Here is a 144,179-nt window from a genome sequence, read left to right on the forward strand (position 1 = left end):
TGGTTATTCCAAGCTTTCTGATTTCCCTATGAAACCTACAGCTCTGGGCTTCAGATCTCAGGGCCCGCTATGTAGGCCCGTCTGTGGAAAGGATATCTTCCTCCTGACACCAAGACAGGCAAGTCTAAAGAGAAGTCTCCTCTGGCCACTCCAAGGTTGTTCAAAGAAGCACACTCAGGAAGAAAGAGTTGAACTTAAAATATCACTGTCAGTGTTTCCCAAATGTCTCATTGGGAAGGTCCAGTGGGACTAAAAGAAGGAAAGACATGGTATCCACTTTGACAGTGCCTGTGGCAGGAGGGGATAGCATCAGGGCTATGGTGGAACCCACCTGCGAAAACCACCCCTCCCTCGCTGGGGGGCATCCATCTCTGCCAGCCTCTGCAGTTCTGAGGAGGTGTCATCTTCAGCCGCAGACTCTGGCCTGCAGAGGAAGAAGCAGGTTACCAAAGGTTCTCTAAGCATACCTATCAGCACTGTCTTCTCTTATGACTTGCATAGACATCCCATGGTTCCTTGAGAGGATGTTCTTGAGTCAAAGATTGCTCAGTGACAATAAGGAAGAGTTTAAGGACATAGCAGCCTCCAGGACATCTCAGAAATAATGCTGACTCACCTATTACTCTTCCTGTGGTCATCTTTGCCATTGGCCTTAATAGCAGTAGGTGCATGATGGTTGTGGTTATTGGCTGGGGAGCTCTTTACACCATTAGATTTTTCTGTCATCCTGCATGTACAACTGGGATCCTCACCTGCCAAGGAGAGGGCAAAGAGTAAAGTCATAGAGGAGCCTGACACCAATATAAGTCAGGAGAGCTAAAGGTGAGCAGTGGGAAGAGAACCAGGGCCCACCTGGCAAACACCAGCACATCTTACTGATTTGCAGTGCAGGGCAGGGGGACCCAGCATTGCCTAAGTGCCAATCTCTAAGCACCAAGATGATACTGCTCTCTCTATTCTGATAGTTCATTAAAAAGGCAACCGAAGTTAAATTGAAAAATGTGTTTCCTTTTCTTTTACTCCAGTGAAGCCTTTGTGAACTATCAGCTATAATGCAAAACAAACAAACAAAAAACTGTTTAAGCCATCTTCTGTTGCCTTGATTTGAAGATGTGTGGCACATGTTTAGGTTACTGAGCATCTCCAAAGCAGCCCTGCCCCCAAACTCCTGCCCCATGAGAGGATATATATCTCCTTGGCTCAAAGAAGCTGCCACCCAACCCCCAGCTCTCTGGTTCTCCTATCCCAAGATCATTCCAGAGTTCATGCTCCTCAGGTAGGAGTCTCATTCTCATTGACCTTTTCAACCAGAGTTTCTTCTTTTCAATTCAAATCACATTTGCTCCAGCACCTTCAAATAATGTTGCTCAATCTGAGGGACATAGAGGAGCCCCATGGGTGGGGAAGGGATTGAGGAGGAGAGAAGGGAGAGCTCCAATAGGCTCCAGAGGCAGTGGTCCAAGTCAGGACTCTCTCTTTAGGGCTATGGGAAGTCTTGGAATGACTGATAAGGAAACATGACAAGGACAGCATTGTATTCTAGTAAGATCATTGTGGCTGCTAGATGGAGACTGGATTTTAGGGGAGCAAGAGCAGAAACGATGTGGTAGGGAAAAGGTTAGAGAAGATGGTACCACTGAAGTCTGAGACAGGGCAGAGTGGAGAAATATTTAGGAAGTAAAAAGAACAGGACTCAGAGAAGGATTGGTTGTGGGAAACAAGGGAGAGCAAGTGGCGGGATCATGCAGGTAGAGAATACAGAATGAAGGTCCAGGACAGAGCTCTGGGCAGCACCAATATTTAAGAGTTGAATGAAGTAGGAGATGTCCACAAAATCGACTAAGGAGCAACTTAAGAGGAGAAAATCCAGAAGAGAAACAGGAGATTGTGTTCCACCGTGTCTGCCATGGAGTCAAGGAGGCTGGGGCAAAATAGACTTCTAGCAACTCTTCTCTGCTGAGCCTGATTGGTATGCCCCACCAGATTTGGCCAGCACACCTGCCAAATTGCCTGTGGTCCCTATGCTGGAGCAATCCCCGCCCCCGCCCCCCACCCCTCTTGTTCCAGCTTCTGGAGCTGTCTCCATGGTGATTGCAGGCATGTCAGCCTCTGTGGTGAGTGGTAATAACAAACAACTTCAAAGATGCTCTGGCAGCTCTCTGTGGGACTATAGCACTGGGATGCTAATAAGGGCACCTGAGGCAGAGGAACCTGTTTGGACTCTAGAGGCAGCAGACCATGGAGACAGAAACTTCCAAGCAACACAAACAAAACCGGGGCCACTCATATTGATCGAGGTTTCAGAGCTGGCCTCTGGAATCTTGAAGGTTAAGAGGGGTTATGTCACAGTGAATGAAGGGCAGTGGTAGAGGAATATCAGTGAAAGGCAAGTCCATTGCAAGGATGTAGGGAGACGGATCTAGGCTGGAGTGTGAGCTGTGCTTGCAAGAATAAGACAAAGGAGACCAAGGACAGCCCGGGGAAGCTGCAAGCACCAGGCAGAGAATGTGGGACAGCCTCTTGCTGATAAAGAGACAGTACGGGCCCTGCCTGCCAGCATTTGGCTTCCTCCCCTCCTTACTGATAATGGACAATAGCAGTGACCCTGAGCCCACAAGAGGGTAGCTAAGGTGCCATGACAGCATTTATGCTTTCTCTAAGGTTCTGGCACCAAGAGAGATTCCTCTCCCATGATCCCTGATCCTTCTCTGCCAGGAGCAAGCCCTTCTCTGAGTCTGACTGCCAGAAGCAGCTATTTTGCCACACACACTTTCCTGCATCAGAACTGCTCCCTCAGATCACTTGCCAGGAAACAGGCCAGTGGTTCTCATACTCTCTCCAAGAAACCTCATTTAGTCCCAAGTCTTCAGTTACCATCACATTCCAAATAAGGCATTTCTCCCAAGCTCCCCACCCATATCTACAGCCACTGCTCTTTTTTGGCACCTCAAACCCTATATAGCTAAAACTGAACTTGACACCCTTAACTACATTTTGGCTTCTCTTCCAATGAACCTACCTCCTAGAAAGGCCTGCCCTCTGCCTAGTCCCCCAAGCCAGAAAACTGGATGTCAACCATACTTCTTGTTTTCCTCAATCATCACATCCAAGTAGCCTTTGTCCTCAGTCGATTGTCCCCCAGAGTGTCAAAGATCTGTCCAACTACTGCCTTCTGTACCCTAGGCCCTGTTCTGGTATCAAGCATTCACTGCCACTCCATGTCTGCTGCAGCAGACTCTGACTGACCCAGCACTCACTGGGGTCTGGACTAGAGGGGAGACATGGACACAATTAGGGTTTGCTGTGAGTTAAAGCTCTCAGAGGGAGATAAGCCAAACCTCCCCCCATAGCATAAGAGGTTGATGGGAGAGTTCTAAGGAGCTGCAAAGGTGGCCGATGGCTTGAAGAACTGACCAAGTGAAGGAGACTGAGGAGGACAGGTCTCAAGGAAGAGAGTCTCAGGAAAATCTGTAGGGCCAACACCCCACCCCCATGTCAGGAAGACTGCCTATAAGAGATGAGAGCTGGAGGAGTTCTGCAAACACCAACAGAGGCCTCACTGGTGCCCTTATCCAGAGCAGGCTTAGGAGTGGTGGGAAGAGAAGACATATTTTTCAGGGTTTCAGAATAAGTAGTAGGAGGTGAGGAAGAAGAGATAGAGAATGTATCTGACTCTTTTTAGAATGCTGAATGAGTGAAAAAAAGGCAAAGATAAGGAGGGAACTGGAGCGCATGAGGTTGCAAAAAGTTCTCTGTGTTTCTATTGTTTTTATCCTTTTACAGAGAGGAGATAACAAAACAAGTGTAAAGGTTTTGAGGAGGGATTCAATAGAAAATGAAAATATTTGTTCTTGTGATCAATCCCAATTAAGGTTGGAGTTCATTAAAGATGGATATAACGGGTGGCTTTGTGCATGAGAGTTGGGGAGAGAAGACTTATCAAGCACACAAGGGAAAGGGCCACTGAAGAACAGGCTAAGAGGGGAAAAGGTGATAGATGAAGATTTTAGATAGGAGTGGGGTGCAGTGAGAGACAGTTGAAGAGGATCACTCATATAAAACCTCAACATTCTCAGTTACATTGGAGAGACATCAGGCAACAATAGATGCAGACTTTGGAGAAAGCCAGAAGGTTTATAATAGCTTCTGTAGGGTTGCATAGGGGAAACCAAACAAATATGAGGGTAGGACTGGAATGGGTGAGGAAGACATCAGATTATGTAGTTGACAAAGAGAAGAGAGGTGGGCAGCGGTCCTAGATGGAAAGTAGAATCTTCAAGAAGGGAGACTTTTAAACCAACAGTAAGGCAGAGTGCTCCTGTAAATAGCCCAACATCAATTATTACACTCCTGGGCCTCTTTAATCCTCATCCACAAATTAAACAGCCAGTCCAAGACTTTTATAGAAAATCCAGCTTGATCCAAGAAGTGTCTTGGACCGTGGTTGAGGGCATTCTGAGGACAATTCCGTTAGAGATGGTAAGGCCAGGAATAAAAGGGACAAGTTAGTCATATACCCAAGAATAGAAGAGCTACTAACTTCCAGTTTGCAATCTTTTAAAAGTTCACTGTTGCCCAATGCTCTTTTGTTCACTCAAGCAGTCCATACATATTCCCAAGGCATCTGTTGTGCACCAAGTCCATGCTAAATGCTGAGGTTAGGGATATGAATCTGCAGTCTCTGACCCCAGTGTTGCTCCAATAATAAAAAAACAGCCAGGAATATAATTCATCCTCAGAGTCACTTGTTTTTTCAGTAGCATTTGACAGTTTATCCACTTTCTCCTTGAAATAATGGGTTCCTTCTCCTGGCTTTCCTCCTGCCTCACTCACCACTTCTCTATAGTGTCCTCTGAAGAAGCCCCTTCCTCTTTCAAAACTGTAAAGTTTGGAGTGTCTTCAACTCAGTCTTTGGATGGAATCCTTATCTTTTATGTCTTCATTTCCTCAGCCAGTCTTGTATGCTTGTGACTTGCAAATTTATAACACCAGCTCAGTCTATCCATTGAACTCCAGTTTGCCTTTCTGACATTACCACTAGGATGTTGAACAGGTATCTCAGGCTGAATATGTCCAAAATTGAGCTCTTAATCTTGCCCTCCAAACCTTATCTTCCCATATGCACCTGCATCTTAACAAAGGCAATGTCATTCTCCCATTTATTTGAGTCAAAAGCCTCAAAGCCATACTTGACTCCTCTCTTTCATATCTTCACTCTCTACCTATGCAAAACATGTGAACTTCACCTTCAATCACTGTATCCAATCACTTTTCACTATCTCTATCATTAACACCTTAGTTCAAAATACCACCTTTTATCCTTGCCTGGCACATGGTATATGCTCAATAAATAAGTTTTTCATGTAGTCTATTACTCAGCATAGGCCTCTACTACATCAATTAGCTGATTTTAAAGGAATATACAACACTTCTACATTTGGATAAGACAGAATAACAGGAACCAGACAAACTCTCCAGAATAAAATAGCCAAACTTAGGCAAAATATATGAAAGAGCTATTTTTAAATATTAGACATTAGGCAACAATGAGCAGTGACCACTAAGAAACTGGAAACAAATGGGGTGAACCCTACAATTGCTCCAGATTATTCTCTCATGAGAGTTTCCGGGTCATGGCACAGAGAGAGGAAACTCAGGTGAAGTCTGACAGATTCACTGGATTGCAAAGACAGAGAACAGAACTCAAGGACACCAAGGCAGCTAGAGTTTGCAAAGCAGAGTACTGGAAAAGAGAGCTGCACAGAGAGAAAATTCTGGAGATCTGCAGAGAATCCTCTCATGTACTCAGCATACTCTATGAGGATGCTAGGCATGCCTGAGGAAAGAACCACCCTTCCCCCAAAACTAGAATCCTATCCCTATCCCTAATCCAAGGCTTGAAATAGTCTCTGATGCTACCAACTAGACTGGAAAACCCAATGATTTACGGGGTATTGGGGAGTGGATCCAGAAATGTCTTGCATTTATAATGGGAACAAATCTCAAAAATGAGATTGAAAACATTAACTGATTGCCTCCCATATGCACCCTGACCTGGATCGAACCCGCAACCTGGGTATGTGTCTTTATAGCAAGTCAAATCTGCCACCTTTTGGTGTACAGGACAACACTCCAACCAGCTGAGCCACACCAGCCAGGGCTGTGTTGGGTTTTTTATTTTTTTAATTAAATTATTATTTGTGTACATATTTTAACATTGCCCCCCTCCCATATATACCCTCCCTCCCCAGAGTTTTGTGTCCATTGATTGTACTTATATACATGTATACAAGTCCTTTGGTTGATTTTTTATTTTTATCATTATTTATTTTTATTTTTTCAAAAATGTTTTTTAAAAAAAAAAACACTATCCAGCACCCAACAAGGGGAAACTCAATGTGTGGCCACCACTCAAAAACTTACATTCCTATTATCTGATCTAGAAATTGCAGGAATATACATAGTTTGTCCATAATAAAGAGGAAACAATCTATCAATCAAAATAAACCCAGAACTGACACAAATATAAAATTGCCAGACAAGGGTATTAAAACACTTAATATAGCTGCATTCTATATACTCAAAAAGTTAAGTAAAATTATAGAATATTAAAAAAAAAAAGGATTATGGGATATATAAAAAAAGACCCAAATCAATTTTCTAAAGATGAAAACTATATATTTTGAGATGAAAAATACATTAGATGGAAGTCATTACAAATTGCATACCTTAGAAGAGGAGATTAATGAAATTTAAAGCAATACAATAAACGCTAGCTGGTTTGGTTCAGTGAATAGACCACTGGACTGCAGACTGGAAGTTCCCGAGTTCGATTCTGGTCAAGAGCACATGCTCAGATTGCAATCTCTATCCCCAGTAGGGAGCATGCAGGAGACAGCCAATCAATGATACGCCTTTTTTAAAAAAAATATATTTTATTGATTTTTCACAGAGAGGAAGAGAGAGGGATAGAGAGTTAGAAACATCAATGAGAGGGAATCATTGATCAGCTGCCTCCTGCACACCCCCCACTGGGGATGTGCCCATAACCAAGGTACATGCCCTTGACCAGAATCGAACCTGGGACCTTTCGGTCCGCAGGCGGACGGACACTCTATCCACTGAGCCAAACCAGTTTCGGCCAATGATACTCTTTTATCACTGATGTTTCTATCTCTCTCTCCCTCTCCCTTTCTCTCTCTGAAATCAATTTATATATATATAACAACACAATAAAACTACCCAAAATGGAGCACAGAGAGAAAATCAAATGAGAAAAAGGAAAAAGAAAGAGCAAACATTGGCAAATTGTGGCACAACTTCAAGTGGTTTAATATAAGTGTAGTTGAAATTCTCAAAGGAGGCAGGGAGAGAAAAGATATTTGAAGAAATAGTGGCCAATGCCCCAGCCCAGTGGCTCAGTTGGTTGAAGCATCTTGCCTTACACCAAAAAGTTTGTGGGTTTAATCCCCAGTCAAGGCATATACCTAGGTTGCACATTTTATCCCAGGTTGGTCAAGGTACATACAGGAGAAACTGATGGATGTTTCTCTCTCACATTGATGCTTTTCTTTCTCTCTCTCTCTCTCTCTCTCTCTCTCTCTCTCTCTCTCTCTCTCTCTCTCTCTCTCTCTCCCTCTCCCCTTCTTCTCTCTCTAACATCAATAAGCATATCCTTGGGTGAGGATTTAAAAAAAGAATAAAAGAAATAATGACTAAAATTTGTCCAAGTTTTATAAAACTACCAGAGGCCCAGTGCATAAAATTATGCACTTGGGTGAGTGTGGGGGGGATGTACTTCAGCCTGGACTGTGCCCTCTTGCAGTCTGGAAGTCAAACATCCTTAGTGTTGCCACAGAGGCAGGAGAGGCTCCCGCCACCAATGTTACACGCTCACCAGCTGTGAGCCAGGCTTCTGGCTGAGCGGTGCTCCCCCTGTGGGAGTGCACTGACCACTGGGAACAGCTCCTTCATTGAGCATCTGCCCCTTGGTGGTCAGTGCCCATCATAGCGACTGGTCAACTGGTCAACTGTCTGCCCCCTGGTGGTCAGTGCATCTTATAGTGAGCGGTTGAGCATCCTTAGCATATCATTAGCATATTATGCTTTGATTGGCTGAATGGCCGACTGGATGACCAGACACTTAGCATATTAGGCTTTTATTATATAGGATAAACCCACAGATATAAGAAGCTTAATGATACCCAAGCACAAGAAACATGAAGAAAACTATACCAAGGTATATTATAATCAAATTGCACAAATTCATTAATAACAGGAAAAATTTGAAAGTAGCCAGAGAAATAAAACACATTATGTACAATCACAAAAGTAAGCACGGCATCCAATGTCCAGTAACAAAGATGAGGGTGACAGCAGCACCTTTCTTCTGAGCTTTAGGCTTTCCTTACAACTGCACTTATACTCCAGCTGCCCTTGGACAGGCACAACTCACCTCGCCCCCAATCACACTGAATTCATCACCATTGACCCTTAAACATACATTTATGGAAGACTGAGGCTTCAGGATAACTTGGCACTCACACTTCTCCCTGAAGAGCATATCTAAATTCATTCTGCCTATGCATAGTTCCCTGCAAAGTTTCTCAAGGTCCTGGGGCAAAAACTCAGTTCAGACTATGCCACCTTTCTTGCCAGGACCCTCCTGTACTAGAGTGTGCATCTCCTGAGGGCAAGCATGAGTGTCTGCATTGATATATACTGTATCCTCACATAGCACTGGGGCTGGTTCCTGGAAAGCATTCCATACATATTGGTGGAAGGAAGAAAGAAAGAAGGGAAGGAGGATGGGGGAAAGGGAGAAAGGGAGGGGGGAAGAATACATAAAGGTTAGACCTTAGTGCAGTTCTGAGGACTCCAGAAGATAGAGCTACTAGTAAGAGAGACTAGCTCCAGTGGGTCTTCCCAGAAGGAACATGATACATTCCAGGTGGCCAGGTGGTCCAGCTTCTTCTATATTCCAGGCCATCCTGGTCTCAGATTCAAGTTAATATCAACGTTTTTTTTGTGTGTGTGTTTTTGTTTGTTTGTTTTTTACTATAATTGGGAAAGGAACTCTTCCATAACTAACAGCCTAATGAGGCAGGCTCCAAGTCTCCCAGAAACTAGTTCTCCAGATATACTATTCTGGTCATTTCAGTAGAAAATGTCCTGGGCAGCAAAAGAGAGTTATGTCAGAACTATACCAGGCTCAGCAGGCTCTTGGGGCTGACTTTTGAATGTGGAGCTGAAGCTGCAATGACACCCTTGTGCCCAAGGTCTGGGAAGATAGTTGGAGGGGGCCCAACCATGGACAAGGAGGTTTCAGGGGCTGGGGAAAGGCAGCCCCAAACTAGAGATGAATAGAGTGTATGGCACTCATTAGATAGGTAGTAGGTCGTTGATGCTGATTCACCTTTGACTATAATCAGCCACTCTGAGATCAGGCTCCAGCCTAGCACCTTCATGAAATTGATGCTTGAGAACTACTTGTTGAGAAAATGAAATTTCCAGTGGGATACAGAGAAGACAAGGTTTGCCCAAGAAGCCTGGCAGGCCATCATGGTTGGTCACTACTTTAACAAAGGGATGGAGCCTCTAGTGTGGATGTCATTACATCAGAAACTTGCCATGACTGGGCCACTTTTTATTTCTTTACAAAGATGGGGCCAAGACAGTATATCTGACATCAGCCATGTTCAGTTCATACCCAAGGGGAGGCTCCTCCTAGAGGGACAGGCCAGATCCCAGACCATGCTGTCTTCACTGAGAAACTCCTGTGTTCCACATTCTCAGGTACCTAGGGGCTATCTCTATTTCCTGGGGGCAGTTACTGGGATTCAAAATATCCCAAACTGGCATAACCTTCTCACCTCAGCCCATGCTCTTCTAATAGTAGGGCCCAGACACTGGTAGTTTTAGAAAACAGGCTACCCCAGCACTGACTGCCTCCAATAGCCTCTGTCTGACAGTACAACGTTTGAACTTTCTTTGGAGAGCAAAATTTTTAAACTTAAACTTCTTCTAACACCACTTCTTCAAAATAGACTCTCCCAGGCCGTGGTATTTTGTGGAAGAGCCACACTCTAGGGGCCAAAGAGCTGCATGTGGCTCGCGAGTCGCAATTTGCCAACCATGGACTAATCACTTCAAGGTTGGCACTGTGTATTTTTTAAATTGGCTTGGAAGGTCTTAGGCAATGAAAATAATTACTAACATAAAGCTCACTGGAGCCAGGTGCTCTGCTAAGCACTGCACTCATGTAATACTAATAGCAATCCCATGAGATAGATGGTGTGGATATCCCCATTTTTCAGATGAGAAAACCAAAGTACGGAGCAGTTAAGTGATTGCCCCAGGATGTAGTAGCACTGGACAGGATTTCCCCAAAGCCTGCACTCTCCCTGTCAGCCGGGTTACCTCTCTTTAAGGGAGCAGGCTCTCTCACCACACTTATTCTCAGCCACTTCTCACATTTCTATGATCTACTGTAACACTCAGTGCCTCCATACTCCTAGAGGTCTCAGGATTTAATTTGGCTGCTTTGACAAGCAACAGAGGTTCTTCACCTACTTTCCCTCAGCAACCTAGGCAGATCAGACATGCATGGAACCATGTCAAACCTGACTCTTAAGATCTGCACATTTTCATGAGCTCTAGTCACCACCCCCATGGAAGCCATTGGCCTGTGGCCACAGAAAGGTGTCAGCCTTGGTCAGTTGCTCTCTCAGCCCAATGCCAGCCCTTTTCCTCACCAATCAGATGGCTTCAGAGGCAGGTGTCGCTGGCCAGAGTCAGCATCCGTTGGTCTGTCCGTGTAGCTTCCAATCAGAGATGAGCCCCTGGGGACTCATTAGCGCCTGAAGCCAGCAGAGACCACCTGGCACTCCTGTCTCTAGGCCAGTAGGGTCTTTGAACTCCCATGAAACTGGCAGTCTTCCAGTCAGAGAGCTAGCCCACCTTGCCCAATGCCAGCACCGGAGGCTGGCTGTAACCCAGAGGTGCTCATGCCCACAGCGAAGGCAAGCTGAAGGCTCTGGCCCAGTGTGGCACCTGACCACTGGAGTAGCTGTCCTGCCTCCTGGCTGGATGATTGACCCCCTCACTGAGGGCCCTGCACACTCCAGGCTGTCAGCAGATGAGGGCTGGATGCTGGGCTTCCCAGCTGTAGAAGCTGCTTGTCTGCTCAGACCCAGAAGCCAGCTCCTCCCATGCTCCCTGAGGAGCCCTCTCTTACATAGAGCATGCATCACTCAGGGCTTTGTGTCTGGGGACTCAAAGCCACCAGCTCACTATTCTCATGCACCTGCCTTCCAGCCTTAGTAACAGTTTTGAACAGCCTACCTAACCAGAGGGCAAGCCAGTGAGAAACTCGAGAGAGAAGAGGTACCCGATGTGGGAGGAAGTACATTTCTTCCCCTCCAGGGCTCCCTGAACTTGGCCTCCAAGAGGGGATGGGGTTGGGAAAAGGAAAGTAGCAAAAGCCCTTGAAAGATGAGTCATTTTCTCCTTTTGAAAAGGCCAAGATCTTAGATTGCTCCAAGGCACAACACAACCCCTGTCTTCTCCCCCACCCACACGCCCACCTTATTTGCCTGCCTCTACCCAGCTGCTAGGAAACCAACCTGAGACAGAAAACCTGGAATATTGAGTTTCAACTTCTGCTTGGGCCTGCCCAGTAGGGTAGCACAAACCACAGCCTTTCAGATTTTCACACCTGCACATATGGCTTGGGGGACTATACCCTCTCTCAGAGGACTATGTGAGGCAGCTTATGTAAGACCCTGTGCGCAAAACCCAGGGCACATACAGGTGCACGTATCTGCATGTGGCAGCAAGAGTTTGCAAGGATGAACAACAAGCCAAACACAGGAGTTAGTTCTGGAGTGGCTTGACATTGGGGGGCAAGGGGCTTTGCTAGGTACACCTGTAATGTTTGCATTTTTCAAGAGGGCATTGGCAAGTAGGATTCGTGTAATCAATATTATTTAAATGCAACATGCTGGCACATAGTTCATTCACCAGAGGAAGTAGTGGTCAAAATTGACTGATTTTTATGCAGAAGGCTTTTCTGCAGCGGTCATGCCCTAAAAGCCAGACTTGTATGACCAAGGCAAAGCCCTTCTGGAGGTAATCAGGCCAGAATTGCTCTCTGGGGACCCTGGTTGGAGGCATTCTTGCCACCATTTGCTTCTCCTGGGTGCCATGGATGTGGAAGGCAATGGAAGCTATCCCCTGCCTTCAAGCAGCTCCTGATCCACTGGGGGGACTGGCTATACGCTGAGTGGCCATATTATTATGACCTCTGAACGCATAATAATCTTGCCACTCAGATTATATATATTAGAGGCCTGGTGCATTAATTTGTGCGTGGGTGGGGTCAGGCCAGCCTGGCTAAGGGGAGGGGTCATGGGCAGTTGGCCGGCCTGCCTGCTGGTCGAACTCCTGGTTGAGGGGACAATTTGCATATTAGCCTTTTATTATATATGCTATACACTGAGTGGCCAGACTATTATGCATTCACAGATCATAGTAATCTGGCTACTCAGTGTTTAACACTCTAACACCAAGCCTAGGCAACCCATGGGAATTTTCACAGAGGAGCAATAAACAACATGCTGCAGAAAATAAAACATGCCTATACCCCCAATTAGAGTCCCAGCTTCCCCTCTCCTTGTCATGGGAAAGTTCCAGGCTTGCTGGGAAGGGTTGGAGAGCTTGGGTAAGGCCAAGGCATCTTAGCAGGGAAGTAGCATCAAGGAAGCAAACAGTCCAGACAGATAATATACAGAGAATCAGGTAGGAGCTATCAGCCCTCACAATAGGGTCCATCACAGAACCCTGCAGAAGGGTCTACTACCTATGTTCCAGGCTTTGGTGGAGGCCAGCATGGAGTAGCTCTGGGAATGGTTTCCCTCTGGAAGACCCTGGAGATGAAGCAGACAGGCAGGGCTAAGAACAGCCAGTCACACTTCATTCTGAGTAGAGGAATAGCCAGGGCTCAGGCAAGGGCTCCACCTTAGCTCCCCCAGCCGAGGAGGCATTTCTCCAAGGGGCCACCACACTGTTTGCATTTCAGCTAAATTGCTCCCAAGGGTGAGTCTTCGTTTCACAACATATTTTCAGCCAGGCTTTTTCTGTAAACGTGTTCATGTCTGCTCACAAAAGACAGACACTTCCCCACGCCACAATAGCCTTCTCTTCCTCTTAGCTTTCCTGTGTGGCCCAGCTGAAACAGAAGAATGGGGCAGCTTGAGGAGGAGCACTTGAGGGAAGGCTTCCTGGCATCCTTAGCTCCAATCAATTCCACTCTGCTTGGCTTACCTTCCTGTCGTTAAAGGCAGTGGGGATTTGGATTGGTGGCAAGAAGCTATGCATGCTGCTACTCTCTGAACCTTAACAGTGGGATGCTCCTTTTAATTAGTCCCCAGACCTTGGGTCTATCCTGAGGCTGTGGGTAGTGGAGGTGTGACCTTCGAGGAGGAACCCCAATCTTCCTCCTCGCTCACTGGTTATTCCAGGTACTCCAGGACCCATTAGTAGGGGGCAGGGAGCCTCCAGGTTCTACCCAGGCCTCCTGGTTCTTAGAAGTATTGCAATCCCCAAAAGATTCAGGGGTGGATAAAGCCTCTTATTTTATGGGGGCCAAGGAGGACCAGAGAAGGGATGTAGCAGGGGCAGAATACACTTGAAGACAAGTATCTCCCTCTCCCTTCACCCCACTTCCCTCACTCTTCCTCCCACTCCTCCATTTCCTCTCTATATTCTCTCTCTCTCTCTCTCTCTCTCTCTCTCTCTCTCTCTCTCTCTCTCACACACACACACACACACACACACACACACACACACACACACGCATGCAGTCATGTTTATTTTACATCTCATGACTAACCATGACTAACACACTCTCTTTTTTATAACGAAGAACTCATGATAAGTTTGGGGGTTGGGAATGGTCTGGTTAGTCACTAAAGCCAATGGGAATGTTCTGTGTCCATGTCCCCCAAGAGACATGTATGTATCCCTTTGTCTCCAGCACAGCCCTACCCAACAACCCAATCCGCCCTGTCTGAGATGAGCTTCACAGGGTTGTGAACATGGATGAATAAAATTCAAAGCCCCTCCCTGTGGCTGCCCTCCAGAGATGAGTTGAGGCCTCATCCCAGCAAGTCTGTAGGAAAGACTCAGGAGAACACATCTCAGAACCAGCCCTGTGTTGCTAGACAATCTCAGGGCCATGTTCTCACTTAGTGGGACTCAGTTCCCTCCTGGGTAAGTGAAAAGTTTTCTGGTCATTTCCGGGACATTTCCTTTGATTGAGTTTTTGTAACACCTGGCCCAGACAAGCTGCTGTAGGAGCACTTCCCCACAGATTCTTGCTGGCCTTTGTCCAAAAGGAAGGATCTGCAAGACGTGCCCCTAAGGAGGCCCCTGCAGGGCTGGGAACAGTGGCAGAGAGGAAGGAGGGAGAATCAGAGCCCCACATGAGTCCTGGATTCAAGAAACTCAGCCAGCAGGGTTTGCCATCATTGAACTTTTATTGAGCATTTTCTCTGTGCAGAACCCTGTGCACAATGTGGAAGGAAACAGGAAAACATAGCCAAGCCCCTGCCACATAGAATGGAACAAAAGGGACAAGATGGTCATTGTGGAGTCCTGATGGACAGGCAGGAAGCACCTGCCACTGGTGTTACTGTGAGGATCATATGCCCCACCCCCTTTTACCCTCCAAAGGGCTGCATCTCAGCCCTTTGGGATCTTTCTGCACCTCCAAGCAGCTAAAGGCCTCCCCCAGTAGGGGACCCAACCAGAGTTAGAAAATGGCCCTGCTGCTGCTGGGGGCTGCTGGGAAATAGAAGGAGGAAGGGCAGGGGTGGCCCAGGGAAAGAAAGGAATAAAGGGAAGGAGGAGAAAGCTCTGTTGGTAGGATGGCTGGAGAAGCATCACTGGCGAACCCACAGCCACAGGTTGACTATGCAGACCGAAAACAGCACACTGAAGAGCATAAGTTCCCGCTGGGTTCTGGCAATTTCCTGGTCCTCCAGGTTGCTCAGACGCTCATTGTTCACACACAGCTGCAGAGAGACCAAGAGCAGGCTGGTAAGCAAAGCTGGTCTAGGGAAGCCCACGGCCCACCAACTGGGGAAAAAGTATGAAGTTCAAATAGGAAGGGACTTTGCTGCCTTTTGGAGGGGGGTGGGGGACTACCTCTGGGTAAGAAACGGCTGATACCAGGGGCCTGAGTGGGATGGGCTGCCTATGTTGGCAGGCCCAACTGCTTTGCACATTCCTTTGAATGCATCAGTTGTCTTGATGAAGCCAGTCCTTCCCAGCTGTGCAGGGTGAGCAGGGAAGGGCATTTTAATCCTGAGGAGAGCTAGTATGGAGGAAGCAGCAGCACTGGAGTGAGCGCTTCAAGATGGGGTAACACTCAGGGGCCAGAGAGGGCCACTAGGCTGATAGCCCTCCACACCCACATCCATGTCCATGGCTTCTGCAGTCTCTGCACACCCGAAACCCCTATCTCAGACCTCTCAGCCATTCTCTCTGAATAGATGCCATTCTCTTTCACTATCTTCTTCCGTTCCCTTTTTGTCGTCTTTTTCTCTTCGTGTTAAAGCTGACTTAAGGCTGTCAGAAAGATGGGAATTGGGTGCCATGGGCATTGAGCGTAGAGGAGGAGAGCCTGATCTCAATTTGGCTGCTAGAGAGTAAGATAACTGGAATGGCTATGCAAGCTCAAGGGAGATGATTTATTGCTATTGAGGCCCACCTGCCACCAAAGCACCGTGATTCTGCCTCCACCCACCAAGTGAGTCCCCAGCACAGCAGACATTCACCTGGTTTCTTATGGCCTCCATCTCCAGTTCATGTTCTTCCAAGCCAATCTCTGCAATCATATCTTCCTCTGAGCTGCTGGGAAATAAGAAAATATAGCAACTCAGAGCTGCTGATTGTCCCAGGCCTGGTAGAAAGCACTGGAAAGCCAGGAGGGCCAGTGAGTAAGATCAGGGGTTTCTCTGGACAGTCCCTCTGTCAGCCTCTAGTCCCTCCCCTTCTTTGGTAAGCAGGTCCTAGGGGCTTGAGGGCTGGAACCCAGACCAGCCCAGCTGAAGAGCACTCAGAGGACTCAAATAGGCAAGGAGCCAGGAAGCAACAGGTCTCCAACAATCATGGCCAGCTGCTCCGAAGCCCTTCCTGGCCAGTCTGACTCTCTGGCTCACTCTGATCCCTGCCCGGGAAGCTCCTCCTTTCCTCTTGTAGGGTCTCTGGGATCCATCTTACCACTCGTAATGGAATCTTGAGCCATGGAAGCTGCCAGGATACTCCCGAGGATTACCATCCTCATGGCGTAGTTCTCTTGCCATTCTGCGTACTGGCAGCTGAGTAACATAAGTAAAGGAATGGTCAATCAAAGTAACCTTCATAGCACCAGCTGAGAAATTTGGTTGCCCCACACTTTGCCCAGGTATATCTACCCCCAGGAGTCACATGGTGTCTGATCCTCCAGAATCAGAGGCTTGAAACTTCAGATCATTAGGAGAGCCTTGGAGGCTCACAAGTTGTCTGCCTGCCTTCCACTATTCTACCCACACCATGATCCCCAGTAGCTCCTGGTCATCTAGGCTGCAGTGAAGGAAAAACAGTGATAAGGGTCCCTCTGCCAGCACCATCACATGCTGACAGCTGAGTCTCATCAATCACGGAAGGAGACAGAAAACCTCAATTTTAGAGCCAAGGAAATTGATTCCTAGAGAGATGACTATACTTCCCCAAGGACACATGGTATCAGAACTCAAGATAAAAGTCTGGCTACTGGGAAACCATAGCCTCTTTTTCTTTCTCTGGGTGAACCCAGCCATCCCCATGTCTTTCATGTCTATCCATTTCCTAATAACTGGAGTGGATGTCTCTGGCCCAGAGCTCGGAGGCCAGAGGAATCTCGTGCTTTAAAGAGCTAGTGTGAGCTAGAGAAGCAGAAGGTGACAGATCCACCTGGGTTCCAACCTCAGCTCTGGGTTTCCCATGCAAGATGAAATATCTCACGATATGTTTGTTTAACACACACTTACCACATGCCAAGGACCATGACATCCTCTAAGCCCTTTCCCATATCAAGCCATTAAATCTTCATCATGACTCTTTGAAACAGGTATTACACAGAGAGGCCAAATAACTTGCCTAGGTCACATAACTGACAGGTAGCAGAGTAGTAATTTGAACCCAGGACATTTCATTCCAGAGGTTGTTCTCTTAACCATTACACTGTGATAACTCTCATATTTGGCATTGCTCCCCTTTAAGACTCCATTAAAGTGACAGTGAAGACAGTGAAATGGCATAAGCCCATAGGAAGAGTTCAACAACATTGTAGAATTCAGAAAGTATCAATAAGGAATGAAGCAAGCCTCAGTGTGGCTAGAAACAAATTAAGAGCAACTGAGGGGGATCCCCATCTGACAGCACTCAGAAAGGCCCCAAACTTGGAGGCTGCAGGGACACTGGGGTGGTCTTGAGGACCAAGGTGGAAAACAGGGGCATTAACTGAAGGTTTATACATGGAACAGTTATCTGCCCCTCCCACCCAATCTGGTTGGCAGTTAGGAACTTACTTCCTTAAAACAGTTAGGTCCTCTTGCTCCCCAACTTTGTTGCCTTTCCCCAGTAACCTTTGCAACAGTATAACAACCATTTTTCTAAAACTTGCCTTCATCCACTGGTGAATGTAGCTAACAGAATTGGCTACAGAAATACTGGGCTCAAATGATTCCCTAGAACAATCAGGTCTTTCTCCTCTCCAAAAGAGCTGCCTTTTCCCAGTATCCTTTGCAACAATATGGCCACCATTTTTTTCTAGAATATTCCTTATTGTAGCTTTAAGGATTGGCTACAAAATGGTCAGATTCCATTGACTGGATTTCCTAACAGCCAAGAAACAAAAGGAACTTCACTTGCCTTACCATTGTCCTAGCCCTAATATATATATAATTTTGTATTTTAGTATATTTGTACTAAAAAATAAAACATTCAAAATAAATAAATAAATTTGTATTTTGAATATTTCTATATTTACATATAGAAATATATTTACATATAAATACAGAAATCTAGACATATTTATAGAGAGAACAATATATACTTATTTAATATATACTTACTTAACACTTTAATAAAGGGAAGTATCATTTCACAGACACTGGAGTTTTGCAGAATAAATATATCTGCTCCAGGCACTCTGGACTCTCAGATTAACTCCCAGCTTACAAAAGATGGCTCTGACTTCTTGCTGAATGCCTCTATCCTCATTTGCCTGCTCCCTCTTCCCCCCACCCCCAAGTCAACATCTTGCCCTGTTCAAACTACCATCATCAGGTTGGAGCCCTTACAGCCAGTACTACCAGCCCAACCCAGCCACCATGTGCCAAGGGCCAAATAAAGTACCATTTTCCTGGGCCGGGAGTCAGTCACATTCCAAGCCGGTTGGCCTCCAGCAGGGTCAGCAGCCTTTGACTCCAACTTCTGTCGCCGCTGAGAGGTACCCCGGGACCGGGATCCATGATCTATTATTTCTGGGAAGAAGAACAAAGGCCCTAAGAATACCCATAGAGGCTTTACCAAGGCTTCATGGGCACAGGACACCCAGAAAAAGGTTGGGTCCCCAAACTTCTTAGGAATCACTCAACACCCACTCACTGCTGTCCACTGGCCAAACCCAGGCCCCAGTTTGTTCATTTGTTCAAAAGATTAGCAAGTATTTACTGAGAGCCAAGCTCTGCGGTAAGTTACTGGGGAGAGCAAAATGACAGACAAGATCACAGCAATCAAGACACTATGTGTATACAAGGGGAGTAAGGGAACAAAACAGAAAACAGGCCATCAACTATAGATTCAAATCAAGAAATACATGTTTCCAAAATGATAAAAACAGGGCAGAAGGCGGCATTGGAGGGTTAAGAGAGAAAATTGATCTGATTGATCTTGTATTAAGCCCTCTGAGTTTTTGCAATAGGCACAGTGGTAGCTTGGACAAAGAAGGGACCATACATGTTGAGTCTGAAAAATGTTCATATCAACCCATATCCCTCCAGCTCTCGGTCACTGAAGCTAAGAATACAGGTATATGGACACCAAGATACAGACAGTTGCACATACCCACCCATGCATTCAAAAACACGTACATGCATATAGATGAGTGTCTGCCAAGCCAAACACGTACTTTCTCCATCACACATACACAGGTGCAGACAGCCAAGGGACGGGACATTTCAGGGGATCCTCACCTGCTACCACCATGTGTTCTTGACTTTTACCATGGTTTATAAGAATCAGGTCTTCATCCATGGACATTTCCATTTCCTCCTTGATGGTAAGGGGGCCTCCAGCCATAACAACCAGTTATTCACTTACAAGCGACGACCAAGGATGCACAGGGAGCAAGGCAGAGAAGCACTCTGAAAATGAGCGCTTTGTGGCGTCAGAATTCTGGGAAATATATCCTGACATGGGGGTGGGGCCAGATTCCCATTTACACTCAATCTTTAGACCAGAACCTTCTGTTCCTGCTGTATCTTGTTGTCTGGGTTTGTGGCCTTCTCCCCTGCTACTCTGTAAGCAACATAGGAGAATAGATAAGACTCAGGACGTTTGCCTGTGAGAACTTCCCTGGCTCTAAGGTCACCTGATTTGGCTCTATTGGAGTACATATGAGGTTCATCTTCTACAATTTTGAGAGAGGCAAGGACTGGCACAGGACCCCAGAGTCAGTCAGTGGCCAGAGCAGGGTTAGATCTCAGGCCTGTCATGGTTTCTGAAAGCCCAACTCTGGTTACAGGCATCCTCCAAAGGCATCCTCTGCAGAGTACATCCTGCCTCCCCCTTTCCAGAGTTCCCAGGTGCGGGGTTGGGGTGGGGGTGGGAAGATGGCCTTTGGATGTCCTGAAGTCAGCATGTGCAGGAACAGTGAGAGCCAAAGGAGGGAAGAGCAGGAGAGAAGAACTTGCCTCTCAACAATATAGCCTGCAGGGTTCTGAAGCCCTTCACCCTCTGATCTAAGTCCAAATTCTCCCTCAGCTTCCTTGCTGATTAGACCACTGTGAAGTTGTGCCCACTTGACTAGCTTATTCCCAATTATTCCATCAAACACTAGTCTAGATATTGCTGTGCATGTATTTTGTAGCTGTGGTTAATATTTACACAATTATTTTGCTTTAAGTAAAGAAGACAACTAACCTTCAATAATATGGGTAGGCCTCATCCAATCAGTTGAAAGGCCTTAAGAGCAAACACTAAGGTTACCTCAAGAAGAAATTGTGTCTCAAGACTGCAGCATCAACTCCCACTTAAGCCTATTGGCCTGCCCTGCAAATCTTGGGCTTGTCAGCTCCACAATGGCACGAGCCAATTTAAGTAAATTTCTATATGCATACATACATGCATACATATACATTCACACATCTTATTGGGTCCTTTTCTCTGAAGACCCCTGGTTGATAAGACCAAAAAAGGTTCTATACGTTAGCTCTTGGGAACACCCCAGGGCCTCCAGGGGAAGAAGAAGCTGTTTGTTTGTTTGTCTGTTTGTTTGTTTGTTTGTTTGTTGATAGTGTTACAGATGACCCCCATTTTTCCTCCTTTCCCCAATCTACCCAGTCCCCACCCAACTCAAGACCTTCATCACACTGCTGTCTGTGTCCATGGGTTATGCATTTCTGTTTATAAGTACTTTGGTTAATCTCTTCCTGTCCCCACACCCCTGTCAGCTCTGATCCAGAGAGATTGGTTCCAGAGCTAGACAGGTGGGGCCAGAGAAGGGGACAGGCAGCCAAGATCACGCCACCCTCTCTAAGCTAGTCCTGGAGCAGAGCTGGCATAGGCCCTGCCTGCATTCCTGAGGGCCCCTGAAGAAGCCCTTCCCAGCTCCAGCAGAGCAACTGCCATGAAATATGAGCTTTCTGGAGGGCACCTTAGGGGCAGAGAAGTGTACTCTGTGGGACTCAGAAGCTTGGGAAGCAGGAGCCGTGGATTTCTGCCAGAGCAGGCTTGCTAGATGAAGGAAATAAAAATACAGGATGTCAACTGAATTTGAATTTTAAATAAACAACAAATACATATATATATATTTTAGTGTAGAATGTTGCATGTAACATGTGGGACATACTTACACTAAACATATTCATAGTTTATCTGTCATTCACATTTAACTGGGTATCCGTATTTTATCTGGCAACCCTATGCTCTGCCCATCCTCACCATGATCTTGGTATTTGAGCTTGAGCAAGGCTTTTCTTTCTTGGGGCCTCAGTCTCCCCATTAAAGGATAAACAATTGTCTCCTGGCTGGTATGGGAGAACACTCAAGTCAGCAGAGTCAAAATAGTGCGGGCAGGCACAGGCAGGACTTTGCATCATTAACCTCAAATCAGATTACCCTCTGATTGCCAACTGGCCTTGACCAGTTGGGACTTCCTGGGAAATGGGGCACTAGGCCTACAGAGGCACTGCCCCCTAGTGGTAGAGGAACCCACCACTTAAAGCCAAGCAAAATGGGTAGGGAGATTTCCCTTCCAATCTCCCAATGAGACCCAGAAACCTTGGCACTTGACCTTGGGCACCAAGGAGGGCGGGACAGTAGGAGACAAAAGTTGCATGCTGTTTCTTTCTCAGCCCTTCTTTGTAGGAGGAGATTTGAGTTGGAGGACAGCATGGACATAAGACGAAAACTGCCACAGGCAAGCTGCCCAGAGAATAAAAGGATTTGTGGCTTCGTTAAGGGCAGACAGAGGAAGGGGCTTGAATTTGTCCCTTAACATGTCTCTCTAGCATGCAAAACGTTTGCCTTCATCATAATTTTCTTCTGAAATGGTCACAAACTCACATTCTGAAGACTCTGAAAAGCCCCCACTGCCTAGTATGTCAGCCTCGGGGGCCTGAAAGAGTAGAGTATCTAGAGTTCAGAGAGATTTGTCAAGCCTTATGGGATCAGGAGAATGGCCCATGGTCAAGTGTCAGTGATGGGCTGCAGAGACCTAGACCCTAGTGGAAGGCTCCCAGAGAATAGGGCTAGGGGACCCAAAGCTTTCCCCACCTCAGAGATTAGACAGATGCTTCTGGAAAAGGATGGTGGGATCTAGAGAACATCTGGCTTAGATGTGTGTGTGTGTGTGTGTGTGTGTGTGTGTGTGTGTGTTTTACATAAATGAGACCATACATTTGAGATATGGGTTGTTCTGCAACATTTTTCAGTGAACTGTGTTCCTTGGGGGATCTTCCATGTCAGAACAAATGCACCTCACATCTTTAAACACAGCAAGCATTTTGCTGCACAACTGCACCCCTGTTTATTGGCCTTCTCATGGGCATTGGGATGTCTAGAGCTTTTCACTTTTATAAACAAACTAGAGGCCCGGTGCATGAAAATTCATGCACTGGAGGTGGGGGAAGGGGGGGGTCCCTCAGCCCAGCCTGCCCCCTGTCACAATCCGGAAACCCTCAGGGGCAGGAGGCTACCTGGCAATCAGGGGAAGGCAACATCCCATCACACCTCTGCTGGTGCCACTGCCGCCAGCTCAAGCCTTGGCTGGCCCTGGTTACCTGAGCCTTGGGCGGCCCTAGGCAGCTGGGCATCCACTATCCAAGGCTTGCCTGCACCTTGGGCCAGCCCTGAGCAGCTGGGGGGCTGAGGGGACTGGATGCTGCCATCCTGTGGCTGTGGGCACCACCATCTTTGAGGATGGGGCCGTCAATTAGCATGTTCCCTCCTTATTGGCTATGAGTGCTGCCATCTTTGAGGCTGGGGCAGTCAATTAGCATATTCCCTCCTTATTAGATAGGATGTTGCAGTGAGCATTATTGGCCATGCCTCTGAACACATTGGGTGCAGTTTTTGTAGAGCAGGCACTAGAAGAGGTATTGTGGAGTCCTAGAATATGTGTTAATAATTTTGACCAATATTGACTGATTATCAATGTCCCCTCCAAAGAGGCTGCACAAGGGGAAGAAAGTGCTGGGTTCTTCACAGCTTTATCAAGATACTGTATTATAAAATTGTCTAAAAGGCATCATTATGATGGATGAAAAATTATAGCTATTGCATTGTTGATTTAATTTATATTGCTTTAATTATGGCTAAACCTGAGCAACTTTTCATGTTTATTGATTTTCTTTGTTCCTCTTCAGTGAACTGTCTGCTGGAGGGTTTGGATCTTTATTAAAATAAGAGCACCTTCATTAACAGGGATGGGGGCAAAAACTTTACCTCCCTTCAAGCTAACCATCCCTAAAGAAAACATATCATCATTTTCCCTAAAGGTGATTGTGAGCACAGAGCATCCACTGGGGACAAAACAAACACAGTTAATTGCATCCAAGTTTGTGCTGAGATCTAGAGGATGTGAGTCCCCGACAGAGCAAGCATGCAACACAGGCAGCTGTTGCCTTCCTATCTGCCTATTGGCCCTTGTCTTGTGTCTGTCTCTCTGCCTACCCCACCTCCACCAATGCCTTTCCCACCACTGGCCTCTCCCAGCTGTTTAACCAACCATGTACTCTACTTAGATTCTCAAGCAGCTTGAGGTCTGATGGCCTGTATGCTATCTGCTCCCACCTCTCTTGCAAGTAGTAATGGTGATTGGCAGAGACCCAGGCCCAGGGTCAGTACACCTGGGATAGACTTCTAGATCTGACACTGGTCATCTTAGGCAAGTTTCTTCCTCTGCTCTGAACCTCAGATCCCCATGCAAGATCGGCTAAAATCCTGTTTCAAATTGTGTTGCTTGGTTTCAGGGAGGTGTGAAATCTTACCATTTGTGACAGCGTGGATGGACCTAGAGGGTATTATGTTAAGTGAAATAAGTCAGTCAGAGAAAGACAAATACCATATGATTTCACTTACATGTGGAACCTAAAGAACAAAATTAATGAACAGCAAAAATAAAACAAGCACACGAACACACACACACACACAACAAAAAAATAATAGATACAGAGAACAGACTGATGGTTAAAAGAAGAGATGGGTGTTGGAGGAGTGGATGAAAAAAAATAAAGGAGTTCACCAGTACAGATTGGTAGTTACAGAAAAGTCACAGGGATGTAAAGTACAGAATAGGGAATATAGTCAATAGTATTGTAGTAACTATGTATAGTACCAGGTGGGTAGTGAAAATATCAGGGAAACACTTTGTAAAGTATAAGATTGTCTGATTAGTATGATATACACCTTAAACTAATAAAAATAATATTTAATGTAAATAAATAAACAAATAATAGGAAACTATTAGACTGTAGCTCTCTAAAACCCTTTGATTTGATTTGATTTGATTTGATCACACTTTCACTGCAGGTTATATTGATAATTAAGAAAATAAAGAAAATAAAAAAAGAAAATAACATATCATTTCAAATGCCAAAGGGCACAATTGTCTGCTGCCTCTTCTGCTGGGAGCCCCATCTCAAGCAGCTACAATTCCAAACCCAAGCAAGCAAGCAAGCCGGATTTTGTCTGCCAAGCCAGATTTCCTAGGCATCTGGGAGCCTCCTCTCCACCTGATAATAAAACGTATGAACCTGTAAACACTTTTTCTTCCTGCTCCTGGAAGCAGCTGGTACTGAGGTCATCCCTAGAGCCCCAGACCCTCCCCCATCCAGAAGGGAAGGGGAAGGGGGAGGGAAAAAGGAAGGGAAGCTAGCAAAGCCTTGCAGCTGTCTTTCCTTAAAGAGACAGGAAGCACAGAGGAACAAACTGCAGGGACTGAGCTGGCCCAGCGAAGGAAGGTCACCTCATAAGAAGAGAGGAGTAAGTGGCAGGACACCTAGGGTAGCCCTTGAGACCCAGCCCTCATAGGGACGAGGCAGCCAGCAGGAGGTTACAGGGAGCTCCTCTCATATGGCTGTTTTGAATCAAGACTGACTAATGTGCCCTAGCCGGTTTGGCTCAGTGGGCAGAGTGTCAGCGTACGGACTGAAGGGTCCTGGGTTCAATTCTTGTCAGGAGCATGTACCTCAGTGGCAGTCATCTCCCTGGCCCGGGTCCTGGTCAGGGCTCGTGCAGGAGGCAACCAATCAATGTGTTTCGTTCACATGGATCTTTCTCTCTGTCTTTCCCTCTCTTCCACTCTATAAAATCAATGGGTAAATAGCCTTAGGTGATGATTTAGAAAAATAATAATAAAATAAAATAAAATACTGACTAGAGTTAAACTCTGGAGGTAAGGTCCCTGTCCTCATGGAGCTCATGCTCTGAGGGCAGATAGAAGCATGAGGTTGTGCAGAAAGTCCAAGGGTCTATGGGGACAGTAGCAGGGGTTGTTTTTGTGGTGGTCTTGCCCTTAATCCTGCCATACTCTGCCTCCTTAGGCATATGATGTTTCCCTAGAGTACTATCAGCTTAAGGGGGAGGGGGACTAACCATTTTTCCTAACACCTGCAGCCTCTGACTGCACAACTCTAGGATAACTTGCAACCTCTCACGGGAGCTCAGATTTAGTAGAAAAGTCTTCTCCAAGTTGAGGGGAAATGTTGGTCACTCCCCCTGAACTCTGGTCTAGTCTGTAGGGAACAACTCCAGCAGAGATTGATTAAAGACACTGATCCACAGCCCTGGCTGACAAACCTACAGGCGGGCCCATGGTTGCTGGGATGCTATGTTCCTCTGGGTTCCTTTAGATCAGCCCCTAAAAGGTTCCCTCTTCATGGATGGGCTGCCAGAACAACACAGGTGGAGCTGCAATGAGTTTAGGATAAATGGTTGCTGGTTGAGAGTCGAACCGACAATTCAGGATGGCCCTGCATGTGGAGCTAAGAGCAGCACCAAAGAGCAAAACGCGGTCAGCTTGCCTCCTGCCTTGTAGTATTGCCAGCTGATATTCCTGCTGTCCCTTCTTCTCTGATAGCACAAGAATCCCTTCCCCCAAAAGCTGTCAGCCAATTTGGAAACCCAGTGGGGTTTAGTCACCTGTCTACTTGGCAAATTTTGTCCCATGTACAAGGAAGCAGGTGGGGAAAGACCTCTTTCCTGATCTTCAGGGAAGGGGTTGAACAAAATGACTTTGAAGAGCCCTTAACTTTGCCTGTGGGGTGACTCCTGAGGTCAAACTGCGTCTGCTTTCTATTGTTTCCATATCCACAGACTGAAAACTGATGTGTCTATAAAATTCAGGAGAATCAGAGGCCAAAGGAAAATGGCCAACAATAATGAGGAGGTTGAAAGAGTAGTACAAAGTTTCAAACGCTGACCAGCTCAAAAGCACAAGCAGCCACCTCCCTTCTGAGCTGCAAAAAGACAGGGAGGAGAGGAGAAACAAGCCTGAGAAGCTGCTTGTTTTTTTCAGACAAGAAACTGGTGAAAAGACACTTTGATGCAGACACTCCTCCCAGTATCCCTTGTTTTACAGATGGACAAACTGAGGCTCAGAGGAGACTGAAACACGACTTGGTTCACTTAGCAATTCATTGGCAAGGGCAACATGTAAACCAGTGTCTTCAGACTGGCAACCCAGGGTCCTTGCTAAAACAGGGGGCAGTCCCAGGGAGGAACTGGCTCAAGAGAGTTTCAGCAAACATTCTATATCCACGTCACTTTGACATGCCTTCACCCTCACAAGACAGAGCCAGCAGGCACAACAGGAAGGGTTGGGTGAATTAAAACCCAGATCTACAGTCCTATTGCCCCCTCTCCCTGCCATAGGATTTGACCCATAGCTCCTCAGTTAGCTGGGTGACCCAAAGCAATGTACCTCAGTGATCCCACTTAGGAAAGGCAGGTTAGAGTTCATGGAATGTGAAGCACTCACCTCCCAGCAGAGCTAGTGCTTAAAGCCTGAACTACTAGGATTTCCCTACAGTCAACAAGGCCTTCTTACTTGCCCTTTACCAAAGATGAGCTGTCTGTGCCACTAACAAGGCTGGTGTCCCCTATGTACAGGCTCCAGCCCCAGCTCTCAGTGATTTCTCTGCATTCTTCTGGCCCTTTAGCTCCTCACCTCTCCATGACGATTATCTCCAGTGTGAAAACACTGATACATCTTTCCCAGCACTTTGTAGGCTTCTCTTGCCTCTGTCTTTCTCCCCTGCATTTAGTGTGCTGCCTGACACATGTAGAAGCTCACTGAATAGTTGCTGAATTAAAATGACCTGAATATCTATATATATTTTTAAAAGCCTAATAACTGGATGACGAGCCAGTAGCTATGACGTGCACTGACCACCAGGGGGCAGACACTCAATACAGGAGCTGCCCCCTGGTGGTTGGTGTGCTCTCACAGCCAACCTTCCATGGCCGGCCAATCTCCGGAGGTAGCGTGCCAACCCCCCCCCCCTCCCTCCCCCCCGGCCCCTCGCCAGCTGCTCCAGTCAGCCCAATAGAGACTAAGTGTGATGGTGTTTGCATCCGTGTATGAATTGGTGCACCAGGCCTCATATCCTCATATATATATATATGATTGAAGATGGTTTTAATATATATATATATGAAAGATTATATATATATATATATATTAAAACCATCTTAACTCATGCTGTAGTCCTCTCTCAACACCCTGATAGTTGCCCTCACTACCCACACTGTCTCCATTCTTTTACCTACCAAACATTCCTCTCCTCATTCAAGTCCGGCTTCTTCATCAGCCTCTCAGCTAAAATCCCCTAGGCCACAGCCACCAATGACCTCCTGGCAGCTTGATCCAATGAATCTGCTTCAGTCTTCATGTTACTCAGCTTCTGGGAAGCATTTCACATATTTGTCCTCCCCTTCTAGAAACACTTTCCTTCATTGGTTTCTGGGATTCTACACTTCCATAGTTTTCTACCACCACCACCACCTGCACAGATACCAAAATCCACAGATGAATAAGTCCCTTATACAAAGTGACATAGAACACCCAGCCAGCATGGCTCATGGTTGAGCATCGACCTATGAACCAAGGGGTCTGTTTGATTCCTGGTCAGGGCACATGCCTGGGATACAGGCTTAGCCACCAGTATGGGGTGTGTAGGAGGCAGCTGATCAATGATTCTCTCTCATCATTGATGTTTCTATCTCTCTCTCCCTTCCTCTCTGAAATCAATACAAATATTTTAAGTGGCATAGAATAATGCATACAGTCAACCCTCCATATACACAGATTCACAGCTTTTTTTTTTTTATCTGAGGTTGGTTAAATATGCAGAACCTAGGGATGTGGAGGACAGACTGCTTATTTATTGAAAACATTCTGTGTATAACTGGACCCACAAAATCCAAATCCAAACCTGTGTTGTTCAAGGGTCAATTACAAATCTCTCTCTCTCTCTCTCATATATATATATATCTCCTACTGAATCTGAGTCTCTGCTGAAACCTAATACAACCTCCAAAATATATAATTTAGTGTTTAGGCAAAGATTTCCTCAGTAGTCTAGTCTACTTCTATCTATCTTTTCTGCCACCAACCTAGCCAATCCTATCACTATCTCTTGCTTAGATGACTGCAATAGCCTCCTACCTTATCTCTCTGATCCCGTCATGGGCCTTTTAGTCCATTGTTAACATAGTAGGTAGAGAGATTGTTTTTAATATAAAAGGCCTGGTCATGCCACCTTGCTCCTTAAAGCACTCCTCAGTGGCCTGCCATTATCACTAGAATAAAGACTACAGCTCCGAGTGTGGCCTCGGGAGCTCTGCATGGGCTCCCTCTACTTTTCCAACCTCATCTTGCACAAGTCTTTCTCCTTATGCTACTCTAGCTTCTTCTGTTTCTTTAAAAACATGGTGGCCTTGCCGAAACCGGTTTGGCTCAATGGATAGAGTGTTGTTCTGTGGACTGAAAGGTCCCAGGTTCCATTCCGGTCAAGGGCATGTACCTTGGTTGCGGGCACATCCCCGGTAGGGAGTGTGCAGGGGGCAGTTGGTCGATGTTTCTCTCTCATCGATGTTTCTAGCTCTCTATCCCTCTCCCTTCCTCTCTGTAAAAAATCAATAAAATATATTTTTTTAAAAACATGGTGGCCTTGCTGGTCTCTTCATAATCTGCTCCTCCTCTGCCTGGTTTAATTGTCTTTCATGCTCTTTGCTAACCGATTTCTACTCAGCTTTCAATCTTTCAGTTGGGCATGGCTTCCTCAGGAAGTCTTTCTTTGGCAGTCCCCATTCCAAACACAATGGATCTTCCCCCACTGTCCTGTCCTTTCATTTCACTCCATGCAGTTTCAGGCCAACTGTTACAAGGGTGTGGCTGTGGGGAAAGTGTGAGAAGAGGGGTCTCACCTTTCCAAGCCACACTCACGAAGCAAAGTCTTTGCCCCTGACCTCATTCCCTGTGTCTATTCCAGCAGGGACTGGGAGACACTGAAGTAGGACTGTCTCTCCTTACCATCACCCCTTTAGGTCCCTCATGCCCCTGACTTGCCCTAAGCCTCTACAAGCAATCCAACTGCCTTGTCCCTATAATCTATGGTCTTATGATACAGCTGGCAGATCAAAAAGGGAGGCTCAGTTCCTTGGATAGTACCTCAAGGGGGACTTTGGAAGCCTGGGGTCCAGACTGGGATCAGAACTGAACTTAAGGTCTCTGGCTCTCTTTCCTGGCTTTTAGCCTCTACATTCAATCCTGAATTTTATTGCCATTGTCTCATCACTACCATGGCTTTTCTTTTTTTCTTTTTTATAATTAATTTCTTTATTGATTAAGGTATCATCACAAATTTGTCCTCAACCCTCCATTCCAATCCCCCACTCCCCCACTCATGTCCCCACCTCCCTATTGTCCTTGACCACTGGTTAGGCTCATATGTATGCACATAAGTCCTTTGGTTGATTTCTCCCTTTTATCCCTACCCTCCCGTTGAGGTCCAACCGTCTGACCTATGGGGTCTCCACCAGCTTCCCTTTTGTATGACACAAAATCAAAACACTGCCCCTTTGTGTGTAAAATTAAAGAGTGGTTTCTGGCTTGTGTGGATACCAAAGAAAGGGTGTCACTACTATCACTACTAGCCCCTTGGAGAGGTCCAGAAAATGTAACTAAGGCCTGGTCCATAGAAAAAGAAATGGACAACCAATATGAAATGGAATTGCTATGGCCTAGAACAAAGAATATCCTTACATGGCTTTTCCTATTAAAGAGTGAATTACTTTCATTACTGGAGATTGTCACAACTTGTGCCAATGATGGCCCGTGGCCATAACTCACCCTGCACCAACACCTGAGTGTGTTTGGGGCTAAGATCACACTTCTGCCAAGGGGGAAGTTAGGGCATCATTATCCTCTGAATAGTCTCTGACTCTTGCCATCCTCAAAATTCAGGAAGCTGGGCCAGGACAAAGTCTGAGTATCATGTCCCACCTACAAAGGACATAGGAATAACCTTCCTTCCAGCTCCTCCCCCAGCAGGGCATCCTAGCCAGGGACACCTCTGTTAGTAACCAGGGATCGGGTGTCAGGGAAGTTGCTGATGTGATTTGTGACAGTTCTTACAAACTTCATCCCAGGGGTGTGGGGCAGGAGATCATCTTACACACATGCAGACAAACATTAGGACCCAGGACATCTTCGCTTCCTGCTTCCAAACTGGTTTGGGCTGTTTCCTTATCTACAGTCTGACTTTTAGAAAAACCAGTTTGGCTCACAACCATCCATCCCCCATGGAAGTCTGGGGATCCAAAATAGACGGGGACAGATCACAAGTGAATTACATTTGCTCTTTATTATTATTCATTATCTTGTACAGAAAGGGACAAAATTTAACAGCTAAACTCAATCATTACAATGAGAGAGACAAAGACAGAGAAAGCGATCACAAGCAAGTTTGTTGCCCCAGGCCCCAGTGAAATCCTGACCTATTACTGAATGCACAGAATTCCCAGCTGACATGGGTCAACGCATGAATAAGAGCACAGTTGAAAGTGGTACCAAAATGAATCCATTTCACAGTAATCATGTGTATAAGCTCAGTTGCACATATGAGTTTCCACTATCACAAATTCACAATCACAGAGTGAAATAGCAGGTGTGCTCAGGCCTGGGAAAGTGGCATCCACAAGGGGAGATGGATTTGAAGGCAAAAGCAGCTGTGGGCTTTATCCCAATCTTGAATATCTGCGTTAATGCGAGGCCTGGGGGCGGGAGCAGAGCAGGCACTGTTCAACTGGCAGATATCTCAGTACAGTGGAACAACTGTTGAGGCATTGAGCCTGAGGGGGTGTGCTGTTTGGATATCTTTGTCAGAGGAATTCTTGCTAGAGAGAGAGACTCACGCCCACAGCCTGGGAAAGGAAACGCTCCCTTTGAATATTTGGGGGCGGCAAATGATAGCAACGGCCAGTCTGATAGCAAAGCGTCTGCTTTACAGAATATTTCGCAAGATACACGATTATATTACTTTAAATTGCAGGGTAGTGCACAAACTATATGATTCCAAGGTGATTAGAGGAATAGAATGAAAAGCTGCAATACCCAACATCCCCACGATGGAGAGAGAACAAGCGATCATCCAGCACAGAAAGACCCTTACCTATGAGAATTGCTGAACCCCCCAAAGCTGAAGGCACGGTGCAGGGATCGTTAATATTCTGAGCCTTTTATTTGAAAAAAGGTACTCATTATATACTAGATCCCTCTTACACATATGACCCTGGAAATTGACTAAGGGGAAGAGTACTTCAAACATTTCTACAGAGCAAGCATTGCAGATACCATTAATTATCTTCAGCCGTGATTTTCTCTAAATTCGGAATTAGTGGGCTTCAAGTTAATGGGCTTTTTACCATAGTTGCAGGCAGTCTTATTACAGTACTTTTAAATTAGCTAATTATACTAAATAGTATGAGGAGAGATCGGTGGGGAGGATGTGCTTGTTTCCGAATCAGCGCAATCCTGAAATTGAACTTCATTACTTGTCAAGCTGAAAAGCACCCTATACCAGCAGCTTTGCATCTTGACTTTGACCATGAGGGCACACACATGAGACATAGCACAAGTACATACTCCTAGAAAGACAGCGCACAGGTGTGTAAGAGTCTCTCTTGATAATCTCTCTCAGATAAAAGAACAATCTAGAGGCAGTGTTGTTTTTCTTTCTTCTTCTCATGGGATGCCATTTGGTTGTCAAAAGATCAAATCTCAGCCAGCCAGAGAGGAACCATCTGGCTCCAACTCCTAACAGACACTTTCCTGTCCTGAATGCCTCATATTGAGGCTACAAAAAAAGACAACATCCAACAAATCAGGCAGATTCCTGTCTTCCAAAGCACCCTAAGGAATTCACACAAATGGCAGTGGGATTGGCAAGTAGAAGAGGAGGTCTCTGGCTTCCAGTAGTTCTGTGTCGCATTTCCATCAGCCAGGATACAACGATAATGCTGTGCCCGTCAGCTGGGCACCTGTGAGCTCCAACTCTTTCTCTTGTGCTTTTGGTTTGAAAACCCTGGGCGATGGGGAGCAGCAGGGAAGGGACAAGATTGTGACTCTTGTTTTACAAATTCTTAGAAAGTTTTGGTTGAAAACAAGTTATGTTTCAAGGAAGTTTTAAAGCCTTTTCTTTGTTAATGAAAAATATCTGAATAACTAGCCCCACCCTTCCCAAAGTCAAAAGTCACACATCTTTCCACCAAGAAGTTAAAAGTCTCAGGAGCATTCAAATTTCCATCAGCTGCTGATGCCCACGAAACAGGAGCCAAGGCCAGGGGCACCAAATAAAAAAAGGCAGGTGAGTTGGGATCCCAGAGGGCACAGGCCCCCAGGATGGAGCTGCTTTGTCTTCTTCCGAAGCTTTTTGTGAGTGGGGGCAACTTTGGGGGGGCTCCGACAGCAAATCTCAGCTTTCCTCATTCAGGGCCCTGTCATCAGGCTACCCAGTCCCCGAGAGGAGACATTCCTCCCTTCAGACGGGAACCCTCCTTCCTGGTTACAAATATAGCCACACACCGGCTATTGTTTCAGATAAGCATGTAAGAAAAGGCAACGTGCACAAGAGCGCGCACTCACACACACACACACACACACACACACACACACACACACGCACACACACACACACACACACACGCGCGCACAAATCCAAAAACAACAAAGATGTGGCTACTGCAGCGTTAGCATTGTATCAAATCTATGTCCATACAAAGACAGATTTTGAAAGATATGTACAGAGCATTCATAAAAGCCAAATGTGCACCGCGAGGAATGATGACCACTGTGGACTGTACAGTCTTTTTTCTACAATATACTGCAAAAAACGTCCCAGAGACCTTGGTGGCAACCCCACTCAAAAGAACGCTATGAAGCACCTGAACCAGAGAGCGCAGGGCCTTAAAGAAATGCCTCTGAGTGAGCTCTCCCTGCAAATCTGTGCTCAGCGCCTGAAGGACATGTGCCACCCTCCATTGGGCCAAGTTCCTGCTTCCAGATCTATTCGGTCTCCACCCAGCTGCAAATATCTGGCAGCTCATTAGGGAAGGGCTCAATAGATGCCAAAGGCAGCAGGCATTCCTTGGCTCTGGTTAATGGGCCCTATGCCTGGCCCTCTGCTTAGTGGAGAGGAGACACATGGGGGTAAGTGTCTTCTCCCAGGTCACACACAGGTACCAGCCTGAGAAAATGCTGGAAGGGCAGGGGCTGGCCCCAGAGTTTCAGGCTGCCTTGTTGAGTTCTCTAACATGGCCAAATGGGATTGACCTCAGCCTCCATCATGGAAAAAGCATGGGCTTTCTGGACCAAAAATGCCTTTGTGAAGAAGGGTAGGAGTGTAGTGCTAGAGATCCAGAGGGAGGAAATAAGGAAGGCAGGAAAGTTGGAATGCCACCTGGTCAGCACCTCTGTCACCAGGGAGCACTCGGAGCAGGTGGGGTGGGCGGAGGGGGGGGGGAGGAACAGAAAGCTTTGACTGGAAGGAGACTGATTCCCCAGATTGAGACTCAATATCAGAGTCATATGAAGGCCTCCTCTAGGACTGGTCCCCTATAACCTACACATTTCTAGAAAAATCTTCCTAAGGGCAAACCATACTACCCAGACCTCCACATAGTCCTGTGAGGTAGGGGGAAGGATGAAAAACCCCAACCACAAGGTCAAGTTGTCCAAATTGGGGGCCTCACTGGGATAAGATCACAAGCCTCCTGACTTGAATCAAGTCTCAGGGCAAGTGTCCAGGACTGAAGGGGCCTCCAGATGTTATCTGTGGCCACAAGGCAGGGCCGCATTCAAACAAAAAGGCCCAGTGCCTGCCTTGGAGAGCTGTTTAAACAGAAAGGAGCTTGTCTTCTCAGTGGATTTTTAAACTGCTGTGGTTGCCAAGAGACCCTGGCTATGCACTCTTTTGGGCTCCACAAAAATTTGCTACATTTAAAAAAGCACCACAGAGGAAAAATGGTTTGGCGCCAAGGCCAAGAGGATAGAGATGAAGGGTTGGGGGACAGGGAGTCGATAGTCTTTTGGGTGGTCATTGACAGTTAAAGATAGGTCACCTCTGCCCCATTGCTGTCCAAAACCTCACTGAAATGGAAAAGTGGACAGCTCTTGGGCCACAGAAAGGGGTTAATAAAAACAGGCCAGCACCTGGCAATGACAGAGCAAATCCTGGATGGGCCTTCTACCCCAGGTCATGGGCTTCCCCATCTCCCTCAAAAAGAAATGTCTAAAATGGGACACGTTAGGATCTTCTTCCCGGGTGGGCACCATCATTAAGAAAAAAATAAGCCATCTAAAGTTCAAATTCAACTCAATTCACCTACTCACGAAAAGGGAAGTATCCCAAAAGTTCAAAACCGGAGAGCACAGTGCTGAGGAGGCCAAGGTCAGATGGGTATAGATGTGCTATGGGACAATCAATCTTATGAGGAGAAAACTTCAGCTGTCTACCCCAGCCTGTACCCCAACCATTCAGAGGCCAGGGACTCCGCAGGCAGAGGCAGTCAGATAGGTTTTCCCAGGGCTATGATTGGACTCGTGCCAGCGGGTAGCAGTTTGAGCACAGCCAGTGCATACATCTGGAGAGCCAACACCTGGGAGAGGCCAAGCATACCAGAACCAGAGCTACCACTCCAAGATAGCAAAGTTCACGCAGGCCCCTTTGATTAATCTGGAGGAGGCAGTTCTGACAGCCAGGTCCCTACCCCTCACCCTTCACACACCCTGTCCTCCTTCCAGGTTATTTGAGACGTTCATTTTAACCTGGTCAGGAGGATGGGGGGTGGGCATTGAGGGAGAGAAGCATCACAGATCTGTGAGATTGATTTCCCTTGGCCTCCTAGGAATGGCCTACGTTATAGTGTTTTGTTTTTTTGTGTTCGTTATTTATGTGTGATAACTCTTTTTTGTTTTTGTTTTTTGTTTTTGTTCAGTCCTTTCCTTGTCCTCAAAATGTAAGCCAGGACACAGCACAGGACTGTTGAGGGGAAATGGAGCTGAGGGCTGGCTCCTCTCTGTCATTTCTGTGGCCTAGGCTTCCAGACACAGATAGGAATTCAGCCAGCTGTGTGGCCCCAGGGCCCAAGCCTATGGACATTCTAGCCACAGTCAATTCTATGGGGTGATTCCTTTGGCATAAGAGAAGCCAGTCCCTGACAGAAGGACAGGATAGAGGGACATAGGGAGCTTCTGGAAGAGCTGGGCTCTCTGGCCTGTAGCACTTTCCAGGGGCATATGTGCTCCCTATACCCCTCACCTGTCTCTGACAACTGACTACAAACCCACAGTTAGGAAATTATTTGGCAACAAGGAGGCTAAGGCTGTTTTGTGGTGGCACAGTCTTTAAAAAGTTAAAAAGAAAATAAGAGACCCTCCGAAAGAGGCTTTCATACCAGACAGGACACAAGTCCCATTACTTGTCTGAGCCGGGGTTCGCAGCCACTATCTCCTCATACTTTGGGGGTGGGTCACTGTAAGTGACACTTGCCTCCTCACTGCTGCTCTCCTGGGGTGCGGTCACCTCCTCATAGGATGGGGGAGGAGTGGCACTGGATAATCTAGAGAGAGAGAGCTCAGGAAGGTAGAGGGTGCTCTCAAGGCGGACTGTGGTTCTGCTCCCCCCGCGACTGGGCCCCAGCACCACCTGTGGGCTGCTCCCTGCCTCCCGGTGCCCAGAGGACTCCCCCTGGCTATGCACAGTGCCCCGGTACACCATGACCCGGGGCAGGCTGTGCCCGCCTCGATTTGCTAGGTACCGGTTCTGAGCATAAGAAGGGTGATGACGGGTGGCTTTCTGCAGCTGGCACCTCCAGATGATGAACAAGGCGATGACAATCAGCAACGCCACCCCCAGAAGAGGCACCACCACATACATGGCATCTGAGCTCTGTGCAGGGTCTCGGACTGAGTAGACTGCATTAGGATATCCCTTCCAGAACTCCATCTGCAAAAGAAGAAGGGCCACTTACACTCATGCACAAGTGCTCGTGCCCCAGATGAACCTCAGAGATCTTCTGCAAGATGGCTCCCCACCCCACCCCATCTGACTGGCCTCTAGGAGCTAACAGAGAGGCACTAGAATGCACCAAGGATAAAGAGCAACACTCCCATGGAGGAGGCCCCCAGAGTCAGGCCGATGGGACTCTAAGGACATGTTTTCTGTTCTATGGCCCCAAAGGCCCCGCCTTGGACTAGGCTGGCTTTCCTTCATTGCTTCTGGTCCATCTGAGGCACCTGGGCCTGCTCTTCTTATTCCTGATGTTACCTCTCCCCCCAGAACCCAGCCATAGGGTGGTACGTGCCGTTTTCTCTTTGTCCTCAAACACCTCCTTGACCTCCTCGTAGCTGCAGATCTCCTCCATGCACTCCCGCTCGATGGTACCCTGGCGCAGCTCCTCCAGGAACTCATTGGCACGAGGGAACCGCTTCAGGACCGAATGGGCATTCTTGGCCTCCAGAAACACTGAGGAGAAAGCTGCACTGAGGCCTGGAATGGGGAGGTACCTAGGGGCCCTTCAAACCAGACTCAGCCCATGTGCAGAAGCACAATGATGGATGGAAGCAAGACAAAGCCAGCTGGCTGGCCACCATCACAGACATGGCTGGCCCTTTGTAACAGGGGTGGAATGGCTGACTTTCTGTGATGCCATAATGTATCTGCCTAGAATACCATGGACCCAATAAGACTCATGTCTCTGGTGCTATGGAGGAAAATGGAGAGTGCATGTTGTGTAGCGTGTGGATGGAGATGAAGGATTTTGAATAATGTAGTCAGTGGAAAAAAAAACAACACCCAGTATCTCCTGCCTTACCTCAAAACAAGAAAATCAGAGCCCTTATCTTGAGGTCACCAGCATCTTCTTTGATGCTGATGATGGTGACCAACACTAAACAATCTTATAAGACTCTATCAGGGTGGCTTCCCTGCACCTATGCTATCAGATCACCCAGCATTAATTGCCTTGCCCAAGTCAATCTTGTACAAACCCAAACAGGAGTAGGTCAGAGAACTGAATGTACATGAGCCTGGGAAGAGGGTAGCAGGGTCCAAAGGGGAAAATCTACATCTTTGTCTACATGGCATAGTTGCCTCCTGGAAAAAAATGTCATTGAGTGACAGCCATGTCTACTTATTCCAATTGAGTGGACTGGTATAATATGAGCTATGTACTTCCATAAGCCTGACTTAGGACTTTAGAAAATGAAAGAAGAGGTGACATCTGCCCCTGATATGAACATAGAGGTGAGACTTCTTAGTCCCCATGTCAAACAGTCCCACTCATGCCCAGATAGGTAGGGCTATGCCAGCAGGCAGACACCCTTCCCCAGGCCCCATGACCTGTCATATTAGTTTCTGCCATAGTGGCCTGGGTAGATGCACAGCCCCAAATGAGCATGTACTCCAGAAAAAGCTAATCAGACAGGGGCCACAGGGACAATCTGGAGAAAGCAAAGCTGGGAAGGACTTGAAAGGTGGATATGCACTTTTCCCATGAGCCCTTAGGCATGGCCCTTCCCCACTTGGTCTAAGCTCAGAAAAACTCACGTGCCATAGTGCTCCCTCAGAACCAGCGTGTCACTTGCCTGGAAAAGGAGAAAAGCAGAGTCACAGTTGAAATGGCATCCCAAAACCTACAGGGCACCCTTCTGGCGCTAGAATGTGAACCATAGCCCCAGTGGCTTGGCCAAAGGCACAGCACCCTCTACACAGTTGCTCACAGCTCTGTTGCTTTCTATTCTGCCCTGAGCTCTCCTCCAGAGCTTCCCTAGACCCTGCACTTCCTAAAGAAATCTTTCTAGTTCTTTCCCCAAGAATATTCTGAGATTCTAGAAGACCCAGACCTTAACTTTTTCTTTAAACATGAAAAACTCCTACAGGCTGAGGGTCCTCCTTTCTCACTTTGCTCAAGGAATCTGTGCACTTTTGAGTTTTCAAGAACCTCAGAGATACCAGGACTTAGGCAAGGTAAAGCAAATCAACAATAACAGAAAGAGGATGCATTTTGGAAACTAATTTTGCTCACAATGGCAGGTCCCAGATACCTCTAATGACAAGCATGTTTCTTGAAAACAGGCAGCACATTTTGAGGAGCAGGTACTGCCAAAGCTTAAGATGGCAGTAAAAACCATCTCAAAAGTCACGGCCCAAACAAAGGTGACCTGCTACGTTCATTTTCACCAGACACGATGGCAAAGATCCCCTGAAACCAGTCATCTCTCCTCTTGGCATGGAAGAACACTACAGCAGTATACCAAGACATTGACTCATGAGATCAAAACTGAGACGCTATCAGGGGTCTTCAAACTACGGCCCGCGGGCCACATGCAGCCCCCAGGGGAGTCTGATCCTGCCCGCCAGGTTTTTTGGGCAGTGAGCGCAGCCAAGGTGTTACAGTAGGGATTAGTAGTTCATATAGTCCGGCCCTCCAGCTCTCTGAGGGACCGTGATCTGGCCCCTACTTTAAAAAGTTTGAAGACCCCTGCGCTAACTCAATACAAGTGTTGCCTCTGAAAGCTGTGCTCCTGCTCAGGAATTACCCAGCCAGTATGTACATCCCAGCCACAGCACACTGCTCTCCCCAACATACACTCCCACTCGTGCTCATATTCCAGAGCACTGGCCCAACTGTCCACATCTGGGAGCAATCACCCCACTGCTCCCCTCCCCAAGCAGAAGCTCTAGTTTCAGGACTCTTTGGACGCAGGACATGTGAACGGTGTAACTCATTGTGCTACCCTTTTTTTCCTAGGCTGCCAGGAAGTTCACCGTTAACACTGACCGTCACGTACAAGCGCCCTGGTTGCCCAGCTGTTCACATATGCTTCTCCCCCTGTGACATGGTATGCACTTTTTTAATGCAGTTACAGAATCTTAAGTATATTTAAAATAGATCTTCCAATCCTTCTGGCAAACAGGTAGGACATAAACAATACATACAATTAAAACCAAAGACAAAGCAGCACATCTTTCAGCCATCTATGGAAGCAATATGTCAAGGGGGGCTTTCTCTTTTGAACCCCACAACAATCCCATCCAAAACTCATTATGGGAATCTGTCAACGACAGGCCTACTGTTGTGAGAAAAGTTGACCCTCGATGTTTATGAGAGCGAAGATGGACTATTAGATCTCAATTCTGCTTCCATTGCAGATCCCTGAGGTTCCCCTACAGCCAATGCTGGTCATGTGGCCAGGGTGTGGGTGTGGCATGCCTAACAGCAAGGTTTTTGATTGTAGAAAAATGGAGCCTTTGTGCCAGGGTTTGAAGAGAATGAGTAAAGGCTTTACTCATAAATGAAGGTAGAAAACTGTGTTTAACTGCTCATCAAAGAGAACTGCAGCATTGTTGTTGTTTTTTAAATTATTTACATGGGAAAATTACATAACACCTTACGATAGCCACTTCTTGTCCCCAAACACCTGACTTTGATACATGTACACCCACACATCTCAAAGCCCCGGATGTGAGCTATCCAGACACCTGAAAAAAGTCATTAGTTCATGTTCAAGCTTTAAACAAGCCCGGAAACTCCCCCACATAGCTCCCAGGGTAGAGCCACACTCTATTAACAATTCTGTAGCCAACGTCACTGCTGCTGCTATGAGGCCTCCCCCCCCCCTTCCCCCCAAATATAGCGCCTGCTTCTTTCCCTATAAATACACCATCGATAGGCTGTTACTATAGCAACAGTGAGGAAGCGTGAGGGCTCCATGACAGAGAAACGCTGCAGCAGTCACGCATGTATATGTTCCTCCTGCCCCTGGTGGATACTGTAAGGCTGATTGTAGGCCGGAGGAATTTTTAACCCACTCCCCACAGGAACACAGCTGAATCCTGAAGGCCCAGAAAGGAAGGAAGGCCACCACAAAGACCTCCAGACTCCAGGCTGGAGCTTCCCGAATCACAGCCCTCAGGGACTTGGCTCCCAAAGTTCCTTGTATGGGGACTGGAGGCCAGGAGTCCTGGAATCCCAAGACATGGTCTCCGAACCACTTCTCCAAATCCAAAAACCCTTTTTCTTTCCCTTAATCAGAGCTGATCCCCACGAAAGCTTCTTAGGTTTCCAAATCTTATGACTCATCCGCCCACCCAGTGACAAGGGACCTCCAGATTACGCTCGAATTCAAACTCGGGACCCTCCTGGCCCCCTTCCACTCATGCCAGTCCTCAAAGTACCTGTCCTTGCCCTCCATAGCCCGCAACAGCGTCCTGCCCACTAACTCCTGGCCCAGCAACGGGTCTGCTCAAGACCCCAACGCCCTGGCCCGGCCGGACCTCCAGACCCTCCCCCGATAGTGCCCCGCGCCCAATTCAGTGGTCTTGGACACTGAACCTTGCCCTCGGGGCTGGGGCACCCAACCCAAATGGCCTCACCGTTCTCCGGGCCCAGGAGGCGGACGCCTTGTTTGCGCACGCAGCCCGCCACCTCGCTGCTGCGCCTCTTTCAGCAGGGCCCCTGTCCCCGCCCACCTGCTCCCCGTCGGCCAAGCCCCCCGGCCCAGCCCAGCCTTCTCCTCCTTCCTCCCTCCCCGCCCCGCTGCCCTCCCGCCGCCCGCCCCGGGGCGCCCGGGTCCCTGCCTGCCAGGGGCTGAAGTGCCTCTGGAGCTTCCTTTGCAAACTGGCGCGCAGGCCTGCCTATTACCTCGGCACCCCCTGCCCTGCTTTCCTTTGGGGGCTCCGCCGCTGCCCACCTCCCGACACCCCGCCGCGCCAAAGCTGGCCTCGCGCCCCACTCCCTGGCGCGCCACCCTGGAGCGCCCAGACCACCGTGCCCCCCGATTGCCAGGCCGCGATCGTCGCGCCGCACCGCGCACCGGGCTGCCGGGCAGAAGAGAGGAGAGAGGGTTGGGGGGCGATGAGAGCGGTCCTGGGGGGGTCGAGAGAACCGGCGGGCGAGCTGGGCCGGAGGGGCGGCGGCGCGCACCCAGCACTGCGCGCCCGCGCCCCACTCCGCCAGCGCCGCCCCTGACCCCGCCCGTGCCTGGCGGGGCGGGGCCTGGCCCGCGGGCCCCTGGAGCACCGGGGACCCTCGGCCCAACGTGCGGGTCCAGTCCCGCTCCAGGGCGAAGGCCCTCAGAAACCCTGACACCGCAACGGGCTCAGGCAGCCGCGCCCAAGGCCCGCGCACCAGGTGTCCCCGAGAAGCCCAACTCCCCCAACTGTTTCCTACCCTGGCTCACCTGTCATCTGGCCAGCCCGCCCCCAAATGCCAGCCAAGGAAAGAGGGGGCCCGGGACAGCAGCCTGGGTCCACCCTGCCAGGACTCAAACGGGCCCGCGGAAGAAAGGCTGGGTCTAGGCTGCGTTCCACCAATGATTGGGTGACCTTGGCTTCTTCACTTCTACCCTCCCCACCCTGCCCCAGCACCGCAGGCTTCTCTCCTGTCAATTTTAGAAAATGGGGAGAATCCTGTCTGGGGAGTGTGGCGAAAGAAAGGAGGAAATGGGCTTGGAAAACTCTTCAGGTGCAGGAGGGGGAGAGGAGGGGATCTCCAGGGCCTGCAAGGAGAGTGCTGGGTGGGTGGAGGAGTGGGTGTACTCAGGAGGCAGCACTATGGGATGAGGTTCAGGGCGAGACGCTGGCAGCAGCGGGATGACACAGTCTAGGGAGAACAGGCGAAGAGGTGGACTGCTAAAAGAGGGCAGGACAGTTCTAAGGGAGCTCGGGATCTCCTTTGCCAAAGCTTCCGAGGAGGGGCAGGTGCGCCCTGCTGAGTTTCAGGGCTCTTTTTGTTCTCTGAGCCACTGGCATCCAGCCAAGAACTGGAGTTGGCGCGCCCTCCCAATTTCGTGCTTTGGGGCAGTTTCCAGGCAGAGAAACTGCAACCTGTCCTGCTGCAGTGACAAGAGCGAGTGGGGAGGGGGGTAAGGGGGGACCTCCATTGCCCCAGGGTCTGTTCCAGAGCAGCTCCCAGAACTAGCCTCTCCCTGCCCTCCCCCCATTTTCAAAGGTGCTTTCCTCTCCATCTCTGCCACCAGTTTGGAGTCCTCCCCTGCCTTGCTTGCTCCTCCATGGCTGCAGGAGCTCCCTCCTTGCCCAGGACAGACCCTTGGCACCCTTCCCCCATTGAAAGCCAAAGTACCACAGCCCCTAGCCTGTGGAGTAAGCTACCACAGGGGAAAAAATCATTACCTGAGAATGAGAATAAGACTTCTTTGGGGCCCAAAGACTGTATGTGTTTTAGAGGTACCCTCAGTTCAGGGGGAGGGAGCCTGGGACATGATTGATAGGGGAAACTAGTTGGGGATCTTTAGGAATTTACTTTCTGGGTCTTCTAACCCACCACCATGTCCCCATCCTGATCTTAACCACTATATTCACAGGAGACTTTGCACAGCTTTCAGTGGATGAAGAAGGGGTCTATGGCTTCTGCTCTCCTCCCAGCCCCCCTACATAAGTTTCTGGCTCCAGTATCACCAGTCTAATAAGTTCCCTCTCAGCCCAGAATGCCTTTCCTCCCACTGCCAGCCTCTGTGCCCTGTATTCATTCTTCCCACATAGCTCAGATGACATCTCTACTCTGAGGTCTTCTGGGAGTATCCACACCCACCTGTGTTGACTGTTACATTCTCAGCACTCAGTCTGCAGAGACTATAAATGGGGGCGCATCTGTGGGTGTCAAGGGTGAGGAGGATTCAGAGCAGCATCTCTGCAGCATGCTGCCTGTGGTACCACTTGGGGATACCACTGATCAGCACTGCGATCCTCTCAGCAAATGATTTAACCTGTCTGCACCTCAGTTTCCTCATCTGTCAAATGAGAATAATGGTAATAGTACTTGTCTTAAAAGGGGGTAAGTAGGGCAAATGGGATAATCGCATCAAGTGAGTCTGGTGCTTAGTATGAGTCTAATACAGGTCAACTTTGGCCACATCCAGATGTATTACATTTGGTTGCTCATGGGGTGCACACTTGCCTCCTCTAGCTTAGGGTCAGAGACTTTGTCTCTTCATGTGTCCCTAGCATCCAACACAAAGCCTCATCTGCAGCAAGGTTACTAGATACTTGCAAAGCTGAGGTGGGAGAAGATGGGCTGAGGTGTGGAGTTGGAGTGAAGCTCAGCCTTCACCTTAACACCAAGATATCCCCAGCACCACCAGCAATTCTGCTCCCCTTCACCCACCCTCCCAACCCTCCCCCCACTTCACCCCTCCCCCCAGCTTCTTCCCTATGGGGAGCCTGAATCTTGGCTTCCTTCAGATCCTGGCTTTCTCAGAAGTCTTTCTAACTCCCCTTGGGATGGTTTCAGGCACGCCTGGGGATTGTCTGGGAAGGGCTGAAGCCCTTCCTCCCCACCTCTCCCCTGCTTTTAGACCTTGATGTGAATAGTCCCTCTCTGAACTAGGATGGGAAGGGCTTGGCCACTGACTTATCTGCCTTAACCAGGAACTGGGCTATTTGGTGCACTTTTTTTTTTTTTTGTTTTGTTTTGTTCCCAACCCAATCAAGGTTCCTTTAACTTCCCCGAGTCTACTGGCACAGTTTAGATCCTTATTATCTAAATTCTGGAGAGATGTTCTGGTCTTCCTTTGAGCCTTCACTCATTCTCCCCTATCTCCATCACTTTCATCATGCACCCTTCTCTTAGTCACTGCATTGGCAATCTCAACAAACCCACCTTGGCACACATCAATATCACATATGTAGTGCACTAAGGACCATAGGAGGACCCAGCTACAAAAAAAAAAAAAAAAAAAAAAAAAAAAAAAAAAAAAAAAGAAGTGTACAATATGGTTGCTAAGAATTTCAAAAGAGACAAAAGGCAGATCATATTTCAATAAAAATTCCTAGTATGGTGTGAGAGGACAGACCTTCTACTCCAACATTGTTCAAACTTCTAACCTGTAATCATTTCTGATCCGGATCCCATTTGGCAGGACCAGCTTCATGGGTGTTGGAACTATGAAGTTGGACAGGATCCAATACTTAGAAATGTTCCTCATGCTTGGTTTAAGGCTTGGCTTTTCGCCATCTTGCAGTTCTCAATACTTTTTGAAAAAGAGACCAGCACTGGACCCTGCAAAGTATGTAGATGATCTTGCCCATCAGTGATATTCCCAACATCCTTGACCCTATCTCGGGGTCTTAACCACCTTGCCACTCTTCTGACCTTCCCCATCCCTTTCTCTTAAAACCTTGACCAATCTCTCCTTTTCTCATCCCTCAATGCACCAATTTCTTCATCTTCCTCTACACAGCCTCTCCTAATCCCATCCCTGTGTCTCATCCTTTGGCTGAGGCAAGTACCCTCTTACAGCCTCATTCACTCCTGGTTCCTTACTCTACCCAACCCTCATTCACTCCAGAATTGAACCCTTTATGAGCTCTGTTGCTCTCCATACCCTTATATCCTCACTAAGCCTCACTCCATCTCTGATCTCTGATCCTAAACCCTGATCCTTATACCATAAGAGCCTCAATTCACCTCTGCCAACTGATTAACCATGTGTTATGGGCGGAATTGTGCTGCCCCTTCCCCATCCATGTGTTGAAGTTCTAATCTACCCTTTGACCATATTTGGAGATAGACTCTTTAGAGTGGCAATTGAGATAAAATTGGGCCATTTAGCTGGGACTTAGTCCAATATAATTCATGTCCTTATAACAAGAGGAGATTAAGACACATACATTCAAAGAGAAAACCATGTGAGGACACAGGGAGAAGACAGCCATCTACAAGCCAAGAAGAAAGGCCTCTGAATAAACTGACCTTTCTGATACTTTGATTTCAGACTTAGAGCAGAGTATTTAATCAGAGCTATTGTGTGCTAAATACTTTTCTAGGACCCAGGATTGCAGAAACTAACAAAACAAATAAACAAAAGCTCCTATTATCGTGGAAATTAGACAAATAAACAATGATGTCATAAATGAGGGTTGTTAAGTGATGATCAGTGCTATGAAGAAAAATTAAGCAGAGAAGGGTCTTTGGTCATTAAGTGTTTAAATATAGTGGCCATGAAAGACACTACTGAGAAGATAGCACTTGAACCAAGACCTAAAGGGGATCAGGGGCCAAATATTTCAGGTTGAGGGATCCACATGTGCAAAAGCCCCAGAATCCTCGACTCAGAGCAGGTGGCTGATGTGTTGACATGGAGAGAGTGAGAGAGGGAGTTGGTGAAAAATGTGACCAGAGAAGCCATGATGGGGGTGGCTAGAGATCATGCAGTTTCACAGGTCATTGTGAAGACTTTAGCTCTTAGCATGAGGTGGAGAGACATTGATGGGTCTGAAGTAAGTGGTAATATGATCTAATTTCTATTTTCACATATATGACCAATCTGACTGATTTATGAGAACTGATTGAAGAAAGATGAGGGTGGAAGCAGGGAGATTATTTAGGAACTATTGAAATAATCCACGTGGGAAACAGTGGTGGCTTATATGAGGTGATGCAGTGGATGCAGTGAGATGTAGGCAGATTCTAGGTTGATTTTGCTGGTAGAATCATTAGTGTTTGATGATAGATTGATAATGGGCTATGAAAGATAGGAGTCAAGGACAGCTCTGAGAAAGACAGTGATGAATGATGAGGTAGGTTGGATGAGGAATATGGAGTTTGAAGCAACATCAGAGATGGAAATATAATTGGAAAATAAGTAATATCTAATCAGTGTTAAAAGTCATGAGTCTGGCCCTGGCATGTTTTGCTGTGTCATGGTTAAAGTGTCAACCCATGAATCAAAGGGTCACAGGTTCAATTTTCAGCCAAGGGCATGTATCTGGGTTATAGGTTTGATCCCCTACCCTCGTTGGGGCTCTTTGGGGCTCATGTGGGAGGCAACCAATCCATGTGTCTCTCACATCAATGTTTCTCTGTCTGTGTCCCTCCCCATCCCTTCCACTCTCTCTAAAAATCAATAGAAAAAGGTTAGAGAGCAATCAAAGGTCTTGTATGCATGCATATTAGCATAACCAATGAACACAGACACTGGGGCAGTGGGGGTTTGCCTGGGGTGGGAATGGCTGGGGGGGGGGGGGTCAATCAGGGGAAAAAGGAGACACATGTAAAACTTTAGACAATAAATAAAAAATAAAATAAAAATATCCTTGGGTGAGGATTAAGATTAAAAAAAAACAACAACAACAAAAACAAACAAAAAAACCCCAACAACAACAACAACAACAAAAACCTCATGAGACTGGATGGGATCAGCGAGGAAGTGAATACAGAAAAAGAAAACCCAAAATCAAGCCTGAGAAATCCACCATTTAGAGATGGGGTAGATGAGAAGGAGCCAGCAAATGAGACCATGAAAGACATCAATTTCTCAAATCCTAGTGACTGGGCAAGGAAAAGGAGGATAAAGAATTGACCATTGTGTTTCCTAATATGAAGGTCATTGGTAACCTTCAAGAGCAATGTCCAGGAAGACATGAGGGTATAAAGGTGGATCAGAGTGCTTTCAATCAAGAGTGGTAAAAGAGAAATTGAAAGTAGTGAGTAGTGACTGAAAACCATTTCGAGGAGTTTTGCTGTAAAGGACAACAGAGAAAGAAGAGAATGGTGGTTTTAGAGCTATAAGGGGGACAAGTAAAAAGTATTTTTTTAACATGGAAAAAAAATAAATCATGGTAACATGTGTGTGCCAATGAGCCAGTAAAGAGGGGAAAACCATTGATGCAAAAGAGAGAGGTGCACAATAAGAGGTAATGGTAGAGCTTGGAGCAGTTCTCTTCTGATAACTTCTATTTTGTCAGCAAAACAGGACACCAGTGGGGGTGAGAGAGGGATGTTAGTGGTTTGAGGAAAGAAGGCTTGAAATAGTCTCCTGGGAGATGAGGAGGCTGGAAATATAATATGATTATTGCTCTGCATTAAGGGTCCACTTGAGGTTTAATGGCTATTAATTTAAAGAGAAATTACTCAGCATGTCTGCATGGCTTTCTCCAGTCACATTCAATCCAGAGTAGGTGGAAAGTTGGATTTTATCAGGTTGAATTTTGTTAAATGAGTCCAAAGATATGACAGAGGAGCACAGAAGTTTCTTGTGGATTTAGGGCAATAATTGATTGTGAATTTCAGGCTGGGTAAGGATGGAAATAAGAATAGAGTCGGGGTTTGGTAAAGGATAGTGAAAAAAAATAAAACAAAAACAAACAAACAAACAAAAAAAAACAGTGGGATTGTTGTTTAAAGGGTCCCAAATGTGGTAAAAAAATTTTTGGAGTTCATGTAAATACTAAAAGGAATGAGCTGGTTTTCAGAAAGCATCATATAATGGAGATCCTGGAGAGGTGGTGATGATAGAACATGACAAGATCTTAGGATGTGACCATGAGAGTAAGTGGCTGAAGCTGGGAACAGGGAAGATAATTGGTGGAGAGTAGGTCAAGGGACTGAAACAAAAACAGAAAGTTGAATTATTTATGTAGATATTGAAATCACAAAGAATGTGCATATACCAGGTCTCCTGAAGTCTTATCTCCTCCCTAACCCCTCACTCCATTCTTCTGACTCATCATGAACCTGAAGGGTACCTCACCCCTGAGCTTCACATCTTTCCAGACCTTCACCTCTCCCTCAACATCACATCCTGGAAGTCATCTAACACGGAGTATACATCCTAGCAAAAGTTACACCCTATGTCCTAATCTGCCATCCCTTCCCTGAGTTTTGCCCCTGAGCATTTAATTGAGCACCTCCTGTGTTCCAGGTATTATGTTTGGTTATGGTGAAATAAGGGTGAATCAAACAGACCAAGTTTATGTCCTGCTTCCATTCTAGTTGGAAAAAGACACAATAAACAAGCAAACAGAGAGAATACCTAAAAAGGCAGTTGGTTGAGGTGTGATAGTGGAAACCAAATCAGTGACTCTTACCTCATGCTAATTCTAATCCCAGCCTGAAGCCTGTCAGGCTATGAGATTCTCACCCCAGGCCAGCCCGTGGTGATAATATGGAGCTTCAATCACTCTCCTGGAGTCTTCCCACTCCATCTCCAGCACATACCTTCACATCCTTCCTGGGCTTGACCCCAGACCAGCACCCAATGACATCCCTACTTTTCATTTATTCCTTAACCCTCAACTGAACTTCATCATTGAGCTTCATCTGCTCCCTAAGTTTCACATTGTTCAGAGACTTACTTCCTCTAAGAAGCTTCCCCAATCCTGATCCTCACTTCTAGATAGATCCCCTCCAAGCATCGTCCCTGAGCTCTATCCCCTCCTTGACCTGGTCCTTGCTCACATCTTACTGTATCTAATGCCTTCTTCCTCACTCTCATCCCAACTCCCACACTAGCTCCAGTTTTCTAGCATTGAAGTCACTATCAACACCCCTGCCTGCCCCTCACTTAATTTTGCATCTTCTCACAGCCCCATCCCTGACCACACACCATCTCCCTACACTTCTTCCATCCCCATTTCTGTTTTTCAAATGTATTTTTATTGATTTTATAGAGGAAGGGAGAGGGAGATAGAAACGTCATTGATGAGAGAGAATCATTGATCAGCTGCCTCCTGCATGTCCCACACTGGAGATCAAGCCTGAAACCCAGGCATGTTCCCTGACCAGGAAATTGAACTGTTGACCTCTTGGTTCATGAGTGTCTCAACCACTGAGACACTCTACTCTGGCCCAGCCCTCCATCCTTATTTCTTAAATCATTCTTGGTTAGGGAGAACAAACTCTGGAGTCAGACTGCCCAGGTTCAAAGTGAGTCTTTGTACTTGCTAACTGTTTGCCTTGAGCAAAAGACTCTTCCTGTCTAGAGAATGAAAAATGGAAGTAAGAGATCTCACTTTCAAATGTCCTTATAAGGACTGAATGAGATAAAGCAAGTTAAGAGTTTAGCACAGCACCTGGTTCAGTGGGGGTGTCAATAAATGCTACAAAAATTCACTGGGTTAGATAAATGATCTGGCACAGTGAGTGCTTCTAGTTTAATTTCTTTCATTCCAAAGGTGAGACTCAGACTGGAAATCTGCATACCATTACAAGGGAGTTTCTACCCTCACTCTCCACCCACACCTGGGGCTTTGAAATGCTCCCAGCAAGTTCTGATGTTCTTTTGACAAACTGGCAGGGGGAGTGGGATAAGAAGTGAAGTTGTAGGACTAGGGGTGACAGCAGCTTCTTCCTGCCCAGCTGGTGTTAGACTGCCTCTCATCAGGGGGAACCTGGGATTCCCTCTGAATGTGGCCTAGGATGTTTCTTGGGTATCCAAGGTCTGAGGGTCCAGAGTCTTAGGAGCATGAGAACAGCTGAAGAAATGACTGAGTTTGGAGTCTAGCCCTACCTTAAGGAGGAAGGCAAAGTTCCCTCATTGGCCAAAAGGTCCCTGGCACCTCTGCCCTGGAAATGGATTTTTTCCCCTCTCACTGGGAAATCATTGTCTCATTGGCCATCTGCCCTGATTAGGGTTAAAGGAACCTCTAGGCCAGTATTTCTCAAAATTGTGATGCACAGGGATCATCTAAGTTGCTATTTAATCATGGCAATTCTCATGTTTTGGTCAACATTCCAAATAGAAATATAATTCCCACATGCCAGTGACTTGATGATATGGATGCAAGGCCAAACTTTCAGAAACATTGATATATATATTTGATTTTAGATCTCTCTCACACACACACCCTTCAGCACGCCTGCACTGAGGATGGAACTTGCAACCCAGGCATATGTCCTGATCAGGAATCAAATTGTGGCCTCCCAGGCTCATAGGTAGATGCTTAACCACCAAGCCACTAATCTTGCCTTTTTATCTCATACTAGTGGCCCAGTGCATGAAATTCATGCATGGGGGGGGGGGGGAGTTCCCTCAACCCAGCCTGCACCTTCTCCAATCAGGGATCTCTTGGGGAATGTCTGACAGCCGGTTTAGGCCCAATCCCACAATCTGAGACTGCTGGCTCATAACCGCTCACTTGCCTGCCTGCCTGATCACGCCTAACTGCCCTCCCCTGACAGCCTGATCTCACCCCAACTGCCCTCCTCTGCTGGCCAATTTGGTCCTGATTGATTGGTTTCTATGCCAGTCAGCATCTCTGGGCCTATCAATGGGGCCTGATCAGAAAGGCAGGACTGATCAGCAGCCTGGTGGAGTCTTGGAGAGAAATGGAGGTGCGGCTGCTGGCCAGACTGGTAGAGAAAGAGAGAGGCAAGTGCTGGTCAAAAGCTGCCACAGAGGCAATGGATCAATCCCTGCTTCTCTCTTCAGGACTCTCTCTGGCCCTGATTCGCAGCCCCCTCAGCAGGCAGTACAAGGGCATTGTACAGAAGCAGTCAGACAGGTTTCCAGTCTGGTCAAGCTCTGGTGGTAATTATATTACACCCTGGCTCTTTATTATAGAAATGAAAATGCCATGAGGCAGCTTCTCATCCAGTTCCCTGGTTCCACTGAGGGACTCTCCACCATGCCTTCTCCTCACCTTATCCACAACTGCTATACAACTGCTTTGCTGCACTATGAAATTGGCTTCTCAGAAACAAACTACCCCACCATTTATTTTGCCTGTCACCTAACCCTTATGGGAACTAGGGCACAAGGAGGTGACAGGAGCTCCGTTGGAAGACTGGTAAAAGAGGAAGTCAGATGAGGCCACTTCTCTGTATTACTTCCCAGCCTGTTTTCTTTCCTTCACAGCGCTATCACTGCCATTTTTCTGGTTCTTCCAGGTTTCCTTGCCATATTGTCAGTTCCTCTCTGTACCCTCAACTCCTTCATGCCTTTTCTCATCTCTTTCCACCACATAGCCTAGAATTGTACATATTTTTTCAGTTTTGATTATAAAAATTACCCGCTCCCAATTCTAGAAATAACCACTCACAATCCCACCAGACAAAGCCATTACTAAAATTTGTATATATTACCTTTTAATTTTTTCACTATATAAATCCAATTTTACATCATTTAGTTCATACAATGTAAAGATTTTTTTATTCCCTTTGTTTTTATCTGATTGTAAAAATCATAACATTCACATTATAAAAATATTAAGGCAAAAGAGATATATATAAAATAGAAAGTTAAAAATCACCATAATCCCACCACTTAGTGAAAATCAGTTTGGTATTTGGAATATACACATTTTCTTCACAAACACAAAGGAATTGTGAACTGCTTTTTTTCCTTTATCAAGAACTGGTGATCGTCAGCAGATGATTGGATCCAAAAACTACACAATGGAATACTATGCTGCCATAAAAAAGAAGGAATTCTCAGCATTTGCAGCAACCTGGATGGAATTGGAGAACATCATGCTGAGTGAAATAAGCCAATCAATGAAAGAGAAACACCACATGACCTCACTCATTTGTGGATAATAAAGAACATTATAAACTGATGAACCAAAAGATAGATATAGAGACAGTATATCAACAAGTAGACTGTCAAATTACAGTGGGGAGGGGAGGAAGATCTGGGGGAGATAATAGATCAACCGAAGGACTTTTATACATGCATATAAGTACAACCAATGGACACAAAACTCTGGGGAGGGAGGGGATGTGTGGGGGGCAAAAAAATTAATAAAATATATTAAAAAATAATAATAATAAAAAAAAATTTTTTTTAAAAGTTACACACACACACACACACACAAAAAAAAAAAAAAAAAAAGAACTGGTGATCTTATGCGTGTCTCTCCTTATCAATGCAATATAGAGTGTGGTTGAACCAACATCCCTCCCATATTTCCTATGTCTTTCCTATTCCTGTTCACATTTCTTTCTTTTCCCTTATAAACAATGCTGCTATGACCTTGCTTGTACACATATCTTTGGTACTTGACCATTTTCTACTTTTGCTTTCATGCTTGCCAAGGCCTTCTCCATCCCCAACATTAAAAAATATATATTGTTTGCACCACACAGTTTTATGTTTTCATTAGTTAACACGTAGATTTTCAATCTGTCTGGAACTGAATCTTACTTAAGACTTAAGCTAGGAATTAGCTATATTTTCTGATTGTTTAATCTAGTTGTGAATCCCCCATCTGTTTCTTCTTCTAATGCTACTATAATGCTCCTTGGCTTTTGTGGCAATGTCTCTAATGATTCATGGTGCACAGCAATATTTCATTTACCATTGATTGAGATATATTTAACATAGAATGTTGAGGAAGGACCCTTTTATTCCAACTTCACTACTCTTTGACATTTTAATCAGGAATACAAGTTGAATTTTATTGAGTAACTATTACTTGTTTGCAATATTTTTAATAGATATAAACAATTCCATTTTATGAAGATTTTAAAAATGCGCATAATGGTTCCTCAGGTAATTGAAGGCTTAGGTTGTTTCTGTTTTTCATTATTGTAAATTATGCTGCAAATGAATATCCTTTAAAAATAAATATTCCTATTTTTCTCCTCCTCCTCCTCCTCCTCCTCCTCCTCCTCCTCCTCCTCCTCTTCCTCTTCCTCTTCTTCCTCCTCCTCCATTTTTCTCTTTCTTCTTATTCTTCTTAAGATGGGAAGGAAGACAAATGAGTAAAGAAAATTGTCAAGCATCTCTTATGTCTCTGGTATTGTGGTTGGTGTTTCAAATGTGTTCACCCTTTTGGTTCAGTCATCCTTAAAATAGTTGAGGGACACCTCCAGCAGCTAAGTTTTGGTGAACTTTAGAGTGAGTAGGACATAGCTAACAAGACAAAGTAGTCTAATTATGCTTTTTTATATTCTATTCATTTTTTTCATATTAATTCAGTTCAATAAATAACCACTAAATGCTTCTTAAAAATCAGGAATGATGTGGATTAGAGACAGATTATACCCAGCCTCTGTCTTTAGGGTCTTTTAGTCACCACATTTTCATGTGAGTGAGAATATGCATCTACTTCTTAAAAGTAGAATGAAGGGTCCCTAGCACTAAAATTCCTATTTAAAGAATATGCACCTTTAAAGAGTCTGTCCCTAAAGAGCTGAGGAAACCCCAGTAATAGTTATTTTTACCTCACCCTCACCAACAAGAAATAGTGTATTTCCATTTTGTTTGCAAAATTTATTAAACAATAAATTTTTTATTGTTTTAATTTGTTTTTATCGTATTTAATTTTTCACATGTTCATTCACCATTTTCTTTTCTGTGAATTATCTCTGTGTTTTCATTTTGTTTTGTTTTTTTTTGCTGCAATCTTGTGTTTTTCTTATTGATTCACATATACGGTTTGCTATTTGAGAACCACTAACAGGGTCACCTAAGACCATCGCAAAACACAGATATTTACATTATGATTCATAACAGTAGCAAAATTACAGTTATGAAGAAGCAACAAAAATAACTTTATGGTTGGGGTCACCACAACATGAGAAACTGTATTAAAGGGTCACGGCATTAGAAAGGTTGAGAATCACTGACCTAGAGTATGGAAGGAAGGAGATAGAGAAAAATCCAAAATCCAAGGTCTAGACCCTCCAATATTTATAAATCAGGAGGAAGAACCAGCAAAAGGAGAGTGAGAAGGAGCCTCTGGTGAGTTAGGAGATGGGAGAAAAAGAAGTGAGGTATCATACAATCTTAAAGAAGGTAGTATTTACAAAAAGAAGGGGTTGTGCACCAAATCAACACTGCTGAAAGCCATAGTAACACTAGAGTACAGTAGTGGAGAGTGAACTTTACAACATTGGCTACCAAGGAAAGAGCTATTTTAGTGGACTGAAAGAAGCTGAGACTGGTTTTGAGTGTGTTAATGACTACCCTCAGAAGAGAAGGAAGTGGAGATGGTACCTGTAGTCAAGTGTTTTGAAAGGAAGCAAGAATTGTGACAATTGCTAGGAAGGGATGGAGGAACCTAGGGATGAAATTTTTTAAAGATGGGAAATATTACAGCATGCTTACATAATATTATAGTGATGGAACTGGTCAAGTACAGAAGGGAAATTCAATGATGCTGGAGAGAGGGGCATGTGGGAAGGTATGGGATCCAGAATCCACAAAGTATCAGTGTTAGAAAGGAGAAGGGATACTTTTACCATTTTAGCTTGAGGAAGAAGGGAAGGCTAAGCACAGAGGAAAGTAGGTTAATAGGCTTGGTGATGGGGATCATGAGGAAATTGCCATTAAATATCTTCTAATTTCTAAATTGAATATGAACAAGGAAAGTAAGTAAGAGCAAAGTGTAAAGACATGAGGACTTTGAAGAGATTATCATTCTGTGAATGGGACTGAAAAAACACAAAACATGGAAGTCTTTCTGAGTAGTGAGGTGTGTCTGGGTGAGGTTGGAGAGATACACAATCTATCTGTGTGATTCTCTCTAGTAGCACAGAGACACTTAAGTGCAGGCACACAGAGGACAAATAGTTGGGTTCATCCAAAATTGGGGATTTGTCAGTCAATTGTGACAAAGGGAAATAAGAAGTGATTACATGATGGATCATGAGTCATTGGACAATTGAAGAGTAGAGAAGGGAGATATACCCAGGGATCTGACCAAGAGCTGGACTGAAATCTTCAGAATAGAATTCTGTCTGGCATATAGGGTCTGGCCCAGAGTAGGTGCTCAGGAATGTTAACTAAATTGGTCACAAGGGAAGGCCACAGGAGAGCTGTAATACTGGAACCATACACTAGGGGGCAAGAGATGATTTTAAAAAAATGTTTGATCAAGCCCCTCCTAAAGTTTGGGGGTCTGTGGCCAGAGCGCCAGTGGTCCTTCTGCCTGACTTAACTTCTCTGTGGCATGGAGATGAATGGTACTGCCTACCCAAGCTCTAGGTACCACCAGATGGCCAATGGTGGGGTGTGTGGGGCAGGAGCAAAATAAACCATAAGCCCTAAGACACTGATAAGGGAACATATTTTGTTCTTACTGATCTTGTGCTCCTGGCCCATGTTTGGACTCTGGACAATTCTTTAGCCCTGATAAACCACAGGAACAGGCTCTGAATGTTCTTTGGCACCCTAAGGTGCAAAAAGTTGGTACCAAGAAGCCCAACCTATGTGTTGGCAAATCGACTTGGCTGGTACCATGGTATATAGCTTTACAAGTTAGTCCCAACCTAGAGGCCTCTAGGGCTAAGTGACCAGGGCCTGGAAAGGCACTTGTGTTTAACCAGGGACCTGGGGAGGCTCTGGTGAAAAGGAGAGGATCCATTGTTCAACAGATATTTCCTGGTTCTTTTGTATGACCAACCCTGCTGGGAACATAAGGTAATGAAGACTATCAAGTCATCTGTTAATAATTAATTTGTTCCCTCATTTAGTCACACTTTCCTTGCTCCCTACTAAGTGTTAGTGGAAGAAACAGACAATTATGCCCAAGAAGACAGACTGGGAAAAGGGAGGAGTCGAGGCGGAAATCTAATAGCTTGGGTCACTGAGAGGATGAAAGTGCCTGTCCCTGAGCGGAGAGTCCGTTTCAAGAGATGCTAAAGACCCTGTGTTTGGCTGTGTTGATGCTGACTTGTCTGTGGAACACCCATGGAGAGATGTCCAGCATGCAGTGGGATCTAAAGGTCTGGAAGCTAGCAGGGAGAACAGAGGTGGGGTACTGAGGTTTGGGAATCATGGGTCACTTCTCAAGTGGAGATTGGGGACTGAGGAAGCAGAAAGTGCAGTAGTCAAAGGAGGAGGTGGGTCTTGAAGATGGTTTCCAGGGGACTTCTATCCTGAGCATGCATGTAAGTTGAGAATAAAGGACTGAGATAGGAGATGAGGGGAAGTGAATACAACAAGGGGTGGACAGTCTCTATAGTATTACAAGGCACCCCCTTTGTTAGAGCTGCGGGGTGGGGCACAGGGGCCAGACTCAGGGGATAAACGGGTGACATTTGTTTACTCTTTCATTCATTGGTTCCTTGATATAAAGCAAACCTCTTATCTTTGTCCTTATATACCAGAGACAAAGTGATTTGCCCAATGTTTCAGAGCAAGTGGGTAGCAGGTAGAAATCTAAAATAAAAGCTCAGTGTCTTGCCTTCCTTGGCATCACATCCCAGATGGAAATTGATGGGCATTGCTACAGGCAGGTGATGGGAAGAGAATAAAGGAGCAGCACTAAACTGGGTGGCCCCATGTCCTGCCCCAGTCCACTGCTGTCCATAAACACCCCTAGGCTTTCCTAGCAAACCATGTGCTTCAAGGTTCTAGGTGTAAATCTCCCTGTAAGTGGAGCTCTAGCCAAGAGACCAGAGGCCGGTTCTTGGCTGAAGTCAGGCTCATCCAAGTTGAGTTTCCAGCCCCTCTCCCCGCTACCTTCCCCACTGGCTGGGGGTAGAACCCTATACAGTTTACACAAACACTTTCACATTTCTAAATACTGCAATTTGTCTGTCCTGTCTGTTGACCTTTGTCTCCAAGGCTTTGACATGTTTTGATTCTGTAGGGTTGTGGGTTTTAATTCATCAACAAAGTGATCATGTGGTTAATTGCCCTTTGACCTTCAGCAGGAAACATCCATTGCTCCCACAGTTTTGGCTTCTTGGCATTTGGTTATCACTGCCAATTCCTCTCATTCCCCTTCTCCCTGAAGTGTTCCTGCCTTTCACGTGCCACAGAGGGATTTGTAGAGATTAAATGAAGCCACCAGCACAGACACTTGCCCACCTGAGTATGGTGCTCCTTTGCTCCCCAAGTTATACTCTGTTCTCTTATCCACCAAGCACCCTCCTCCCCTCTAGTCCCATATGAAAGTGGCAATGTAGGGGCCAGGACTGTCCTCCTATTGCAAGGTACTTCAACATGTTGTGCACACCCTCGTTTCCTAGGCCCTCCCTGAGGAAGAAGCCTGAAGGGCTGCCAGACTACTGGCTAATGTCAAGAAGCTAAGAACACTTATACCTGAGCTAAAAAGAATAATGTCTTTCCTGAGACCCAGGGAGCTACCTTTTGGCCTCAGGGATGAGCTGGCCCATCTTAGGTGCTGGGAAGTTGCCCAAGAAGACAAGGGCCTTACTAGTTTGACTTTATGTAGGATGATCCTATCCTAAAAAGCTGTTTTTCTTTGTGAAACATTTTTCTGGTGACTGCTACGGGCTTCAGTTACAAAGATGTTGTTGGAACATTTGTAGAGGGAAGGTTTAGTCTGCAAGGCATTGTGTGGCATGGGGGCCCCAAGAATGGCCCCAGTCTTTGCTGCCCACTATAGCTCAGTCTATAAGCAGCAATGCTACATGTATAGTGGGAGCTGAAGAGACGTGGGTGGTCTCAGTGAGACATGAGGAGGTAGGGGAACAGAGGGAGCCTCCTAGCTGGGCTTTATATCATGGGCAAGGATTGGAACTGCAGAGATAGGAGGGAAGGACATTTCAGGTGTATGGAATAGTGATAAATGCACAAGGGCAGAAAATCCAGAGCTTGGTTCAAACCCAATGGTTCAGCGAAGCTGGGAGCAGAGTATATGAAAGGAAGAGAGACATGCAACTGTGGAGGAAGGGAAAGGCTGAGAATTTGGATTTTATTTATAACCAGTGGAAAACCATTCAACATCATCTTGCTTACCCATGAAAACAAAAACACATTCCAACTATTTAATATCCCCTATGGAACATTTAATTGGGTCTTTGCTATAAACCAGAGCTTTCATTAAGGTTGTTGTAGTCCATTTTGAGAAATGCGGATGGACTTTGTTGTGGCTTCTTCTCAAGCTGGAGATATGTTCCATACTGGAAGACCAACATCCTCCTCTCACCTCAGTAACAGAAGCACCATTTGTGAGCTGTGTCCACATTACTCCCTCTGCCTCTGCCTAACTTTTCTCTCTCAACATTTCCTTCTCAGTGATTTTGACAGAGAGCATTCACTCCCCAAAATATTCCAAGTCCTTCACTTTCATTGTCTTCAAAATACTTGAGACATTCAAGATACCACAGAGAGCATTAGCTTTACTGTGTCCTGCAAATGGAGTCAAGGAAGAACATAGACTGGGGGTGACAGTTTTAATAACACTTCCTTCTTTATTTAAAAAGGCATTTGGGAATAGTAACACAAAATTTTTTATGACATAGAAAACACATGACTATTCAGCTGTTAAGTCTGTGCAAGAAAGATTCTATTGCATGCAGACTGTCTTGCTCAGTGACAAGGCTGAGAATGAGTTGATTATGTGTGTGTCATCAACCTGGGAATGAGTTGATAATGGGTGTGTCTAGAAGCTCTGCCATGTGTGACAGCCAAGACACCTCTATTGTCTTTTTCCAACTTCCTCCACACCATCAACAGAGAAATGCAACTCCTATGCTTTCCCAGTCAGGGAAAGTGAATTGGGCTTCATGCTAGAAGGGTAGACAAAATCCTCACTGAACCACCATCATATCTTGTAGCATTATCAATCCATTTAGCTGCATCTTCTCTAAGAGCTAGGTAGAAAAGACATTGTCTCCTCCCTTCTTTTTCATTATGGAGAAACTAAGGCCCAAATGACTTAAGGGACAGTCGGACCTCAGTTGCCTTTCTTCTAGGAGTAAACCACTCTAGGGTCTCCCTGACCATCTCTCCCTTGCCATGTAAAAGGAGAATCAGGACAGGGACCAATATTTTTCCTGTTTAAAATACCAGGTGTGGCTTTGGGAACTACTGATGCTGCACAGTAAACTCTGCCCCCATGGTCAGAATGCTACCAGTCAACTGAGTAGCTATAAGGAGCCTGTTTTCCCTAATGCCCCATTTATGAGGCAGCTCTTGACCTAAGCCTGGGCCACTCTGCACAAAAGTGTAGCAGTATCTTTTGCTCCCCTACAATTTCTTATCACTCTCATCCATATGCAGTCCTTCTTGTACTCTCTGGTAGGAATGGATACAGTGGTCCCATGTACTCCCCAGAGAAGGTGGCAGGCCACTCATCAGCCTGTCTCCAAACTTGACCTCTCAAGAGAGGCAGCTGCCAATGCAGGAGGCAACAGAATCCCTGCCAATGGCCTAGAATGCCAGTCACTTCCAACCCTGCTTATCCAAAGACTAAGAGGGTATCAAGAATGCCCCTGACCTCTACTCCTACCTCTGCTGGGCCCTGCAAGAAACCCAAATCTTGAAAATGTTCTGTATCTGCTGAACACAATTGGAGACATGCCTATAAGTGCCAAATTGTGATTTTGACAAGTGATGGGCCTCCAGCTGCTCTTTTCCAATGGCTACAAAGAGACAAGTCTGAAAGTAAATAGCAGTCAGCTCCAGTTGCCCTAACAAAATACCAGACTTTATCACAATTCTGGAAACTGGGAGTCCAAGATCAAAGTGCCAGCAAGGTAGTTGTTTTTTTTTAAAATATATTTTTTATTGATTTTTTACAGAGAGGAAGGGAGAAAGAGAGTTAGAAACATCAATGAGAGAGAAACACCGATCAGCTGCCTGCTGCACACCCCCCACTGGGGATGTGCCCGCAACCAAGGTACATGCCCTTGACTGGAATCGAACCTGGAACCCTTCAGTCTGCAAGCCGATGCTCTATCCACTGAGCCAAACCAGTTTTGGCCAGCAAGGTAGGTTTTATTGAAACCTCTTCTTTTTGCTTGTAGGTGGCCACCATCTTGTGCTGGCATGGACCTCCTCTTTGTGCACACAATGTGAAAGAGAACAAGTTCCTTGTGTCTCTTCTAATCCTTTCCTGAGGACCTAACCCTCATCTAAGCTTAAGTACCTCCCAAAGGTCCCACCTCCAAATACCATCATATTGTGGGTAGGGCTTTAACATGAATTGGGGGGGGGAGGGGGGATTCAGTCCATAGCACCCTGATAGAAATCAGGCTGGATGAGGAATGTCAAGCTCCTCCTATGGGTGTGAGAACTCATGTGTCACCTTTAACTTGTCACTAGAGACTGGAAGTTTTCTTTGCCTTCAACCAGCAATGGGTCATTACATTAATACTGATATTAAAGGCACAAAATGACTTCTGGTAAAGTTACCCAAGCCCTCCTCCCTGCTCCTCCTACTGTGTGGATAGCTAGAAAAATGCTCTCTTTGGTGCTTGACATTAAGCACATCTCTTAATCACTTTTTTTTTTCCAGGAAGTGTACTCTTCCCCCAAAAAGAGCTATCCTAGGTGAAAAGGAACCTGCATGCCAAGTGAATGGGAACCTTGCCCTTTATATAGTCTCTGAGGTGGTTAGTAAGGTATAAATACAATCTACACACTGGCTAGCTCCTAGGCCAAACTATTGTGGCCTAGTGAGTCTGTGGCTGCCCTAGTGTCAATCTAACAGGCTTCTGCCAGCCACATAGGGGGCCTGAGCACACAGCCACTTGGGAAGGTAGGAACCAATGGCCTCTGCAAGTGTAGTAGGGAACTCAGATGTGAATGGGGAGCTTGGTCACATACAAGGAACACAACTCCAGGAAAAGAGCCCTTTACTCAGGACCTTAGCATCAGTCAGCTAAGGCAATATTATTTCTAAGTCCCATGAACCAGGCATAGAAAAATAAGAAAACAAAATCAGTCATAAATGCAAAAACAATTTTTATTAAACTGTGAAACATTAGGTTGGAGCCCCTCACAATTGGAATGCTATTCCCTGTGGGTTTCCTGGTCCCAGTAACACTGTAGGGAGCATCCGGGGCTTGACAGGGTCTCAGACTTATTTCAGCTTAAGACAAAACAAGCTTCTTACTAGATTGCAATACATTCGAGAAATATTTCTTGACAGAAAAAGAAGGCATTTTAACTTGGGCACACTACAGCCTGTTTGGAAGAGCTGTGTGAAAAGTTGGGCAGGGTATATTGGCACAGTGGTCTCCTTCCGTGGCCTGGCTGCTGTCACACACTAGTACACTAGAGATAATACTGCAGTATAGCTTAAAAGACATAGGTTGTGTTCAACTAAAAATTACAAAAACAGTTTTATGGGGGGAAAATAGTAAGTATAACTCCAAGGGACTTTAGGAGCCCCTCCCAAGGTTTTGTATGAGAATACTGCTGGTTCAGCTAATCATCTGAGTCAGACTGGTCTGAAGATAAGTAAGCGTTGGCTTTTTCTATTGGATCATCAGTAGTGTCCTGGGAATCCCGTGGACTTGAAGTTTCCTCGGTTTCGTACCCAGGACTTAGTTCCTCCTGATGGGGGAAAAATGAGAACAATGTGAAGTTCTTTGCTAAAAGTTCCTGTGCCCAATTTATAACAGTGGACGGACCCCTTGGTTTAAGTCATGAAGGTATAGAAAAGTACCACTTTGGAACACAAGCCTGAAAGGTGCTGGCAGAGGGTAGAATTGGAGAAATGGAGTTCCTTCCCACTTCCCTTTCCCAACAGCATTTTGACTTAAAGACCAGCAGAAGCAGGCTTGGGCTCTCCCAAACTTGTCTTCATGCCTAAAGCTACTGGGTCCCTTATTGGCCCTCCGGACCCAATTCCTCTGCCAGCCATGGCTAGTGAAAACCTTAAATGGTCTCTCCCTGCCCCTACCCTTGGACTTTCCCACTACTTGGCTTGGACTTGGTTAGACTTATTGGCAGTTACCTGGCCCACTTCCACAGGGTGACACGAGTAGTAACAACACACTCTGGGCTGTAGAGAAAGGGAAAAGGAGAAACAAACATAAAAATAGTATTACTACGAGCGGGCTGTGGGAGTCTTTTCTGTTGAAAAAGAGACTTGGGCTGGGCTCTGAAGGTAATGCAAGATTTCAACAAGTGGAATGCAACAAAGTAGAGAAGAAGAGAGAGGAAACAGAAGGAGAATCGCTGAAAATGGATAGAGAGCTGGAGGTATCTGGGAACCTGGTGAGAGGGAGGGCCCAGAGGGCAGTAGAGATGAGCCAGGGTAGGGTGTGGGGAATCCTGAAGTCTTACAGACAGGGGGGGATCCTACTCGGTTCTGCCCTTGGCAGCTCCAATGCACTCTCCTATCTGCTCACCCTTCCAGGGTTCTCCCTTCTCCATTTCCCTGGATTATGTGCTCACTTTGTCTTAGCTCTGCCTCTCAGGGTCAATCCAGAAGGGAAGTACCTTGAGAGTGGGCACGAGGAAGGGTCTAACGGGCAGAATCTGGCTTGGTAACTGAATCACAGAGTCCGATGACTATCTGATCTCTTTGTGTGAGCAGTACCTCTAACTGATCAACTTTCTTGACAGCTCCTTTGCTTAGGATGTGCACGTGAAATTAACACACCGTTAGCCATTTAAAGTATCCAAATTCTTTCATTTTGCTTTAGCTTAGTGTTTTTGTTGTTGTTAGATTTTTTTTTAAAAAGGATAAGCTCTATTAAGATTTCTAAACCCAGAATCAAAACACCTTTGTAAGTGCTGTTCATCATATCAAGAATCTGTAGTCCACAAGGGGCTTCTGGGACTGACCTGGGAGCAAAGCCTGCTATGTGACTGCCATCTGAACCAGCTTCCATCACTGCCCTGGAAACATGGCATGCAGATGCTTTCTGAGGTGGGGTTTACCCTGCAGGTTTACCCCCATTGACATATACAAGCACACTCACAAGAAGGACCCTTGGTTTATTTTCCCTATGAGGAAACACCCATACTATGTTCTGGGTTCTGTAGCAGAACTAAAAATCTACAAGTTTTAAAGGGGTCTGGGCTGGGATAATGGGCATATGCTTGACCTACTCTGCCCATGTAACATATTTTTGAGAATTTTTCTAATCCTCATCTGAGGGCATTTTGTTTGTTTGTTTTGTTTTGTTAATTGGAAAGAGAAGGAGGAAGGGAATGAGAAGGAGAGAGAGAGAGAGAGAGAGAGAGAGAGAGAGAGAGAGAGAGAGAGAGAGAGAGAGAGAGAGAGAGAGAAACAAGAAACATTGATATGAGCAAGAAACATAGATCAGTCGCCTCCCATACATGACCTGACCAGGAATCGAACCCACAACCTGGATAGATGAGATGCCTTGACTGAGCATCAAACCCACCACCTTTTGGTTTATGGGGAAATTTTCCAACAAACCACATGCTTTTAAAGAAGTTTTTCAGTCAAATTGCATTTAATATCCATGAGAATTGCTGACTTTTTCATGGAAGCCTAAAGAGAATCTTTTTATTCAGCAGTGAGTACTACCAGAATATGAATAACTTCCCTCACACTTACTGAGATTTGAAGTTTGGATTTCATACACAGAGCATAAGCCCATGATGTGTGCCTTATAGGAAAGGGGCCAAGCCTCTGTGCAGAACCCCTGGCCTGGGTCAGAGAGCAGAGGAGAAGGGGGCTGGTATACCTCAGATGAATTGCCGTCATTCTGGTCAGTGCAAGGCCAACTTTTCACTACATATTTGATATTGCTATTTGGGTCATATATCTTAGGCCAAAGTTGGAGGTAATCCAGTGTAGTCTCCAGAGTGCTTATATCTGAGTCAGAATATACAGGCGTTGAAGAACTGCTGGCAGGAAAAACATCACTATCTGTGCTATATATTACTGGTGACATGTCTTGTTTCTGCTGGTCCTCAGGAACAAAACTGTAAGAGAGGATAGGATACATGTTACAGTGACATGGATCTAGAGAAGATGGACCAGGAAACATTGTTTTACTCATCAGTAGGTGATAAGGCACATTTGTTTTTGGTGGCTAAATAAGGACTCCCTTTTGCATACTTTCACTTTGGCCTGAATAAGACTCATTTGCCAAAGTAAAGCAAATATAAATATCACGATAAATTATAGTCATTTGTCTCAATTGGTTTCATTTATATTACTTGGACAATCCTGGTTCTGACAAAATGATGATCTCTGTGGCTTTCTGCAAATCACTTCACCTATTCCAGTCTGTGACCTGCCCTTCATTACTAAAGAAGGTAGCAGCTGAGACAGGCTGCAAGACTAATGTCCTCACTCCAAAGTCCAGTGCTCTCTCCGTAGCCCTAAGCCTGAGTGTCTTACAATAAATATATTTATGAGCCCTATGTCAGACTCTGAATCTTCACTTTCAAAAACCTCCTCAGATTGATTCTGATGATCAGGCCACAGGGAAACACAGCACTAATCCACCTCAATGATCCTAAAGGAAGGCTAGAAGGAAATCCATAGAGTTTTGGGGAGGCCTGCTCAGAAAGCTGGCATTTATTTTAAAAATGTTTATTGGGCATCAACTATATGCTATGAAAACCCCTTCATTGTTGAGCAGAACTTTCTCTTTTTTGGCATTTGAGTCCAATGACTTTATCACTGAGCTGAAGATGTGTTCATGTTCTCATACTGTTTCCCAGCACTTAATTCTGTATTCTTGGCTCTTTAGGTATCCAATGGAAATCTAGCAACTATCACACCCACACCAGGCAGACCTCCTTCATCTACTCTACTGTGATCACCAGATTCTATTGAAATTGGAGAAGGAAACTGGGAGCCCAGGAGTTATTTAGCTGTGAGCACTTGTGACTTCTCTTATAATAGATACCCTGTGACATGAGACTGGGACTGGGTGGATGAAGTCAAGCAAATTCAATATTTGGATCCTAATTCCCTAGATGGGAGGCTTCCTTATCTAATCCTCCTGTCTCACACAGATTCCTGTCTCATCAATATATGTTTGGCTATGCACCATGCATATAGAGGCGGGGGGGGGGGCGGGGGGGGGGTTGTGGCCACAGAGTAAGATGTGTAGGAGATACTTTTGATGGGGAAAACTTCTCAGTGACCTTATCCCTTATCACCATCCCATGCAATTCTTACATTTGACTTTCTTCTTGGCTCTCAATGTTTTTATCTTGTTCCCCAGCTGTTGATTGGGAAAAAGCATCAGTGAACTGGACCTGCATGAAAAAACGGAATCATCATAGAGGGGCGCAGAAAGGTTTGGCAAGGATATTTGCAGTATCTGGTTTTCTATCAATACAATGATGTTACACTGCTGGGGCTGGGGTTCCTGGAGCAGCTGCAGGTATGGTTCCTGCTTCTGCAGGTACTGCTACATTAAAAGGAAAAAGATGAAAACATCTCAGTGTTTGGAAAAGCCTCCGAGAAATCGATTGACCACTCTCCATTTCCCCAAAGCAGAATGCAGCAGTAGTCCTCCCTCTCTGGCAATAGGGGTCTGGGTGTCTGTCACCTTGTTTAGCAGGGCACTACCTACCGTCATGTTCATGGCTGCAACAAGCTGGAATCTAGCAATTGCAGCCAACTGAGTAGTCATTATCCATCAGCAGAAGCAGGTAAACATACATTTTCATGAAAATGAAATCCCCTTTAAGCTACCCAGTGAAAACAGACTTTCCGTACCTGGCTGGAGGAACCAAAAGGTGCAGGATCTTTATACAACTCATAGAATCTTATTGAACGAGGTGGACATAAAGTATAAACGCTTTGGGTCTCACTGGTATCTGAACAGGACGTCGTTTGCCCAGTGCATTGTTTCTTGGGAGCTGGCTCCAAAGCCTCGGGCTCATAACTGCCAGTGTGTTGTGGCATGGTTGGCTGCATCTGTAAGAGCACAGTATCAGTGTATTCAGGGTCCACACCTTCCCTTGGACACAAGGCAAGGAGCAAGACTACCCACAGGCAAACCCACAAAGAATCCTTGGCTATACATGAGCCACATCTGCCACTCCTAGAATCTGGCTAGACCCATTTAGGGTGCTACAGTCAAGAGAAAAAGGGCAAAGCCTTAATTCCCTGCTGAAGATTATTCCAGATGACATGTGCTGCCCTGGGGCAGCAGCTGTCACTTCTAGCAGACCCTATATACTAACTCCTTGAAGACTGTCCCCTTTTCCTTTCCCCTCTGCCACTTACATAGAACTGGTCTCTGACCTGAAATTTGGAAGCCTGCATTGTGTTAAGCTGCTCCTTCAGCAGCTTCAGTTCCTTTCTCTGCTTTTTGATGTCAGCCTGCAGCATTTGAGTGTTCTCTTCCAGGTTCTTCTTAAAATGCATTATTAGTTCCTCCTCACGTTTTTTGATGTACACTGCAATTGGTGATGTTATTTTGAATGTCTGTGAGGAGGAATAACTTATGGTTCACAAATAGGGATACTACGTTTCACTAAATCCTACCATATTGTTTTATTCTTAAGTTTTGAAAGATTGAGCACAATGGCACTCCAATTCTGATGTCATTTATCACTAGAAAGTTTTTTAAAAATGGTTCAAGAACACACACACACACACACACACACACACACACACACACACACACACGATACCTGTATATATATATATATATCTGTTGCAGGAATATTCCTATAAGACTTCAGGCAGGCTTCTCTTCCCCTCAACCCCACCTCTCCCACCCACCCCACCCCCCACCTCTCCCGCTGCGCCCTGCCCACCCCACAGCGCCAAAGCCACTGTCTTTGACGCTGCACCCACTGCCACCACCGTTACACGCCTCGCCCCGCACCAAGTGTAGCAGGTCAGATCACAAAGGAAACATGTGGGGAACATCCACAGGATGCCTGTTATCAATGCCTATCAATCTATGGCACTCAGAAATAAGCCTAATGCACTATCACATTCAGAGCCAGACTACACACACTCACTGCTGGTTATTTTGATTAATGTAAATAAAAGTTATATTTAAAGTTTAATTGTAAATTAATTCAAAGGAGAAGAGAAGCCCGTCAACAGTGAAAGAAGATCAAGTTTTTAGCATGACATAAAGAGAAAATGGAATTCTACAGAAATTTCCTTTTAAACAATTCAAAGAATTTCCATGGCAGTTCACAAATCCCTGCAAGGCAAGCAGACCATTTCAAGATAAAGAAACTGAAATTCAGGAATGTGCCAAGATCACACTGCTGGGGCCAAACTCAAATAACTGTCCTCTAGACCTCAGTTATTCTCATTAGAAGAGGATGGCTTGGCATCAGGAATGGGGTGACTCACCTTTGGCTTGGTAATCAATACATACAATACCACATAACAGACTGTAAGTTCATTATATTGGCTGCCATAAACCTTACTGAAATAAACCTTACCGGTCTTCACATCCACCACCCTTCTCCAGATAGGAATCCTGATTTTAATAATCCTAATATAAAATATTATATTCATCCAAATATGTGATTATACAATATATACAAATTATATATACTCCCAGTTTATGCAAATGATTATAGTAGTTCTGTTTATAGCCACTAAAAACTTGGAAACAACAGCTCAGTCTGGCTTGTATGTGATAGTGTATTAGTTAATTCAACTATCCTGATTTGGCCTCAGACCATATACATTAGTGCTTATTATTGAAGGTTGTATACTAATATATCTAACATTCTGAAAGTCATGCTTCTAATCAATAAAAATTCCATTGAGGAAATCTAGTTCTTTTGGATAGGTATTGGTATGGGTATGCAGTAATGTCATCTTCCTTTGAGGTCAGCATTCTCTCACAGGTGATGAAGAGCATGGGTCTTAAGAATACTTTACTGCCTTTTCTTGGGGTTAATCTTCCTATTCAGCTCAAATTTTCTCTCAAGCACAAAGTGTCTTTGCATATTTAATATTAAGAGAATAAGGATTTGGTCTTAGAGAACATTCAACCTCCCTGTTTGCTGGGACCCACTAAGTCAGTGGTTCTCAACCTTTCTAATGCTGCCACCCTTTAATACAGTTCCTCATGTTGTGGGATGATCTTAGGCCACCCTGATAGTGGTTCTCATATTATGGAATGGTCTTAGGCCACCCTGCTACATGGTCTTAGGTAGTGGCCCACAGGTTGAGAACCGCTGTCTTAGAGCCTAAGACCATCAGAAAACACAGATATTTACATTAAGATTCATTTACAGTAGCAAAATTACAGCTATGAAGTAGCAACGAAAATAATTTTATGGTTAGGGGTCACCACAACATGAGGAACTGTATTAAAGGGTCATGGCATTAGAAAGGTTGAGAACCACTGCAATAAATTTTCAGCTACATCTGAAAATCCAGTACAACAGAAATAGGGATAGTTAAAACAAACAAGCAAAAAGCATGCTTTCTTCAAACAAACTGGGCACAACAGAAATTTGGAGCTTTCCAGAGTTACTGGTTCAGATAAATATGTGGAGCAAGATTTTCCTGCTCCACCTTGTCCAATTGCTTCACCTCTTCCTCCATTGCTTCGGTGCACTGCACATGTTCCACCTCAGCTATAGCACTCCCCTCTTCCATAGAAGATTCATGTTCTAAGTTCTGTGAAGGTGTTGTAGCTGAGGAAGCAAGCACAATGAAATTCATGACCCCCAAAGCAAAAATAGCAATTCTATAAAAGAGATTATATAGATTTATCTTTGTTTGTTTCCTTTTATGTTGTATAAACAAGAGAGTCCATTTTTATTTCATGTTAAAGATTAGACATGCCAGGTACCAGGAGTAATTCAGAAATTACTTTAAAATCTGTCCATATCTGCAAATGAAGAAAAGGGAAGAAGTGTCTGACTTTACCTTCACCCAACCAAGCATAAGGGGGTGCCCAAACTCATTAGTGTTAAGTATCTTTTCATTATACAGTTCTTTTGGTACCTTCCAACAGATTAAAAAAACAAACAAACAAACAAAAAAAACACACACACACAAATTAAACCTGGTCATAAATCACTTCTGAAAAACTAGATTCCCCAGGCTATGGGATTTCAGGAGTTCTTGGATGATCTTTGCCGTGTTGCAACATGATGCTCCTTCAACAGCCCCAAAAAGCAAAGTGAAGAACATTATTTGAATAATACAAAATGGTAGAGTCATTTTGGAAAATAGTTTGGCAGGTGTGTTTTTTTGTTTGTTTGTTTTTTTCATACCCACTTCCATAGATCCAGTAGTCCCACTCCCAGGAATATATCCAAATGAATTAATAACATATATATACATTAAAAGTTTATGCAAATGATTATAGTAGTTCTATTTATAGCCACTAAAAACTTGGAAACAACTCAGATGTCCTTCTATGGATGAATGGATTCTAAAAAACAACATCATAAGATACATCACTACTCAGCAAACATAAAGAAATGGACCATTGATTCATACAATATGGATAAATCTTCAATGCATTTTGCTAACAAAGCCAAACCAAAAATGCTAGATACTGTATTATTCCATTTATATGACATTCTAAAAAAAGAAAAACGGAGATGCAATACAGATCAATGTTTGTCAGAGAATGGAGAACAGAGTTTGAGTTCAGATAGCACAAAGGAATTTTGGGGTGACAGAACTATTGTGCCTGGTATTGTAGTGGTAGACACCTGCCTCTTTGTCTTTGTGAAACCCACAGAACTATACACCCCAAAGAGTGAATTCTGTGTGCAAATTTAAAACTAAATTACTCTTATATATTTTAGAAATCATAATCATGAGTCCAGGGACTTTGCCCTCTCTCCTCCTAAATCAATTGTTTTGAAGGATTTTTAAAAACAAAGTTTTGAGATTGACAATAATAATGGAAGGGTTGTTAACTAGAGTATTTAAAAAAAAAAGAGGTAACAGTTCTATATATGAATACTATTGTACATAATATAAATTATCTTTTTTTTCTAATATGAATATTTGTGGAAAAATAGTGGGGATATGTTAAAGCTGAATCATCTAATTATGCAGATGAGCAAAAAAGTGTGACTAATATATATCATACAGACAACACATATACTATAAAGAAAATGGGGCCTTATGTTTTGAAAGAATTTATCTAACAAATAAATTATAATTACAAATTATCTATGGTAAGATTAGCTAATTAAAGGATATGGTCTGCATTATGCATCCACCACTGCTTTAAATGTGGTATTTTATACAATTATGTTTATGAAATATATTTAATGTTGAAACTTATATAATAATATTGTTTTTGAGAGACGTTCCCTTTTTCCCTTTACTAGAAATTCTTATTATATACTGCATAGTACAGTTTTTTAAAACAAGAGATTTCTTTGGAATGTAACTATTATGCCATAAGCAGAAAAGACTGCATGGAAATTAGAAGATAAGGTGCTATTCTTCCAAAGACTGAGATATAGCAGCGATCTTTACAAGTTTAAATTTAAATGGGAGGGAGTAATACCAACTTCCAAGCACTTCCATTGATGAAATATTCATTTTCACTGCTATCAAAGCATCATTTTAAAAAATTACAGAAGATTAAGAAAGTTAGAATTTACTCTTTTGATTTCACACCATTATAAATAAACCATTATCTTCATTTGAAAAACTGTAACTACTCTGTAGGCCACTATTTTTCTTCTGGTAGTCCCTATGCAAATGCCCAAATGCACATACCTGAAGATCCTGTGGTTTCTGGATAAGCGGGGCTGGTGTCACCAGATGTGAGAGCAGATTCTTGTGAGTCATACTGCTCAGTATCCTAGGAATTTCCAAAAGAGAAAATGACATTTCAATTTAGAGACAAAGAGATATGTAAATAAGAAGAAACACAGGCAGAGCACAAACTTTGATGCATTTCCCATTTCTTACAATGCTTCAATCAACTGAAACATGTCCGTGAAAAAAAAACTGCTAGAAGATAACAACAAGCAGAGATTATGGCTGCCATGTGCTATATATTACCAAAACCTAGAAGAGAAGCATATTATAGATGTGCTAAAAGAGCAATCATAATAATGTGTGCCAATCACAAAGAAAATATGCCTGTCAGAAATGTTAGCATGCTGATGAGCTGGTACAAAGAGGTGGGAACAGTGAAATTGTGCCTAAGTGTTAGAGTGTGGAAGAACAAAAATTAAATCCAGTAAATTTGAAGACCCAATTGGTTTGATTGAACAATTCTTGAATCAAGCAGTATCCCATCTGGCAAATAGAGAGTTGCTCTGAGGAATAGTACAAAACAGAAGAGTTTTATAGGCATATGGAGGGTGGAGCAAGGAAGAACATAATACAGTTATAATTGTTTTTAATACCCTTCACTAATTCTAAAGTCTGTTTGTTTGAAGTGGGTTTCCACTGATAGGTTTTTCTCTTCAATAAGGGCCACATATCTTTGCTTCTTTGAATGCCTGATAATTTGCCTGGAGGCCAAATATTGTTCACTTCACCTTGTAGGAGACTGGATATTTTTGCATTCCTATAAACATGCCTCATCTTTGTTCTGGAATGTAAATTACTTGAACTCAGTTTGACCCTTTGTCTTACACCTTAATGATTTCATTGTCAGAACCAGAGGACTAGTTAGCCTAGGGCTAATTTTTCCCCACAACTAAGGTAAAACCATTATGTACATTCTTACACTTCAATTCCTATGTATTTTGAGGCATTCCAGTGTAGCTGATAGAAACAAGAACTATTACCATGAATGTTGGCTCTGTTGTCTGGAATCCTCTTGGATGGTTCTTTCCTTTCACATATCCCTGGCATCCTCTTTCCATGAAACTCTCTCCTCTCTGGTACCCTGCTAACAACCTTAGACTCCCTATATTCTCACCTCAATCTCATCTCTGGCAGTCCACTCAGATCCCTGTGTGTTCTCCCTCTTAGTCACATGGCGTAGAAACTTGCTAGGGAGTAAGCCGTGGCAATTGGCTCACTTCATTCTTTCCCATTCTTAAGAGTCCCTATCCTTTGTTGCCTGATGTCGCTTATTTTGAAAATTGTTATTTCATTTATTTTGTCTGTTTTATTTTGGCTATTTGGGGCTGAATGTTAATATTAATTTATGCACATAAATTTATGAGTGCCTACTGTGTGTGGTAAGCCTTGTTCAAGATACTAGTACTTGGAGATATGCTGATAAACAAACAACCCCTGCTCTCACAGAAGCTTCATTTTATTTCATGTATACAGGCAATATACTAATAAATGAGGTTCCTTTGAGCATGATTCATCTATATGAGGTAGAGATTATTACTACTTCCATTTTACAGATCACAAAACTTAGGCTCTCCATGATAAAATAACTTTTCCCAGGTCACATAATTGGTAGGAAGCAGTATCAGGAATCAAACTCTTACCTTCTGATGTCCAGGCCATCTTTTCCCTCTAGATTACCATCAACATTTCAGGGATCCAGCCTAGCAGCTATGTTATATGCACTTCACAGAGTGGCAAGTAAGGTGAATGATGATCCATTAGGAAGGCTTTGTAGGATGCTTTTTCTGTTCTTCTATACCTTTTTCTCCCCTTGCAGTTTGATTTTATCTAGATTCAGATTATTGAGGGGACACCTATGTGTATCCCTATAGGATTCTCTAGTAACGTCTGGTGAATGGATAAATGAATGATACATTCAATGGCGTAAGAGGATGGGGCACAATCTAGGATAATTAAGACTGGGTTCTGTCCCTTATGGGATTACATCGTATCCTGAGTCTATTAACATGTCTAATGCAGCAGACAGGTCAGAAAATTTTGCACTCACAAGTCAAAAGGACCTTGAACTATAATGTCTGGCATAGAGCTTAGTTTAATCCTTTTTAAGGCTACTATGGGGACCATTCCAAGCATGCCATTCTTGGCTTCCAATAAGAAATGGCTACAAAATGACAGCTGTGTAATACCTCTCTCATGCTATGCCCATATAGTATATTTCTTGAAATTACAACCTTTATATATTGTTGAAGGGAAGCAGAATTTGTCACCTCAAAATATGCCCTTTTGGCAGATTATTTTAAGGTGGTTATTTTTAAGAAATAGCAGACACAGATGAAGCTCTGAAAACTGAGTCTAAGTTACCCTTTTGTAAGAAACATTTACAATGGAAATTTCCATTTGTAAAGGTGTCTCCTGCTCTGTGATAGGAAGAGGATAACCAAATATCTAGAAACTCTTATCTATGCAGAAGTCAAGGAATTAAATATGGATACCAACCTTACCCTTGTTCACTGTGCTTTCTATGGTAACCTCCCATAATTGGCCTCCTCCCAAACCACCCCAACATCATTTGTGTTTAGCTGAAGATGATATTTAAGGTGGTGGCTTGGGTCATTTCAGGAAGTTACTAGATTTTCCTGGGTATCTCCCATTTATACAGGAGTCATTCATGTTATGAAACTTTTGCTTGTTTTTCTCCTGTTAATCTGTCTTTTTAAAAAATATATATTTTTATTGATTTCAGAGAGAAGGGGGGAAAAGATAGAAACATTAATGATGAGGGAATCATTGATCGGCTGCCTCCTATATACCCCCAAATTGGGATCAAGCCCGCAACCCTAGTATGTGTCCTTGACCAGAATTGAACCTGGTACCCTTCAGTCCACAGGCCTATGCTCTATCCACCAAGCCATACCCATTAGGGCTTAATCTGTCTTTTAATATAAGAGCACTTCACCTAAGAACCTAGATGGGTTGAGGAAAAATTATTTTTCTTCCCCATATTGGCACACACATTAACTAAAGAATCAATATTATAGGAATAAAAGTCCAAACTTTTAGTCTCTGGCTGTCAATATACGTACGCATGAGGCAGAACCAGAAGATGCAGAACGCAGGGGTTCCATTTGGCCTTTTCTATAAATAGGTAAAAAGAGAGATGGTAAGCACGTCTTACTTGCCATTTATTTATTTTTATTTTTATAATTATTTATTGTTGAAAGTATTACATATGTCTCCTTTTCCCCCCATTAATCCCCTCCATCCTGCCCTACCCCTCATTTGCCACTTAAATCAAAATTTTCTGTAATTACAATAAAATAAGGTTCAAATATTTTTTTAATTATTATTTTTCTTAATACATAACATCATCAATCTTTGAGGTGTTGCTTTTCCCACAGAAAAGGTTGTTCTTTAAGATATTAATAAACCATCTGGACCTTCTTTAGAATGAAGTTTACTGTAGACCTCAATGCCTATTTTTGACAGTGGTGAGCAAAGCGAGCTTAAAAAAGAAAAGCCAAAGTGTGTATCAGTGAATTTTCTTAATTTTTAAACCAACTGAAATTACAAAAAAATGCTTCAGGCCAAATTTAATTTTGTTTCCTGTAATTAGAGAAACTCTCAGTTCTCTGGCTCATTAACAATTTATTTCCATTCTTATTAGAATTTTCATCTCAAGGTGAGCATGCAGCTTTATAGAACCTTCCTTTATAAATATCAATATTAGCTTACTTTTCACCAAATAAGTAAAGGACGAGAGAGAAAGAGAGAAAGCAAGAGATATTTCTAATTATTTGATAGATGCAAATCAAAATGACAATGCGGTACCATCTCACACCTGTCAGAATTGGCAATCATTAACAAATCAACAAATGACCTAGTGCTGGCAAGGATGCGGAGAAAAAAGGAACCCTAGTGCACTGCTGGTGGGAATGCAGACTGCTGCAGCCACTGTGGAAAACAGTATGGAGTTTCCTCAAAAAACTAAAAATGGAACCATTTGACCCAGTAATCCCACTTCTAGGAATATATCCCAAGCAACTAGAAACACCAATCAGAAAGGATATATGCACCCCTATGTTCATAGCAGCACAATTCACTTTAGCTAAGATTTGGAAACAGCCTAAATGCCCATTAGCAGATGAGTGGATTAGAAAACAGTGGTACATCTACACAATGGAATACTATGCTGCTATAAAAAAGAAGGAATTCCTACCATTTGCAGCAGCATGGGTGGAACTGGAGAGCATTATGCTAAGTGAAATAAGCCAGGCAATGAAAGAAAAATACTACATGATCTCACTCATTTATGGAAAATAAAGAGCATTATAACCTGATGAACAGAGATATATACAGAGGCAGATAAGCATCAAACAGACCGTCAAATTACAGCGGGAAGGCTGGGGAGTGCTGGGGAGGGGGAGAAGAGATCAACCGAAGGACTTGTATGCATTCATATAAGTACAACCATGAACACAAGACACTGGGGGGTGTGGGATGAGGGCATGCTACAGGGTGTATGGGAGGTTGGAGGAAGGTCAATGGGGAAAAAAAGGAGATATATGTACTACTATATGTAATACTTTAAACAATAAAATAAAATTTTAAAAAGAAAGCAAGAGAGAGAATATGAATGAATGATAATCTTGTGTTTAATACTAAAATTATTTTATAAGCCTTAGAAATTTTATAACTGACAATTATGAAAATGTATGTTTTATGTTCAAGAGTTTTTCTTTGGCAGGTCAAAGAGTGAACAGCCCCTGAAGGGAAGCAGGGTTTGCCACCCAAAAATATCCCTCTTTGGGATATTATTTATATCAATACTTGCTTAATGCATATTTTGATATTTAAAATATATTTTTGAAACTCCTCTTAATTTTCTCCCATTATGAATAAATGATGTAAATAAAATTAATTTTTTACTGGGTCCTATGAAAAATAGAATGAAACATTTCTGTCCATTGCATCAATATTCACTTTTTCAAACCATACAGGATAATCCTGTTAATCTTGTATAAAAACTAAGAGAATTAAATTTTTTTTAAAGAAACAAAAGACTTGGGAAAAACTTTGACCTTCCCCCTAACTCCCTCAAAAAATTCAGACTTAGAACCTGCTCCAGGAAGGGGGCTATCAGCATAGGTAACCATAGTTTAATATGAACTAAGTAGACAGACAGGGAAGAGCCCAGCAAGGCCTCTTTGATCAAAGCCCTCTCTGTGTCCCATTGTTAATGATGGCCCAACAAACATTTGTTTACCAAACATTTGCTTTTTCATCGCCCTGTGAATTGCCTTCCTCCCCTTTAAAGTCCCAAACCACTCCCACCTTTTTCCTTAGCTTAAGATGGCATAGAAGCCTCAGCTACATGACTTGTATTCAGGCCCCATATTCTTGTAGACTCCCCCTTGCCCCATACTTACATATGTATTTAATTTGGTCATTTTCTCCTTTTAATCTATCTTATGTAATTTCATTATTTAACCAGCCAGAAGAATTAAGATGGGAAAGAGGAAATTTTCTCCTCCCCCATACTCCCATCACTGCACAAAATAAGAAACTGGAGTCTGATAACAGATATAATAAAAAGCAAGACAGAGTAGTAACACAGTGACAAATTTGTTGTGAAACCTTCCAAATTCATTCAGAACATATGAAAGTAACAGAATAACTGGGTCATTCTGCATGATTTCAAAAGTGGATATTGATCAAATGGAAAGAAAAGTTTTACTTATATAATTTATTTATAATGGTAGGAAATTTAAGTTTCAAAAATATATATTGGATATAATAAAATATACAACATTTAGGAAGTACTGATTTAGATATCATAAAATAATAGTTACAAATTAATTCGTTCATTTGTGTGTATGTTGGTACTATAAAATGTCTAATATGTACGGTATTTATTTTTGGTTTGACATTCAACACCAAGTAACTTAGACATAAAGAGTTACTTAAAAATTTGTCTCTACATCATTTAAAAATAAAATTCCTGCCCAGCCAGTGTGGCTCAGTGGTTGAAGGTCAACCTATGGAGTTCACTATTCAATTCCATGTCTGGGCACACGCCAGGGTTGTGGGCTTGGTCCTCAGTAGGGGGCCTGCAGGAGGCAGCCTATCAATGATTCTCTCTCTTCATTAATGTTTCTATCCCTCTCTCTCTCTCCCTTCCTCTCTGCAATCAGTAAAAAATATTTTTAAAAAATAAAATAAAAATGAACTTCCTAAAAGATTATCATTTATATTTAAAAATTTTTCAGTCTTTGACTTAGTTTATAAATCTGTTTAGTCTAACAGAACATTTAGTGTTACTTAGTAAGTGTTGATACTTCTTCAAGGTTGTTCCTCACTTTTTGTTCTTTCTTTATAGTATCTCCTTTGCAGAACATTGTGGACAAAAAAGGGTGGTATAATAAATCTAACCCACAGTAACCTCACATGGTTTTCTAATCATACATTACTAATTGGGCAGGTCGTGGTGGGTAGTCATGCTCCAGGCATATAACTTCTTTAGTAAAAAGATTACCTTTGCCTTAAGCAGGCCCTGTTCATTGTTTCCCTGCACGTGGGTTAACACACTTTTCAAGTGCTTCTTTTTTAGACCCCTTGAACTATAACCACCCTGAGGAGAGCACATAATCTTGCTAACTATTCTATAATACAATCCCCACTTTTCTTTCTCCCATCATCACGCAATCTTCCTTATGTTCCTTCCTGATTTTCAAATTAAAAGAAACTGCAAACTGTCATTCTCAGAAGTATTTTTCTCAGGCTGTTGAGATCTTTTGTCCAGATGTATTCTCTGCTTGGCTCAAATAAACTCATAAAAATTATCTACAAGTTTGGACGTTCTTGGTTAACACCATATTTTATCCCTTTGCTTCAACTAGGGATGACTTATATCTCTAGCTCAAGACCTCTCCCTGAGCTAGGCCCATATATCCAACTGCCTTTAGGACATGCAGTTTGGATGTCTAAAAGATAATCTCAATTCAACATAGTCCAATTAACTCTTCCTCCAATGTCTCTTATCTTGGTAAACAGTGCAGTGTCACCTTCTACCCAGTTACTCAAGACTGAAACCTGCTCTTTGACTTTTCCCTTTTTTTCTACTCTTCTTTTTTGTGTATGAAATTTTGTTATTACTTTTTGTCCACGTTTTCTTTTCTTTTTTTTTTAATTAATTTTTTACAGAGAGGAAGGGAGAGGGATAGAGAGCCAGAAACATCAATGAGAACGAAACATCGATCAGCTGCCTCTTGCACACCCCTCCTGGGGATGTGCCCGCAACCAATGTACATGCCCTTCATGGGAATCGAACCTGGGACCTTCCAGTCCTCAGACCGAGGCTCTACCACTGAGCCAAACCGGTTTCGGCTTGTCCACGTTTTCTACCTAGTGAATTTCCTAAAGGCAGTGCACATGCTTTGATCCCTTTGTATCCCCAGCACCTCTCACAATGAAAAGCACTTACCAGGTGCTTCATGAATATTTGCTGAGTGAATAAAGGAATAAACAAACTGGCAGTCCATTCAGTCAAAATATTTGCACATCCTTCATCCCAGCTCTTTTTGGCTTAACACAATTATTTTCAAGGAAAGATGAGGCTTCTACCTCTTCCTTAAAAGCAATTAAATGACTCTAGCTGGGCTTCTAAATAGTAACTATCTATACCTGAGATAAGTAGGATGTGACTGAATGACAACATGGTAGCCACCAACCACATGTAGCTAAATTGAAATCAAAATTAAATAAAATTTAGTTCTTCAGCCACTTTCCAAGTTTTAAGCAGTTACTTGTGGCTAGTGATTACTGTATTAGAGTAGATTAAAAGAATTTATATAATCTCAGAAGGATTTATTTGACAATGCTATATAAAAGGATGCAGTGAGTTATACTGGACAAGACACTTGCTTTGACAACAAATACTGTGTGACAACTAAGTTATGCTTAAGTCCACTGGCTTGGATGTCAAGAATGTAAAATAAAGGAAAGCAAATTTTTTGAAATTCCTCTGTAAATTTAAATGTCATGCTTCTCTATAAGTCAATATAGATGAAAAAAAAATTTGACTTATAATCAGAATATACAAGTAACAGATAAGCACATACATTGTTAATGAAAATCTTAATGAGTATTTTGCATCTTACTGGTCTGTGCCTATATACAATAAATTCAGGCTGAAGATATGAAATGTAACAGGATTTGCAGTCACATTTATTGCTGGCCTTTGGTTAGGAACAGAGACAAACAGAACTTTCTTTGTCCAAATTGTATCAGTTAATTTTCAAAAAGAAAGAAAATGATCAAAGAACTTTCTGCTAGTTGTATTTACATGAAAAGAACACCTTCTAATTTTACAAAGAAAAGTACCTCTGTCTCATTATGTAAAAGCTCAAAATGTTCTTTTTCAATTAGCTTAGTGTTTTTTGTTCTCTCCATTTAAAATCTTTCCCTAAGATTTGATATGCATTGGTAAAGTATTCAATGCTGCTGAATTACTTTAGTAGAAGGTTGTTCTTGGCTGAAAACAGTGTCTACTTCTACTTACTACATAACTGAAACTATAAATATGAAAAAGACTTTAAAAAAGTAAACATTTGTGACCGAAAGTCAGAAAACTGATGACAGTAAAAAATAATCCTAAATAACTCCCCTCATTTATTATAGCTTAGAGTTGAGATGATTTAATCTGAAGTAATGGAAAAAAGGAAAACCAGATATCCCTTCTTAGTTGCAAAAGTTAAGGAGCTAAATTTTTTTTATAAATTCAGATAATTTTTAAAAATGCTTTTATTGATCTTTAGAGAGAGGAAGGGGGAGGGATAGAGAGGTAGAAACATCAATGAGAAAGGGGAACATCATTGAGCGGCTACCTCCTGCACTGTCCCCCTACTGGGGATCAAACCATCAACCCAGGCATGTGTCCTGACCAGGAATTGTATCAGTTAACTCTTGGTTCATGGGTTGATGCTCAACCACTGAGCCATACCTGCTGGGCAAGGACCTAATTTTTAAGATTTTTTTAATCAAAGCCAGTCTGCAAACTCACAGAGGGAACCCACTAACACCCCATCCAAAACATAATCTTGGGTCAGGTATCAGGCATCCTCTTTTTCTCCAGGACCAACTGCCATATCTGACAAGATTGGTACTGTCATCTCCAGAGTGTACATTCCCCCAAGAATCACTATGCTCTTAAGTGGTTCCCTAGGGATCGTGCCTAAAACAGTCTCTATTTTTCCCAGCCTTCACCATAGCATTCAGCATCACAGATCCACCATGAAAAGTGGACAGAATTTGAGGTCACACAGGCTTGGGTTCAATCCTCAGTTCTGACACTTCCTAGCTGTGAGATATAAACAAGTTTGTTAGCTTCTCTGAGCCCAAGTTTCCTAGTGTTTAAAGTGATTCATAATACCAGAACCTTGCAAGGTTATTGTAAAGATAAAATAGTATTTGGGAAAAGTGCTTTGTAATCTGTACAGTCCAACGTGATCATCTCAAGTACCCTCATTAATCACTCTCCCTTTGATAGCTCCATTCCTCTAAGTATCTTCTCCACTTAAATATATTATTAGGGATATATAATACTGTAATTTTCTTTTAAATGATTCCTTTGTGATTTTAATTATCTCTCTTATAAAATGTGTTCCTCAAAGATGAATTCTGCATGCACTATCATTTCCCTGTTTCTTCAAAGTCAAGCAGAAGACTCTCTGGTATAGAGATAAGCAGACTGGGGATCAAGAATTGCTATTGTTAGAGATCACCTAGACCAATATTTTCCTTTGGGCAGGTTTAGGGGTGGGAAAATGAGTGTTGTATGGCTAATTCTAGTAAATACCCCCTTAGTAAATCTAAAAACTGATCCCTCCTGTTAAAAGAAAACTACAGGCCCCAAATGGTGTCACCACACTAAAAGCCCATAACACAGCACCTAAATTTAATACCTGGTCTAATTGCAATTTCAACCTCTCCCAGAAACATAATCTTAGTCAACCAGTATGAAAATTTCTGCTCAAGCACTAGTATGGTAATCTGTAACACAAGCCCTCTCTCCAACCCCCATAGAAAGAAGAGGCAATCTGCATGATAAAAACACTTCCCATTCTCTTCCTCCAAAGAAGAAGTGTTCTGGCCCCAAAATATTCCTTTCTTTTCTTTTGTTCATATCTCCTTACTCTGTACCCTTCTATCTATAAAGACCTTCTACTTTTTACAACCCTTCCTAGTGCCTTTGTAGTTGCTAAATGAGAGGCTGCCAGATTCCTGAATCATTTAATTAAAGCCATTTAGATTTTCAATGTTACTGGGTTGGCCTGGCCAGTGTTGCTCAGTTGGTTGAGCATCGTCCTATGCACCAAAAGGTCACCAGTTCCATTCCAGGTCAGGGAACATACACCGGATGCAGGTTCAATCCCCAGTATGGGGCGTGCAGGAGGCAGCCAATCACTATTACTCTATCATTGATGTTTCTATCTCTCCCTCTCCCTTCCTCTCTGAAATCAATAAAAGATATTTTAAAATTTTACTGGGCTGAATTTTGTTTTTTACCATGTTAAAATCACATCCATTCCTTTAAAGTCATACTACAAGCTAACCTATGAGCATCTTACACAGAATGAATTGCAAATGAACATGAGCTATTACTGTTACACATATACTACATTCTCCATTCTTCACAGAAAGAATGTAAACTTGCCCCACTACTAGATCCTTCTTAGTTTCATTTTTGGAAAACCTTAGTCTTTTAGAATGGAAGCAGACCAATTCACCAAGTCAACTTATTAACATCAAATTTGCCAAAAGCAAACTTGCCAATATAGACCATTGACAGAATGGCCAATGAAACAAAGAATTGTGGATGAAAAGTGGTTCTATGGAAAGTAACCTGACGGATGATCTGATCATAAATTCCTAACTGGGAAGATCATGGTGAGTAGACACATCCAAGGCATATAACTTCTATAGGAAAAGGACAAGAACCATATAATTACACTAATATATGGACGATAAAACAAAAAAACAACAAATGGAACAAACACACACAATAGACACAGACAACAGAAGGATGGTTACCAGAATGGAAGAGGCTAAAAAGGGATAGAAGGATAAAGAGGGTCAAATTTATGGTGAAGAGGTAGACTAAGACTTTGGGTGGCGAACAAACAATGCAATATACTGATGATGTATATTGCATATATATTGCCATTTGTAGGTCTTCTTCGGAAAAGTGTCTTTTCAGGTCCTCTGTCCATTTTTAATAGGATTCTTTGTGTTTTGTTGTTGAGTTGTATGAGATCTTTATATATTTTGGCTGTTAGAATTGTACACTTGAAACTTGTTATTTATCAATGTCACCCTAATAAACTTAATTTAAAAAGAATAGTATTAAAAACCTGCTTAATCTATTCAAAATTTTTAAGTACACTGGCTTGGCAGAGTTTAAGACTGTAATAGAAAGAAAAGATTTCAGGGTTCTGGACCAACTTGACACCTTCTCACCATTCTGTGATGTTTAACTTTTAACAAATTAAACATTCCTTAAAATGTTGATAGCAAGGATATATTCATTGACTATATTCAACAATTAGTCCTTATATACAATTAAGAACAATATATTCATATGAAAAGATAAAAATTATTTGCAAAATACAGCCTGTGAGCCAAAATTAGCAGCAGCTTGTTTTTGATATTAGGTTAAGAATGGTTTTTAATTTTTCAAAAGGTTGTCAAACAACAAAGAATATATTATAGAGACCTTATAGCCTATAATGTCTAAAATATTTACTATCTGGTCCTTTGCATAATAATGATTATATATATTCAAGAAGAGTATTTCTTAAGACATGATTTTTATTTTTCCATTGTTTTTTACAGAGTGGAAGAGAGAGGTAAAGACAGAGAGAAATATTGATGTGAGAGAAACTCATTGATTGGTTGACTCCTGCATGCACCCTGATAAGGGCCTGACTGGGGGAGGAGATTGCAACTGAGGTACGGGCCCTTGACTGGAACCATATTCTGGACCCTTCAGTCTTTAGGCCAACACTCTGTTCACTGAGCCAAACCAGCTAGGGCGAGACATTTTTGATGAATTATAAATTTGGAAACAGACCCAGAGACAGGGAAGCATCGATCAGACTGTCAAACCTCAGAGGGAAGGTAGGGGAGGGTGGGGGTAAAGGGGAGAGATCAACCAAAGGACTTGTATGCATATATATAAGCCTAACCAGAAGTCATAGACAACAGGGGGTGAGGGCATACATGGGGAGGGGTTTGGGATGGGAATGGGGGGATGAGGACAAATATGTGATACCTTAATCAATAAAGAAATTTAAAAAATAAATCTGGGTAAATTTTATAAATTCATCATTTCAATGGATTGGTCTTGGAAAATTGATTTTTGGCAATTCGGCCACTGGAGAAATTAATCATTTTGCAGAAAGCTTCCCAATTTTTATCTTTAGTGAATTTATCTGAATTCAGCATCACTTCTCTCAAATGAAAGATAATGTATAAAGAGACATATCAAATCTTAAAAAAAAAAAACAAGCAGATAAAAGATCTGTTTGCTTCCAGTGACTACAGAAGCCAGTGGAAAACTCAGAATCCCACTAAAGAAGCCCCGTCTATTTTCATCTGGGAAAGATATTAATGAACCTGAAATTGTTCAAGATCATATTTCCTGTTAATAAGAGACCACAACGCTCATCTTAAAAATATTTAGCACATGAATATGGAAACTTTCTGAGTGACTGTTTCCAGAAATATTTTTATCTTAAAGGATCATTTTTAGTCTCAAAAGGTTTTCTTTCTGTTTTTGATGGGAGGGGCACAGTATATTTCATTCAGATATTCTGAATGAGAGAAGTATGCTATTTGAATCTACCAGTCTTCTACAATAGAGGAATTTATACCACTGACGATCCTATAGTGAAGGTCCTGGCTAATTTTAGGTGCAAATTCTAGCAGAAAGAGTATACATTTTCTGACCCATTAATCCAGGGCCAAAAGGATACAGTGACATGTTTGAGGCATGCTTGTGTGTGCACATGTGCACATAATGGTTGTGAGGTGGGCAGAAAATGAAATGAAATGACTTAGGAAAGAAATACTTGGCTCTTGCTCACAGATTCCCTACTCTGAGCACTACACTCCTCACTGCTCCCTGGCCAAAAGGACTGATGTCCGTAAGAGGATAACTTAGGGTTTGTAAGCCAAATGTACCAATGATATCTCCCCTTCTTCTGTTTAAGCCATAGACATAGATTTTTTTTATTTTTCCATTATCATTGGCATTCAATATTATGTTACTTTTAGCTGTACAGCATAGTGGTTGGACAATTATATATCATACGAAGTGATACTCCTGATAAGTCTACTACCAACCTGGCATTGTACATAAGTATTACAATATTATTGACTATATTTCCTATGGTGTACTTTACATCCCCATGACTATTTTTTAAAGGTGGAAGGAAATAGATTCTTCTGGCACTTAAAATCATATTCTTTGTGTGGGCTGATATATAGTTGATATACAATTGATATGTCTGAAGCTTATACATTTAAGCTTATTTATAACTAAACCTGCATCATACACAATAGTTCAGATAATTTTAGAATTTTAATATGAAAATTTAAAAGAAAACATTGAGCTTCAACTATTTAAAATAGGGTATTCCTTTCAAAATTACCCGATTGGTAATTACTTTAATCCCATAGCTAAAAAAAAATCAATCCCTGTCTTAGTTATGTGTTAACAGACTTGCATCCAACCATTACTAATAAGCAATTAAAAAAGGAATAAAACTCAAATGCTCCAATACTCATATATTTCAATGTTTTACAAAAGATAGAATCCAAATGGGAAAATATCCACCAGAGGCTTATTTGATCCATTTCATAGAAAACATCCCTGTTTCTAAAGGGCCTGTTTGAACTACTCTAATGTGCCTTTTTTGTCACACCAATTTTCCATAAACACATCAAAAAATGAATACATCTAACGTTACTCGGAGGTATTTCCTCACTAGGATGGAAAAATATGAAATTCTTAATATTCATAAAACTTAGAAAGTATATACAAATCATCAACATGGTAAAAATCCTAGTCTGATGTCCTGTGTCTTGAATGGAAAGTAACTATGATAAGCAGTGCCCTGATATCAAAGAATAAAAACAAAACAGATAAGCAACAAGTAAGCAAAATCCCTTTGCTATAAAAATAAGGTAGGCCATTAATAACCAAAAATTTTTCAAGGTTTTATCAAGTTGAAAAATATATTGCTGTTATTGGCCTCTCCTTAACAGTACAGAAATATCAAACCAAAAAAAAATCACCTTTTGAATCTGATTAGTGTTCTGTGGTCTCCCCTTTTTTCAAAAGTAAAGAAGGCAACATATAGTGTTGATTGGTGAGTCACTGGAACATACCTGGATCCCAGCCTGGATGCCAGCCGCTAACACTAATGGCATTCATAGGCAGCATGAATGTCAAGCTACACAGTTCCCCACCATATATTTGTGGAAAATTCATTCCAGGAGAAATTCATAAATCAGGCAAGAAACTATACTAAGACCAGCACTGTGTGGTAAGGTATAAAAAGAGTTCGCTCTGTTCCCACTAACTAGAAAGCCTTGCAAGCCAAGCTTTCCAGCAGAGGATAAGATGTTCTATGGGGATGCATTTCCTGCTCCAAGAGAACAGTCTTTGTAGGCCTAGAACTGCCAATTCAGTGTTTTTATAATTTATCTGGTACCATGTTTATTTGCATATATTATTGTTTTCATATCTACCTCTATTATCTAATATTTCTTCCACTGTGAAAAGGTCTGAAAATTTTTTTTATGAATTAAAGTTCATCATTGTTCAAGGACATGACTCTTCAAAGGAAGGAAACACACATAACATTTTTATATCATAAAAGAGAGAAGGATCAATTTCTTAAAAATACAGCCAGTGGTTCACAGGGCCTGGCCTGGGAATATATATTCAAGGTAAGATTTTGCCAAACACCCCTTACTTTATTTGGCATCTCAATCTTCCTAATTTATAATCCACTCTCTCTACCATTTATTGAAGGTGACATTCTATGTGCTTCTTCTGTCACTTGTACTATGTCTGAGCCAGTTGGGGAAATGAAACATCAGAAGTCAGTCAAGTCCTAGCATATGTTAAAAGAAAAACAATCTTTTATATGTTTCTTTGCTGAACATTAAAACACTGGTAGTCTAGATGTTGGCTGTGTATTATAAATATGATATATGACTTTAAATTTAGTTTATTTTTATTTTTCATTCTGAAAATCACCCCCCTTAGTTTAGAGTGGCAAGGTGGACACATGACTAAAACAAGTTAATTGAATAATATGAGCTACTCTCTGTACTGAGGGAGACGCAAGCTGAATGCAATTTGAATATTTCCCTCTTGGAGCTTTGGATTATCTAGAAGTGCTAAGTCTGTCTCTGTGATCTCAAGGAAAAGTGAAGAGTGTCAATAGGAAAGGAGAAAGTAAAGAGAGCTCTTTCAAGCCATGTGGCAGGAAGAACTTCTGTGAGGAGAAAGAATGAACTGGTTTCTGGATGGCAAGGAGGATTTGAGTATACACAATATAGGTGGAAAAGATATCTTAGTGTAGAAAACAGGAACAAGGATACAGTGAAAGAGCTTAGATGGAATTTACAGAATAGTGACTTCATTATGGTTTCTTGTGCATATCACCACACTAGGCAGTAAGTTTTATGAGGGTAGGCACAGTGCAGTGCTGGACACTGAGAACACAGACTCATAAAGTTTACAGTTCTGTGGGGAATCCAAAAAATGAACGAAGAGTCCAAAGATAACTTACATCCAGAGACAGAGAAGTATAGATCAGACCATCAAACCTAAGAGGGTGGAGGTAAGGGGGAGAGATCAACCAAAAGACTTGTATGCATGTATATAAACCTAACCAATGGACAGACACCAGGAGATGAGGGCATGAGTGGGGGTTGAGGGGCAATGGGGTGATAAGGACACATATGTAATAGCTTAATAAAGAAAAAAAGATAAAAAGACAACTTACATTTACAAATTGTAAAAAGTATGATGAAGGAGAAAAGGGCAGGGTGTCATGGGAAGAAAACCAAAAGTGGACCTAGGGGAGTGTTGTAAGCCAACCATGTGACAACACCAGTGGAAGAGTATTTTAAGTTCAGGACATAAGCACTTGCAATGCTTCCATGTTGGAAAATTCACAGATGAGAAGAGGCCAGTGCAGCTGGAATATAATAGATAAAAGGGAGGGTAGCACAAAAGGGAGGTTTGAGGAATAGGTAGGTATGAGAGCAGTGTGCTTTACAGTTCATACAAAAGGATTTTGGATTTTATTCTAAAAGTAAGTGGAAACCACTGAAAACTTTTGAGCAGGAGAAGGGCATGGTTATATTTCAACAAATGGTTTCATGTCAAAAAATATGAACTTCAACATCATATTTTATATAAGTATGAGCCCAAATGGGCCACAGATACAAATGTAAACCCAGAACTATAAAAAAATTTAGAAAAAAATAGGAGAAAAATCTATGTGACTTTCAGTTTGGCAATGAGTTCTTAGACATGGCACCAAAAGCATAATCCATCAAAGAAAAAAAAAAAAAGGTAAAATTATCCTTTTTCAAAATTAAAAACTTTTGTTCTACAAAAGACACTAAGAGAATCCTACCTAATAAAAGAGTAATATGAAAATTAATCATCACTCCACTACACCCACAAGCCACACCCACAAGCTAATCAGAGCAAGTATGCAAATAAACCCAACCAAGATGGCTACAGCCACAGAGAGCAAGGGGGAGGCTTGGGTTTCCCAGGCAATGGAAGAAGCCAAGCTTTCCACCCTTGCTGGCCTATGTCTCCACTTAAGGCTATAAAGTTTCAATTATAGAAGGTAAACAAATCCAAACAGAAATGGCTAGTGGCCCTGGAGCAAGCAGGAGGCTTGGCTCCACTCCAGGCTACAAAGTTTCAATTGTAGAAGGTAAATAAATTCCAGATACCAGAGCCTCCACTTGGGTTGCCAGGGGCATGACCGGCCTGCAAACCACCACAGGCCCCTCGCTCAGGCTGCCCCATGCCCCAAAGGAACGCCCACCCTGATCCAGGACACCCTTCAGGGCAAACCAGCTGACCCCCACCAGTGCACCAGGCCTCTATCCTATCTAATAAAAGAGTAATATGCAGATTGACCATCACTCCAAACACAAGATAGCTGCCCCATGTGCTCAAAGATCCTGCCCCCATGTGGACACAAGATAGCCACCACAAGATGGCCAGCAGGGGAGGCAGTTGGGAGGGACAGGCCTGCAAGGGAGGGCAGTTGGAGGTAATCAACCCTGTAGGGGAGGGCAGTTAGGGGTGACCAGGCCAGCAGAAAAGGGAAATTGTGGGCAAACAGGCTGGCAGGGGAGCAGTTAGACATCAATCAGGCTGGCATGGGAGTGGTTAGGAGGTGATCAGGCTGGCAGGTAGAAGTGGTTAGATGCAATCAGGAAGGCAGGCAGGCGAGCAGTTGGGAGCCAATAGTTCTGGATTGTGAGAGTGATGTCCGACTGCCCACACTGGGACCGGGTCTAAATGGGCAGTCGGACATCCCTCGAGGAGTCCCAGATTGGAGAGGGTGCAGGCTGGGCTGAGGGACACCTCCCACCCCCCATGCATGAATGTCGTGCACTGGGCCTCTAGTGAAAAAATACGGTACAAAAAACAGTGCTCTGACAAAAGACTTATATCCAAAATATACAAAGAATTCTCAAAACTCAATAATAAGAAAACAAACAGCATTATTTTAAAAATAGAAAAACATTCACATATTTTAATGATGAAGATATGCTCAATATTTTTAGTCATTAGGGGAACGCAAATTGCAACCATAATTCAATACTCTAGAGAAGTGAAATGAAAGCTCATGTCCACCAAAATCTTGTACACAAATGTTTATACAGCAGTTTTATTAAAACCTGCAAAAACCCAGCAAAAACCCTGATACCTAGCCCTCAACAGGTAAATAAATAAACCATGGTACATCCATACATTATATGGAATGCAACTAGGCAATAAAAATTATTGATGCATACAACAACTCAAGTTAACCTCAAAAGACTAATGCTGAGGGAAAGAAGCAAATCTCTAAAGATTATGTACTATAGGATACTAATTATGTGACATTGTCAAAAAGATAAAACTATAGAAATGAAAAATAAAATCAGTGGTTGATAGTAATAGGGATGACTCTAAAGGAACAGCAGAAGGGAGCTTTTTTGGGGAGTGGGTGATGGAACTGTTCTTTATCTTGACTATGATCGTGGTTACACAAATCTATGCATGTGTTAAAAACCACAGAGCCCAGCCAAGGTGGCTCAGTGGTTGATTGTTGACCTATGAACCAGAGGTCATGGTTTGATTGCTAGTCAGGGCACATGACTGGGTTGCGGGCTCGATCCCCAGTGTGGGGTGTGCAGAAGGCAGTTGAAAAATGATCCTCTCTCATCATCGATGTTTCTATCTCTCTATCCCTCTTCTTTATTCTCTGAAATCAATAGTATATATAATTTTTTTTAAACACATAAAGATGGTCCCAGCCAGGTGGCTTGGTTACTTGAAGTGTCATTCAGTACACCAAAAGGGTTTCAGGTTCAATTCCCAGTCTGGGAACATATATATTGCAGGTTCAATCCCCAGTCCAGGTACATGTGAGAGGCAACTATTTGATGTTTCTCTCACATCAATGTTTTTTCTATCTCCTTTTCTCTCTCTCTCTCTCTCTCTCTAAAATAAATAAATAAATAAATCGTCAGGTTAGGATTTAAAAAAACAAACCATACATAATAAGTCAATTTTAATGTATAATTAAAAAAATGAAAATATGTGTCCACAAAAAAAACTTGTAAAAGAATATTATAGCTCTATTTGTAGTAACCAAAAACTAGTAAGAAATGTCCATTAAAAGAAGCATGAAACAGACTGTCAAATCTCAGCAGGAAGGTGTAGGTGGGTGAGTGGGTGGGAAGAGATTAACAACAAAGAAAGTCTAACAAATTGTGGTATATCTAGAATAGATTGCTCCTCAGCAACAAAAAGGAATGAACTACTGATACATATGATGTGATGAATCTCAGAAACATTATGCTGAATTTAAGAGGGCAGACTCAACAGAGTATATACCCTGTTTCGCAGAAAATAAGACAGTGTCTTATATTAATTTTTTCTCCAAAAGTTGTGCTAGGTCTTATTTTCAGGGGATGTCTTATCTTTCCATGCGCTAGGTCTTATTTTCGGAGGATGTCTTATTTTCGGGGAAACGGTGTTATATGGTTCTACTTTTATGACATTCTAGTAAAGGAAAATTTAATCTATAGTGAAAACTATCAGAACAGAGATTGCTTCTAGGTGGGAGGATAACAGAAAAGGGGGCACAAAATACTTTCTAATATGTTGAAAATATTATATGTCTTAATCAGAATGTGGGTTGCATGGGTTCATGTATTCATCAAAGCTCACAAGGAATGGTACACTTAAGATCAGTACATTTCATTATATGTAAAATTTACCTTAAAATATAAACAATATGGACTCACTTGAAGAAGCTTTCTTTACACCATGATCTTGAATTGGCAACCTTAAAACTATTCTGTGCATTCTAGATTTGAACAAATGAGTAAATACGTTGATAACAATGGGGCCAGTCCTCTCTGATTATTGACCAGTGTTGCAAAGTGGAAATGGGAATACTAGAATGAACCCTATGGTGCTGGTTTACAGTAGGAGGTATCAATAGTATGACAATCTTATGGCAGCCATTGGTTTATACTATTTTATATCGATATATATAAATACACAAAGGTACTTATACATATAAATGGATAAGATATGAAAATATAGATATGTCTTTATGGCTATGTCCATTCATGTGTAGTATTTGTTTCCTAGTTCTGAAAGCACCTAGAAGCAATAACAAACCAGTAACAATGAGCACAAGTAATGCCCAGATCATCGTTTCTAAATATCTCCACTTAAAGAAGCCAGGGTTCCTTTGACTAAGGCTTAGAGAACCAAATAATTTCATGGCTGAGGCAGAGAAAGTACAAAATGAAGCTGAAACATCATATAGCACCAAAAAGTAAGGAATACTACAAGAATGGTGGAAAGCACCAAAAAGACACAGGAGCCAGAATAAAGGGGCTGCTACTGGTTGATTCTGAGATAATCTAAGCATTGATATCCTATATAATAAAGAGGAAATATGCAAATTGACCATCATTCCAACACATAAGATGGCTGCCCCCATGTGGATACAAAATGGCTGCCATAAGATTGTCAGCAGGGGAGGACAGTTAGTGGTGAAAAGGCCTGTGGGGAAGGGCAGTTGGGGGTGACCAGGTTGGCAGGGAAGGCAGTTAGGGGTGACCAGGCTGGCAGGGGAGGGCAGTTAGGTGAAACCAGGCCAGCAGGGGAGGGCAGTTGGGGGTGACCAGGCCTGCAGGGGAGGGCAGTTAGGGGCAACCAGGCTGGCAGGGGAGCAGTTAGGCGTCGATCAGGCTGGTAGGAGAGTGGTTAGGGGGTTATCAGGCTGGCAGGCAGAAGCAGTTAGGAGCAATCAGGCAGTAGGCGAGCAATTGGTAGCCAGCAGTCCTGGATTGTGAGAGGCATCCCAGATTGGAGAAGGTGCAGACTGGGCTGAGGGACACACACATCCCCATGCATGAATTTCATGCAGTGAGCCTCTAGTAAATGATAACAGCAAAATGTAATCCATTGAATAAATAAATTGAAAACATAATGAATGAGGAAAAGGGGAAGAGAAAGAGAAAGGAGGGTAGGGATGGGAGGTAGGAGAGAAGGAATAGAGAAGTGAAGGGGAACGAAGGGGGAAGCAAAGGAGAGAATAATGATAAATCAAATGGGGCAAAGTGTAAACAATTGTAAGTATGGGTAAAGGAAGATACATATGGTAGGTCCTGGCAAGGTTCAAATAAAAAGTTTTTTTTTTAAGTTTAATGGAGCAAAACAAAAAGCTTTTAAGTCAAAAAAGAGCTAAATGTGACACACTTCTCCAGATCCCTAATACACAGTCTAACATTTTCATTAGAGGATGACAAATGAATACCATGAGGTAAAAATTATTCCATTGTTAATTGTCTGAGTAGAACAAGCAACTGCAAGCATATTTATCTACAACTACTTTTTATAAATCGGTTAGTACTCAGATAATTCGCCCCATATTTTTCTAAACTTTGATATTAGACTTCTTTTTTTCCATTTTTTTATTAAGGTATTATATGTGTACATATCTTACCATTACCCCCCTCCACTCCCATACATGAGGGAAGGGTAGGGAGACATGGGGGAGATAAGAGATCAATTGAAGGACTTGTATGCATGCATATAAGCATAACCAATGGACACAAAACTCTGGGGGGTGAGGGCATGTATAGACTTCTTTTTACTAGTGTCTAAATCTTTAGTGATTTCAGGGTTGCTTCAATGAGTTTTGAGTACAAACTCTTACTAAGAGCTTTTCAAAAAACATTAATAACAAAATTGTTTTTATCAACTGTAAATATAAAACAGTGTAATTTTATATTTTTAGGTGATCAAACTAATTTGACATGTAGCTGAAGATAAGAATGTGGGCTGGTTAGAGGTCATCTACACTAATAAAAGAGAAAGATTCAAATTTACCATACCTCTACGACACCCACCAGACAATCAGGAGTATGAAAATTAACCTGACAAAGATGGTGGGTTAATTTGCATACACAGGCACCATGCGGCTGGGGGCAGGGTAGTACCAAGCAGCCTGGTTCCCAGGGATTGGCGCCAGACCCACAGGCTCCCAGGACCATCACCAGCCCCTGGAGGAGAGCACAGGCTGTGCTAAGGCAAGCCCACAGCCTCCTGGGACCATTGCTGGCCCTGGGAGGTGAGCACAGGCCTGGAGTAAAACGTTTGACAGCAAGTCCTTTCAGTTTAGAGGCCCAAAGAATGATCATTTCCTTTTCTATGAAACACATAACTCTGACACACTATTTACAATTAAATAAGTTCCATATATTTTGATATTTTATAGCCCTGGAAAGTTACATATAATGATCAGCAAAGTGATAAGATGAAAATAATTTTTAGGTTTTTAAATATGTAACTAATTTCTGTCTGGAAGACATGCTAATTCAAAAAGTGATGGCTTTGTTGTCCTATAGGACATTAGCCAGATTGTATCTAATTTAGCAGTTGATTGTATCTAATTTAGCAGTTTTACTTTAGGCTTTCATCATTGGAAATCACATTTGGAACAGCATTATAATCCTTCCAGTCCCTTTGCTGAGTTAAACAGAACTTTTGCATCTGCTATTATGTATTTAAATAAGAATTATGTATTCAACACATGCAAAATTTTGTTTTGACACAATAAAACAAAAGATCATTTGATTCTTCCATGGAACTCAGAAAAGCACAAACTTGAATCATTTTTGTGGCTTAGGCTAATTTTCCAATTATCCTATATAATAAAAGCCTAACATGCAAATTGTCTCCTCGGGAGTTCAACCACTTGCTATGACATGCGTTGACCACCAGGGGAACATGGGGGTGACGTGGCGCTGGAAACTGCCAGCCCCAATGGGCCTCAAGCTGGGGCCCGATCCCTGCTTGGCTTCCTCCATTGCCAGAGGCAAACCTAGCCTCCTGCTCTTTCTAGCTCTGTGGCTGTCACCATTTCTTTTTTTATTTATGTACCTCTGTCATTGAAACTTTGTAGTCTTGAGTGGAGGTCTGGCTGGCAAGGGCAGGTGGAAAGCTTGGCTTCCTCCATTGCCGGAGAAACCCAAGCATCCCTCCTGTTCTCTGTGGCCATAGCCATCTTGGTTGGGTTTATTTGCATATTTGCTCTTGATTGGATGGTAGGTGTGGCTGGTGGGTGTGGATTGTGGGTGTGGTTTGTGGGTGTAGTAGAGTGATGGTTAATTTGCATATTACTCTTTTATTACATAGGATAGGGTAACAAGTAATTTCCATATTATAGAAATATTTGATGGATTTTTAAATAGGTTTATAATGGAGTTTTAGTGATATTTGAGAAATTGGCATTTCCCTGTGGGTAAAAATGCATTTTTATTTTTCCCACACAGAATAATGAAATACTGACTTCTGTTCTCTGAAAGTTTGTTAACGAACAGATGTTAAAGAACAGATTAGATTCTCAAAGAGGGACACCTGTATGATAGCAGTTCCTGCAATGCACAATTATTCTCCTAATATTTAAAAGTATTTTTTAAAAAGAAGTTACCAAGAAACATTTTAAATGTATGATCTTAATTTGAAAGTCAATAAATGTCCATGTTAGTTGTTAACTCTACTTATTGCTTTTTAAATAAAAAGCCAACACACAAACAAAATGAAGAATAAAATCATATATGATCATACCAATGTATGCAGAAAAGCATTTTACACAACTCAGCACTAATTTGTGATAAAATCCCTCAGGAAAGTGGAAATAAAGCATACCTCAATATAATAAAGGCCATATATTGACAACCCCACAGCTAACATAATACTGAATGGGGAAAAACAAGTGTTTTTCTTAAGATCCGAAACAAGACAGGGATATCTACTTTCACTAATTCAGCATAGTGCTGGAAGTCCTAACTATAATGATGAGACAAGAAGAAGAAATAAAATGCATACAAATTGCCCAGCAGGTGTGGCTCAGTGGTTGAGTCAGGGCACATGCCCGGTTGCAGCCTAGATCCCCAGTAGAGGGTATGCAAGAGACAGCTGATCAATGATTCTCTCTCATCTATGTTCCTCTCTCGCTCCCTCTCCCTTCCTCTCTCTCTCAAATCAATAAAAAGCATATTTTTTTTTTTTTAAAAAGCATCCATATTAGAAAGGAATAAGTAAAACTTTCATTATTTTGAGATGGCATGAAACTGCATATAGAGAACCCTAAAAATTCTGCCAAAACAAAACAAAACAAAACAAAACAAAAAACTACTAGAGCCCTAGCCGGTTTGCCACAGTAGATAGAGCATCGGCCTGCATATCAAAAGGTCCCAGGTTCGATTCCGATCAAGGGCATGAACCTTAGTTGCAAACTCCTCTCTGGCCTGGGCCCTGCTCAGAATTGTGAAGGAAGCAACCAATCGATGTCTTTCTCTCACATCAATGTTTCTCTCCGTCTTTCCCCTCTCTCTTCCACTCTCCCTAAAAATCAATGGAAAAATATCCTTGGGTGAAGAATAACAAAAACAAAACAAAATAAAACACCTACTGGAACTGATAAATGAATTCAGTAAAGTAGGATACAAAAATAAATATTCAGACATCTTTTTTTGCATTTTAATACACTAAAAACTATTAGTGGGACTTTTCCCCCTCCCCTCTTGGGAGCCCATTCTGTGGGACTCATCCCACTTCCCATATGGGAGTCTGTACTTGTTCTTCAATAAATCTCCACTTTTGTTATAAAAAAATCATCAGAAAGAGACACTAAGAAAAATATCCCACTTATAATAGCATGAAGAAAAATAAAATATTTAGGAATTAATTTGACTAAGGAGGTAAAAGATCCATAATCAAAAAATTATAAGACACTGAAGAAAGAAATAGAAAGTACAAATAAGTGGAAGAATATACTGTACTCAAAGACAGGAAGAATTAACATAGTTAAGATGTCCATACACTCCAAAGCAATCTATAGATTCAATGCAATTTTTATCAAAATACAAATGGCATATGTCACAGAACTAGAGCAATCCAAAAATTTATATGGAACTATAAAAGACCTCAAATAGCCACAGAAAACTGAAGAAAAATAACGTTAGAGATATCACACTATCTGATCTCAAATTACACTACAAGCCTATAGTAATAAAATCAAAACAGTATGATACTACTTGGCCAGCAAGGCTCAATAGTTGAGTGTCAACCTATGAACCAGGAAGTCATGGTTCAATTTCAGGTCAGAGCACATGCCTGGGTTTCAGGCTCTGACCTGGCGTGTGGCGGGTGGGAGGTAGCTGATCAATGATTCTCTCTCATCATTCATGTTTCTATCTCCCTCTCTCCCTCTCCCTTCCTCTCTGAAATAAATAAAAATATTTTTTTTAAATCAATATGATACTGGAATATAAAAAAGACACATAAATCAATGGAACAGAATAGAGCCAGAAATAAACCCACACCATTATGAACATTAGTATTATATATGAGGCAAAAATATACAATGGGTTAAAGATGGTTTAGTCAACAAATGGTGTTGGGAAAATTGGACAGATAAGAAAAAAAAAGTGAAGTTAGACCACCTTCTTACGCCATATACCAAAATAATCACAAAATATATTAAAGACTTAAATATAAAACTTGAAACCATAAAACTCCAAGAAGAAAAGATAGGCAGTAAAATCTCTGAGATTTCTCTTAGAAATATTTTTTTCTGATGTATTACTTAGGCAAGGGAAACAAAATTAAAAATAAACAAAAAGTACTATATCAAACTAAAAGTTTTGGTTATTTGGTTTTTGTTATTTCTCACTGGAGGATTTTTCTTCCACTGACATTAGAGAGAGTGGAAGTGGGGGAGGGAGAAAGAAGAGAGAGACACAGATGTGAGAAAGCCACACCAATCAGTTGCTGCCTGCAACCATCCAAGCCAGGGCAAGGAACCTGCAACGCAGGTAAGTGCCCTTGACCAGAATGGAACCCAGGAACCATTCATTTCTCAAACCAATGCTCTAACCACTGAACCGCAGGCCAGGGCAAACGTTTCTGCACAGCAAAGGAAACCATAAACAAAACTAAAAGACAACCCATTGAATGGGAGAAGGTATTTGACAATAATGCTTGGGATAGGGGGTTAATATCCAAAATTTATAAAGAACTCATACAAACTCAACATCAAATAAAGCACACAATCCAATTTTAAAATTGGCAGAGTCCATGGCTGGTGTTGCTCAGTGATTAGAGCAGCAGCCCTTGCACAGAAGCATCTTGGGTTCAATTCCCTCAAGGACACATACTTGGGTTATGGGTTCGCTTCCCATCTCTGGTCAGGGTGCATGCAGGAGGCACCAGTAAATGTCTCTCTCATATTGTTGATTGTTGTCTCTCTCTCTCTCTCTCTCTCCCTCTCTCTCTCTCTCTCTCTCTCTCTCTTTCTTCATCTTCCTCCCTCCCTCCCATCCACTTTCTCTAAAAAGCAATGGAGAAATATCCTCAAGTAAGGATTAACAAAAAATAAACAAATAAATAAAAATGGATAGAGGACCTAAATAGACCCTTTTCCAAAGAGGACATACAGATAACCAGTAGAAATATGAAAAGATGGCCAATGTCACTAATCATCAGAGAAATGCAAATTAAAACCAAAATGAGATATATCCTCACAGTTGTCAGAATGGTTGTCACCAATAAATCAACAAATAACAAGTACTGTTGAGACTGCAGAGGAAAAGAAACCCTAGTGCACTGGGAATGCACATTAGTGCAGCAGCTATAAAAACATTATGGAGGTTCACTAAGCAATTACAAATGGAACTGCTTTATGACCAGCAATTCCATTTCTGGGTATGTATCTAAAGAAACTTAAATCACTAATTCATGCACCCCTATGTTCATCACAGTGTTATTTAAAATAGCCAAGCTATGCCCAGCTGATGTGGTTCAGTGGTTAAACATTGACCTATGAACCAAAAGATCCCCAGGTTTGATTCCAGGTCAGGGCACATGCCCAGGTTGCCAGCTCAATACCCACTAGGGGGTGTGTAGGAGGCAGCCAATGATGTTTCTCTCTCATCATTGACGTATCTGTATCTCTATTCCTCTCCCTTCTTCTCTCTCTAAAATCAATAAAAATATTGTATTTAAAAATAAATAATAAAATAGCCAAGCTATGGAAGCAACCCAAGTGCCCATCAATAGATGAGTGGACAAAAAGCAGTGGTGTATATGTACAAGAAATATTACTTGTCTATAAAAAATGAAGTCTTGCCAAGACCAGTTTGGCTCAGTGGATAGAGCGTCGGCCTGGGGACTGAAAGGTCCCGGGTTCGATTCCAGTCAAGGGCATGTACCTTGGTTGTGGGTACATCCCCAGTAGGGGGTGTACAAGAGGCAGCTGGTTGATGTTTCTCTCTCATCGACGTTTCTAACTCTCTATCCCTCTCAATTCCTCTTTGTGTAAAATCAATAAAATATATTTTTTTAGAAATGAAATCTTACCATTGGAACCAACGTGGATATACCTAAAGGGTATTATGCTAAGTAACATAAGTCAGAGAAATTATTATATGAGCTCACTGATATGTGGAATCTATAAAACAAAATAAAGGAACAACCAAAACACAGAAACAGACTCATAGATACAGAGGATAAACTGATGGCTTCCAAAGGGAGGGGTTTATGGGGCTGGGTGAAAAAGGTGAAGGAATTAATAAGTACAAATTCGCAGTTATAAAATAGTCACAGGGATATAAAGTGTGCATAAGGAATATAGTAAATAATATTGTAATAACTATGTATGGTGCCAAGTGGGTACTTGAAATATTGGGGGAATTGTTTTGTAAAGTATATGATTATCTAACCACTAGGCTATAAGCCTGAAATTAATATAAAAGAACATTGAATGTCACAAAAATAAAAAATAACAACCCAATAACTTGTATTTATATTCAGTTGGGAAATATTAATTATATTATCTGGGAAAATATTCATATTAGTAGATTGCTCTTCTGTATTGAATGGTTTGCTTGTTTTAATTTTGATGAAAAATATTTGATGATGTTGTTTCTCTTGTTTTAGTTTTGTTTACTATAAGTATGTTCCAGGTCTCCATTACTTACGTTGATGAATTTTCATCATCTGAGATTTCTATTATCGGAGGGACTTGACCAGTAGTATCCTTTTGAGTTAAACGTTCCTAAAGAAAATAAAAAGGCATTCTAGATACTTAAAATGTACTTATAGAATAAAAATACCTGACACATTTGTATAGCATGTAGTAAATTCAAAAGCAACCTCATATTCAATGTCACAATTAATCTGCATAGCAATGTAGAAAGACACTGGATTTTATAGATAGGAAACTGAAAGTTAGAGAGAAATAATGATTTGGCCCAAGACACACAACTAGTAGATCCAAGGTCAAAGATCATTTCAAAGTTAAACTCTGAGTTTGCTGCTATTACCACTTCCACACAGCCACACTATGAAAAAAATCTTCCTCCAAAAATCCCTGTTCTCCAAAATGACCACTAATATGGAATACCCTAGGAACCCAAAGAAGAACTGCAGTAGATCACAAATAGAGACTCTTGTTACATGAGGGGGACAAGGGTGAGGGTCGTGTGCCACATGATATTTTGCTTCTTCTCAGAGGAGGAAGTAATATCTGGGGGTTACTGCCTTCATATGTGAAAGCTCTGTTTCCAGAGATCTGCCAGAGAGGAATGATGAATGGGACAATCAGACCGAGCAACTTCCTTCACCTGTTATCTCTCTACCAGTTTTCTCACCATCTTAAATTTGGAAAAATGGTGACATATATCACTGGTCTAAGATTGAATGTAAAGGGGTCCTTCACCATTTCTGAAATGTGATCAGCTAAAGCTCACATTTTAAATCAGACAGAAAGAGTAAAGCAAATCTTTTTCAATCTTTGGATCCTAGTAACAATAATTATGATGATAATAATGATGATGATCATGATAAATGTAATAGCTCTCACATTTACTATGTGCTTACCATACATGAGATGCTGTCTTAATTTCTCTTTGTAACAATCCTAAAATGAGGTACTATTATCATTATTTATAGGGAAAAAATTGAACTTAAAAGATGTAAATGACTTAAAGAAGGTTCTGGGGGATTTGAACTCAGTCAGTACTAAAAAGGATTTGAAGCTGACTGGTAAGAAAATGATTTGAAAACAAGTGGCCTGGCAGAGGTCTCTCCTATATCCATTTATTGTGATAAATGAACAAATAAAACAAACTCATAGATAGCTAAAACAATCTGATGGTTGACAGATGGCAGAGGGGTTAGGAGACTGAGTGAAAAGGGTAAAGGGATTAAGAAGAACAATTGGCAGCTACAAAATAGTCATGAATATGTAAAGTATAGCTTAGGAAATGTAGTTAATAATGTTTTAATAACTATGCATGGTGTCAAGTAGGTGCAAGACTTATAGAACGTCACTTCATTAGTTATATAAATGTCTAACAACTATGCTAAATACCTAAAACTAATATAACATTAAATGTCAGCTGTAATTGAACAATTTAAAACATTTTTTAAAAATCAGATCATGTCATCCTTCTGCTTTCCACTGCACTTGGAATAAAGCCTAAACTCATTATCATGGTTCTCAAAGTACTACATTATCTTCCCCCTGACTACTTACTGTACCTTATTTTCTACTACTCCTTCCCTTTTCACCTTATTGTAGTCACATAATGATCAGTGCTCCCTTAAACTCTCTAAGGCAGTTACTACCTCAGGACTATTATAGCTACTGATTCTTCTCTGTGTTGGCACCTTATCATTGCAGGTCTCTTTCAAAACACAACCTCTCAGAGGGTTCCCTGACCACTCTAAACTTCCTGCTCCCACCAGCCATTGGCATAGAGTCTATTTTATCATAACCATGACACTTTTCTACTATTTCCCCTAATGTTTTCCCAGCACCTTGCACAGTGCCTGGCACATAGTAGGTGCTTATTAAATATTACTTAGTTGATAAATTCATGGAGCCTAAACCTGCTAGATTAATTCTAATGACTGTTTTTAAGAGAGAAAATTTGTGAGTGCTATATTAGGAGACCATCAAGTGATCAATGAGAGGGCTGCCTCAAATCTCACCTGTAACAGAAGCCTTCCTTTATTCACCTGCCAAAATAGTAACTTCTCTTACTATGGCCCAGCAAACAGTCTCTGTATATCTTTTATGTTATATCAAAACCACTTGTAAATAACTCTTTCAGGTGCGCTCATATCTTCACTCAGGTTTTTACTTTCTGAAATGCAGTGTTGATCTTTCCTTATTCACATATCCTACCATAACCCCCTGCACACAGCAGGTGCTTTAGCAATCCTATCCAGTGGCTGAAGGACCAAAGGGGATGTGGCCCTTTATAGGAAGCTCACATTGACACAATGGGGGAGGGACATACACAACATACTCACCCACAGGATATGAGTGTTGAGGATGCAAACAGTCCCTACCATATAAAAACGATCCTCCAAAGGAAGCTCAGTATTAGATGACTCAATGTACTTTGGGCAGGGGAAGAAGCGAGTCAAAACCCCCAAAGGCTCTAAGGGAGACATAGACACACATGTGACAATCTAATAGAAAGACAGGCAAGTTAGATAAAAAGATGGACACCTGCGACCTTTGTGTTTGCTAGACCATTAACAACTTTCGGAATTCTGAGCCATAGATTTTTCCTATCTTCCTTCCATTTCAGTCACCTTCCCCACCATGGTGTCCACCAAAATATGAAGTCATTACTGAGAAATAATCATTATAAGTTCAGAGCAATTTTCAGTCCTATTTTATCATAACCATGACACTTTTCTACTATTTTCCATGATGTTTTAGTTTCCAAAAGAAATTTAGCTCCCTTCTTTTATAAAGACCACTTGAGTACTAAGGGTGACATGTAATTTGTGTGCATATGTAGTCAAGCAAGTTTCCTTTTAAAGAAAGGTATCTGAATTTTAGTTTCCAAGACACACAAAAACATAGCAATCATTGTGTGAGCTAATTTTTGTTTATTTACTCATTCATTCATTTTATTTGTTTATTATATTAAGACCTCAGTGGCAAAAACTGAGTTAATTATATTCTTATTTCATGGCATGTAATGAACTCAGATAAAGTCTCTGCCCTTTTTATTTTTTCTTTCTGCCCCTTCATCACTCAAACACCCACTGTCATCTGCCACCTTTAATATATATACTTATAAAATATGCAGTTTGGTTTTATTTATATGTTTACAATTTTCAAAAGTGGCATTGGACGATAGTTCTCATTCTATTTCTTACTTTTTTCAATCAACAATATGGTTTTTAAGATCTATGCTGTAGTATGTATATCTTGAGTTCATTGCTTTAAACCAGTGGCCGGCAAACCGAGGCTCCTGTGCCACATGCGACTCTTTGGCCCCTTGAGTGTGGCTCTTCCACAAAATACCACGTGCAGGCACGCACATACAGTGCGATTGAAACTTCGTGGCCCATGCGCAGAAGTCGGTTTTTTGCTTGGTCGAGTCTATTTTGAAGAAGTGGCATTAGAATACTCAAGGAGCCAAAGAGCCTCATGTGGCTCATGAGCCTCGGTTTGCTGACCACTGCTTTAAACTATTACCAAGCTCTCCTTGTTGTATATTTCTTAAATTCTACTTGTCCATTTCCCTAATGATGCCCACTGAGGCTGTTTCCAACTCTCTCCTACCACAAACTACACTATGGCATATAGAGTACATGTACCCTTAGACACAGATCTCTCTGAAAGTTTGTCTCTGAATTATTTAAACCCAGTAATGTTGATTGCTAAGCCCTGGTATAATCAACATAACTTAAATTCACTCTGCTTTTCAAGAAGGCTTAGGAGTTTACATTTCTGTCAAGTATATTAGTTTTTATAGTACTCACTTCTCACCAATGTTTGGAAATATTCACATTTCTAATTGTTAACATTCTATAGGTGTATAGAACTCTCATTGTTTTTAATATTTTTAATACATTTATATTGATTTCAGAGAAGAAGGGAGAGGGGACAGATAGAAACATCAATAATGAGAGAGAATCATTGATCAGTTGCCTCCTGCATGCTCCTTACTGGGAATCAAACCCGAAACCCGGGCATGTGCCCTTGACCGGAATCAAACCTAGAACCCTTCAGTCCACAGGCTGATGCTTTATCCACTGAGCAAAACTAGCTAAGGCTCTCATTGTTTTTTAAATTTTTCATTCTTTGCCTTGCTGGTTTGGCTCAGTGGTTGAGCATCTAGCATTCAACCATGTTGTCACAGTTTGATTGCTCAGTCAGGACAATGCCCAGGTAGCAGACTCAATCCTCAGTAGGAGGCATGCAGGAGGCGCTGGTTGAACATTCTCTGTCATCATTGATGTTTCTATCTCTCTCTCCCTCTCCCTTCATATCTGAAATCAATAAAATGAAATAAATATATTTTTAAAATTTTAATTATTTCCTTACTAGTAAGTTCAAGCATCTTTTCACGTATTTGTTGAACTATTTATCTCTGATTCAAGCCCTAGATGTTTTAATGGCCCCAAATCCATGCTTATGTTAATTTCTCAGCTTCTAACTCCTGAAAACTTAAAAGCTATAAATTAGGACCCCATATTCATAGGACACAGATCTGGGTTTTGATTCCTATAAATGACACTTTTTTTCCATTCAAATTCTGAGAGATGGCAACCTTACTCTTCCTCTAGACCAGTGGTTCTCAACTTTTTTAATGCCACAAACCTTTAATTCAGTTCCTCATGTAGTGATCCCCAACCATAAAATTATTTTCGTTGCTATTTTATAACTTATAATTTTGCTACTGTTAATGAATCGTAATGTAAATATCTGTCATGACCCACAGGTTGAGAACCGCTAGCAGGGTGGCCTAAGACCATCAGAAAACACAGATATTTACATTATGATTCATTAACAGTAGCAAAATTACAGTTATGAAGCAGCAACAAAAATAACTTTATGGTTGGGGGTCACTACAACATGAGGAACTGAATTAAAGTGTCGCAACATTAAAAAGGTTGAGAACCACTGCTCTAGACCAACAGAAAGAATTAACTTATTTAAGTCTTTAGGTTTTATGTGTAGGTCCTTGAATGAGTGTAAGAACTCCTGACCCCAAACAGTGGATCCTATATATTATTTAAAAAACACATAAGCAACTACATAATCAGCTCCCTCTTATCACTGTGGTTCTGTACTTCATGCATTAACTTCCTTTAGACTTTCCTTTCTTTTAAGCTTGGCTATGCATTGAACTTCTTTTGCTATTTTTTTAACAATCATTTCCTTGTTTTTCTATAAGGAAAGAACCATCCTTAACATCTCAGTTCACCATGTTACCATATGACCCCCACCTTGTAAATTTCACCTTGTTAATTTTTTAAGTCTAATTCATGTCTGTAACCAAAACCTGTGTTCATATGGCTACGAGAGTTTGAGTACTAACAGCAGAAGGACATTTATGTTAACAAAGGGCTGCATAACTCATGAACTTTATTTAGATCAAATTAAAAACTGAACTGCTTACCATCGGTAATACTTTTTAGACACAGGAAAAATTTTGCATGTTCATAAGTAATTGTATTATCATTTTGAAGTTCTCCTCTTCTCAAATGACAGCAAAACTCTATACATCTCCCAACTTAAAAAAAAAAAGAAAAAAAATACAAAACAAGGTTATATTTATATTTTTACCATATTCTTAAGGATTATTTCATATGACTACTGTCTCAGACTAGATTTTAAAAAAAATTTCTTTCCATGAACATCAGCACTTGCATAACTATCTATGTTGTATCTGTAGAGTGGGTTACCAGCTAGAACATTATTTCTATAACACTAATGCAATTATACAGAAACTGAAGCAATTGGGGTTAATAATAAAGAGCAATATTCAATGTAGAAGAGATTTTTAACACTAGAAATATAGTTTGTAAAATTATATTAAGTCAAACTAATATATAATCAGCAGCTATATTGGCTCCTAATGTCTTTATTTTTGCTACTCTTCAGAGTGTTACCTGTTTCTTAAAATCTAAGAATTTACCATTTGAAAAAAATCTATACCTAAGTTTGACGCAGGAAATTTAAGACAAATCTTTTGGAAGACATCTCTTTTCTCTTCATCAGGCAGAAGGCTTAGTAATTTTTTACCCACAAGTTCATCCTTAAGAAGGAAAGAGAGAGATAAATTTTGTTATATGTGCTACTACTGTTCACTTTCTCTACCTCCTTAACTTCATCTGCCCAACTCAGTCATTTTATAGTCATACCTATTGTACCTCTTAAAGTCCAAATTCACATTACCCCACTTGTGACTATCTCCTCTTACCTTTCTAGTGCACTCATGCAAGTACCACACCTCTCCAATAACTATGCCATCAACTGAAAACCTCCAGTCCATTCCTATCACATTTTTACTGTGCATTATCTCCTTCAAGTTGTCACATCCCTCCCTATTTGGCTCAGATTTCATAGTCAATCACTATACTCCCTCCCATGTGCTCTTTCTTTCTGAAATATTTGCCTGCAAAAAAAACCAACACTGGTTAATTACAGCTCCTCATCTCCTCTGTATCTTCACCAAGGCAAGTGAATGTTTATGGAGAAAAACCCACAAACATTCTGTGTATCATTTGTAAATAGACACTTAGCTCTGTCTAGAAATCATTTCACATTTTATTAGACAATTCACTCTCCTACTCTTCAAAATAACTATTTCTTGCCTACAATTCACTCCCTGACCCTCCAAGCTAATTATTTCTTGCCTTTTCCTTCTTTTTCAAACCTCCAAACACTCACCCTCTGCATATTCAGCCGGGGATCTCATTTCTTATTTTAACGAAAAACAAAGGGGATGGCAATGCTAATATCGTCTTGCCAGTAAATGTATCAACTTATCTCTTCCTGTGGCCAGAGAAATGTATCAATGTATCTGTTCCTGTGAACAAAGACCTACTTTTTCTCCCATGTCAATGAATAAGATTCACCGAAACCCATTTGGCTCAGTGGATAGAGTGTTGGCCTGCGGACTGAAGGGTCCTGGGTTCGATTCCATTCAAGGGCATGTATCTTGGTTGTGGGGACATCATCCCCAGTGGGGAGTGTGCAGGAGGCAGCTGATTGATGTTTCTCTCTCATCAATGTTTCTAACTCCCTATCCCTCTCTCTTCCTCTCTATAAAAATCAATAAATATATATATATATAATAAAAAAATGTTTGGAAAAAAATGAATAAGATTCTACTTAAGTTTAGTGGACTGCCTCTCATCCTCTCTTGACTTTTCAAGGACATCATTATAGGAAATTTCCCTCACCCCCACATCACCACTCTATTTTCTTTTCTAATAGATCTTTCCCATGGTATGCAAATGTTATGTCATAGATGCTGTAATAATATCTGTTACCTCAAAAACAACACAAAATCCAAAAATCCAAAACCTTCCTTGATACTACATCCTCTCCTCTAGCTCTATTTCTCTGGTCCAGTTTAGAACAAAAATATTTGAAAGGAACTATATTTGTGGTCTCTTATTTCTTCACTTCTCACTTTCCCTTGAAACCACATTAATCAGATTTTTATCCTAACCATGGCACTTTTTTAAAGGTCACCAATGACCTCTATATTTCCAAATCTAATAGTCAATTCTATACCCTCATCTTACTTAACATTTTAACATTTGGTACCACTGACCCTTCCTTCTTCCTTGAAACATAACAGGTAGAATGATCCATTTAAAACATAAGTCAAATTTCTGTTCACTATGGTCGAGTACATAAGTATTGTGCTTGGCTCCTCCCAAGACCACATCAAAATTACAACTAAATTATAGAATAACCCGTAAGCACCACCTGAAGACTAGCTGAACAGAACTCTAATAACTAAGGAAATAAAGAAGTCATGCCAAGACTGGTATGAAGGGTGCAGATTGAAGAAAGGGCAGGTCCCACACCCAGGTGTGGTGGTTAAGAATTAGGAGCAATATCTCAACTGCAAAGGTCCTTCCTGAGGAGCAAAGGGACCCAGCCCCACACCCGGCTCCCAGCCAGAACCAACAGTGCCAAGAAGAGAACTCCCCACAACATATGGTTGTGAAAATCAGTGGAGATTCCATCTGAAGTGGAGGACTGTTGGAGTTCTGAGTGTTCCTCTTACAAGGTCCCCACATGAACTTACTTAATGACGGACTCACCTACTCTGACCTCAAGTGCTGGAGCAGCAGCTCAAAAAGCACCAGGGACAAATGAGGCAAAAAAGAATTGTCTGGTTATAGGGCAAGAACTGGAGGAGCAGCTGTCTCCAGGGGGGGGGGGGGACTGCTGGTAGGTTCCACTGTTCTTTTATTAAGCCCTCCCACCAAACAGCTGGCAGGTGGACCCCATTGTTTCTTTGCTAAGCCCTTCCCCAACCCAAGCAAATCTGAGATTCTGTCTAACTTGCCCCATCCTAGCACCAGCCTGAACCTCTTTCAGTGGCTGTTCCTCACAAGCTGCCAGCCTTGGCGCATATGGAGATGTTCATAATCTCCTTGGAGCACTCCACAAACCCCAACATTACCAAGTGGCCCCTAGTAATGTTGGCAGTCCTGCTCTGTTTGCAGCACAGCCTCTCTCCAGTGCCTCAATGTCCAGCACAGGCAGCCACCAATCACAGATCACTTTGTAGCTTTTACCAGGTGGCACCGGGCCAGGCAGGGGCAGTGGTTGATCTGGGACAGCTCCCAAGCCCCTAAGCCCCTCCTAAGAGGCTGCAGAACCAACACACCTGGTGGCCAGCTTCTCACCACTGTAGAACACTACCCAATTAGCTACACTAATTATAAACTCAAAGGGTGAACTTGACAGGCACTAGATCCTCACTACAGGGAATTTCACTGTGTGGGTTCAGCTCCCACACTATAGTTAATCTGCTATAGTCATGGCTAGTCCTCACAGCCAGTCAGACTGAGGGTCAATCACACCCACTGACGTGCCAACAGCAATAAAGGCTCAACTACAATAAGAGATCATACAGGACCCATACAAAGGTCACTCCTGGAGCACCTGGCTCAAGTGAATAGTTAAACTGCACCACTAAGCCCCATAAGACATTTACTGCATAAGGTCATGCTACTGAGACTGGAAGATTTAGCAGATATACCTAATATTTAGAAACACACACAGGGAGGCAGCCAAAATGAGAAAACAAAGATACATGTTCCAAATGAAAAAAAACAGGATAAAACCATAGAAAAGGAACTAAACAAAATGGAGGCAAGCAATCTACCAGATAACAGAGTTCAAAATACTGCTTATAAGGATGTTCAATAAACTTAGGGGAAGAGTAGATGAAATCAGTAAGAATTTATACAAAAAGATAGACAGTATGAAAAGGAAACAGTCATAAATAAAGAGTATAATAACAATGAAGAATATATTAGGATGAGATTGACAGATTAGATAAAGCAGATAATTGAATCAGCAATTTGAAAGAAAAGGTAGCAGAAAACACCCAATCATAACACCAAAGGGGAAAAAAATAGAAAATGAGAATAGTTTCAGAGACCTCTAAGACAATTTCTAGCATAACAACATCTGCATTATAGGGGTACCAGTAAGAGAAGAGAGAAAGTGATTGTGAATATACTTGAAGAAATAATGATGGAAAACTTCCCTAATCTGGTGAAGAAAAAAGGCACACAAATCCAGGAAGTGCAGATAATCCCAAAAAAGATGAACCCAAAGAGGCCCATACCAAGACATGGTTAAAGACAATGAGAATATTAAAAGCAGCAAGAGAAAGGTGGCTAGTTACCTACAAGGGAGCTCCCATAAGACTGTTAGCTGATTTCTCAACAGAAACTTTGCAGGCCAGAGATGGATTGGCATGAAATATTCAAAGTAATGAAAAGCAAAGACCTACAAATAAGATTATCCAGCAAGATTATAATTTAGAATGGAAGGAAAAATAAAGAGTGTCCCAGACAAGAAAAAGCTAAAGGAGGTCATCACCACCAAGCCAGTGTTACAAGAAATGTTAAATATATTTAAGAAGAACATAATATAAAAAAATATGGCAATAACTACATACCTCTCAATAATTACTTTAAATCTAAATGGATTAAATGTTCTAATAAAAAGACATAAGGTGACTGAATGGGTAAGTAAATAAGACTCATACACTATGCTATCTACAAGAAACCAATTTCAGATCAAAAGACACCCAAGATTAAAGTAAAGGGATGGAAAAAGATATTTAATGAAAATGGAAATTTAAAAACTGGGGTAGTACTTATATTATACTTTTATCAGACAAATAGATTTTAAATCAAAGGCTATAATAAGAGACAAAGAACATCCTATATAATAAAAGCCTAATATGCAAATTGTCCCCTTGACCGGGAGTTTGAGCAGCAGTTCTACTGTTTGCTATGATGTGCATTGACCGCCAGGGGGTGGCACAGAACATGGTGGACATTGGTGATACAGCATTGGCAGCAGGTGGCAGTGGAGGTACTGTAAGCTCTGACGGGCCTTGGCAAGAGCTGGACTGCGTAGGGATGGTGGAGCAGGTGAATGGATGGTGCCAGGCCAAGGTAGGTACTTGCAGGGCCCGATCACTCCACAGATTACCCCACAGATGGCGACCAACTGAAGTGGTAGGGGACGGGGCCACTGCCCAGCTCTCAGGCACTGAGGGAGCCAGTTAAGGGCCCAATCACCCCACAGACCGCAGTGGAAACAGGTGGTAGTGGCAGTGGAGGGGATGCTGATGCCCAGCTCCCAGGTGCTAAGGGAGAAAGGGCAAATAGCAGTATTAAAATATTTCTTCCAATTATTTTCCTTTCAATGTGCACTGGGCCACTAGTTTCATATAAAATAGCCAAGATATGGAAACGACCTTTGTGTCTGTCAAGAGATAATTTGATAAATAAGTGTACAATGTAATATGACTCAGCCATTAAAAAAATAATGAAATTTTACCATTTGCAATAACATGGATGGACCTAGAGGGTATAATGCTAAGTGAAATAAGTCAGACAAAAATAAGTATCATATGATTATTTCCCTTAAATGTGGAATCTAAAAAAGAAAATAAACAATCAATCAAAAGAGAATCAAATTCATGTATAAGAGAAGAAACTGATAGTTTCCCAGTGGGATGGGGCTTGGAGGACTGGATGAAAAATGTGAATGGATTAATAAGAACAAATTGACAGTTACAAAATAATCATAGGATATAAAATACAGCATAGTAAATATAGTCAATAATATTGCAATAACTATGTATGGTGCCAGGTGGGTAGTAGACTTAGGAGGGGATTGCGTTGTAAGTTATTTGAAAGTCTAACCACTGTTGTACACCTGAAACTAACACAAAATAATATTGAATGTAAACTGTAATTGAAAAATAAAATATAAAAAAAACATTTAAATAAAACATAAATTATATCAGGTGATTCCTCTGCTAAACATTTTCTTCTACTAGTTACCAAAGTCATTCAGAGTAAAAGCCAAAGTACCTACAGTGGCCTTTACAACTTTATATTCTAGTTCTTTGCTACCTATTGACCTTAGCCCTCTCACTGTCCCTTTTGCTCACTGTATTCCAGGTACACTGAACTCCTTATTCATATTCAAATACAGCCATCAAATAGTCTTCTCATTGGAGCCCTTAAATTTGTTCTTCATTCAGTGTGTAACAGTGTTTCCCAGATATCTGTAATGACTTTCTCCTTTACTTCCTCCAAGTCCCTACTCAAAAGTATTGTAATAGCAGCAATTTCCTCATATTCTCTTATGTCTTTTTTATAGCACTTATTACCTGACATTATAGCCACACGTGTTTATCTGTTTATATTCTGTCTCCCTCAGTAAAATGTAAATTGCATTAGAATAGAGACTTTTGCTGACTTATTCACTGCTACATCCTCAACACCTAGAAAACAGCTTGACACAAGTGAGTACCCAATAAATATTAGTTGAATTAATTAATAATGTTGTATCATGTAACTAAAATATGGTGACACATAAATAGAATATCAACCAAGAAGTTATGTGCTTTTAATGTGATAGGAATAAAGTAATAAACAAAGTATTCCCTTCTTTCTTCCTTTCCACCCTTTGTCCCTCCCTCCCTTCACCCCACTTCTCTCTCAAGATCAATAAGAGAATATCCTGAGGTGAATATTTTTTTAAAAGATGGACCTAATATGAATTCCAATTTCAATGAATACATAGTTCAGTAGGACTGATGTGCACAAATAATTATGTGCTGCAAAGTATAAAATATTACAAGAGTTACAAAATGCTATAGCTCACCAGTTCTTTCATTAGTAGAAGAATGTGATAGCACTGTAACAAAATAATTCAAAGTAAGCAGTCTTCTGATAGTGTACATTCCCTTGGATGGAAATAGTGGCAATGAGTTACTTATTAACTACATTCTTCAAGAAAGGTAACAGTGACAATGAATGCCTTATAACTGACGACCAAGTAAAAACAGTGGATATAACAATCATAATTAAATGAAGGGTAGAAACCTCAAAGTATTATCAACAACATGCTATTTTTATAAATCTTTGGCATTTGCTCTTATTACTCAAGGCAGAAAGATCAACATATTTAGAATGTAATAAAGCAAAGAGAAATACCAGTGGAAAATTAAGGAGATTCTTCAAAAGCCAAGTTTGAAAATACCTATTAGTTATCCCACAAATATTACTATGGTGAATCTCAGTCATAAAAAAAAAAAGAATAAAGAAATTTACTCCATTCCATGACTTTTACTGAGAATCCAGGCAAGCAGCATTCTTTGCTGGCAGAGACATTCACATTAAACATGCATTAGAAAACTGTACAGAGCATCAGGAAAGATAAGAGCCTCTGTACCGGACTGACACTATCTTGAATCAAACAAGATTCATCATTAGTATTTTACCTGTTATGCTATAAATTTCATAGGGACATCAGAGCAAAACTCATCACAATTATCACAAAAAACCATACACCTATGATTAAAAAAAAAATGCTTAAGTCTCTTAAATACTCAATGCTGAGAAAGTCCATTATGAAATTTGTATTTTTAAAGTTTCATTTGTATGAAAATTATAAAAGAGAAAAAAAATTTGGGGTGAATGTGGGGGGAGAGGGATGAAGTAAGGTGAGTAGGAGGGCAGACTACTAGGAACAGAGGGTAGTGACTACAAGTTTCTCCAAAGGAAAAACTGTCAAGGAAATCAATGACTAGGAAAATGTAATGACAGATTTTGAAGTTTAATACCATGATGATAATAGCCATCATTTTATTCATAGCATGTGTTATAACATCATAACTTAGATTCTTCTAATCTTTTTATCACTCTCATCCATTTTATCAGCAAAATGTATCTTGCTTACAAAATGCTAATTCCACATCTACCTAATGCAACCAATTACCATCTATTATTGCCTGGACTATTACAATAGCTTTGCAATGGACTCCCTATTTCCATGCCTTCTCCCATAACCAATTCTTAACACAAGAACGAAAGTGTTTCTGATGAAACTGAAGTTCTGATCACTTTCCTCATCTGCCCCAAACTCCCTAATGGCTTCCTCCCATCTCAGGAAAACAAAAAGTCATTGCAATGGATATAAACAAGGTGGACCTCTATTACTGCTCTGACCTCATCACTTTCTCGTACTTTTCCTTTTGCACACAGTACTCAATCACAATGGCTTTTGACTGCACCTTTTCTACACCAAGTACATTCCTGCTTTAGCGCATTCTCACTTGCTCTTGCTTCTGCCTGAAACACACTTGCTCCAGTTATCTGCACTACTCGTGTACTCACTATATTTAGGTCTTTGTTCAAATGTCACCTAATCAGATAGGTCTTCACTAACCACACCATTTATAACATCCCCCTCCTGTTACTCTAAGTAATATATTTTTCGATTTATAGATGAGAAACCAAAGCTGATGTAGTTATAGTGAGTGGCAGAGCTAAATTTTAATCTGCAGATTGACTCAGAAGACCAAATTCTTCCTCTCCCACTCGCTATTAGGTTAGAGTTGCCCAACAGACAGGGGCCTGGATTTTTAATGAAATTGTAGATTCCTGGAGCCAGGCAGATATTCTAGAATTGGTTTGGTTTCCATCTACACTAATAAAAGAGAAAAATGCTAATTGACCATACCTTCATTACGCCCACAGCCAATCAGGAGTAATATGCAAATTAATCCAGCAAAGATGGTGGGTAAATTTGCACATGCAGGTGGCTGAGGCAGAGGTCCTATGCGGCCAATGGAGTTGGGGACATGGGCAGGCAGCAGGAGGCAGTGCCTGAAGCCACTGGTGGATCCTAGCTGAGATGGGGACCTGAGCATGCAACGTCAGGCAGCTTGGACCCAGGCAGGTGATTGTGGGGTGAAGAGCCGGGGTCCAAGCTGCCCTGCAATCACAGAGCGAACAGGCTAAGCCAAGCAACCCAGTGATCATTGGGCGAAGAGCCCAAGTCCTAGCTGCCTTGTGATTACGGGGCAAACAGGCCAAGCCAAGCTGATCCACAATCATGTGGAGAACAGGCCAGGCAGAGCTGACCTGCAATCATTGGGTGATCAGGCCAGGCAGAGCCTGGCCAATCTGTCTTGCAATCCCAGGCGAAGAAGCTCCTCTGCTGACCAACCTGCGCTATGGACCTGTTCCCCTCTAGCCTGCAGCCATGGGAAGTCTCCCTCTTCCCAGAGTTAGGAGCACCAGCCTACGTCTACCCAGGGGCCTGGTCCTGACTGTGGGGGTGAGTTCCTGCAGGCTGGGGTTTGATCCTTATGCATTAGCAGTAGGAGACCAGTGCCTTTGTTATTGCTGTGTATCTGGGTTTTAATTGGACAAATGCCCAGTGGTCCTGGTGGCCAGCTTAGCAAAATCTTTTAGGAGGAGAATTCTGTCTGGGTTTCCTCAAATTCCCTCAGCCCCTACTCATCCCTCTGTAAAGGCACAGAACAAGTGAGGCCCTTAAATAAAAAGCAGAGGCTTCATGAGTATGGCATCCCTTCCTATTTTAAAGGAAGCTGAGTTCCATGTGTACTATGCTATGATATCTGAGGCACAGGACAAGGGAGGCCCTAAGTGTACTATGCTTTGATATTTGAGTCATTCTTTATTGTTGAACGTAATTTATTTCTGTACACCTCAGTTTTATAATAGTTAAATTACTAGAATAATACATCTTGCTATAAAATATTACTAGGAGATCAAATGATCAAGTGACATTTGTTATTTTCTATAAATGAACACAACCTCTGGTAAGCTAAAGTGATAGGTATTACAGAAATATTCAGATAGAGAGACCTATAAGTGAGGCTTACTATTACAACCCAAATTTATTGCTTAAAAAAGCAGGGAGCCAACTAGAAACTGAACCAAATATAAGCTCTTTAAGCGAAAATGTGAATTGGATAAGCTTTGCTATTATAAGAGCAAGAAGAAAAAACTCAGATGCAAGAATGAAAACCACATTGCATCCACTCTAAGTGGCTGTTAAAGAAAAAGAATGGTATACATCCACTCTAAGTAGCTGTTATAGAAAAAGAATGTAAAGAAAAAGAATGAAAATACTTATAGATTGAAAAGACATTTGTTCAAAGAAGATTTCCTACAGTAGGTGATATTTCAGTTAAATTTTTTTAATGTGAAAAGGTTAGCTAGATAAGAAAAAGGTGTAGGAGTCCCGAATTGCAGAGGGTGCAGGCAGAGCTGGGGGACCCTCCCTCCCACCCCCCGCCCATGCATGAATTTCGTTCACTGGGCCTCTAGTATTAATATAAGAAGTGTGATTTATAAAATGATATTTTTAATCAAAGCCGGAAAAAAGAGTGCATGTTACAAATTAGAAATAATTAGGATTTAATGGAGAAAAAATATAAAATGCACCTCAGGTATAGTTCTTTTTAACCCTGTTTTATAAGAATATATAACTTCATTAACATTTAATGTTTAGGGCCAGACATAATAGTTATAGCTTAATTTTTTAATATTCATAGTTTGTTAGTTTTTATTTTTAAATATGTTTTTATTGATTTTAGGGAGAGAGAAAGGGAGAGAGAGATAGAAACATTGATGAGAGAGAAACATCTACCGGCTGCCACCTGCATACCCCTAAGTGGGGATCGAGCCCGTAAGCCAGGCATGTATCCTGACCAGAAATCCAATTCCTCAATTGTTCTCTTAGTTTATGGGTCGATACTGAACCACTGTGCTACACCGACCAGGCTATAACTTTATTTTTAAAAATTCTTTATCATTGAAAGTATTATGCATGTCTCCTTTTTTCCCCATTGACCTCTGTCCCCAGCCCCCATCACAGGCCCCTATCCCCTTACCACCTGCATTCATTTGCCAGTCCCATATGCATGCATACAAGTCCTTTGGTTGATCTCCTATCTCCCTTCCCACCCTCTTCCCCCCCCCCCAGGCCCAAATGTCTTTTTATAGCTCTATTTTTAAGTATAGTTTTATCTCCGGCAATCAAGTCCATAGTATAGAATTAGTCATTCAAACCTATCATGTCCTAGACACCTTTACTTCAGAGTGACTGTGTGTGTGTTTGCATGTGCATGTGTGTGCTATTTGTGTATAATACTTCAAATATTGAAGGGTGAAAGAGTCTCTTCAGACTAAAAAATTTGAACCAAAATATATAAAGAATCAAGAGTAGAACGTCAAACCTCAGAGAAGGTAGGGGACAGTAGGGGTTAGGAGGAGAGATCAACCAAAGGACTTATATGCATGCATATAAGCCTAATCAATAGACACAGACAGCAGGGGGGTGGGAGCATGAATGGGTGGTGGGTGGTAATGGGGGAATAATGACACATCTGTAATACCTTAATCAATAAAGAAATTAAAAATAAATAAATAAAAGAATCAAGAATAATATCATAACACCATCACTGTGAAAAATCCCCATGTAATAGGAAAACATCAGCTATCTCAGTAAATAAGCAATTTGGTTTGAGTAATATCTAAAACCATAAAAATTGGGGTAGTTCTCTCCTCTTCGATATAACAAAATTTAGTATGTAATGGGTCATACTAATACATTCTTTCTTTTAATACAAATTTAATAAGATTACTTCCCTTCCGTGATATAAATATATTAAAGTCCAATTCAATTAATATGTCTAATATCTGTATTTTATTCAGCTCTTTTAGTATCCTATGAATATAAGCTGAGTTTTAAAATGTAAAGTGTTTTTTAAAAGAAAGAGAATGAGAGATAAAGAGACAGATCACATTATCTGTAAATAAAGACAAAAGAGTAGAAAAGCTCTCTGGGTTTCTAAGTGGGCTAGGAACATGCCAGCTGGAATGGCATACCTTGTGGAATAGTAAGCTTCTAACCCACTTCTAACTTAACTAAAGGGTAACACTGAAAATATCTTTTATGAGTTGTATGTTCCTGAAAACAAAACTTCTACTGATGTACAGATTTCAAATTTGAATTCAGGGTTTCACTACTCTCTGTGGAATAGTGAAAAATATACCATGAAGGCAATAATCCATATATTATTAACATAAGCAGCCAAATGACAGAAATTTCAGGAGTGGTTGTATTGGTAGATGTATTCTACACAGCCCCTCTTCACATACATGCAAGAGTGGAATATGAATGTTTTAGTACTTTCATATTTAAGTGACATATTTGTTAGGTTGGCAGCCTAAAGAAGCAGAAAAAAATTAGGAAATCCTATATTCTAAGTCAATGATAGTATGAAGATGGAAAAAACTTTCCTGAGAGGGACATAGGAGCACCAAAGGGCTCAGGATGAGTGATCATTTTAGATACTGGAGACCTTGATTATAACTCATATGGAAAATTTTCTCCAGCAATTGCAAAACTATGCAATCTTTTTTGTATTTTTTCCTAAATAATATAATAATTTGTTACCTATACTAATAAAAGGGTAATATTAGACTGACATCTTCTGGATGACCTTCCTGACAAAGCCGGGCTGTGGTCCTGGGCACCTGCAGCAGTGGCTGGCCCAGGAGAAGCCACTCCTGGTCCCTGGCCCCAGGTGCCTGTGGCCAGCCAGAAGGAGGGAAGCCTGGGTCCTGGGTGCCTGAGGCCGGCTGGAGGAGAGAAGCCTGAGTTTTGGGTGTGGGGGGCTGAGGCTGAGGCAGTTAGGGGTAATCAGGCCAGCAGGGGAGCAATTAGGGCTGATTAGGCTGGCAGAGGAGCAGTTAGGGGCAATCAGGCAGGCAGGCAGGTGAGTGGTTAGGAGCCAGCGGTCCTGGATTGTAAGAGGGATATCCAACTGTCCTAAACAGCAGACATCCTCTGAGAGGTCCTAGATTGGAGAGGGTGCAGGCCGGGCTGAGGGACTCCCCCACCCCATGCACAAAGTTCCTGCACCAGGCCTCTAGTTTAATATAAAGGGACAAAAAGCAAATCAGAATTGGAAATGAATGTCATGAGCCAGCATGAACAGATTATGACATTTATCATTTAATCAGCACTTGTTAGACTTTAAAGGAAATGGACAATCAAACATATCCACACCAGGAAAAGCTGCCTCGTTTGCAGCCACCTTCGGGACCATCCACTGATTCTGAGGAGAATGCTATTCAAAAATCACATTCTTATTTGGAGATTGCCTTCAGGAACAGTTTACAAGCCACACACACACACACACACACACACACACACACACACACACGTTCCATTATCTCATATCAGAATTTGTTTTTATAGATTTAAGCTGAGACCAGTGGAGACATCATTAGAACAGGTGCACATTTTGACAACACTGAAAATATCCTTCATGAGTTGTATGTTCCTGAAAACAAATAATAACCCCCTAAACAACAAACTGAATGATTCTTTCCCAAATTGAGCTGAAGAACTTACTGTTGTATAACCAAGTAGAGTATAGACATTTTCCATTGCATAAATGATCACTCCATCTGTGCTCAGTATTATAATAAAGGTACCTATGGACTAATGAAGAGAGAACAATAATGTAATAGTGGTACAATAATAACATGATAGCTTTATTTCTAAATGCATAAATAATTATAATAGCACACTAAAAACGTATTGTGGTCCTTAAATATCAATAAAGCAGACACAAACTTAATAAAAATTCCATTATTCTGCCTCCTACACAGAATCTACTTAACTATAAGCATGAGATGTTTATCAAAGTATGTGTCACTTAGAAAATGGATTTCAACGTACACCAAATTAACACAAAACTCTCCAACACAAGCTAGGGAGATTCATTTCCATGTCTAGGTTGTTTCACATTTCAAAATTAATTTCAAAACATTAAGAATATTTTGGAGGCCATTTTCATTTGTGGTTAGTTTAGTCATCTATTATAAATATGGATATTGCAATCACTTCCTTGCTATATAATAGATTAGATATCCAGACAAATGCCTTCTGGTAGAGAACACCTAAAATGATGAATAAAATATAGAAAAACTTGTATTTCAAAATAAGACTGAGTTTCTGATAAAGTAAGGAAAGAATCCTGATATTAGAAATTACTAGAACATGGGACTTAAAAGGTAGGGTGACATTGGAACTTGTATTTTCCTTGAAAATACTGCATGACACTAATAGCATAGAGCTTGGAGAGAAGGAAAGCAAAGCCAGGGTCTGCTCAAGGTGGGAGGTGAAATTGGAGTTGCTTGTATAAAGCCAGGCCTCCTAAATAGTAACAATCTCAGCAAGAACAATAGAAAGATCTTATCCAGCAAAGGGAGACAGAAATGTACATGCCTGCCTCAGTTTCGGCTAAAGAAGAAAAGAAAAACTGGTCTCATCTGCTTATAGCTAAAGAGAAGCACACACTCACCTAGATTCTAAGCTGTAATTCACAAACTACCTGTGAAACCCTCAACACCTCAAGCCTATTATTTGAAGTTTGACTACAATTATTTTAAAACCAAGGCTCAAAGAATTCATGCAGATAAAGTTTCAAAAGCATGAGCTTATAATAAAACATTAATAAGCACAAGAAAAATTAAACAGTGAATGAGAGGCAGTGTAAGTAATAAAATTAAGAATCAGATTTTAAAAAGAAACTGGAATTCTAAGAGATAGATTAAAAATAAATATGATTAATGTGCTTAAATAAATAAAAACGGGTATTGAAAATATTATAAAGAAACAAGAGACTCAAAACTAACCAGGCATATGTGAAAATAATCAAACAAAATGTCTAGAATTTATATTATCATAAAAAATAAAAACAATGTATAGATTAAATAGCATCTTGGAACACAGCTAGAAAGACAGTTTTTGACTGGAAATAGAGCTAAAGAAATGACTCAGACTGCAACACAAAGACATAAGACTGAACAATAAGAAAAATTAAATGACATGGAGAAGAGAGTGAGAAAGTTCACTAGACACTTCATACATGTTTACTTTATTCTCACAACTAAGTGAAATAAAGATTTTTTTAACCCATTTTACAGAAAAAGAAATCAAAGCTCAGTAACAAAGGCACAATTCATATCCTTGTCTGACTCAGAAGACCATGTTCATGAAGTCATTAGTTTGTGGCCTTTGAACTTAGTGAAACTAACCAGTTCCCCTGGAGATAAAAACCATAAACATCTCATGTCCTTGAGGGGGGGAAATAAGACTTAAAGGTTTATTCTTTAGAGTCTAACAGTCTATGTTGAATGAGTCTACCAGATAATTACTAAATGTGTCACTAACCTATGCAAGGACTTTGCATATTTGTTATCACCCAAGATCAGTGGTTTTCAAAACAAAACGGAAACAGATGCGAATACAGAGTACAGACTGATGGTTGCCAGGGTTTGGAGGACTGGGTGAAAAAGTGAAGAGATTGAGAAGTACAGATTGGTAGTTGCAAAATAGTCATGTGGTGGTAGAGTACAGCATAGGAAGTATAGTCAATAATATTGTCATAACTATGTATGGTGATAGTTGGGTATTAGAAATATTAGGGGGAACACTACACTGTAAAGTATATGATTGTCTAACCACTATACTGTACATGTAAGCTAACTGGAAACAAAATAATTTAAAACAATAAAAATTAAAAAGGAAACACTTAAAAAAAAAAAAAAAAAAAAAAAAAAAAAAAAAAAAAAACTCAGTTGGCATAAGAAGTGTCTGGGAAGCCTGTTAGAAAATCCGGGCTCCTGGCCTTACCAGGATTGAAATTCTTAATTCAGTTTAAGGTGGGGCCCAAGATTCTGTATTTTTACCAAACTCCCTCGGTAATTATTTTATGCATGGTTTCCTAATTGCACCTAGAAAAACACTATTCTTTATCTTCTACTGCAGGTATTCTACATATGAAGTAATCAAAAAGCACACTATTCTTACCTGTAGTATGTTACGGTGGAAGTTGTCATAGCTATGAAAAAATGGAGCAAAATCAGGCTTCGGTACAGAGCTTTCTGGATTGCCTTCTTCTTCTTAGAAAAAGAAATAAAAGATAGAAAATTGTCACATTAAAAAGATTAGCTATAGGTATTATGTTTTTCAAAGTCAAAAATAATTTTATAAAGAACACACACATGAAAAAAACAAGGGTTCTAGTGAGGAACTCTGATGTGGGCTGTTTATAAATTATCATAAACAGAAGTGTTTGGAATTGAAAAAAACCTTGAAGATCATTCAACTTGATTTATACTATACACATGACCTGTCCAACAACTTTATGATTTTTTACCTCCTATTCTTTCCTTTTATTGACAACTTTAAGTCTTCTGAATTCTATCAGACCCAATATTCATGACATGCCAGATAAGATATGGCCTGTGTCAACGGCTTTAGGTATATCAAGGCATCTAAAATCTTCTCCACTCCTGGCTTACACAATTTAGTTTCATCTAATAATTAAGCTTTTAGCGAGGGCCCTTACCTAGATAATCTTTAAGCCTCATCTTTTATCTCTTCAATGCAAATGACACTGTTCTATCTCCCACTCATCCTTCTCCATTCTTTAAGGTTTTCTGATTTTCCCAATGATCAGTGTTTCTGCTACTGTACTAACTCAGAGCCCTCTCCACCCATGCTAACCTCACCTACCGTATTCCATAACTTCACCAATTCATGGACCTACAATCTCCACTAATTATAATACATGTCAATAAATGCTAGTTTCTTCTCTTCACAGAAAAATTTGAGACCCATGGCATACGTCTTTGATCCCTATTAAAAATGTTAAATGCCCTGGCCCGTGTTTGGTTGGGCATCTTCCCATGCATCTAAATGTTGCTGGTTCTATTCCCGGTCAGAGCACATGCCCGGGTTGCAAGCTAGATTCCCAGTAGTGGACACCCAGGAGGTAGCCGATGGATATGCTGCTTTCACATTAATGTTTCCCTTTCTCTCTCTCTTTTCCTCTTCTCTCTCTCTAAAAGGAAAAAAAAATCAATAAAATATTTTATGTTAAATCCCCTGATAAGGACAATTCTTTTTTTTTAATGTTTTTATTGATTTAGAGAGAGAAGAAGGGAGAGGAAGAGGGACATAGAAACATCGATGAAAGGGAAACATCAATCAGCTGTCTCCTGCATGCCCCCTACTGGGGATTAAGCCCATAAACTGGGTATATGTCCTGACCAGAAATTGAATCGGTGATCTCTTGGTTCTTGGGTCAACACTCATGAGTATGATACTAAAGAGGGAATGATAAGAGGGTGTATAACTCTATGGGAAATAGAAATATCATGGAAAATTAACTGGCCAACTGCACAACTGCTTCAAGATCAGTATTCTTAACCACTATTCTAGCCTGAAAACTCAATTCTAGTCACAGTTCCTCAAACTCAGAAATAGCCCATGTCACTCTCCCATACTGATGTCTAAAGTCATTTTCCCATTGACTTTCATCTGTTCCTAGTGACTTTCATCCCCTATACACCTTTTCAAAGAAATAAAAAAAGACATAAGAGTATCCATGTATTTTGAAGAAAAGAAAACCAATGCATTTTATCAATCAATCATAAAGGGCTTTCTAATTCACTATTACCAGTGAAATTGTTCTTGTTTTGTTTCTAGGGTGAGTGTCATATCCAATTATTCACTAAAAACCCCAGTGTCCAGCATAGTACTTAACTCACAATAGGGACTTGGTAATTCTTGTTAAACTGAACCCTATTCATTATTTAACTAATAATTATCAAGATCCTACTATGTATCCTGCTCTCTTTTTAGAGACTCAGAATACAGTATGAACAAGATAAACAAAGTGACTGTATTTTGTATCTTAATAGACTGGCTATAGGGGTTGACAACATGAAACCAATAATTTCATACATCTTTTAAGTACAATAAATTAGACTGGGTGATCAAGGAAAGCCTGCTGAGAAGGTAAAATGGAAGCCAAAATCTAAAAGATATCTCAGTCAGAGGAAACCAAGTACAAAATGAGGCAGGAAAGAATTTGGCATATACCAGTGGTCGGTAAATTCATTAGTCAACAGAGCCAAATATCAACACTACAGTGATTGAAATTTCTTTTGAGAGCCAAATTTTTTAAACTTAAACTTCTTCTAATGCCACTTCTTCAAAATAGACTCGGCTAGGCCTTGGTATTTTGTGGAAGAGCCACACTTAAGGGGCCAAAGAGCTGCAGCTTGCTGACCACGAGCCTATACAAATAACAGGGAGCCAAAGGTGCTTTAGTACGGTGATCAATGAATAGAGTAGAAGGAAATGAAGTCTGAGAGATAGGCAGGGCCAGATCATGTTGGGTATATGGTAAGGAGTTGGCATTATTGTAGTGGAACATGAAGTCTTTTAAACATATAAGTAACATGTTTTTAAAAGATCACTATGGCCGGGACCGGTTTGGCCTGCGGACTGAAAGGTCCCGGGTTGGATTCCGGGCAAGGGCATGTACCTTGGTTGCGGGCACATCCCCAGTAGGGGGTGTGCAAGAGGCAGCTGGTCGATGATTCTCTCTCATCGATATTTCTAACTCTCTATCTCTCTCTTCCTCTCTGTGAAAAATCAATAAAATATATTTTTTAAAAATCACTTTGGCTGTGAAAATACATCAAATGAGGAGAAAGTGTAAAAGCAGAGTGTCTAACTAGGAAGCTTCTAAGAAAGTAATAAATGATGGTATACCAATGTTAAGGCAATGGGGAGAAATGAATGGATTTCAGATATATTTTAGAGGTAAAGCCAAAAGGATTTGATGATGGATTGGGTGATGTGATGAGACAAATGGAGGACACAAGAATAATTTCTAGATTTTTAGCTTTAGTACCTAGGAGAATGATTGGTAGTACCAGACACCAAAATGCAGAAGCTAGGGGTAAGAGTATGGTAGGAAAGCCAATGGAGTGAGGAAGGATCAAGAGTTCCTTGGTCCCTTTCTCTCTTACTAGATATCCAAATGAAAAGGTCACATAAGAAACTCTCTTACCGGTTTAATAATGAGTATGATACTCAAGTATGGAACTCAGCTAGGTGTTCAGGGCTGGAGATAGATTTTAAAAGTGGGGGTCACTCACATCAAGGTAGCACTTCAAATTAAGGGACTGGATAAGATCATCTAGGAAATAAAGGTGTATATAGAAGAGAAAAGATCTGAGGACTGAGCCCAATATTTAGAAGTTGAAAGGGACAGTAAGGAGTGCAAAAAATGACAAAGAAAGAGTGGCCAATGAGCTAGGAGAAAAACCAGATGTGTTCTCCTGGAAGCCAAGAGAAAAGTGCTTCAAGAAGAAGGGACTGGTCAACTATCCAGTGTTTCATAAAGTTAAGAAAGATGAGGACATTTAAGGAATAAAAGTATTTAGCAATGTGTAGGTCACTGTTATTCCTAGGGAAAGTAGTTGTACTGTAGTGGTAGGTTGAGGAAAGAATGGGGCATGAGGAAGTTGAGACAGTCTATACACTCATTTCAACAATATTTTCTGTGAAGGGGGTACATAAATAGGTCAATAGCTAAAAGATATCATGGAGGTCAATAAAATATTTTTTATATTTGTATTGATTTCAGAGAGGAAGTGTGAGGGAGAAAGAGGTAGAAACATCAAAGATGAGAGAGAATTATTGATTGACTGCCTCCTTCATGCCCCCCCCCACACACACACACACTGGGAATTGATCCTGTAACCTGGACATGTACCCTTGACTGGAATTGAACCCAGGACCCTTCAGTCTGCAGGCCACTGCTCTATCCACTAAGCCAAACAAGCCAAGGTAAGAAAATATTTTTTTTAATGTAAGATATTTTTACAGCTTTATTACATGCTTATGGGCATAACCTGCTCAGATATTTTGAATTAAAAATACTTAAATATTATGAGTACTATTTTGCACCCCTGGTGCCATGTTTCACTTTCCAACATTCACCATATGCCTTCAAGTGCCTAGCATACAGAAATCCGCCTATTGCTCAGTATATCTCTTCTAATTCTTATTTCCTTATCCCACTTTTATATAAATGGCAATAACATTTTCAGCTTCAACCATAAACAAACTTATGAGTGCAGAGAAACTAAGTATCTATGTATTAGAAGATGTTTGAGAATATACTCTAGTAATTTATCCCTCTCAAAGATGTTTGAGCTATCTCACCACAACTAATTTTCAATATGGCTATCAAAAATCTATAAAGACAGATTGAGATGCTTAGATCAAACCTCCTTTCTTCTGTGAAAGATCAGCAGTGCTCTGCAATGTTTTTTCTCCCTCTTCTTTTTCAGGATAGCCATGAGCTTGCAGTAAGGCACGCAGTTTAGAAAAGAGGACTTTGCAGCTGCTCCTTTTATTTTCAGATAGAATAGCTGAAGCCCTAATTGATAGGGGAAAAAATCAGGGTTATTAATGGTAAAATAGGGCTGGAAATTCAGATAATAGAATAATGGTTAGGGAGAAATAAGAAGAGAGAAAGGGAAATGTTAATGTCGACATTTGAGCAAAAATCCAGTCCCTTAATCACTCATAGGACAGCAATAACTGTCAATATGAAAACAAGAAAATGAAAGCCAATCTTATTTCCCTTAAACTGTGAGGCTAAAGATAGGTACCAGAACTTCCATAGCAAAGCCCAACACAGTGTCTAACATTGTGGCCTAAGAATAATCCTATATAATAAAGAGGTAATATGTAAATTGACCCTCACACCCTCGCATCATAAGATGCTGCCCCACATCATCACAAGAAGTCCCTACATTGTCACAAGATGGAAAACAGGGGAGGACAATTGTGGGTGATCAGGCCAGCAGGCGAGGGCAGTTGGGAGGGACCAGGCCTGCAAGGGAGGGAAGTTGGAGGCGATCAAGACTTCAGGGGAGGGCAGTTAACGGTGACTGGACCAGCAGAGGAGGGCAGTTGGGGGTGACTAGGTCTGCAGGGTAGGATAGTTAGGGGGGATCAGGTCTGCAGGGGAGGGCAGTTAGGGGCGACCAGGCCCATAGGAAGGGCAGTTAGGGGCAACCAGACTGGCAGGGGAGGGTAGTTAGGAGCAATCAGGCCAGCAGGGGAGGGAAGTTAGGGATGAACAGGCCTGCAGGGGAGGGCAGCTCGGGAGGACCAGGCCTGCAGGGGAGGACAGTTGAGAGTGACCAGGCCTACAGGGTGGTCACTTGGGAGGGACAAGGCCTGCAGGGGAGAGTAGTTAGGGGTGACCAGCCAGCAGGAGAAGGCATTTAGGGGCGACCAGGCTGGCAGGGGAGGGTAGTTAGGGACAATCAGTCCAGCAGGGGAGGGCAGTTAGGGACAAACAGGCCTTCAGGGTAGGGCAGCTGGGGGTGACCTGGTCTATAGGGGAGGACAGTTGGGAGTGACCAGGCCTATAGGGGAGAGCAGTTGGGGGGGCAGGCCTTCAAGGGAGGGCAGTTGAGAGTGACCAGGCCTACAGAGGTGAGCAGTTGGGCAGGACAAAGCCTGCAGGGAGGGAAGTTAGGGGTGACTGGGCCAGCAGGGTAGGACAGATGGAGTGAGCAGGCCTTTAGGGGAGGACATTTAGGGGCAACCAGGCCAGCAGGGGAGGGCTGTTAGGAGCAATAGGGCCAGCAGGGGAGCATTTAGGCATCGATCAGGCTGGCAGGGGGGTGATTAAGGGGTGATCAGGTTGGCAGTCAGAAGAAGTTAGAGCAATCAAGCAGGTGAGCAGTTGGGAGCCAGCAATCGTGGATTTTGAGAGGGATGTCCGACTGCCCGAATTTTGTGCACTGGGCCTCTTGTCTATATAATAAAAGCCTAAGCAATCATTATGGCGGAATGACCAGAAGGACTAGTCGCTATGATGCGCACTGACAACCAAGGGGCAGACGCTCAATGAAGGAACTGCCCACTGGTGGTCAGTATGCAGAAACTGGGCTCACAGCTGGTAAGCACAGTTGCAGTGGCAGGAGCCTCTCCTGCATCTGCAGCTGCACTAAGGAGCAGCCAGCTGAGCATTAAGGAGCAGCATGCAGGCAGGCGGTAAGGAGTGAGGGGTCCCAGACTGCACAAGGGCTGAGAGACCCCTCCACCTCAGTGCACAAATTTCATGCACTGGGCCTCTAGTATAAAAAAATTAAATCCCAAATTAATTTGAATTTAATGGTTGGTGTTTGTTCTATCAAATACTCTTACCTGTTCTTACAAGAGTACTCCTGATTCAAGAAAATTCTTCCTAAATTATCTATAATTAATCAAGAGTCTCTCTCAAAGTCATTTCTCCTCAGAGAGCAAGTTGAGCAATAAAATGCTCATTGGGTTTTTATTTTTTTTATTTTATTTATTTATTTATTTATTTATTTATTTATTTATTTGTGTGTGTGTGTGTGTGTGTGTGTGTGTGTGTGTGTGTTTACTTTTAAAACACATAGATCATGCGTACTAAAAAAATTTTGGAAAAAACAAAACAAAAACATTTTATCTAGGCACCGAAATTACTTCTTATGCCTAAACTAAAAAAAAAAAAAGAAGGTAATTTATCTTCTCAAACATAAATTAAAGTTCTAGGCAAGCCAAAGCCCTAAAACAGACTTCTAAACCTATCAAGGAGTGTATACCATGTATAATAATACTAGTGGCCCAGTGCATGAAATTTGTGCATGAGGGGAGGGATGTTCCTCAGCTGGCCTGCACTCTCTCCAATCTGGGAACCCTCAGGAGATGTCCAACTGTTGGAGGATGTCCCTATGGGATCAGGCCTAAACTGGCAGTCAGATATCTCTCTTGTAATCCAGGACCGCTGGCTCCTAACCACTCACCTGCTTGTCTGCTCGCCCCCAAATGCCCTTTCCTTCCAGCCTCAAGGCCCCCAACTGCCCTCCCCTGCCAGCCTCATGGCCCCCAAATGCCCTCCCCTGCCAGCCTCATGGCCCCCAAATTCCTTCCCCTGCCAGCCTCATGGCCCACAATAACCCTCCCATGCCAGCCTCATGGCTCCCAACTGTCCTTCCCATTCAGTCTCATGGCCTCCAACTGCCCTCCCAAGCCAGAGGCCCTGCAAAGTCGGGTATGGAATGTTTGCCTCATCACTGGGGCATTGACACAAGCGCTCCCTGCCCCCAGGTGCTTCACAAGCATTCTGCCAGGCTGCTCACACTGCCTGCTTTCAGCAGCCACCCCCCAGGGACTGGGGGACTCAGGTGGGGCAGAGAGGATTGGATGCTGTTACCTTGTGGCTACGGGAGCCACCATCTTTGTGGTGGAGTGACAGTTAATTTGCATATTCCCTCTTTATTAGATAGGACAAGTATAATATGACCTTCCAGACAAAGCCTAGGTTGCAAGGGAAGCTCAGGTCCTGGATGCCAGAGGGAAGCTGGTGCGAGCAGCCAGGGAAAGGAAGGCCTACTCTTGTATGAATTTCATGCTGTGGGCCTCTAGTTTAGCTCTGGGAAGCCACTGTGTAAGGCATGTAGCACAGAGTTTGATGAGGGAAATGACAGATACATAGGAAATGTACTAAATATTATAATAGAGTTGGGGCTATGGGGTTATGGGAAAGCCACTGGAGAGACCAAATTTCCATGAGGGAGTCAAACTTCCCCAAGGAAATAGGATTTTTCTAGATGTTAAATGGGAACAATGGATGTGGTACAGGGCTTTATGGAAGTATCAATAAATTATGAATTCAAACCTGTTCTTGTCTTCTCTTTCATCCTTATCCATTATTCAATGATGCAACAGCGAATTCTGAAATCAAAGTGGAGCAACATTTTACTAAGAAATCAGTCTATGATGCATCACAGTAAAACAATAAGACTAATCAAATTTCTCAATGTCTTAGCAACTTTCCCTCAACAAATGCCTACTTCATTTAAAGATAGAATTTCATTAAGTACCAATAACCCACTTATATGTTAGGTAGATAATTAAAATCTACTTAACTGTGTTATCCCCAATGAATACTTGTCATAACATTGCAAATAAATTTATTTGAAAAGTTATAACATTCTGTGAAGTTATATAACTTAATCTAAAAAAAACACAAGTATTTGCAGTTTTAATACCATACTCTTAAATACCTTTAACTTTCCACTAACTTCAAGAGTACTTATTGTAATACAGACAGATGTGGGTTGAAAGCTTCATATCTAACCACACACAATACCATGACACAACAGACAGCCTGCATTTTAGTGTCAATGTCATAGAAATCCTGGGCATACAAAAAATGGCCATGAAATCACCAGCGTCCTCTGCTTTGAATTGTATAATTAGACTCACACATCACCTCAAGGTCAAAGCTTCAAGGTAGAAATAATGACATTCAAATACGTATATACTAAGTAAGAAAAAAAAACATTTAAAACATAGCAAACATCTTTTAAATACTCTTAAGAAAGTAAGGGAAAGTTCAGGGGTCAAAGAACACACTGAAATCCAGAGCCTGTTAGTACACCAGCCTATGCTGCTATGGGGATGGGGAGTCATAGCTACACAATTAGGGGCTTAGTTATTAAGGCCCTCATGGGTGAAGGAGAATCCAAGGAGGGAATTGAAACTAAAACCCAATACCTCCTCCTTACGTATATCCAAGACTTCCAGAGGATATAATTTCATTTTAAAATTGTCCCACCAACAAAGAAAGAAAACAAGGAAGTTTCTATTTCAGCATGCTCTCTAGGTAGGAAAAGAAGGGCATTACAAGACTGAATCAACTTTAGGGTTCCAGGAAAATCAAAGACAAACCCATTCTGGAGGAATTCTTTCTAAATCCAGTTTCCACTGAATTTTATCATATAAAGCACCACTGAAGATGACTTCATCATCCAAAATTAGTATTTATGTAAGGAAATAATTCACCATATATCAGTATTAGGAAACACACACACACACACAGCCATAGGAGACCTCCAAGAACTTCAAATAACTAAAATATCTGAAATCCATCCTATTTAATAAAAGCATAGTATGCAAATTGTCCCCTAGACCAGGGGGTGGGGCTTGCCCGGGGGAAGGGAGGGAGGCCCCGGCCAGTAGCTGTGGTGGCAGGCAGCCAGGGGAAGGGAGGGAGTACCTGGGCAGCCACTAGAGATCCTACCAGTGTACAAATATCATGCACTGGGGCTCTAGTTATAAAATAATTGTTTAAAAATAAAAAAGACAAACTAGATAGAATTTAAAATATGAGAAAAGACCAGGTAAACAAGAAAAAGAAAAAAAAAAGAAATTCTATAAAGGCATATTCAATGAAAGTAATTTCAAAATGATGGATTAAGCAATGTATTAAGGCACAGCAGTTTGGCTCAGTGTATAGAACATAGGCCTGTAGACAAGAGTCCCAGGTTTGATTTTGGTCAAGGGCACATGCTCAGGTTGTGGGTTTAATCCCCAGTAGGGGTTGTGCAGGAGGCAGCCAATCAATAATTCTTTCTCAACACTGATGTTTCTATCTCTCTCTACCTCTCCCTTCTTCTCTGAAATCAATAAAAACATTTTTAAAAAACATACACCAGATAAGAAAATTAGTAAAACAGATATGAGGAATTTTACCATATTACCTTTATAGCATGATAATAAAATGGAAAATATGAAATGATGTTATAAAACATGAAGACAGCTCTGACCAGTGTGGCTCAGTTGGTTGGAGTGTTTTCCCATCCATCAAAAGGTGGCAGGTTCAATACCTGGTTAGGACACATATTCAGGTTGCTGGTTCCCACTTGATGTTCCGCAAATAAATGTTTCTATCATCTATCTATCTATCTATCTATCTATCTATCTATCTATCTATCATCTATCTATCTCTATCTATCTCTACCTCTCTCTCTCTCTCTCTATCTCTCATTCTCCCTCTTCCTCTCTCTCTAAAATCAATTAAAATAACAACATAACCTCAGGTGAGGATTAAAAATCTTTTTAAACATAAAGGACACATAGGAAGACCTAATACATATCTAATAGGAGTTCCAGATGAATACAATAGCAAGAATGGAAGATAAGCAGTAAAGAGTTAATACTTAAATTTTTTCCAGAATAAAAAAATGTGACCAAATATAGATAAAATAAAACCACATCTAGTAATATCAGAACACAAAAGACAGCAAGACCATTGTAGGCAATCAAACAGATCAGAAATATCAAAGAACAATGTCATATAGACCAATGTTTCCCAACCTTCTCTCATGATGAGAATCACCTGGTGGAGTTGTTAAAACACAGATTCCTGAATCCCAACTAAGAAGTGCTAAACTAGAATTTTTGAGAACATATAGGTAAAATTGCATACCTAACTTAGTGCTCTGTATATAAAATCTGTCTTAGAGCACTAGTTAAGTATACAATTTTACCTATATGTTCCCAAAAATTCTAGTTTAGCTCTTCTTAGTTGGGATTCAGGAATCTGTGTTTTAACAACTCCACCAGGTGATTCTCATCATGAGAGAAGGTTGGGAAACACTGATATAGACCATATGCCCTGGCCCTAATGCAACTGAATTAGAAATCAAGAACAAAAAGACAAAATAAAACCTTTCTGTCTTGGATATTTAAAATAATAGCAACACCACCAACAAAATCTCCTAAATAGCTCTGGAAATCAGAAAATATTCAGAACTGAAGTATTGTAGGAATACTACATATTACAACCTATAATATGAAACTAAAGGAGTACTGAGAAAATTGCACTTTTAAATGCTTATTAGAAAAAAAGACAATAAGTGAGCTAAGAAATCAATAAAACAAATTATAAAAACAAGAGTGAAGCTAAAGAAAGGAAAAAGCAAGGATATAATAAAGATAAGACCAGAAAACAATTTAATAAACAATAAAGATATGCCCAGCTGCGTGGCTCAATCAGGTTGTCATGGTTCGATTCTTGGTCAGGGCACATGCTTGAGTTTCAGGCTTGATTCCCCACTAGGGGCTGTGCAGGAGGCAGCCAATTGATGTTTCTATATATCTCTCCCTCTCCCTAAAAATCAATTAAACACATTTTAAAAATAAAACAGCATTACTAGATTAATCAATAAATAAGGGAGAAGATATACTGTGGAATGAAAAGTGCATACTTATGAATAAAAGAGATGGAAAACAGCAGTATGATCAACTCTGAGTCCATAAATTTGAAGAGAGAGAAAACAGCATATTTCCCAGAAAAATGTATTTTACCCAAAGCTACATAAGAAAACAATGAAAATCTGAATAAAGCCTGCAAATGTAAAGAAATTAATTCAATAATTAGAAATTCATTAACAGATAGATAACCTAAGCAAACATAAACAAAACAGCCTCATTGTTTTCACAAATGGATGTTTCCAAACATTTAAATAACAGGAATTTCATCTTTTTTTCAAATTATACCAGAAAACATATAATGAGAGAAGCCACCCACCCAACTTTTTTTATTTTTTAAAATTTCTTTATTGATTATGGTATCACATAATTGTCCTCATCCACCATTCCCATCCCATCCCATCCCAAGTATTCCCCCACCCTCCTGTTGTCCATAACCACTGGTTAGGCTTATATACATGCATACAAGTCCTTTGGTTGATCTCTCCCTCTTTCCCCCACACTCCCCTACCTTCCCTCTGAGGTTTGACAGTCTGATCGATACTTCCCTGTCTCCTGTTCTGTTTTTGTTCATCAGTTTATGTTGTTCATTATTTCCCCTAGATGTGTGAGATCATGTGATACAAGAAATACAAAATGAGACAAGCCATAATGGTTATGCTGAGAGGCAAATGAATTAGTCTGTGGTAAGTGGTGGCCACCTCTACCTCGACCCTGCCACCTTCTGGACATCATTCCAGATGTCCTTCCTGATGACCTTCCAGATGAAGCCACGGTGGCAGGGTCGAGGTAGAGGTGGCCACCATGGCTGCCGGGGGCCAAGGTAAAGGTGGTTAGGGGCGATCAGGCAGGCAAACAGAGTGGTTAGGAGCAATCAGGCAGGCAAGCAGTTAGGAGCCAGCGGTCCCAGATTGTAAGAGGGATGTCCGACTGCCAGTTTAGACCTGATTCCACAGGGATTCCTGTGGGATCAGGATCACTATGGGATCAGGCTTAAACCAGCAGTCAGACACCCTCGAGGGGTCCTGGTTTGCGACAGAGTGCTGGCCGGGCTGAGGGGACCCCACCTCCACCCCTCCATGTACAAATTTCATGCACCGGACCTCTAGTATATATATAATGGGACTATAACATGAAATGATTTCTGTAATTAATCATACAGATACTTTCTAGTGTGGCAATTATGACATAGGTCATCAGTGCTAAATTGAGATAAGATCCACAATCAAAAGAATCTTCACTCTTAATCTCTCAGTATCAAAATTGCCAATACCAATTAAGTTATCTGTTCAAGCTCCATGACAATACCAATCTTCTAGTACAAGTGACTTGCAGAATCTGAATTATTACACTCTGCAGCTGGGGAAGGGGAGAAACTAGACAGAGGAGCAACAGATAATCAAGATCATGACTTTCTCTGGATACATAGCTAGGGTTGTAGAAAAGTCTTAGAATAAAAACTACAAAATTATAATCCAAGGAATTTACCTAACTATCTGAGGTCTGATGACTTTTCCAACAAATTCTTTCCAAATTCAGATAATTACGTGGACTCATCTACCCATGCCTGCCTGAGGATTTATAAAGTTAATGAAGTTCCACATGAAATGTCTATTCTTATCACATTCTTCAATTTGAAAAAGATGAACATTTATCTAGGACTGCAGTTTCAAGCTCCCTTCATCCTTCCTCCGGAGAGTACATTTCTAATTTCACGGAAACTCTCAGCATTTATGACACTCCCCAGTTGATTTTTCATGTTTTTTAATCAATGGAGGAAACTGAAAAGTATGTTTGCAAAGAATCTGTATTATGAAGAAATACCTGTTATATTAGCTAAGAAAGGGGTCACAGTGTTGTATATGCTGTATCAATCAGCCTAATCATATAAAACATGATACACAAATGAATAAATAAAGTATGATGTAGAAAGCAGAACTAGAGAAATAAAACATTCAGAGGTGTCTTTGGGTGATGCAACTATGGGCAATTAAAAATACTTTTTTTGCATTTTTTTCTTTTCTTTTATAGTTTTTCTTGTTGTTGTTGCACTTTCAAAGTTTAATATAATTAGTATGTCTGACATTCAAAATTGAGAAACACCTCTCAAAAATATAGGAGATAGTATTGAACAGTGAAGAATATAGCCTTTGGAATCAACTGGACCTTGTTTCAAATTCCAACTCTACCTCTTTATAGTTGTGTGACTTTTGGTGAGTTCCTTCACCTTCATAAGTCTCAATTATCTCAACTGTAAAATCTTGGTTTTAATATCTACATGTGAAGGTTTTGTGAGAATTAAGTTCATGTATATAAAGTGGCTGGCAATGAATCAGGCACATAGTAGTCATTTAATAAATTGTAGCTTTAATTACAACTACTAATATTAATACCAGTACAAAATCTAAAAGACTGTAAGATGCACTCTAAGAGAGGGAAGCAATGGTAAATATTTGGAAATAGGTTTCTTTTAAAAATGTATATATTTTCATTAATTTCAGAGAGAAAGGAAAAGGGAGAGACAGAAACATCAATGATAAGAGAGTATCATTTATTGGTTGCCGCCTGCAAGACCCCTACTGGGGATTGAGCCATAAATCTGGGTATGTACCCTGATCAGGAATCGAACCATGACCTCCTAGTTCATAGGTTGAGTCAGGCTGGGCTGGCAAGAGGTTTCTTCATACCATTTGTGGCGAGAATGGGAGAACTGTGATATCAATCTCCATGCAGTGAGACAGCTGGGTAAATAACATGTCATGAATAAGTGGTGTCTCAGGCCTACATACAGAGTCGGGTTATAATGACACCTAACATATGCCCTCAGCGTGGGTAACATGTGACAGAAGAGCATGACCCTATAGTAGCACTGAGCTGCACAGAAGTGACATTCTTCTCCAGCAGCACTCAGTAGCCCATATACTATAGGAATGGAGGAGGAAGAAGCTCAGATGTACCCTTAGTCAGAGTTTTTCTGGGCATGTAGTAGAACAAGAAGCTCTAAGGATAATGGCCAGAAAAAGAAGATGAAATTTTGGACTATAATACAAAGATTAACTAAGTCAAGAAGTTGTGGACAATGATGGGAGAGGTTCATTGAGAAAAAAAGTACAGTAGTCAAGGAACTGGAATAAATTTGAGTTGGGCAAAGAATAGGGGTATTAAAAATATCACAGAAATAGCAGTAGAAGAATAGAAGGCTCTGGCATAATTGGAGAGAATCAGTTGAAAATGATACTTGTAGTTTCTGGTGATACCAAATGCAACCATGAAAAATACTATTTCAAAGAGAGTGAGAGTAAGAAAGAGCACATCTTCACTCTTCCACACACAAAGAGGCTGAAGTTAACTAGTTAGTACTCTATAACCAGGAACAGCTATCCTTTCTGTGGGGTTGCCTGAATCCTAGGCAGTCACTGGCAGACATATGAGCTATTCAACAGATTTAGTTCTATTTCAGCAGCAGCCAGAAACCAGAAAGGTCCTCTCCTGATCAGTCTGTGCTCCCCCAACCCACCCCCCCAACCCGTCTATTAGTCAATTCAGCTTACTGACAGAGAAAAGGAAACCCTTGTGGCCTTCACAGTGCAATAGTGGCCAGAAAGTGTTTGGTTCGTGTAAACATCATTTAAAATGTTTATATAGAATTTTAAAGAAACCCAGAGAGGATCTGAAGAAAATTGGAATGTAGAGGTGAATATATCTTGGACCATTTTTTTTGGGTTACGATATTTATTTATTTATTTATTTATTTATTTATTTATTTATTTATTTTAAAGTAAAAACCTCAAAGTATTTAAAATGCCATTGTGGAAGATAGTCGGCCACATATTTATAGTTATAAAATTTTCTGTGCATTATCAGGAATCAACACTCTCTATACAGAGATACACATCACATTTTATAAACAAGTAATTAAGGAAAGTGGTCTTTCAAATCTCAATATGATTCTGGGGATTTTTTAAAGCTATAAGATCATGTTATCTCACTCATATAAGGTGTACTAAATATGTTTAATCAGTGAGAAATAATAAACATTTACAATTCTCATGTAGACAGTAATGATATTAAATATGTATAGCATATCAACCAAGTTAGTGGAATTTTCGAATTTATTTTCAATCAAATCTTTCTTCAAAAATTGTAACTCATAAAACTGTATTTTATCAGTTACTCATCCATCTTAAGGAAACATAATTTTCCATTGAATAAAATCAAGAATGGAAATTAACCAGAATGGACTATGTAATATGTGTGCCATGTATCACACCAAATAAGCCAGGAAGGGGAAAGTGGCAAAGTCATCCTTCAAAAGATATCCAGAAGCATGACCAGGCTTCTGGATTCCTTTGGAGTATCCCTAGTGAGTGGCTTTTCTTTTCACAAACCTGAATTCCTTCAGCAGGCTCTCACTGCACAGGCATGAGCCCTGGCCTGGGTGAGGGCGGTGATGGGGAAGCCAGGCAATGAAGGAAATGAGCCATCTGCACAGAAGCACACACACCTACACAGGTAAAATGTCCACTGTTTCCTAGACCAAAGCTGAGGCTCATTCTGTGGTCCCTTCTGAGAACAGGGTCAAGTCAGTTTTGTTCATTATTGTATTCCTAGCACCCCAAACTGTTCCTGGCAGAAAACCCATGCTGAATAAATGTTGGGTGAATGAATAAATGAAAGAAGAAACACTGAGTTCTACCTGGAAAAATGCTGATGAGCAGCCAAAGATTAATAAATACCTCTCGCCCGTCTAATCCTATTCTTTAAAAGACAGACAGGCAAAAAAAAAAAAAAAAAAAAAAAGACAAACCCAGATCCTCAGAGAAACAATGTCATCTCCGAAGGGGGAAGGTCAATGGTCAATTGGGGAATAGAGGAATAGAGAAGACATTGTACTATTATTTGTAATACTTTAAACAATAATAAAAAATAAAATAAAAAGTGTTATCTCCTTGGTTTCACACTTTTGGGAATTCCATATGGCATGTTCTCCTAGCCTGAGGCAATAAGGATTATTATGAAGCAAAAAGTTTCTTACAACCTTCAACATTTTGGCCAAATATTGTATGTTTCTACAGGGCCACTAAAAACTGAACCTGACCCTGAAAGAGATCAGCAATCCAATAAATTCCTAATCCTCTTTTTATTCCTTTAAGTCTCTGGATCTTCTACAAAATCCTTCCGTAGTCCCACAGGCTCTAAAATTTCAGCAGTTTATTCAATCCCTGTCCCCTCTACACCTGGGCAGCACACAAGTTTACAGGGAAGAATGACACCTATGTAAGTCCATTGATTCAAGGCAAGGGGTTCAGCACTACTGGACTAGAAACTTCACAGAAGGTGGCATCTAAGATAATTGCATAATGGATGCAGAAGACCTCAACTGGTGAATGGAGAGAAAAGGACACTGCAGCAATAAAACAGCCTGAGTAAGGACACCGAGGTGGAACATCACAATATGGTGATATCAAATTGTTCTTACCGCTTCCTAGTGAACTTTGACCTTTAAGGGCCCCTCATCTATAAAATGGGTATAATAAAGCACCATTCATTACACAAGGCTGTTGGGATGATTCACTGGAATAATGTATAGCAAAGTGCCTAGCTTGGCCTACTGGCAGATACAAAGTAAGGCCTCAACCAAACTTCAGTAAGAGTCTGGAGTAAAATAATGGTTACCAGGGAGAAATGCGGAGGTATCATTTAATGGAGACAGAGTTTCAGTTTGGAATGATAAAGTTTGGAGATGGAGAGTGTTGATGGTTGCACAGTACTGTTAATTAACTCAACTGTATGCTTTAAAATAGTTAAAATGGTAAATTTTATGTTATGTACGTTTTACCACAATAAAAAATGCAAAATATAAAAAAAATAAAGTGCAAGGTCTTCCTAGCAAGCAGCACATTGTGACTGAAATAAATATTGGGAAGGTAGGCTGAGACCAGAAGCAAAGAGCTTTGAATGTCAGGCTGAGAAGTGTGAACCTGATCTACCTTAGTGCTCCCTGGAGACTCTTGGAAGGATTATGATTTGAATTGGATTTTAAAAAGATATCATTGATATTTATTTTTATAAATATAACCCTGTGGCTCTTGCTGATTTGGCTCATTGGATAAAGCATAGGCCCACAGACTGCAGGGTTCTGGGTTCAATTCTCGGTCAAGGGCACGTACCTAGGTTGCAGACTCGATCTCTGGCCCTGGGTCAGGGTGTTTGCAGGAGGCAACCAATAGATGTGTCTCCTTCACATTGATGTTTCTCTTTCTTCCCTATCTCTCTCCCTCTCTTCCATTCTCTCTACTAGTAAATATAAATGGAAAAATATCCTCGGGTGAGGATTAACAAATAAATTAAAAAAAAATAACCCTGTGGATGGATTAAATGATTAGAAAATAAATTGAGGCTGAAAGGAGGGATGCCCATTAGACTTCCACTATTTAAAGTGTGGTCCCCAGCCAAGCAGGGTTGATCTTACCTGACTGCAAATTCTCAGCCTGCCCAGATCTTCTGAATCAGAATCCTTGTGCTACAAAATTTTAGGTAATGACCATGCACGTGAACCTTTGAGAAGCACTGAATTTGAAGACCAGGGGAGTCCAAATATGAGAGGTTGAGTACTTGCAGTGGAACTTTCACAAAAATAGGTGGAACCATAATCATCAATATTTATGGAACTTACTATATGTAAGCTAGGTTCTGTGTATTTCAAACACCACCAGTCAACCCTCAAAACAGCCCTGTGCAATAGGTACTATTTATTCTCATTTCCCACGTGGAATGTTAATTTGCCATGAAAAAGAGGAAAATCGTGTCATTGGCAACAACTTGGTTATGCCTTGAGATTATTATGTTAGATGAAATAAGTCAAACAGAGAAAGACAAATACTGTGTGATATCAGTTATATGTGTAATAAAAAAAAAAAGAAAGAATAGAAACAGAGCACATTGGTGGTTGCCAGAGGTGGGGTCTAAGAAGTGAGGAAAATGGATGAAGGTGTCAAAAGGTATAAACTTCCAGTTATAAAATAAATAAGTCTTAGGGATATGTATAGCATGGTAACTATAGTTAACAGTACTGTATTATATATTTGAAAGTTTCCAAGAGAGTAAATATTAAAAGTTCTCATTACAAGGGTGGAAAAAGTGTATAACTATGTTTGGTGTAAACTTAGTGTGGTAATTATTTTATAAAATATACATATATCAAGTCATTATGTTGTGCACCTTTGGGGATGAACAGGGGCCACATGCTAAACCTGACAAGCTCAGAGAAGGCCTGCATGGTGGCCTTACAAACTCAGACCTAAAATAACCATAAAAGATGGTCTGAAATTAAAAACTGTTTAATATAAAGCAGTTCATTGTGGATATTCATGTCTTGGGCTAGAATCTTCCCTGACAAAGGTCAATTTTCACCTTAATTAAGCCTGTCTATTGTCTTATTACATCTGTAATAGCACACCTTTGGAATGTCAAAGTAATTTCCTTTTTCCAGATCCCTCAAAGCACAGGTACCACACCAGTGCAGAGTCCACAAATCCCCTCACTGTTATTGAGTTAATTGTTGACTGTTAACTATCCTTCACCCACCTATGTAAAAGAAGTATGTGTCTATCATTTTACTTTTCACCCAATCCCAGAGGTTTCCCTGGAGTTGCTTTCTTCTGCCTCCCTAATCTTTCACCAGTGGATTTCATATAACCCACTTACATCTCCTATTTTGACTATAATGTATAAAATAAGATGCATAACTGCCATTCTCTGGAGCATTTTCTCAATTCATTGAAATTTTGCTTCCCAGAAATTGTAGACAGTTTGGTTCAGATAAACTCACAAAAATTCTCTACAGGTCTGAATGTTTCTTACACTGATACCTTAAACTTACACACTGATATGTGTCCATTATACCTCAATAAAACTGGGAATTTTTTTGAATTAGAGTTGAAGTAATTTGTCTGAAGTTACACTGGTAGCAACTGACAGAACTAGGATTTGAAACAGTTTGTAAACGTTTGCTTCATCATCTCCTCTGTACTGCTTTTCAAACCTTACTTTCTTTCTCTGTTATTAAACTCTGAGATGATTACACTAGAGGCTCTCTAAACTATTTTGCAGGTCTATCTGAGGTGGAAATAGCATATGAATAAATGGAAAACTTCTGAGCTTTCTAGCTTACCATCACTCAGATTCAATCATCTACATCCTGTCTCTCAGCCTTTGCCTGGATTGTACATGAAGCCTCTAAAGAATCTGCTTCTTCATCTGTGATCAAATTCAGTATCTCTGCTGTAACCCTGTCCTCCATAATCCCAAGACTATGTAGGAATTTGACTGCTCGGTGGCAGGAAGGTATTTGATGAATGTTTCTGCTCCTTCCTTATTTATCAACAGGACTCAACATGTCCTTCCTTCGGTAGCAACAACAAAAGTTCAGAACTAAATTTCCACTGTATTGTACAATTACCCTCTAAAAGGAGTAAAAAATCAAATTTGTCAACTTTACCAAGGTATTAGCAGAGAAAAATCCCAGTTATAGGACAAAACTCCTCAAACATAAGTATCATCAACCTATTCCTGCAAATGAAGGTTGCCAAGTTATCGTTCATAATTTTCTCTTCCTTCTCTTCCCTTGTCTGGGTACATCTGATTGACACTCATGGCCTCTATGGATCCCGCCTCTGCACTGTGACTCATGCCTACTTGCTCCTGCTTATCCTCATAGACTGACCTCAAGCTCAGGCCTTTCACTTTAATTCCTGCAAACACCTCCACATCATGGGTCTTCACTCTTGCCCTGCTCCAGTTCATCCTCACCTAGAGACCAACATGATCCAATTAACCTACCTAATCCTGTTCCTCCTCCTAACGTCCTCCACTATCTCAGACTTACTGGGAAGCCCTAATCTCTGCAGCAAGTAACTTATTTGATTTTCACATTTCTGTGATGTATATTCTGATGTTATCATCTCAGTTTCTCAGGAAACTCAGGCACAGAAAGATAGCTCAAGATCTCCCAACTAGTAAGTGTTACATCAGATATTTATTCTAGAGAGTCTGGTATTAGAGTTAAAAACTATACTAGACTGCCTTCCATCCCTATGTCACTATTTCCAAGAAGTCTTCCCAGATTTCCCCTGTCTTTCCTTTGAAGGCCTCTATATAAACTGTGCCCTGTGTGCATTAAAATGTAAAGTCCCTCATGGAAGAGACATTTTATTTACTTTCTACATTCTAAAGTATCTAAAATCATTCTCAATATACACAAATTATTGGATACTTGTTTAATCCAAATTAATGTGCATAAGTACAAAAGACAATATGGAGGATTTATTTCCTATCGTGAGAGTGCCAGGAGCAAATTATTTCACCTTAACATCTCTCTGTGCAAAGTTCATAGTGGCAGAATATGGTACTACACACCCAGATAACAGAAAAGAATGGGATTTAGAATGCCAAAAATCAAAGGGATGTGGTCCCTGGGAGTCTAAGGATTTCAGAGAAGAAATGTTTCCAGAGAAGTCCAGCCTATTAAATGTCCAAAGTTAATTTTGTGTGAGGCTTACCAAATCTATCATGTCTTAAGCCATTTTAAAGAGTTAGAGGATGGGTAATGGCCTATGAAAACATTTACAAGACCAAGGATTCCAAGTTTCTCACATCTAATGGTTAAAGTGCTATTTAGCATTATCTGTAACTGTCCAGGGCTACCTACAATCCAGGCAGGAACAGATAAGGTCAGCATTGGACTCATTTCCACTAAATGAATAAGGCATCTCTGCAGGACTTAACTTCTTAGAAATGTAGCATTGATCCAAAGTCTCTCCTGCTCTTATGTGCACGTTATATTTGCTAGCTGAAATAGCTAGACAATGACAAAACCTTATGCACAAACCCTATAGATATCTAGGTGACAAACAAGATTTTAAGTTGAATTCAGTTAGCCTGTAGAATTTAATGTTTTCTATTATTCCCAAAGTATGTCCTAGTATTAAACACAGACATCAATCCTCATAGAAGTAGAAGCTCTAACCCCTGAGATGGAAAAAATAAGCTTCAATAATGGAAGAATGATGAGGACAATATTTCTGTTATTCTTCTGGATGCCCTGTCTGACACTATCTTTCCCTGTTTCTTTCAATCTCTATTACGTGGGCTAGCTTTCATTTTGCAGTGAGAGTGCTCTACTATCGCATCTGGAAGGGAATTCTATTTTTTCCAGCTATATTGAAGTATAACTGACAAATAAAATTATATTTATTTAAGGTGTACAACATGCTGATTTTATATACATGTACATTGTGAAATGATTACAATTAATTAGCATCCATCACCTCACATAATTATTTTTTTTATTATGAGAACACTTAAGATCTACTCTCTTAGCAAATTTCAAGTATATAATACTATATGATTAACTACAGTCACACTGGTGTACATTAGATCTCCAGAACTTATTCATTCTATAATTGAAATTTTGTGCTGTTAAAACTATTGCTCGCCAAATCCTTGCATTTTTAGCTATGCCACTGTATACCAATCTTTATTTTCTATTAATCCACTGAATTTAAATATTGTCCTAATTGACATTTTTTAAAAATCTAAGAACTAACAGGAAGCATCTGTATATTTGTATCATACTTCTTTTAGATCTTTTGATTTCCTCTAGACTTAGTCTGAATTCTTTTAGGACTAGGATACATTTCATAACTTGAAAAGCTAGTCATTCACTTATTTCCAGCTCATTCATGGAGTGCCTACTCTGTTCTGGGCTTGGCAATGCCGAGGATGGGAATCCAAAGATGAAGCTGACGTAGGTTCTGCCCTAATGAAATTCACTGTAATTAATGGGGAGTATTTAAACCAATAGTTATAACCCCTCACTTAAAAAGAAATTCATCAAGTTAAAATAGTCTGTGAATTTCAAAACCCATGTCAAACTGAAAAATACTGCCAAGTTTTCCAATTTAATTACCAAAAGTATATTGCTGTCCTTTCCCTTTGAAATCACAAAGAAACTAGGGTGGGACTTATTAGGAATTTGTCTTCAGGTCCCTTGCTATAAAACATCCTTATTATACTATTATTTTTATATTTAACCAATAAATCTCCTTTGGGGTGGAGTGCATACTCAAGCACCTTTACAGAATTCAGCTTTATAAGTAGTAAGAAGACAGATTTTTTAAATTAAACCTAGTTGTAACATTAGGTGACATTAATTAAGCACTTACTATATCCCAGGCTCTATTATTATCTTTCACATTTTACATATGAGGAAAATGGGATTTGAAGAGATTAGATAACTTTCCAGGCTGCCCTGAGAGTCAGTGACAGTTACCTGAATATTCACTCACTAATAAACTGCCTCTCCATGACTTACCATTGGTCTTCTTTCAAAACCCTTGCCCATCTGCTAATGCATTGTGTCATCTCCCACCTACCCCCTCCCCCCCGCCTCCATTCTCCATCTGTGTCCTTCTAGGTAACTGAGAATAAACACAAACACCTCATGTTTCTCTCAGTTCTGGTTCCCCAGCCCATTGACAAACTACTTTGAAGTTCTGTAGCAATCATATTTATGGCCAATAACCTTTCTGCAATTGATCATGTCCTTGAAACTCACCAAATATTATAAATATGCTGACAGATGGTCTAAACACATCAATGTCCTTTACTGAAAAATGTATGGAAGTTTATTTTTTATCCCTGTGAGAGCCCAGTCCCTTGGCAGTGATTTGTGAGACCTAAGATTGAGCACTTGAGAATCTCTGCTTTAAAGCAAAGAGTGACAGCCCAGTATACTTTGAGACTCTAGACAGCATCAACGCCGAAGTGCAGCAGCCCTCAAGCTTGGTAGGTGGTAAGAATCTTGAGGTGCATTCCATAGACTCTTTCCCAATTCTCCTCCCTCCAGTGGTTAGAGATGATGGGTTCCAAGGCCCTGCTACACTTCTCTCCAACCCAACAGCTCTCCCAGATCTTCAGAGTGTTTATTATTATCTTTATCCAAGTGGGCCATAGCATCAAATGAAGTTGAATACTCTGAGACTCTGCCGAAACTGGTTTGGCTCAGTGGATAGAGCGTCGGCCTGCGGACTGAGGGATCCCAGATTCGATTCCAGTCAGGGGCATGTGCCTTGGTTGTGGGCATGTGCTTTGGTTGTGGGCACGTCCCTGGTGGGGGGTTTGCAGGAGGCAGCTGATCAATGTTTCTCTCTAACTTTCTATTCCTCTCCCTTCCTCTTTATAAAAAAAATCAATAAAATAAAATAAAATAAAAGAATCAACCCAAGAATTTACCAAAACTGAAGAACAAGAAACACAAAAGTGTAATTGATAGTTCATCTGTTCTTTAAAAAAAAAAAAAAAAAAAAAAAAAAGGAGTAAAGAGAACTGAGCATTCTGTGATAGTGGTGCATAAGGGCAGGCCAAGGCCACAGGCATGGACTTCTGAGATACAACCCAGGCTGCCAGGGATCATCCTAAACTGAGTTGCTAATCAAGAATCACCTTACAAAAGCTTATTAATAATTTATTTTGACTTGAATTCTACAGATCTGCATAACAATTTAAAAACTCCTCTGCTGATCAACCAAAAGACTTGTGTGCATGTGTATAAGCCTAACTAGTGGTCACGGACAGCAGAGGTATGGGGGCATGCATAGGGAGGGGTTTGGGATGGGAATGGGGAGGATGAGGACAAATATGTGATACCTTAATCAATAAATAAATTTTTAAAAATTAAAAAACTCCTCTGCTATAACTCATGTAGGGATAAAACTACATTGCACATTACATTAGAACTTATAGATCTTCTTGATCACAAATAGCTTGTCAATCTTATTCCTGGAGAGTTCAAGAATGCCAGGGACAGATGCTATTGCTCACTTATATGAAATGGCTTAATGCAAATAACCCAGACTTTCTTAAAAGTCATTGCTCCCACAAAACACTAACACCAAAGGAGGTTGATAGGTATGAAGCATTCCTTAGTTGGATATATTTGGAAAATTCTGAGTTAAATATAGTAATATAGTGAAGTAGATTTCTTGACTATGAGACATATCAGGACTTTTTACAAGTTTAGGACCACTCCAAGACACCTTCATGGGGCCTTTTTTTTTTTTTTTTTTTTTTTGCTTTACCTCCCATCCTCAAGCACCTTCCATGGCAAGATGAATTTTAGCTTATAAATGACAGAAAGGACCTTTAAAAATTTAACAATAAATACTTGATATCGGGGGTAAAATAACAGTCTAGGATACCCCCAAAGATTATGAAGGGTCCAGGGAAAGGAAAAGGTGATAACTGCAGAGGTCATTTTATTCTAGTTTACTGGTTTAATCCAAGGTGCTCCCAAAAAGGCCCCCAGCATAACCTGCTCAAGCATCTGGGACACAACTCTGAAGATAAAGGACTCTCACCTAGCGTTATTAAAAAACAAACAAACAAACAACAAAAATAATTGAACCCTCGCTGGTTTGGCTCAGTGGAT

The 144,179-nt window shown here is 41.5% G+C and overlaps 4 protein-coding genes across 6 annotated transcripts in view; all 4 read right to left on the reverse strand.

Moving 5' to 3' along the window:
* The window catches only part of CNGA2 (cyclic nucleotide gated channel subunit alpha 2), a gene marked incomplete at both ends in the record, with an annotated part of 5,579 nt that extends 4,853 nt beyond the window's left edge, over positions 1–726 (reverse strand). The window contains 2 exons of the mRNA XM_084870337.1: positions 332–424; positions 617–726. Coding sequence (XP_084726463.1) covers positions 332–424; positions 617–726 — 203 coding nt within the window. The remainder of the gene's footprint in view (positions 1–331; positions 425–616) is intronic.
* A 13,795-nt stretch (positions 727–14,521) lies between these two features.
* FATE1 (fetal and adult testis expressed 1) lies at positions 14,522–16,383 on the reverse strand. The gene is made up of 3 exons (XM_084870271.1): positions 16,285–16,383; positions 15,840–15,915; positions 14,522–15,074 (listed from the first exon to the last, which is right to left on the reverse strand). Exons 1-3 carry the CDS (start codon positions 16,365–16,367, stop codon positions 14,943–14,945), a joined length of 291 nt encoding a protein of 96 aa, XP_084726397.1. The 5' UTR covers positions 16,368–16,383; the 3' UTR covers positions 14,522–14,942.
* An 18,921-nt stretch (positions 16,384–35,304) lies between these two features.
* PRRG3 (proline rich and Gla domain 3) lies at positions 35,305–41,625 on the reverse strand. 3 transcript variants are annotated; one of them, XM_084870274.1, is made up of 4 exons: positions 41,555–41,625; positions 37,920–37,957; positions 36,676–36,836; positions 35,305–36,317 (listed from the first exon to the last, which is right to left on the reverse strand). In XM_084870274.1, the coding sequence occupies exons 2-4, from the start codon at positions 37,924–37,926 to the stop codon at positions 35,787–35,789; spliced, it is 699 nt and encodes a 232-aa protein (XP_084726400.1). In that variant the 5' UTR covers positions 37,927–37,957; positions 41,555–41,625; the 3' UTR covers positions 35,305–35,786. The 3 variants fall into 3 exon arrangements, with proteins under 3 accessions (XP_084726400.1, XP_084726398.1, XP_084726399.1); XM_084870272.1 differs by lacking the exon at positions 41,555–41,625 and adding an exon at positions 41,189–41,329; XM_084870273.1 differs by lacking the exon at positions 41,555–41,625 and adding an exon at positions 40,749–40,842.
* Positions 41,626–64,870: 23,245 nt separating this feature from the next.
* LOC311615556 (uncharacterized protein) lies at positions 64,871–104,651 on the reverse strand (the record flags this gene model as incomplete). The annotated part of the gene is made up of 8 exons (XM_084870901.1): positions 64,871–64,954; positions 65,421–65,621; positions 65,952–66,134; positions 68,226–68,329; positions 70,389–70,473; positions 73,517–73,568; positions 98,319–98,395; positions 104,580–104,651. 8 exons carry the CDS (start codon positions 104,649–104,651, stop codon positions 64,871–64,873), a joined length of 858 nt encoding a protein of 285 aa, XP_084727027.1.
* Between the last annotated feature and the right edge of the window lie 39,528 nt (positions 104,652–144,179).

This window comes from Pipistrellus hanaki, assembly GCF_964339955.1.
Source record: "Pipistrellus hanaki genome assembly, chromosome: X".
In the NCBI taxonomy this organism is placed as follows: Eukaryota; Metazoa; Chordata; class Mammalia; order Chiroptera; family Vespertilionidae; genus Pipistrellus; species Pipistrellus hanaki.

Bases quoted from the DNA above. Each gene is read 5' to 3' on its own strand.
- FATE1 (XM_084870271.1), bottom strand. From the start codon at position 16,367: ATGGCAAGAGAACTACGCCATGAGGATGGTAATCCTCGGGAGTATCCT. The intron at 15,916-16,284 runs GTAAGATGGATC...CTTATTTCCCAG, and splicing joins TCAAGATTCCATTACGAGTG to CAGCTCAGAGGAAGATATGA. The intron at 15,075-15,839 runs GTGAATGTCTGC...GTCTCTCTGCAG, and splicing joins TGGAGGCCATAAGAAACCAG to CTGTGTGTGAACAATGAGCG.
- PRRG3 (XM_084870274.1), bottom strand. The intron at 36,318-36,675 runs GCACGTACCACC...CTTCTTTTGCAG, and splicing joins TTGAGGACAAAGAGAAAACG to ATGGAGTTCTGGAAGGGATA.